The following is a 106,022-nucleotide window of genomic DNA, read 5'->3' on the forward strand; positions in this document are numbered from 1 at the left end:
TTATTACTCTAAAACATTTATGTGATGCTAGGTAGTGGCTGAATGCTAAGTTCACAGCTTAATTTGTTTTAAGTGTTTCAAAGAGAGTTTCTTGACATTTTTCTTGTTTGTGGGACTGCATGTAACCCAATCCAAAAAGTATCTCAAACTCAAGCCTTTTGCACAAATACAACCCTGAATAAAGTAGTTACATTTTAGGGTAACCTACCCAGAAAATTTCCTATCTTGTTTGTCAACATGTGCTCTTCACAGTAGGAAGTTTGCCTGCAGTATGCCTGTCAAGACCCACACTTCACGCTCAGACAAAAACTTCTACCTGAATGAGCTGCATGTGTGAATGCACACAGCAGAATTTTTCATTCTGACTTTACAGCTGAAGTTTCCCTGCTGACCTTGTATTTTTACCCTCCACACCTGCACTAACTGACAGGTTAACTGCAGGAAAGCTTCCTACAGTGTGAACAAGCAAGTCAGGAAATTTTTAGCATTGCATGTGTGAAAAGAACTGGGGTAGTGCTTCTCACCAGGGTAAATCCTGGAACTTATCAGAAGTTTTTTGCAAGTGTGAACTTGGACTGTAGTCCATGACGTGCCCCCTCATACAGTTTTTGTATTACATTTTATTTTGTGTGTAACTACCAAACAGTTAAAGCTTTCGGGAGCGACTGAATGCAAAGGTTAAATTTTTAATCTAATTTTTTTTTTTTTTGCCTATAATTATGGACCATTTCCCTCTGGGTTTGTCTATCCTTGTCTTCCAAGTTGATTAAGAAGCAGTGAAATGATGATTCCCTGTGTTCATATGATATGCATCTTGGAGCATTTATACATTATCAATCTGACTGACCGACTGCGGATTAAATGCATTAAGAATGCAGTAAATTTTGTGCCACTTTGCCTGCAGACTCATGAATATGCATTATGAAAAGATGATGCTTTATAGCACTTTGAGTGGTCATGCTCTCCACAAGTCATCTTAGATTTGCTGCACAAGCAGTATGAAACAACAGTTTGCTGCATGTTTATCACTGTGGTCACTGCTCTGCTATGAAGTAGATGTAAATATGTGTTTTTGGTTCAAATCTAAAGAAACTGTGTTGAAGGATTTTTGAATGTTTTGTTGGTGATTTTATTTTGGAATGGCTTTTACTAGGATAAAAATAAAAGCTCAGTAATGTTCAAACTGTAGTGAGAAATGAGTGTTGGCTTATTTGGACATGTAGGAATCCTCTTTGCTTATTGTTGGATAGATATTTTTGAAAAAGACAATCTGATTGTGAACATGGAGAGAAGATGAAAAGCAGAAATGGGAGTGTATCCGTCAGCAGTGATCCAGCTCTCTGAAGGAGCAATTAGCACAGTAACAGGCCCCCTGATCAGCCGGTAATGGCCCTGCGCTGTCTGGAGAGCTCAGCCCACGGCGGCCCGTGATTTGACAGCGCATGACACTGATTGAATTAGGAGGCCATTTGCTCCATGTTCCGGTAGAGGATAACAGTACTGCGGGAGGGTGTTTGATCTCTGTTTCAGTCAATATCTTCTCCGTGCCGTACACTATGAACACAAGGAAGACCTGCTGACAGAACTGGGATGGTTTTGGGAACAGGCAGGGGTAAATCCATGTTAATTTCCTCACTTTAACATGCAGGAAGAGCCGACAATTGCCCTGATTCTATTTATTAGCCAATAATTCAGATTGTATATTTAACCGTTTATCTAACACTTGAGTTTGTGTGGTTGAGGAGCAGGTGCACTGCAGACTTAAACTCCCATTAGATCATCCTCAGGGGATTCAGATCCCTGTGATCAGTTATTACTCTTGGCCCCTCCTCTGCCAGAAGGGCTTGGAAGGCTCAGAGCAGCACAACAACTTGGACTTAAGGGCTGGAAGCACAGGACTCCACTTTCTGCTCAGGTCTTGCCCAGTGAAAAACAACTCCAAGGTATGATTTTTTTTTTTAATGAAAAATCTTGAGCTTGTTTGAATCTTGTCTGTCTTAGTTTTGGCCTGTGAAATTTCAGGAACAAGAAATGTAAGCATTTTAAGACAACAGGCTAAATTAAAGAAAGGATGATTTACTTGACTCTTAAAGGCTCCTCTTTAAACTTTATTGTAACTTCTGTTACCTGGCAGATAACTTTGACCCTCAAAATATTTAAAATGTGTACAGCATGTGTTCCTTTAAACTTCAACAGCTTACAAAGCTATAAATATGGAGCCGTCATTGGAAAATGTTCAACATTGTTTGTGACTTTATACAAGCAGATCAATAGTGAACCCATTTAGAGCAATTTACAGATAAATTATTTACTGCGGTCCTTTAAAAACTGCAGCTTCTACAAGGCTGCAAACACCATCAGTTTGAACCACTTTTATATCTAAACTTAAAAGTTTATAAATAATATATTAAGCCAAGGAAATAATGTTATTGTACAGGAATAGAAAGCAAATATATACGACCTCAGTGATCGTGTGTATGTTGTGTGTCATCTGTATGACTTATTTTTGGACACACCTTCTTGTTGGACTTTTAACCGTTTAAAAGGCACGAGTTGAAAAAAACCCAGACCTTAGAGCATTATCAGTGGACTTTACAAAACTTTTACATACTTTGACTTCTTTAAAAGGGGCTTTATTTCATTATCATTTCACAACAAATCATACAAAGTGGAATATATAAGACTTTTTGTTTTAATCTTAATTTTTAGGCCTTACAGCTCATATAGAAAAAAATCCACTATCTCAAAATATATAAATATCACAAAACATCAGTCCAAGAAAAGATTTATAATACAGAAATGTTGATCTTCTGGAAAATGATGCTCATTTTTGCACTCAATAATTGGTTTGAGCTCCTTTTGCACAAATGTGGCATGGAGCCAATCAGTCTATGGCACTGCCGGGGTGTTACGAAGCAGTTTCTGGTAGTTTTGGCTTCTCTGTGGGCAGGTACCCAGTCCTGCTGGAAAAGGAGATCAGTATCTCCATAAAGCTTCAGCAGATGGAAGTTCAAAGAGCTCTAAAGTTTCCTGGTAGACGGCTGACAGCGTTGACTCTGGACTTGATAAAGCACAGTGGACCAACAGCAGCAGATGACATGGCACCTCAAACCATCACTGACTGTGGAAACTAAAAACACTGGACTTCAGGCTCCTCGGCTTCTGTGCCTCTCTGATCATCCTCCAGACTCTGGGACCTTGATTTACAAATGAAATTCAAAATCTACTTTCAGCTGAAAACAGGACTTTGGACCACTGAGTAACAGCCCAGTACTATTTCTCCTTAGCCCAGATGAGACACTTATAACATCGGTGGTTCAGGATTGTCTTGACACTAAGAGCGCGACTCTTGTCTATTTCCTGGACCTGTCTGTGTGGTGGCACTTGATCCACTGTCTCAATCCTCAGTCCACTCCTTGTGATGCTCCCCTAAGATCTTAAATCTGCTTTAACAACCCACTGAAGGCTGAGCTCATCCCTGTTGCTTGCGCTCCTTCTCTTATCACACCTTTACTTCCAGCCAACTTTCCATGACTATGTTTTGATACAGCCTCTGAGAACAGCCTGCCCTTAGCAGTGACCTTCTGTGGCTTACCCTCCAAGTGGAGGTGATAGTCTTCTGGACATTTGTCAAGTCAGCAGTCTTCTCCATGGTTGTGGTTGTGTGTACTGAACCAGATTGAGAGAATTAAGTCTCAGAAAACCTTTACAAATTTGACTTATCTACAACATTATAATATTTTGAGATGGTGGATGTTCGATTTTTGTGAGCTGTAAGCCATAATCATCAAGATTAAAACAAAAAAAGGCTTGAAATATTTTACGTAGTATGACATTAATCTACATTCTTATTCTCTGAGATACCCCTGTATCTGCTGGCTTCAGGGTGTATTAGTAATGGTAGTGCCACTTACTTTCCTTGTAATTTCATCCAAAACCTAAAAGAAACTTAAATTGAATTTCTTTGTAAATTTTAGCAGTAATATGACTCACAGTAGGAATAACAACTGATATATGCCATATCTGCACAATAATGTTACAGGGTCATAACACCAACCAAATGTACAGAGTGTTCATTAGTTTTACCTTTTAATTCTCTATAAATTTGTCAGATTTCTCTGTGATTGTGAACAATGTACAAACCTGTGGCATCAGCTAGTACATTATAGTAATATCATCCTGTATTATAATGTGTTATTTGCTAAGAAAATACCCTGAAGTATGACTTACTAGATGAAAGGTATCTAAAAGTAGACATTTCATCACCCTAAAGGGGTATTTGATTAAATATGGCGCCTCCATTTTTGAGCTAAAATTTAACTTATTTCGCAACTTCTACACAGAAGACACTTACCATGACTTTTGGCTCTGTAATTCACCAGTATATTGTATGGATTTTATCAGCCTTCCACGGTTAGTCATGATATTATGGCTGCTGTCACGGCACTAAAAGATATGTAAAACTGCACTTCACAAGTTTTATAAGGAACAGGACTGTCTGAGCGACTGCTGATTGGTCAGATGACATGATTTCACTTTTGGTGTTAGACTGATATCCGCTGACTAGATGAGATAATAATCATGGGGTTCTACTTCCTCACAGAGAGGCAGATGGGGTGGGGTGTGGGAGCATAAAAGTGACCATGTATGGTTCATTTTCCAAGGGTTTTTTAAAAATGTATCTGTATTTCCTGCAATGTTTGATGAATCTGTGTGTTTGCAGAATGGGTCGAGGAGGAAACATGGGACACCTGACTCATCATGGTCACAGACAGAAGACGCAGCAGGTGCATCTGGATGTGGAGCCATTGTTTATCCGCTTCCTCCGGACTTTCAGGGAAATCCTTAAATTTGTTCTCTTCAGCTACACCGTGCTGTTCGGTGCTTTGCTGCTTGCCAGATGGACCACTTATTTCATGGTGGGAAAGTAAAAGACAGTAGAAGAAGAGCCTATTCAGAGAGCTGCAGATCAGTGATGATGGAGACCAGGCAGACTTTCAGGGACGTATGAATCATTAATGTCTCCAAACACAACTATAATGGCTGGAGTGATCATGTGGCTGCATTTGATTTACACCCTGCCTTATAAATCACAGCTTTGCTCTCTAGTATAACTAACAAACAGAGCAGTTTGCATAACATGTTAGCAGTGATTTTATTTTCTGTCTAGAAACTGTGGTATTTGAAGCATTGCAACAAGAAGTTGTGGAAAAAATCTGTATTATTATGTAGCATAACAAGAACAAAATCTATATGCTTTTGAATGAAAATGCTTTAAAAGTGTTTTTTTCTCTCTTGAAAAGCACAGATGAAGTTTGACAAAAATGTTGGTGTAAATAAGACAATGTTGGCTGTCTCTGTAACAGCGCTCCTAAATGAAGAAGTGAAATAAAGCTGTCCATGCATCACTCATAGTGGACAAAGGTCCAGGGTATAGGTACAGTATGCTTTTATTTAATTTGATCAAGGCTGTAAAATTTGGTTAGAGAGATACCACCAAACTTGAACTTTTCCACATTTCTTCACGTTATAACCACAAACGTAAATATATTTTATTGGGATTTTTGTGATAGATGAACACAAAGTGACACTTGATTTAGAAATGGAAGAAAAATTATACATGGCTTTTAAATTTTTTACAAATGAAAATCTGAAAATGTGATGTGCAAAAGTATTTGGCCCCCTGGAGTCTGATACCCATGAATAAAATCCAGTGCAACCTATTGCCTTCAGAAGTCACCTGATTAGTAAATATAGTCCACTTATGTGTAATCTAATCTCAGTATAAATACAGATGTTCTGTGAAGGCCTCAGACGTATGTTAGAGACATAGAGGAACACACCAGACAGGTCAGGGATAAAGTTGTGGAGAAGTTTAAAGCAGGGTTAGGTTATAAACAAATATCTCAAGCTTTGAACATCTCACAGAGCACTGTTCAATCCATCATCCAAAAATGGAAAGAGCATGGCACAACTACAAACCTACCGAGAAATGGCCGTTCACCTAAACTTACAGGCTGGGCAAGGAGAGCGTTGATCAGAGAAGCAACAAAGAGGCCCGTGGTAACTGTGGCAGAGCTGCAGAGATTCACAGCTCAGGTGGGAGAACCTGTCCACAAGACAACTATTATCAAATCCGGCCTTTATGGAAGAGTAGCAAGAAGAAAGCCATTGTTGAAAAAAAGCCATAAGGAGTCATGTTTGTGATTTGTCAAAAGCCATGTGGGGGACACATCAAACGTGGAAGAAGGTGCTTTGGTCAGATGAGGCCAAAATTAGCTTTTTGGTCTAAACGCAAGACGCCTTGTGTGGCAGAAAACTAATCCTGCACATCATCCTGAACACACCATCCCCACCATGAAACATGGGGGTGGCAGCATCATGCTGTGGGGATGCTTTTCTTCAGCCAGTACAGGGAAGCTGGTCAGAGTTGATGACGAGATGAACGGAGACAAATACAGGGCAATCTTGGAGAAAAACCTGTTAGATTCAGTAAAAGACTCTAGACTGGGGCGGAGGTTCACCTATCAGCAGGACAACAACCCTAAACATATAGCCAGAGCTACAATGGAATGGTTTAGATTGATGCATATTCATGTGTTAGAAAGGCCCAGTCAAAGTCCACACCTAAATGTCACTGAGAATCTGAGACTTGAAAATTGCTGTTCACAGATGCTCTCCATCAAATCTGACTGAGCTTGTGCCGGTTAGCAGAGAGGAATGGGCAAAAATTTCAGTCTCTAGATGTGCAAAGTTGATGGAGACATACCCCAAAAGACTTGCGGCTGTAATTGAAGTGAAAGGTGGCTCTACAAAGTATTTACTCCAGGGGGCTGAATACTTTTGCACACAACACCCTTCAGATCTTTATTTGTAAAAATGTTTAAAAGCCATGTATAATTTTCCTTTTAATTCATGCTTATGCACCACTTTATATTTATCTATCACATGAAATCTCAATTAAATATACTTACCTTTGTGGTTGTAACATGAAGAAATTTGGACAAGTTCAAGGGGTATGAATACTTTTGCAAGCCACTGTAAATGCACAGAAGTGATTTGGGTTTATAGCATCATCGTGGTAAAGGCCTGCTAGTCTGGAGGCTTTATCATCTGGATTAAAGAGTTTCATTATACCAACAGAGAATATGATACAAAGCACATACTGTATATCCACATAAATCTGTAATTGATCAAATGACTAAAGATCGGTGTTTCCATTTGGCTAAAGGGTTATAAAAGCATTAATGAGCCCCTTTGAGACTAATGTGTGCATGAGACATTTTTTCACGCTGAGCCGAGAATGTGCATACTACTTGTAACGCATTCAGGGATCACTTCCGGCCGAGGAGGCTACATCAGGCCCCTCACGGCTTCCCATCTGGCCCCCAAAGGATAGTTAGATTCAGAAAATTTGAAAGGGCAAAATATGGCATGCTATTGTTACGCTTTTTTTCATCAACCTAGAGGCCTATCAGACAAGAAGCACACTAGCATTTCTGTAATTAGACATGATAAACACATTATTATTTTTTATCTTGAATGACCTTGCAGTTTTTTGCGTCAATTTTCCACATGAGGCTCTTTGAGAGTGCAATGTTCCCTCTGAGAATGTTAACAGAGCTATTTCCTGCATGTGTTTTTGGCCAATCACGACACAGCATATTAGCATCAAGCTCAGTTATAGACATCAAGAGGGTTCCAGAAATACAGTATGTAGCTAAAATATATCAAATGTCCCCTCGTGGCTGGCTGCAGTAGAGGCAATAGAGACTGATCTCATTGTTTAAGGCTTAGAGTTTCATTAATTTTGTAAGGAATTCATGTTCTTACAATATGTTAATTAGACAAAAAATATTTTATTATTATTATATTATTATTTTATTTCATTTCATTTCAATGTCTGGCCCCCACAGCATCCATCAAGAAAAATCTGGCCCTTGTGAAAAATGAGTTGCTGACCCCTGGGGGGGGGGGGGCTCTGAGGAAAAAGTTAAGGAGGATGCCTGAAAAGGTGGGGCACGGGCCTGGTGCAGGCCTAGACAATAGCCTTCAAGAGAGCAGAGCAGAATGGCAGAACAGGACCATGGTTGATGATGACATATACTGCCATACCTGACCTAAACCTGACCTTAGTTCTTAGTCCTCGTTTAATACCAGACTGGTGTAGCAATGCGGCACTCATTTATATAATCAACCAATCAAAGTAGTGTCATAAAATACATCACCAAGAAATTGGTAAGAATTGCTTCACAATTATATTGCAGACTTTCATTAATTTAATTTATTAAAATTTCATTTTGGCAAATGAACTTTGTTGGATATTTGCTAAATTTTTGAATTCAGTCTTCTATAAGCTTTGACGCAAAGACCAACAAATGATATGTCTCTGTTACACTGATGGTATTACCAATATATGTTGAAGAGAAAGAAAGTTTTTCTCATGATCCAAAGAGGAGTGGTCTAACCTTTTGTGTAAACTGGCCCAAAACCATTTTTTTCCTACAAGACTGGCACAGGTCATTAAATCACTGACTATGGCTACTGGGGGCATTAAAAATGTATTTGTTTTTGTTCTATTCAAACCATGGTTAAAATAAATTTAATTGAACACATGTTATTAAGGTAAGGCCAGGTAGGTGATACTCCAGAATAAGATTTTAAAAACCCTTATATGCAGAGAGGACTTTTTATTTTTATTAAACACAGTGACAGTAAAGCAGCTAAGGCTGTAAATGCCCAGTGAACCGTCTTCCTGTGAAGGTCGTTGTGGGGATGTTTTTCTACTTCCGCCATCTTCCGTGTTTACGTGGCTTGGCACGGCTGCAGTTACAGTCTGTGTCCTTGCAGGCCCAAACCGATGTGACACCAGAAGATGACTTTTGCATCATGTTGCCAGCTCTGTTTTCGGTGGTCTTTTCAGCTGGTCCCCTTTGCACTACTCCTCTCTTCTGTATCAGGATGTCCCTCTCTGTGGTCAGCGCCTCTCTTCTCTTCTTGATTTTCATTTTTTCCTTGCTGAAGGCTTTCCGAGTCTTCTCCATCTCCTCCTTCTCCCTCTTGAAAGCCTTCCTCTCCTCACAGATGTTGTCTTTTTCATCATGAAAAACTCTCCTCCTCTTACATTTCTCCCTCAGCTCGTTGTTAAAGGCCTTTCTCTTTTGTGCCATCGTAGCTTTCTCCAACAGGAGAGTATTGTCGTTTTTCTGGATGCCAGCCTTTTCTTTTATGTAGGCCTTCCTCATCATTGACATCTCTTCTTTTTCTGCTATGAACAACTCTCTGTTGTAAAGCATGGCCTTCTTTTCTGCTTCAAAGGCCTTCCTTTTCATCTGATGCTCTCTTAATTCTCTGTTAAAGTTCTTTCTTTCTTTCTTAATGTCCTCTCTTTCCAGCTCAAAAGCATTCCTCATCTTCTTGAGGTTGGACTTCTCTTGAGCGTAGACCTCTCTGATGGTGGCCATTTCCTTCTTCTCCATCTCGAAGGCCTTTCTTTGATCACACATTGCATTTTCCTCTGCTTTGAAGGCCCTCAGTTCTTTGTTGAATTTTTCCCTTTCTTTGTGCATGTTCTCCTTCTCCATCTGTAAAGCTTTTCTCACCTCTGTCATTTCTCTTTCAAAGACCTCCTTCTCGCTGGACATCCTCCGCATCTCCTTGTCCAGCTCTTCTCTGATCTTGTTGAGTAGTGCCTCTTCAAGATCGAGTTTCTCCCCAGATTTATCTATTGAGAGTGTGGCGTCTGCCTCCGTCTGCCCACATAGAGGGAGGGGAAAACATCCTGCTGTTTGACATGACAGAATCTCCTCACTCTGGGCCTGATGCAAGGATGGGTGCTGCATAAGTTGGGCAGCCTCAGGCTGGAGGTTACCAGAGTTACTACCACCAGGCGTGATTTTCTGGACAAAAACGGGACAATTGAATCAGTTTGACAATTTTAAATCATGAACAAAAACCTTCCATATGCTATCCACCTCATTCCCAGCCTCCTGATACATTCTGGTTGTTACTTCTGGTGCATTCTGTCATTGAATACAGAACCAGTGTTTTTTTTCATTAGAAAGGCTGGCTACACAATAGACGTATCTAAATCTGATTTTAATCACAATTCACGCCCAATCAATCAGGCCTTAATTCAAGGCCTGTCTTCAAATGTGTGGTGTCACTGAAATGATTTTACTGCTCCTGATCAAGTTGGAGCCTCCCTGATCTTAACATCAACAGTACCAGATACCCAAATATACAGTTGTACTTGTAAGTTTAAATACCCTGGCAAAATTTATGGAATATTGCACATTTTTCCAGGAAATTTGTTTCATAATGGGAAAAGTATACATACCCTTTATGTTTTGGCCTGATAATATGCACACAATTTGACACAAACCAGGTTAAATGGCTTGTAACAGTAACTGTCCACATCTGTCACATGTTTGCATGTAATTAATGTCTGTGTATAAAAAGTCAGTGAGTCTCTGGGCTCTTGGCAGACCCCTGCACATTTCCTCTAGTGCTGCACTGACTTTGCTGGAGTCTGAGCCATGGGGAATGCAAAAGAACTGTGAAAGGACCTGTGAGAGAAGGTAGGTGAGCCTTTTAAACAGGAAAAGGATCTAAAAAGATATCCAAAGATTTGAGAATGTCAATCAGTAGTGTTCAAACTCTGATAAAGAAGTGGAAAATAAGAGGTTCTATCGATACCAAGCCACGGTCAGGTAGGCCAACAAAAATTTCAGCTGCAACTGCCTGGAAAATTGTTCTAAAGCAAAGGAAAACCCACAAATAACTTCAGCTGACATACTGACCTCTCTACAGAAAAGTGGTGCGGCTGTTTCAAGAAGCACAATAAGGAGAAACTTGTAGAAATATGAGTGTCATGGTTGTGTTGCCAGAAGAAAGCCATTACTACACCAGTGCTACAAAACAGTGCCTGGACAAGCCTCAAAGCTTCTGGAATAAAATCATTTGGAGTGATGAGACTAACATTGAACTTTATGGTCACATCCATAAATGTTATGTTTTGAGGGGCATCAACAATGATGAAAAGTGCACCATCCCTACTGTGAAGCATGGAGGTGGATCTCCTATGTTTTTGGGGTGTTGAGATACAGCAGCACGGGAAAAAAATTGATCACAACATAAATGCAACATGTTATCAGAAAATACTGGAGGACGATTTGCACTCATCATCCTAGAAGCTGCACATGGGACACACTTGGACTTTCCAACATGACAAAGATCCAAAAGACAAGGCCACAGCAACCTGTCTTTGGCTACAGCAGAAAAAAATGAAGGTTCTGGAGTGGCCATCACAGTCTCCTAACCTCAAAATCATTGAGCCCCTTTGGGGAGATCTCAAATGTGCATTTCATGCAAGAAAGACCAAGAATTTACAGGACCTAGGTTTTTGCCAAGAAGAATGGGCATCTTTACTATCTGAGAAAATAAAGGGTCTTACCCACAACTATCACTAAATCACTATCACTATCACCAAAGACTACAAGCTGTTATTGATGCTAAAGTGGGCAATACACAGTATTAAGGACTAAGGGTATTTGAACTTTTAAACAGGGACCATCTTAGTATTTTCTCTATTGTTATGTTTTAATTAATAATTTTGCTTTTTTTAGATGCCTCATAGTTTAGTTTGAATCCAATTTTTAATCTGATTATTCATATTTTTCTTTAAATAATAGCACACATTTTAAAATTATGCCAGGGTAAGTAAACTTATGAGCACAACTGTATGTGCAAAAATACTGAAAAAGCAAGGTTTTTTTCTTGGTAAGGGAAATAATGCATCATATTTTCAATCATTTTTAGCATTATAACTCAATTCAAAAGTATTTGAATTGAAGTGCCAGCTATTTTTCTTCACCTAAATCAACAGCAAACAAAGACTTACCTCCAAATGAATGGTCTCCTGTAACTGCTCCATCAGTCAAGTCCTCAGAGTTCTTTTTGTACTTGTATTTGCGAGTGCAATGAATATTTTCTTCTCAAAATCTCAGTGTGTCTGCTCCTAAGGGCTGTTTGTACTTAAATGACTGTGCTGAAATTCATCTTTATACAAGTTTCATGTTCTAAATTCTAGTTCTATCTGTGAATCATAACACCAACTGTTGCCTACACAAAACAAGCGTCATCTATGTGTAGTTTAGTTCTAAATAGACGTGAGCTTGCATCTTGCTTTTGTAGCCGTTTTTCCACTAAAAAACATTTTTACACCACACATCACACCGTGCTTACATACTGATAATGGAAAAATTGGTCATTTTAAGAAGATTTGGCCTTCTGTTTCGATGAGATATTTCATTTGGTTTTGGAATTGATGGCCATCATCATTTATTTCAAGTCTCTAAAGCAAGATTATACATTTGTCTTCAAACACACTAGATAAGTTGGAAAAAAGATGCTGTAAACATGTGAAAGGAAGAACTACACTATATGGACAATTGTATTCAGCCACCTGACCATTACACCAACAGAGACTGCAATGGCATTGTATTTGATTTAAATTTGGTGTTTCCCTCACTTTTATAGCTTTAACAACCTCCACTCTTCCTGGAAGGCTTTCCTTGTGGGAAGTTGTGCCCATTCATTCTGTAGATCATTTGACGTTAGGCACTCATGTTGGATGAGGCTTGCAATATTCAATCCAGTTCATCCCAAAGGTGCATGATGGCGTTTAGGGCTGGGCTCTGTGCAGGCCAGTCGAGTTCTTCCACACAGAACTCATAAAACCATTTCTTGTCTCCTTGCTTTGTGCACTGGGACACAGTCATGTTGGAATAGAAAGGGGCCTTCCCTAAACTGTTGCCACAAAGTTGGAAGCATAACATTGTCCAAAATGGAGATTGTCCTTCACTAGCCCAAACCCTGAAAAGCAGCCCTATACCATCATCCCTCCTCCACCACACTTCACAGTTGGCACAATGCAGTCAGGCAGGTAACGTTCTCCCAGACTCACCAATCTGACTGCCAAACAGAGAAGCATGATACGTCACTTCACAGAACATGTTTCCACTGCTCCACAGCCCAGTGTGGGTGTGCTTTACACCACCCCATCTGACACTTGCAGCTGCTCGGCCATGGAAACCCATTCCATGAAGCTCCAGTCACAGTTTTTTGGGTCATCACTGATGCCAGTGGAAGTTCAGAACTCTTCAGTTATGGAATCAGAGCTTTGGCGACTTTCACTCACCACGCGCTTAGCAGTCATTGACTCCGTCTGTGATTTTACATGGCCTTCTGCTTTGTGGCCGAGTTGCTGTTGTTCCTATACGCTTCCACTTTCTGATAATATCACTTACAGTTGACTGCAGAATATCCAGCAGGGATGAAATTTCCCGTACTGACTTATTGCAGAGGTGACATCAATCACAGCATCACACTTGCAGCCCCTTAGCTCTTCAGAACGACACATTTTGTACCTCAAATGTTTGCAAATCGAGAATGCATGGCTACGTGATTTTATACACCTGTGGCAATGGGTCTGATTGAAACACCTGAATTTGATAAGGTTCAATGGGTGTGGCAAGTAGGGAACAGCAGTCTGTGAGAGAGGGGGGAGAAAAAAATGGAGTTAGAAATGTAATGAGGTTGCTTAAGTATTATAAATATGCTAGTTAAAGGAAATTAATTCTCAGTGAAATATTTTTTATAGTTTTATTAGTTGTGAGAGGACTGATATTGATCAGGAGTTTGCTAGTTCAATTCTTAGACAGAATACAAAGAGCAAAGAGTTGGTGAGCTTGAAAGAATACCTTAACATTTAAAAAATAAATGTTTGCTGTCAACGTGTTAGGCATTTGTAATCAGCTGTCTATTAATTTGCTATGGGTGTAATTCATTATTTTGTGTTGTAAAGATATCAAGTTCATGCTGTAATGACTTTTTGCTTTTATGTAACACTACTAAACTAATATTTTTTCATAATACAATCAAGCAATGATGACTGAGGCAAAGGATGCTATAACAAATATATATAATAGAAATGTGATGTTTTTAAAGTATTTAGATAAAAGCTGCATATTGATCACAGTTTTGGGAATAACAACCACATGATTAAATGTGTCAAGATAGTTATTTGCAGACATATATCTTTCCTGATATGAACAAAAACATAAGCCAAAATCACATTTTTGTAGATTCAAAGATTTACTGATTTTAAGGACAAACTTAGAATTATAATAAGAGTTATAACAGAAATTCAATAACACAGCAAAATTATAAGGTCTGTAAAAATGCCAAACACTTAAAAAAACCTTACATAAAACAGATAGAAATTGTAGATAAGTACATAATAAACTCTAAAATGTTTAAAGCAACATACAAACAATCCTTGTCTGTTTACATTCATTACTTACATGACATACTTTAAACATTGATAGCATTAGCGGCAGTTTTTCATTTAGAAGGCCTGAATCTTCCCACCATGAGCCAGTCCTCTGTGGTACTGGATCAAATCTACATGAAACCTTTGACCTCTGTTAGTTGCTTCACATCAAACCAAGAGAGTTATGCTGCCCTGCTCGATACTCTCAGAGTTTTTCCATTTGATCCATACCGGCACGTTTGGCATTCCTCCATACCCTATAAAGGACAGCAGGTACTAATCATTTAAATCAAACTAAAGGATCATTTCCCTGGGGTTACTTTTTTCTTAAAGGACATGTTTAAGATAGCTTACTGGTCATACTTCTTCAGGTGAAACTCCAGTGTGTTAAAGAGAGAGAGCTGCAGTATGGCCAGAGGATAGGTTTGAGAAGGTCTCAGGTGAGATGGAGCTTGCTGCAGTCTGATGTAGAGAAAAGACAGCTGTAGGCAGAGGCTGGATACAGGGACAGGAGCCAGACAATGAATAAAACCATTTATATAGTCCTCTTACATTTATTTATTTAATTTCAAAGTGAAACCCAAAGGCTTGTTACATATACCCATAACAGTACTTTTTTTTACTACTACTGCTACAGCAACAGCAACAAAAGCAACAACAACAACAACGATAATAATATGTACACTGCTTTGGCAAAGCAAACTGATATTTCCATGCCAATAAAGCTTGTTAAATTGAAGTGAAATGAATCATAGATAGATAGATAGATCTTTCCAAATTATTGTAAGCATATGACATTCAACAATCTAATCATCTTTAACTTGTGAAGCATACTAAATGTATAAATATTTTGAGATAACAGAATTTTGTGCTGTAAGTCATAATCATTAAGATTAAACAAAAAAAAAAGTCTAATTTTAGCTGCAACTGTATAGACACAAAATATTTATTGAATAAATAAATAAATACGTTATTTGGTTTACATATCCAGAAAGGAGACGGGACAAGAACTAATGTGATCCCACTACCCCTTCTCTACAAACTAGTAGGTCTAATAGTTAACTATTGAGCTCGCTTGTTAGTTGAAACCTTTGTAATAAGGATTTCACTTGCATTTGTTCTAATTTTATTATATTTATGACAAATAATCTTGTCCTACAGTAAAATATAAATCAATTGATTAAAATATCATTTAAATCAAACTATTCAATCTTGTAAACCTTAATAAAAATATAACATTCATTACTGATAAATCATTTTTCTTTAAAAATAATGAATTTCTTCATTCTTAGTAACATAAATTCATAAGTGATGTTTTACTTCAGGCTATCGAAAAATAACCTATTAATCTAAGTTACAGCTTATGCATGTATTTTTGTACATATATTTAAACCCCTACAGATAAACCGTCAAAAGCACAAATTATTTTCTAAATTAAAAAAAGGAAGTATTATTCCTTTTTTATGTCAATCAATAAACGAACTTTGTGCGCGTTGGTAAGTTCGATTTTATTCACCGCTAAGTCCGGTGGGTGGAGTTTAAGTAACTAGACGGTTTTCTGAAAAGTCCTACAATTAATTGACGTCTCTGCGCCTTTTAACCCTAGGGTCAATCATTCGGTCTCCAGGGAAAGGAAAAGACCAAACTCACTGACAGTTCAGGAGTGTGTAAGGTTTAAAGTAAACCATGAACTCTCACCGCTCCTTGTCTGATGCTCGTTGCTAAACGCCGCCCGCGCTGCGCCATTTTGAAAGTGTAATGCTGGGAGAGGCAGAGGCGAGGGAAATCTCAAAGTAGAGTGCAAAGTCTGAAATTCACTGCAGAGGATTGTGTTCTACTTTCTTTGGCTGAAACTTGTTTAATACCGTGTTTATCAGCGGGGGCGAAAAGCTGAGCGGTCGTCGGAGTTGCTCTCAGCACTTTAAGGTTTATTCCTCCTCTGCTGCTCAGACAGAACCACCCGAGCCGACCCGGGTCAGCACTGCTCCTGTCCGGGGCCTGAGCCCGCTACAGACAGCCTCTGTCTGAGTCTCTCACCATGGCAGGTAAAAGTAAAGATTAAACGCCTTTAATGTGTATTAGGTTTAATTCTTATCGGGCAGTTACTTCCCTGTTCAGCACACATCGCGGTTTGCCCCTCTGTTATGGATCAGTAGCATAGGTTAGCTTGAAAGCTATGCTAGTGTGTCACACAGACACTGTGAAAGTGAGAGTTGTGGAGCGCAAACAAGCTTAAACTACCACCCATACGGGTGACTATGCTACTACAGTTTAAATATTTACTTAGTATTTAGTCACGGCCTGCCTTTGCCTCATGTAACTGAGTTAAGCTAAGTTAGCAGCAGGCTAACGCGTGTAAAGTTGTATCTGAAGGAGGTGTGGTAAAAACTTTGGATTATGTCTCTTGCAGGGGCCGGTGGTGGGAACAGTGATGTGCAGTGGTGTTTTTCCCAAGTCAAAGGAGCTATAGATGATGAAGTGGCTGAAGGTAAGTCCATGTGGTGGTCACTGAACAGAGGCTAGCCTGCACTGTCTGTCTGACATCCTGTGCATGATTGTTTTGAAGTTAGCACTAATGCTAACACTTCTTCATTGAGTTATTCATTCATAACTGTCTGTAGAGTGAGAGCTAGTGCATTGCATTAAAATGATAGCATGTGAGTAAAGGGGTCAGTATGTAGAAGTTCAGATTATTCGGATGGCTACCATTTATTAATTTCTGCAATATTGTTAGCCTGTTTACCCCCTTTACAGCATTTACCTAGTGTCTGAAGTAGAGGTTGCATGCAAAAGGACGAAGTTGCACCATCCTATGTTTTTTATCTTTGCACTACAGGGGCATCAAGCAAGAAGGAAGTCATTTACTTGTGTTTATTTTGTTGTGCAATCAGCTTGCTGATTGGTTCAATTCTAACATGTTATGTTTTATGTTGTCGGAGTCAAAAAACAAGCTGTCCCTCAGCTTTATGCACATCTAGACACACCAAGAGTTATATTTTTGAGGCTTCCACTGCCATCAAATAGCTTTCTAGAATAAATGTCTTTGTTAGTATTCAAAGTACTTTTCTAATAGGTTTGATAGGCCCCCTATGCTAAAACTTCCTATGGCTGTGATTTGAACACAGTACTTGGAATCTGTAATTTGAATTAGTCCAAAAATAGCTCAGGGGTTCTTGGATTTTAACATAACGAAAGTATGATTAAAAGTCCATTGATTACCCCTTTCCCATCCTCACAGTCCAATGACTGTGTTCACACATCTACCTTTAACAAGCATGTTTACAGTACATGCAGAACTTATTTGTGTGTAAGAGACTACACAGCTGTTTACAGTAAGCTCTGCCTGAGAACACGTATGAATGTGAGCCTCTCCTTCTGTCAATACATAGCACTACATAGGCTGTAAACTCAACACTACAACAGCGTTGTAGTTTTTATTTGACTCTCCTTCAATTTTCCTGAGTTTGTGCAGAGTCAGGTCGTATCAGGCGCTTTGTGTGCTGTGTTAAAGGAGGAACAACACCACAGTCTATATTAAGGATTGCTCTCACTCCGAATAGTGCCAGCCTGTAAACAGGGATTGATTGTTCTTTCGCAGGATTTGATGAGAATGCCTCTCCTTTTTTTAAAGTGCTGAATAGCTGCACACAAGTGTTTAGTTGACTTTTAGTTCCATTACATTAGCAGGCTGTAGTGTATCCAAACAGTACCTGTATGTCACTGCTCTGTTGTGTTTTTATGGTTGACATGGATTCAACCCCTCATAGGTGAAGAGACAAAGAGTAAATGTGCAAAGTTTAACACTGCTTTAAGAATTTTGTGCATCATTGAAAGTGAACACAAGATACTTGTGCCTAAAGGATAAATGCTAAGTGTAGAGATCCCTTAACCTACTTAACCCCTTAATTTTGGTCCCCAAAAGTCAACAATTCAAACTGATGTGCCGCAAGAAGCCAGCACTTCACCAGGGCTGTCAAGTGGAAACATCCCCCATCGCAAGTTTTGGTCAGTTAGTACACTAAGGCATTATTCGTCTGGCCTAGCCTTGGCCTTCACAGCCCAAACAGCATTGCAACCTTCAGATTTTCACCAATATAGCCAATGTGCAGGTATTTACAAACGCATTTACCCAATACTGATATCAATACTTAAAACTTATTTCTACATGTAGCTGATATTTATGGCTGATATGTGTTTACCATCAGCTAACATTTTCATGTCTGTATATGCTGATAACAAAATTTTAAAGCTAGTATCTGCTGGTATTCGTATGGTGCTGATGATATCATACATCCCTAGTTGCATCCACAAAAAGATTACTTTTGCTTGCACTGACATTACACATGAAACTGCAATGTGTTATGTGAGGAGAGAGACCGATGGAAGGATTTAAGACTGAAGAGCTCTGCAAAAACACAGCAAAATATTGTTACACGTAACATGAAATTTACAGACATTTTCAGGAAAAATGGGCTCAGGTACTAAGTTAAAATGTGTCATTTCCGACAGCTGACATAATTTCTACCGTTGAATTCAACCACTCTGGGGAGCTGCTCGCCACTGGGGACAAGGGGGGGCGAGTTGTCATCTTTCAGCAGGAACCAGAGGTAAATTTTCTTTTCATATTACTGGATCAGTGTCCAAAAGGGTAATTTAAAATATGATCTACAATGACATAATCTACTTAAACTTTACATTAAATTGCTTCAAAGTGCCACACAAGCTCAGTGTGTTAAAGGAGAACTGCAGATCTGTGGTTTTTTTGAGCTTTGATGCCATTATTTAGAAAAAAACATAGGTTGTTAGGTTAAAATCCTGTCCCAGCACTGTATGGTGCATATCTGTCCCCTTCTCCCTCTCCACACGTTTCCTGTCTCTCTTCAGCTGTCCTTTCAAAATAAACGGCAAAAAAAAAATCCTTTAGACAGAGTTTGTTTGTGTCATTTCAAAACAGAAAGCACTGAAAAGTATCATTGAAAATTTTGACAACCGAACTTGACCCTGTCTGGTATCTGATCACAGAAGAATCAAAATGCTAACTCTTGATCTCTTATTTCTAAAATCAAAAACTCTTAAATTAACTCTGATGGTGCTGTCATTTTTCAGAGCAAGAATCAGCCGCATTGTCGAGGGGAGTACAATGTTTATAGCACCTTTCAGAGCCACGAGCCAGAATTTGACTACCTGAAAAGCCTTGAGATCGAGGAGAAGATCAACAAGATCCGATGGTTGCCTCAAAAGAACGCAGCACAGTTTCTTTTGTCAACTAATGGTAAGTCTGTTACTGTTAATCTGATGATTTCGAAAGGAATGACTGTGGATATTTTTCTTCCAACTCTCTTAAGTTTATCCTTAGGAAATGTCATCTGGCAGCAGGTGATCTAACTTTACAGTTTCTCGTATCATTAATGAATTTTCCATGATCTTTGCTCTTTGTCACCAGATAAAACCATTAAGTTGTGGAAAATTAGTGAGCGTGACAAGAGACCAGAGGGCTACAATTTGAAAGAAGAAGATGGAAGATACCGAGATTTCAACACAGTCACCACACTGCGGGTGAGTATAACTTCCCCAACTTACTGTCTCAAACAGTATTTAATGTTATTTTCATTGACGAAAGAATGATAATTAGGTTTTGTGTCTCTTCAGAATTGTTTTGACTATTACATTAGATAAATGGGATGTATGCAGACATGCTGAAATCTGCACAACAGCAAACAATTGAATTCCTTGAGCAGACTAACAGTCCATGTGATTACACCTTGATTGTCTTTGTTTTTTATGTGCATCTCAGACTACAAGGAGCAGATATCTTGCTATATGATCAATATGAGATGCATGATATTATCAATATTATATCAGTATTGGCAGATATGAACATTTCTGCCAATATTTACAAACAATATTTTGCCTATAAAAGCTTCCTTTATCAGGTGTAATTATTGGCCATATGAACAAATAAATAAAAGGAATTTTAGGCTGGACCAACAGGCCTACTTCAGCTGCAGTCTTTTTCTTTATTCATCATCAATCCTTACACTTTTGAGGATAGAAATGTATGAATTTGTTCATCCTAAAAACTGTAAATGGTGTGTTTTAAGGACTGAAGTTTGAGGTCCTAACTACATTTAAACATTGGTATCAATACCAATTTTGACTAGATTCTTTTATTTATATTGGCACATGAGATAACTGCAAAAATACAAAATCGTGCATCCCTATTATCAACGGATATGTCCTATTTAAGAGAATGCAGCCTTCAAAATCATGTTTTAATGCAGATTAGATCACAGTGTTACCTCTAAGACTGTCTCATACTGAAAGCTCTTTCAGCGCAGATGACAAATGTGTGCTTTTGAAGTTATTATTAAAAACAAGTATTTTCCTAAGCTGATACTAAGCCCTCTTCTCTCATCAGGTTCCAGTTTTCATGCCGATGGACTTGATGGTGGAAGCCAGCCCGAGACGAGTGTTTGCGAATGCTCACACGTACCACATCAACTCCATCTCCGTCAACAGTGACTGTGAGACGTACCTGTCTGCAGATGACCTGCGCATCAACCTCTGGAACCTGGAGATCACAGATCGCAGCTTTAGTATCCTTTCAGTTTAAACTGTGATTTCTCTTAGCCAACGCCATCTTTCTTTTTCCTGAGAAAGTTCATCACAGATATTCCTATGATCTTAATGCAGAACACTCTCAGGCCATTACAGTTGTGGAAATGTCTATTCATGGTTGTTTTCAAGATTCACAAAGACTGAGTTTAAAACTTTAAGGATATTTTAGAGAATTAGTTTTGCCAAAGTTAACTTTTTCTCTATTTATGCACTGAAATGATGAGTGGAACCTGCAGGTTAGTTTGTTTCTTTAGCTTGAGGCAGCTCTGACTCACTGTCAGATTGTGATCTCCTGAATGCATTGTGTTCACTGGCCCACCTCACGTCAATCACATTTGACACTGTCAGACAGAGCATCACTTGTTTTCTGCAAGAATACTGAAACATGTGAAACGTTAGGGCACCTTATGAAATATTCTGATGGAAATAATTCATCTTTTGATTGGCAAAAAAGCAGGTGTTTTGTGTTATAAGCCAAACTTGGCATCAGCGATCATTTGAGTTAATCAGCCTGTCATATAGGGTTCTACCACTAGATGTCCCCAAAGTAAGGAGTACTTCTTAACATGAGGACTTGAAGTAAAAATGGTCAAGTCAACTAATTTCACTCAACAATCAGTATATACCTTTAAACGTGGTTGTGTTGATGTTGATATATAAAGATTCTTTAAGAAAAAAACATGTTAGCCACTTAACAATCAATATTTTCACACTGAGCATGTTTAGAAAGCACTGAAAAGCTTTTCAGCCACTGAGATATTAATAGTTGCACTTGTCAGAAGTGCAAGTGAAGTGAAAAAGTATTTTTCCAGACATTTAGCCTTAACCTACCGTCTCAGATATTGTTGATATTAAGCCAGCCAACATGGAAGAGTTGACGGAGGTGATCACAGCAGCAGAGTTTCATCCAAATCAATGCAACACATTTGTGTACAGCAGCAGCAAAGGCACCATTCGCCTGTGTGACATGAGGGCAGCAGCTCTGTGCGACCAGCATACCAAACGTAAGCCAATGTTATCGGTACTGTATGCCTTTTGAATTTCTAGGAAAGTCAGTGATGATGAAATGCAGAAAACTCAGGTCTGTTACTTTAGTTGAACCGTTTAATCCATGTGGATTTGCTAAACTTTTGTGGCTGGTGTATCTGTATAAAGTAGTTGTATTTGTGTCTTATCAATCAAAGTGCATTTCTGTGAGAGTATGAATCAAATCCCAGGCATTTTTTACTCAAAGACAGCTTTTCTAACAGTGAGGTGGCTACTTTCGTCTAGAAACGTCTTAAGCCTGCTGTTTCCTGAGCAGTCGTAATTGAATAGCACGTACACATGTGCGAGCAGAGGTGAAAAGGTTGTGTCACACGCAAGATACCTGAACCATACTTCGGTAGAAATTGTGGAACATCTTTGAGGAAGGAAGTCTCTGGTTAGAGCCTCATTAGTGAAACTTTTCTGTTTGTTCGGCAGCAGTGTCAACCTCTGACCCTGTCTCTCCTGCAGAGAAGTCTTATTAGCCAAACTCCATACACCTGTGTGAGCTCTCTTGTCTCAGAAAATGGGTCAGGAAGATTGACAGTTTTCATTCATACAGTTATCCAGACAGGATAAATTTTTAGCTCATAAGAGTTTTGAGTTGCTAGACAAAAAGCTTTGGGATTTAATGAGTGCAAAGAATTTTTAAAAGCGATAAAACTGTCAGGTTTTGGCTTTTGTTTCAGTATATGGAAGTGCCCTCCACAATAGTTAGGTTTATAAAATTACTTTGTTTTTATGTTTTTCCATCTAGAGAAAGTAGGCTTTTAATGCAATGATTAGTTTAATAATATGTTTGTCAGGCGGGACTGGAAAATTGTAGAGCACATCTGTCCTCAGACCTGGGTATTAAAACAGGTTCATAGGTGTGAACATGGGATGTACAAGTATGTTTAACGTCAGTATTGTCCAGTGTTTACTGATTGTTGGTTGTTTTTCCAATCAATTTAGGGCTGCCTTGTATATGGCTGATGCACAGTATTATGGCTGAATCACGGTCAAACATTAGAGAAACTGTTGGCCTATTATTGTAAGTTTTCCACTAAATGTTGGGGTGAAATCCCTTTGGTATTCAGTCAGCTTAAGTATTTTAAACATTGGTCATTGGCTCTAACTTTCACTTTTTTCATGTCAACATATTACTGCATCACAGTTGTTTAAAAATGTGGGTACGCTAAACATCTGTATCTTTTTCTTTAAGTGTTTGAAGAGCCAGAGGACCCAAACAATCGTTCGTTCTTCTCTGAGATCATCTCATCGATCTCTGATGTGAAATTCAGCCACAGTGGTCGATACATGATGACTCGTGACTACCTGTCCATTAAAATCTGGGATCTCAACATGGAAACCCGGCCAGTTGAGACATATCAGGTCTGTTACCTTTGTACCACAGCAGGGTTAACTGTTGCTGCTTCTGTTTATTTTTGGCAGATTGTTAGGCTAGACATAATTCTACTGCTTCTCCACCAGAGGGCGTTGTTTTACCAATGTCAGACTGACATGTAATTTTCACTAATGCATCTGCTGATTATGACTAAAATACATCGGCATCTTTTCCTTTAACAGGTGCATGAATATCTCAGGAGTAAGCTGTGTTCACTTTATGAGAATGACTGCATCTTTGACAAGTTTGAGTGCTGCTGGAACGGAAATGACAGGTGAGTTTGTATCAGGGTAAAAGTTTCTTTTAGAGAACTGCTGTTTCTCTGTTGATTTATTTTGGGATTACATCTTTATTATTCACTTGTTTCCTCATAGTGTGGTGGGAAAATCCCGACATATCCAGTTTACATGAGGCATGCAAACATTGTGGTCTGAATTGAACCAAGCAAACCTTTATCACACCTTATCAATAACTGTGCCTATCTGCTCTGTGCAGACGAGGCTGCTTGCGTGGTGGTTTTTGCTGGTAGTGAATGTGGCCTGTAACACCCACCCTTATAAACACAGCCTACAAATGTAAGCTGGATCTGCAACTATTAATGTAATAATCCCACAAATGAAATAAATTCCCCATAAATTTACAGCAATTACCTTCTATAAACATGATCTCCTGCAAATGTAACACCTATTACATTTGCAGGAGATTATGTTTTTGGGAGGATGAAAATCATCAGCTTTTAAAATTATAGTAACTTTCCACAGATGTCAGTCTTATGCACATTTTGTTAAAACAACTACACTATTTACTTCAGCTATAATTCTATAGCTAAAGTTATATTTGTATTTTAAGTTGCATGTTTTTATATTTTTGTTATTCACACTCAGGCTTTATTTAGACATATCTGATTGCTCCTGCAAGCTACTAAGTCATGTGTGCAATGAAATGGCCATGACATTTGCCTGAAGTTGCATATTCTGCCTAGTGGGAAACTCAATCACAAAATCTGCATATCCGTTTTAGGTTTGGGATTTATTAAGTGTGTTGGCTGTTATGTTGTTGAATGTTACATTGTTAGAACATGAATTCATGGTATTTATGAATTTATGGCTGTAGTATTCATTCTTCTGTATTATTATAAAATGCTTTAATGTCACCCTGTCATACTCTCTGCAGTGTTGTGATGACCGGCTCCTACAACAACTTCTTCAGGATGTTTGACCGAGGCTACCGGCAGGATGTAACTCTAGAGGCATCACGGGAGAACAGCAAGCCCCAGTCGCTCCTGAAACCTCGTAAAGTGAGCTCAGGTGGGAAGCGCAAAAAGGATGAGATCAGTGTAGACAGTCTGGACTTTAACAAGAAGATCCTCCACACTGCCTGGCATCCGCTGGACAACATCATTGCAGTTGCCACCATCAACAATCTGTACATATTCCAGGAGAAATTCAACTAGCATTTGTTAAAACCCCCAGAACCCAGTTTCTATTGGGCCCCGACTCTCTTTTTGAACACGTACAAACAATAATGTCTTCTTACGGCTAAATCCCAAGTTTTAAACTGATCTGCACCCTGCTGTGGATCAAATTAGCCTTGTCTGGTTCAGTTCTAAAATCACAAACAGTGGCATTAACACCATATGTCCGAAAGGATGCAGAAGCACAATTTCATTGTTCAAAAAGTAACATTCAGGGTTTTTAGATCGATATCCAGATTTTGGGATTTGTTGTCTTCATTTCCTCCAACAGGAACTCTCCATTCATCATGCTAACTTTCGCTACACCACTACATCCCAAACCAAAGGGAAATGCTTTAAAAGCAGGTATTTTGCTAGTTTCTTTGATTCTACTTTTGTGCCATTAAGATATGATTCATTTCTATGCCACCAATTTTTTTCATGTTTTACTGCTACAATATTTGAATAGTTTGAATAGGAAATTCTTTCTGCTGTTCATTTTTTGTCTCCAAGTTCTTTTTTTCTGGCCTGAAACTCTGCTAATGTAAGACATCAACACTCCATATTTGCCCCAGGTAAATGTCAAGTTGCCAAGTTCGCTCAGCACCTCGATAGTAAAGTTAGTGCTGTTATGGTTTGCAGTTAAAGGATGTCGCTGGTGTTTTATTATGTTTAAACTCATTCTCCACAAGCTGCACAATTAAAATTCCTCCACATAGTTTCAGCATCTTAAAGTACGAGTGTTTATCTAATGAACACTGACGATGAGCAAGTAATTACACATAAGAGCAAAAATATTGAATAAATAAAATTTAAGAATACTGATATGCAGAGGAATAAATATAAATACTGAATAAAAACATAGAATTATTATTACTGTGAAGGCGCTCTCATGTTATGCCCAGTTCCTTCTAACATGCTGAATTACGAATACCACCCTCCTTCCTCAGTCCCCCACTTGCATGCACTCGCATTACTTTAGATGCAACCATGCTTGAGCACAATTACCTCTTGTACATAGGTCATCACACTGTAATACGACACATGCATGGCCTTATGGTCTCCGAGTCTGCACAGTGGAGAACAACATTGAGAAAATGACAGCAACTTTACTGACTCTGTGGCTTCTATTGGTTGGATACCTACATTTACATTATGCACATAATATACTGTTTGGTCAGACACTGGTTTTCTTGATTATGTCCATGTTGTGTACCACATGAGCGTCGGTACTGTGCTGAAGCCCACCTCTTCCATTTGCAGCAGTGCGAAGGAAGTGAATCATGCACTCTGCTTGTCAAACAAACTAGGCTTTGAGGGTCAAGTGTACTTTGGCATGGCTTGCCTTCTCTGAGTGCACCCTAAGAAAGTCAACTCACTTAAAACTGACTTGACTTGTTTTCCATCATAATGAGCATTTATGTTTAATAAACTCAAAAGTGATTCTTCAGTAGGAAGAGGCAAGCACTTCTGCATCAAACATGCAAAATGAGCCAGTGAAATCCACACCAACTCTTCAAAAGCATCCCTCCTTCAGATCTGTCTTTTAATACTATAGCCTTTAAATGCAATTGGTGCTAACTTGCTGCAGCTAACGAGCAAGAGATTTTCTAGACTGTCCTGTCTCATCCTAATGAGCATACCTTAGTATTTCAAAGACAAATATACACTGAGATTGGTCTCTTATTTCAGAAAAGTTTAAGCATTGTGTAAAGAAATGACAATATTTAAGAGAGGAAGCTGTAATGTACGTGTAACTTTCAGATGAATGCCTAACTCATTAATAAAACACCAGTGTTGTCCTTTATCATTCTTAAATAGCAGTGCATATATTTTCAGGTATTGTGATTTTTGGGAGTTGAATGTGGGCTTATCATGCCAAAGTTATCAGTCCTTTTAGTTAAAATAATTTAAAAGCTCAGGACAAAAGCTTTTATATGTGGATGGACGTGATGGCGTGACATAGCCTTATTCTCTCGTGGTATGAGGCTACCAGCTTGTTGTGTTATTGCTGATAAATGAACTGCTTTACCCTTTAAGTTTAGTTTGTTTTTTTAACTGATTTTTGTACTGTACCTGAAAAAGGAAAATGATCACTATAGATTTATTTTTTTATAAGTTAAGGCAATAGGATTACAGTCTGATCACTGTAGTTTGATTAGCTGTCTGTCTCAGACAGGGTATAGATGGACGGTTTCCTGATCGGGTAACCTTTTTGTCATAACTGTGGAGCTTTTTTTTCACTCTAGCTGGTTTTTCTTGGAAAGACTTTCTGTGACATCAAAAAAGTGTGTTGTTAATCACTCGGGGTGTCTAAAGACACATTATTTTCAGGTGTCATTACCTCTGTAGTCAGAAGCACTTAAACAGATGTATTTTTTTTCTGGCTGACTGTAACTACTGCTTTCTGTGCAACTTATTTTGGACTCTTCTGAGTTGGATTCTGACTTGATTTGGATCTTAAGTTCTATTTATGTGCCGTGGTCTTGTTCATTAGTCCTTTTTATTTTTTGTTTTGTTGTGAAAGTTAAGGCCCTTGTTGGTCTAAGTGGGAGTCATTTTAGTCAACATTTAGGTTGATTTAATATTTTTTGATCCATCGATTTATCTCCAAAGTTAGTCAAGTCAGTTGACTAGATGTCTTCTCTCAGTCTCCTGAGAATATTGACTTATTTCTGTACAAAGGAGAATTTGTGAAGCACTTGATTTGCAGATGATTTTTGTTGGGAAGTTAAACAGATAAAATTATAACTTTGCTTTTTTTTTTTTTAGCTTATTTTCTGATTTTTTCCTTTAAAAATGACCCTTTGTCGAGCCTCACCCTCCTGGGTTGCTGTTGCTAGTTGCTTAGACAAAACCTTTTTTCCCGGCCTCCTTTCCATTTCAAATAAGTGAAAATACCCTGCAGCTTAACTAACTTTTATTTAGACTGAATTGATCAGGATCGCTAAAAAACTTTGCCTCAGTAATAGAATAGACAAAGATACAGTTTGAGGATAACTCAGCATCTCTCAGAACTTGATAAAATCATTAAAAATGTTAGTGGTGTTTGATGACAGTGATGCTGACTGTCAGCTGTCCTGCAGCGGCACATCAGCAAAGTGCTTGTTTTGCAAAAAGAGATAAGATGAATTAAACACTCCCATCTGCCTTAGTAGACCAACATTAATGTAAATTTCTGTTTAAGTTCAAGCTAGTTAGCTAATTTTATAAAATAAAATCAGCATTACATTATCCTCATACTAGCAATGAATGTTATTAAGTTTGCTATCAGGTCACACTGTAGCACCCTAACATTGCTTGAAAAAGTTTTCTCTTGCCTTCAAGCATACGTGACTGTTGATGGCTTAAATTGCTAGTGTGGTGTCCATAAAGTCGATTTCAAAGAAGGCATTTTTCCTGATTTACCTTTGGGTTAGGAAAAATACTCTAGAATTACAATGTGGATATTCTGAGCTGCTTTTGCACCATTTAACCATGCTTAAAGGAATAGTTTGGTATTTCTGAAGTTGGGGGGAAAGTAGTGGCATTAGCTTCCAGAGATTTCAGTTAGTGCTGCTCCTTTAAGCATGGCACACTTGGGGAAGCTAGGCTATACAGTGTGACAGATAGGTCCAGTTTTATCCAAATAAATAGCACATTTTAGGTCAAAATGAGCCCATAAGCAATGCTGGCTCTATTGTATGAAATATCCCCAAAAAATTGAAGCTTCCCATTTCTCACCCAGAAAGCCTCTGTGTTTAGCACCATTATGCAATGCAGGCTGCAGCTACCGGCTAGGTCCTCTCCCGCCTCAGCATATCTGATCCGCTGTTTGGGTTTTGGGCTTTGTCAGAGGAAAAGACAACAAACTAAGCTATAATCAGCAATTTTGACTTGAGTGGTGATGGCACATCGTTTACTGTGGATACGAAAGGACACTTTTATGACCTTGCGTTCTTAGAGGAACAACTTCTAGAGTTTGAGACTTCTGGGGGAGAAAGAGGGAGGGGAACACCTCAGTGAAAACTGGATTGCAAGAGAGGTCTCAAGTTACCTGGTGGTGTAGGTGTGCAAACTTGGAGCCCATGCTAATGAACTGCTGATGAATGAGCTACTGCTGTCAGGAGTGGTACTTAGTTCCTCCATCGCCTCTCCGGGACATTTCTGATCAGATGATAGAGGCCTGCAGTCTGCATTACTCTCCATCCAGAGTTCCCTGCTTTACTGAATGCTGCTGTTTGACAGACCTTCCACTTTCTACAGATAAATAGGAAAAAACAACGAGAAGAGCTGATTAGAAATTCGTCATCCAAGGAGGTTTATGGCTGTTGCTTTAGTCTTATGGCTGATAATTAGACAAGCTACAGTTGGCACCGCAAGGTTACTTTATGAAAACATTGTGTCACTAGTTTGAGTTAAGTTTGTTGTTGTCTATAACAAATCCCACAGACTCAAACAGCTGATCAGATATGCTGAGGCGGGAGAGCATGTAGCTGGAAGCCGAAGCTTGCATTGCAAAATAGTGCCAAACACAGAAGCTTTCTGGGAGAAAAAATAAAACTCTTCAAAGAACGTTTGATACAGAGTACAATTGAGCCAACATTGTTTTTTGGCCCATCTTTACCTTAAACTCACTAAATTATACGGAGAAACTATACCCATTTATAGCACTGTATAGCCTAGCTTCCCCGAGTGTGTCGTGCATAAAGGGGTAACGCACTGAAATCTGTGGAGTCTGATGCCACTCCCATTGCTAAGAACCTTATGCAACCCAACTTGCAAAATATCGCTTTAAGTAGAAAACTAAGGTCACAGTTTTGCTTGCTTCGCACTGAAAAGACTTGGCCTTTACCTAAAGTGGTCTAGGAACAGTTGCTTTGTGAGGGGGCTCTGATTGGTGGGTCAGCATACAAATCAGAGAGCCAACAAAGGGTCAGATACATTTTGACACTGAATCTGCTTATTGGTCCAATGAATCATATTTGTTCAAGTTATTGTGTTTCTCCAACCCTTAAAAAAAGTTAGACTTACTAGGATGTCACCAAAATAACCACAATAAGGTGGTAAGCTGCTGCTGGGTGTCACTCTCAGGGCTCTGGGTAATGTCTTCTTCAAGTGAGATACTTATATCTTTCCTTCCTTTGTTTTTTTTGTTTTTTTTACATAAAAAGAAAATAAAACATTTATGATCTGGGTTATTTAACTTCATCTTTCTCAAGTCATAGGCATATTAGTCTCTATAATGAGACAGGGCTGATCTGAGCATCAGTCAGTTTGATTGTCTATATTATCAGCCTTTTTCTGACAGTCATTCAGAGAAAGCCTTTATCTCACTCACTGTTTTAACTTTAATTGTTGTAACAAGCAGATGGAAATTTTGAAGTCGTTCAACAGAAAAATCTGTCTTGAAACAGTGTTGCATCAGAATCGACAACTTCTCTTATAAACAAACTTCAGTTTTCTTCAGAGCTAGCAATCAGTCACTAAAATTCAGAAGAAACAGGTCATTTTTCTACCCTCCCCTCACATTGTCTTTAAAGCTCTCTGAAGCTTCGCAACTTTCAGAAGAACCCTAATGCCTTTTATAATGATAAGAAGAATTATAATAATCAAATATGAACCTTTTGCTCAGGGTGAATTAACTGCTGCTCTGTGATCAGACTCTTGTAACTTCAGAATAAAGCAGCTTTTCAGGACTTGAATGAAAACAGCCTTATTTACAGTTAGATCATACCCTTTCTGACATCAGGTTTCTTTAATGGTTTTTACAGTATGTGATAGCGTACACACCGTGGTCATTTTACTCTATCAAGGAAATTGTCTGTATAGGATTACAAGGTTCTCCACTTGAAGCAGAGTTATATGTACATGTCTAATGTATCACAGGAGTTATAACGAAATGCACTTTTTTATTTTTGTGAATTTCATGACTTTGTATTTTTTTTTTTTGTTAATTTCTCTAAAGGGGCTCTAAAATAAACTGTAAGAGAGTTTGGGTGATCTGTTTGGGGTAAAAAAAAAGCTACAAATGGTTCATTGTACAGATTTGTTTGTCTTTGTTAAATGAAATTAAGGACAATTTAGGTGAAAAATAATAAAGACATTTCAAAAAGAATAATGTAAAGCTTAAAATATGTTGAAGTATTGTGCATGAAGGTTTATGTGCTGAAAAAGTTAGCATAAGGAAATAGTAATCATATGTTTTTGCTGTTGAGCAGGGAGATATTGCTGATGATTTCATTTCTTGAGTGACTGGTCAGTCATTTATTTTCCAGTTTTATACTTTAACCTTCTCAACCTCTTGGGTTCAATCAATCAGACCTTATTTTTACAGCACTTTTCATAATAAAATGTAGCAAAATGAAAGTTATGATTAAAAGATCCAGGCAGAAGGGAGCCAAAGGACCAGGGAAACACTATCATTAAATTATGATGAGGAAAAAATGAATTTGTTAGAATCTGTAAGACTTTTTTTAAAAGGAAATGTATAAAAAATAACCATAAAATGAACCGGAATAAGAAAACTAAAGGAAAATGATTTCAAAAATACTAAATGAATACCAAAATATAAGGGGTGGTAGTAGCTCAGTCTGTAAGCACTTGGGTTGAGTACCAGAAGGTCACTGGTTTAAGTTCCAGTCAGACCATGTCTGGATATTGGTCTGGTAGCTGTATAGGTGTCAGTTCACGTCCCGATTACTGCTGAAGGAGGTTCCCTAGAGCCTTGGTGGGTCAGGACACAAAAGTGGGTTGTAAAGCAATTTTCAGTCGGTTGCGGATGTGTGCCTGGAAAAAAAAAAAAACAGTCTGTCTGAAAGTCTGTTGTGTGCTTTTATTTTAAAGTAAATCATCTCTGTTTTTCAGTCTCATCTTTTGTTTCATCTCAATCCCAACCCATCACATTTTTCTTTATAGATATTTAGTAAGTAACAATTAAAAAATTGAAATAAAGGGTAGTGACTTCTTGTTAAGGAGCCTGTGGTGGGTCCTGATGCTAGACCAGTTGAGAACCAGAGCCTTATCGAGCTACCAAATCCACACCCACTCAGTTGACACTTATCTGTGGGCAGCGGCCCCTTACTCTGACATCTCTCCATTAGTGCGTGTATTTTAGCCTGTGTGTGTAGCATAAAAACAACAGAGTATACATATTGAATTCCCCCCTGAGGATGTAATAAAGTACATCTTATTCTATAATTCACAAAAAAAGTTGAATAAGATGATAAAACACTGAAAGATACTCCAGGATAATAAAATAGAGATATATGTTATGCTGATATATATACATATATATATATATATATATGTATATATATATATATATATATATATATATATATATATGCTGATAAAACTGACAAAAACTCATAAGTATAAAATTAAGTACAGTGCAATAACAATATATATGACTGTATACAATCAGTATCTGTGCTTACGAACAGGCCAGTGCACAGTCAGTATGAAAACAGTTTTTCTGTCTTTGTTCAACTTACTGAAATCATACATTTTAAATGCAACCCACTTGATAAATGTATACTTCATACTAGTGCTGAACACTTTATCAAAAATTGATTTGAATTGCAATACGGCCTGCAATTTTTAAATCGCAGGAGGTGCAATGCAAGGTTATTATAGTTAACTAAAACTAACTAAATAAATAAAACTAAAATTCAAAACTCATTTTAGTTAACTGAAACTAAATAAAGACTAAGCTTTACCAAAAAACTGAGAACTAACTAAAACTGTACTGTGCGCTTACAAAACTAAAATAAAATAAAAATGGAGATGAAATATCCTTAGTTTTAGTCTTTGACACAACCATACTGACTGGCACCTACACCCATGTCAGGGGAGTATTAAATTGCCTGATCTGATTGGTTAAAACTTCACACGGTGGTAGTTAATGGCTGGATTTTTATTCAAACATCATCTTTAAATAAGTAAAATGATAAGTTAAGAGTAGCCTGTTTGCATACGTTTTTAAAAATGTATGATGTTCTCTCAGCCCCAACATCTGTCCGTATTAAACTAAAACTAATAAAAACTAAACTAAAACGAAGCATTTTTGCAAAACAAAAACTAAATGAAACTACCAAACCAACAGTCAAAACTAGTAGAAACTAAACTAAATCAAACACAGAAAGTGAAAACAAAATAAAAACTAATGAAAAATCCAAAACTATTATAACCTTGGTGAAATGTCTAGGCAATAAGATCAACTCCAAGTACCATTTTAATTTATAGATTTTTCAGCAGAGATATCCTGGCGCATGTTTTAAATACCAATGTAAGAATAAATTATTTTTGTGCAAAAAGTGTCACTCTTTAATACCATAAATAATATCAAAATTGCAATATAAGTCATAATATCAAACAAAAAGGAAAAGACATAAACAGCCAAACAAAAGTCCCTCTAATAGGAACAGGAAACCCTTCTAATTGTCGTTTATGCCTCCACATTAATAATTAAGTCAGGCAAAGTGAGTGATGGAGCCAGTCCTCCCACTATCCCCAGTCTTCAAACTCTGCAGACTTGGATAGGAAAAGGCCAAGGCCCTATTAATATGTAGGTCTGCTTATTAGAAAAGTCCAGCATCAAGCTTTGGAACATCTTTGTGTTTACTTCGAGGTGTGGCGGTAATGAAAAGTTAAAATTACCCATCACTAATCTGGGGCCTGCTGTTAGTCTGTTATCTATCCGTCTGTGGTCTGGACTCTGGACAGATTCCACGCATGCGCACATTGAGGTTTGTCTGCGTGTCATGTTGATGAATTCTGAAACTGGGTAGTCAACATGTCCACCGCTGCTGCTCAACGGAACAATAACGAAGAGCCCGGGCTTCACGGTACGTACCAACGGCGTTTTTTTCCAGCTTCTAGTAATACAACGTCTACTTTACATAATCGTAACTTCTCTGTGCATGTTTTGGGGGATTTTTCGTATAATTTAGATTTTATTGTAAAGTTGCATCGGGTTTGGTATTTCCTCTTCTTCTGGGAGGGGTAGGGGTGATGTTGTTTGACGTCACTTTAAGCTAGCCAGTTGCATCGGGATAAATATTTGATTGATGGCAGAGCAGCCAATCATGTTCACAGCTCGGCGAAGGGCGGGCACGCGTACAATGAAAACAAGTTTGGGACAAAAGGCGAAATATATGTTATATTTTTCTAGACGATTTCCAGAAATGCAAAATAATGGGTCATAACATTTTAATTCAATTTCCAGTCTTGTTGTCTTTCACATAAAAGGAAAAAAGTCGTCATAATTAAGTAGGATTTCTTAAAAGAACACAATGATACGATGTTAGCTCAAGTGCATTCGGTCTGATAGCACCCAAAATAAATTTATAATGTTAAACTGGCAAAACATAAGTTTGTATTTGAATCGATAAACAATATATGTTTAAGAATGATGCATTCGTGGACGTGCGCTTTTTGTGTCTACATCACAGCTGGAACAGCGACATGCCTGGGCATATGGTCTAACACAGCACTACTGTTATGCAACCTCTCAAGTGAGCAGCATGGATGACAAACAGGGCTGTAAATGTGCTAAAATGTTACAAGGCGTATGTCGCCGTAATAAACGAATTACATTTTATTTTCAGTTAAAACATATCAATGCATACCGTGTTATTTTAAGTTTAACATTCCGTGCTCATCCAAGCCTGCTGTCTGTAAGAGATTACATAACCTCCTGCCTGGAAAAAAAATGTGCAAGCTGTTTGTGGGGCAGTGGCACAAAGACATGCATGCTATCACTGCAGTGCACGCACACCCAGATCATTTAAATGCACAGTGTCAGAAATGTAGGTCAGCTGTTTTCCTTTGAAAGCAAACAGAGGTGTGTTTCTTTGTGGTGCTCAATCTGCAGTTTTTGGTTAGCACTTTAAGCACAACAAGCTTCATTTTCCTTCCTTCCTTCCATCCTCTTGACCCCCTTTTTGGTGCCAAGGCTCTTGGGTAGAGCTGGAGCTGAATGGGAACACAGGGGCCCAGGGCAACATGCAGACCAACCTGCAAGCGGCACCAGCTGCAGACCAAATAAATGCCAATGCTGGCATTAGTCAAACCATGCAGACCCTGGAAGTGGTGCCTGAGAGCGATGAAACCCTTATTGGAGGACTAGAGCACGTGCCGTCATCCTCTTCTATCCACAATGGAGACATGGAAAAGATCCTACTGGATGCACAGCATGAATCCAGCCCTAGTAACTCTGCTTGTGATAGGTAGGAATATAGACAATTTTTTGTTCTTTAGAGCTCAGACAAATGTTTGCTCTCTACTAATTTTTGTCTCTTTCATCCCAATATATTTGATTCAGTCCTCACAGGCCACCAAGTCCAGAACAGGATGAAGGCCAGATAACTTTTGATGTAGAAATGCCAAGTCCAAGAGGTAGTCAGGTACACAACATTCAGTAATCTTGACTAAAAGACATCTGTAAGTTCTTATATTGATGGACTTAATCCAGACTTTTTTTAACATCATGTTTCCAGTCAGAGGAAGAAGGTCTGGACCAGGAGAGAGAAGAAGACATTTTGATGAACAAAGAAGTTGAGTGGGTCGCTGATTGGTCCAGCCGGCCTGAAAACATTCCACCAAAGTAAGCAGACTACATTTTCTAGAGTAATTAACATTAATGTGGATATTTATGTTAACTTGGATTTTGCTTCAGCTTTGCATGATTTTTTTAAATCTTCACAGAGAATTCCACTTCAGGCACCCCAGACGTTCAGTTTCTCTCAGTATGAGAAAGAGTGGAGTCATGAAGAAAGGGGGCATCTTTTCTGCAGAATTCCTCAAAGTTTTCATCCCTTCCTTGCTCATCTCACACATTCTCGCTCTCGGCCTCGGGTGAGTATGAGTCCATGCAGCTCTACCGTCATGCACATTGCTTAGCTTCTTTGCAAGTTAGATATTCCTGTGACTTATGCATTTGGAGAGGGTCAATATGGGTGGGATGATTGTCATATAACCAGTGCACTGCTATTTAAACCTCTGCAAGTTATGTATCTAATGATAGTCTTCTGTTTTTAATGACTTGGAAGTGTTAAACAAGCATGTAGGGTAAACAGAGACTTTGGCTCAGTCCCCATCCATTCCTTGCCCTTATCACTTAGTCTTCCCTCTATGTTTTGCAGATTCATATTAAGGGGTAAGGTGTCCCAATTATTGTTGGAATGGAGGAGGAGGGTTAAGTACTAGGTCTGCATGGCCCTTCAAAGTGAGGTTTTCCAGAGGCACACTCCAAACTGGGTGTCATGGGAAAGCTCCCAGAACCTTGCAAATCATCAGCAAGATTTGAAAATTACCACAACAACCTTATATCAATTTTATGCTGTTTCAATGCAATATGTTTGTAGTAGAAATATCAGGTAATTTTGCATATGTTTACATTATGCTGTCAACAACTTCTGATAATGTATCAGGAACTTCAAGACTCCTCCCATTTTAAAGGGGAGGATTTAAGATAAGATAATACTTTATTGATTGAAATTCTGGAGAGTATGCAAACATTTCCAAACAATAAAAAAGTGCCAAATTAAAACAAGCAAAGTCCACAACTAAGCCACAACTGAAATGATGCAGCAGTGCAAACAGATGAGTAAAAAAATATTTACATTAACTTATAAAAAATATCACATAAAGTTGTAAAAGACAGAAGAAAGGTCAGAGCTGCTGCAATAGGCTGTCTACTCTCTCAGTCCCCAGATGTAGTTTTTCATTACTACCCCTTGTAACTCTTTTTCAAAGGGCAGAATGTTTTTCAAAATCAAGGTTATGGTAAACTTTAAAAATTAGACTGGCCGTGTAATTAATGTACAAGTGATAAAAATACGAACAGTATTAACCCCCCTTTAAACTTGCACTGTGCTCTGAGATTTCCCAACATTGGGATGCATTTGTGTAAGTGGATGATCAAATTTCTTCATGTTCAGGTCTGAAAAATCTGGGTGAAGAGAGCTGATAAGTAAATCAAGCATATGACAGTCTGGAACATTCACCACAAGATATTTAGTGGACTGGTGATGTTGTTTACATCAACCACTTTAAGCTGCACCGGGGGGCTTGCAGGGAAAAAGTCACAGTTAAGTCTAGGTGAAAAGTTCATTTGTCTGTGTTCACTCATGGAGTTCACCAAGATAAATTTGCAGGAGTTTTATGCAGGTGTGAATAGGGCTATACAGTTTGTCCCTCACACTGTGCAGTTTCATGTGTCGGACAGGAAGGTGGGGGGTTCTCAGGAAGGAGGGTGGCATGTAAAAAAGATCCAAGTCCAGGATGGTGGACAAATCAACAGAGTCCCGCACTATAGCTGCTGTCACAGTGGCACAAAATTCCTTAAGTTTTATAAGTGAGCTGCATGTGTGAATTCAAATAGACAAATTGGTCAGACTTAATCTAGAGTTTCTTCTGCCAGCCCCCAAATGAATGCCCATGTGTAGTCTGATTGAACTGATGTGGGAACACAGCCTAATATGATAAAGAGAATTCCTGGACCCCAGGTTGGAAACCAGTGATATAGTAGACTAAGTTGCTTCCTACACCACCTCTGTGACATTCATTTTGCATCATGTCTAACCCCCCACTCCCCCCGCCCGTCTGACAGGGATAGTCTTCTGCTGTGAGGTGCATAGTTGAACAATGAGCTCAGGTGGATTTTTAGGTTGAAATTCTCTAATGTATATAGTGCTTTGTGTAAAGAGAGGTATTCACAGCATCAGCTAACGAGTGTAAAAGAACATACTGTTGAGCCTAAAGGAATAGGAAGCAGCATCACCACCTGAATAAAAACTGAACCTGTCCCAACACATATACATCATCTACTGCTCTTTTCATACACCCTAACTTCAAACAGAAATTTAACCAGGGGCTGGTGTGAAAAATTCTGGGTAGAGTCAGGGTGAAAATATTGTCCATTTGAGTTCACACATACAGCTCAAACAGAAACATGCAGCAGTTCTGTGTGAAAACACCAAATGCCTGCCAAAAGTTTTGTATGTTAGGCTTGTTAAAGCTGTTACATCTTTACCATTAGGATTGCCACCTTGCATCAGCCTTTTTTAACTACTGCAAATTCATTTTCTGGTTTTGTTTTTGCAGCGTGTACATTGGGAAGAGAATTGCCACAGCCCCCACCAGTTCCTACTGAATAGAAGTTGAAGCAGTGCCTGGATGTTCTTCTTTCTCCAAGTCTCCCCACCATCCTCCTGTTGTTAAGACGTCTCCCTGCATCTATTGTAAAAACCCATATTTCTCCTCCAATCAGCATTCAATTCTGTCACATTGTAGATGTAGTTATAGAGTTATACACATGACGTAATGTTGCCGCACTCCATCACCTTTTGACACAGGGCAACATTGTTATAAGTCATCATCTTGAATTCAGTGGATGACTGACCCTGTTATAGCTGGAACAATATTACTCATCCTTTTAAACTCCAAACTCTTTGACAGGATTTGATGTCCAGAGGCTTCAGGGTTTTAAGTTTTTCTACTTGTTTTCTTGTTTTGTCATGAGAAATCTGGCCTTTTGTCCCAAGCTGAATCTCTTTTAGTGTCTCTGTAAGCAAGAGTGTATGAACCAAAAATCAGCGCCATATCTGCAGTACCAACAACTAGAATTGGCTCCTGCAACAGCAGGGACTTGTTTCGCCTTAATTTTTTGAAGTAAACATTCAAGGTGCAGTTATTTGGGGATGGAGGGGGGGAAACAATGCTGCACAGTGGGATTTGTTTTTTAAATTCCACACATTTCTGAGAAGAAGTTGTACCACATTGACTCCTGAGGGTTACTTATAAAAGCTTTGTTTTTTTGAAGGTTGGAAAGCTTAAACACTGATGTAGTATGTAGCTGCAAAATTTTACATAAAGGTTGATTGAATACCTATGCTAGTGGAAACTAGGCTGAGTGGCTTTTTATAAGCTATATGCTATTTTATTTTCATTTTGCCAACATATCGTATTCTTTAACGTAACATAGCAGAAATGGCTAAGTGCCAAATTTGTATCTTTCACCGCTGCACAATGGTGATTTATCTTAGACTGTTTTTTTTATTTTCTTTTATGTTTAGGTATTTAAAGATGTAGATGTGAAAATAATCTAAGCTGTGATTTGCCCCATGTACACCTTTTGACATCGTATAATTTCTTTATACATTGATATTAATGCATATTATATCATTGTTATTATATAGCATTGTTGCAGTGTACGTAATGTGATTTTCCTGTTTTAATAGCTGAAGCCAAGAAAAGAGGAAGTTTTTTTTCCCCAAGGCCTTGTCTGAAAGTGTCATCTGACTTTTAGCTAGATCACACTGTGCAATCATTTCACATAACATAATGCAATAAACAGTGTAAAGAGTGAGATGTTTTCTATGTTGATGCTTGCTGGAGGACATCATTGAGTCATATGGAAACCACTGACCATAATGTACCGTTTGGCTGCATTGTTTTTTTAGCATTCATCCTGCATACAGGCTTTGATGCATTGTATAACTCACACTAACCCATAAACTGTCACCATAACAGGCTTATGTACAGTTGATCAGTGTGCAATACAGAGCATTTTGGACTTTGAATAAAGTTTGTACTGTATACAGTGGCTGAGGTATAAATACATAGAGTGGACAGAGGTACACAGACCTTAATGCATTGTTTAAGTCATGATAACAAATAAAATACACATATCATCAGTGTGGGCCTCTGCATTTTTGATTGGTGACTGGCTTTTAAAATCTGAATGGAAATTTACAGTGGATGTTTTACCCTTTTACTGATTTTATAAATCAACCATTGTCAATACAATTTGGCCTTTTTTTTTTTTTTTTGGATTAAAAAAATGTTGACGTGAAAACAGATTTCTAAAAAGTAATGCCATTTATATTAAAAAATGTAATGTAAAATAAGTGACTGGATAGATATTCATCCTTTGAAGTGATTGTAGTAAAAAGAATCCTGTGCCTGGAAGGTCCAGTCACTGTTTAATCAACTCAGAGGAAAAAGGTTATTTTAATGATATGTCAGAGGAGGAAATAAAAATATTTCCAAGGCACTAAACATCCTCTGGAGTTCGGTGAAGTACACCATCAAGAAATGGAAAGAATATGGCACATGTATGTGTTCATGGGAAAGTGGCGAAGAGAAAGCCACTGTCAAAGAAAACTCAACTAGAGTTGATAAAAGATGTGGGAGACTCCATGGTCAAGTGGACAAAAGTTTTTTTGGGTCTGATTAAAATAAAAATGGTGCTTTTTGGCCATCAGAAAATCACATCACTACAAACACGCCATCCCTACTGAGAAGCACAGTGGTAGCAGCATCATGATGTGGGGATGCTTCTCAGCAGCTGGTCATGGAAGGCTTGGGAGATAGAGGGTAAAATAAATGCAGCAAAATATAGAAAAATTATTAAGTCTAATCATATTTAGTTTGCAAGAGAATTGTTGCTTGGGAGAAGATTTATTTTCAAGCAAGACATTGACCTGAAGCATACAGCAAAAGTTACACAGAAATGGTTTAAAGACAACAAGGGGGATGTTCTGGAGTGGCCAAGTCAAAGCCCAGACGTCGGTCCAATAAAGAATTTGTGGCTGGACTTGTAAAGTGCTGTTCATTCCTGACCCCCATGCATCCTGGCAGAGCTTGAGCAGTTCTGCAACAAAGAATGGAGTTAAATTGCAGATGTGCAGGCTTGATCAAAACCCACACAGACTCAGTACTGTGATTGCAGCCAAAGGTACATCTACTAAATACTGACTTGAAGGGAGGTGAATATCTATGCAACAACTTATTTCACATGACATATTTTTATTTAATTGACATTACTTTGTGAAAATCTATTTTCATTTTGACATTAAAGATGGGTTGGGTAAAAAAGCCAAATTATATTGATAATGTTTGAGTTATAAAATCTATATAATAATAATTCTGTAATCTATTTGTTTGTGGTTGTAGGTAAAGCTGGGGAAGACTGAATGAGAACACTTTTTCATATGAGCACTCTCAGTTGTGTGTTTGTACATCAGGAAGATGACAGGAAAAGTAAACCTCAGAGTTACCTCACTGTTTGGGGTTAAGGCTCTTCCTCCAGAGTTAGTCAGCTGAGATCATTTAAAAAGCAGCAAGTATAACTCACTGATGTTATCTGCAGAGATTTGTCTTGATATCTCTGGGATCAAATTAACCATTCAGTCACTGACCCAGCATTTGTAGGTCACATATGATTTCAAATCATATATTTGTAAGGCCTCTCTTATCAATTCTTCATTGAAAAAAAGTTTAAAGACAACATTAAATGGATGTGATGCCTTAGTTTTATAGTTGCACATTTATTAATAATTAAAATGCATTTGTTAATCATCAAAAAAGTGGTTTGACAGACAAGGAAAAGACAGAAACTCAGGAAAATAACCAAATAAATATAAGCCAGGCCAAACAGACAAAATTCAATCAATAGAAAGACAAAAAACACAACAGAAATGTAAAAGATGAAACAAGACTTAAGGGATAATAAAGATTTTTTTTAAAGCTGCAACAAAGAAGAGCTGAAGTGGGTAATTCTGGCACAACCTCACCAACTCCCAAGGTGCATGGAGGATGCAGAAAGTCTTGAAGAGAACAGAAATCTCTAGCAACACTTGTATTTAAGAGAACTTTATTAGACTGCATAAAGTCTAATAAAGTTCTTTTCTTAACTACAAGTGTTGCTGGAGATTTCTGTTCTCTTTTAAAGATGCAACAGGCAGGTCTGGAAAAGCAATTGAAAATAATAAAGGAATAAAATCAAGCAAATTAATTACAGATGATGCAAGAGTTGTAGTAAGAAGACAACATCTCATTACAGGAAATAAAAAGATGTGTATGTATATGCTTTAACTTGTATTAAGCAGCAGTTTTTACATTGACAGATAATTCTTAGAGAGAGTCAAAAGCAAAATGCAAGTTACAAAAAATGATCACCCTCATAGAGATGCACGTGAGAACCATTCAAAGAAGAAACAGCATCATTGATATGCACAGTGAAGAGTATGGCACCCAAAACTGAACCTTGTGGCACACCAAAATTAATCAACAAAAACTCACAGTTGGCGAGACAAAATTTAACACATTGGAACCTGTCAAACAAGGATTCCTTAGACTAGGCACATGCACTTCTCATCAGTGAAACCCCATGAATGTAAAGTATGCCTATCTAGCAAAGAGGCCCTTGGAGTTTGGTTATCATGTTGGAAGCATTACATTTATGTGCACTTATGCTCACAGTTGTGCATGTTTACAGTTTTTCTGATGAGTACAAACTGTACCTATGGACATGTCAGAATCAGCAAGTGAGGTCTAAGACAAAATGTTTGCTCATAGGCAAATGGTTATCATATGTGACAGGTCCCACATAGCAACCAAAATAAGAATCTTGATAATTATTTCATCACATTTGTATGATTATTGATCATGAATGATCAGTTTTGTTCCTGGAGAAGTTGATGAGTGTTCTGACACATACATGTAAACCTAAACCTCTTTTCAACAAAAAATTAATGATATGCTATCAGAGAGGCAAGGAACTGTTACTGAGCAGGGCGGGGCAGAGCGCATGCGCGGTACCTCTTTGTGGCCCTTCCCTTCTTGGTGCTTGTCTGGTCTTCAGGGACCTCTTCCAGCAGTAAATCCAAGGAAAGGACTGTTGGGAAAAACTACAACAGTTTATTTAAAAGCATTATCAAGGCTTCGCTGTGCAAACTCCTCTAACTAGCGACAGAAATTGTCAGACAGGAGGGCAGATATCCGTGGGCGTCGTCTGGCCACCAAGCAGAGCATCCATTCATCCTTTCATTGGCGGCTGAGGTTTTCCAGACGAGCTAGCTAGCGTTAGCCGAGAGGCAGGGGGCAGCTGTGACAGAGGCATCTTCAAAATGTCGGGTTACCAAGGAAAGAAGAATATCCCACGAATTACGGTGAGTATGCTGCCATTTCTTTAAGAAATATCGTATCTGTGCTTCAGTGGTGGTGTTTCTTTCAACGTGCGGTGTGCCTCAGGATTAGACCAAAAGCTAGCCAACGCTTAGCCATTCATTTAAACACTCAGCCCTGATTCAGCACCATAAACTGAGTCGGGGGGAATAATGATTACCAGTCAGCGGGTTAGCAGCTCAAGTTTTTTTTTTGTAACACAAATAATGCCAATTAATGAGCCACCAGAGGCTTTTTCAAGCATCCCATCTCTTTTCAGCTGTCATTGGGAGCTGTAACGATGACTGTCTCTGTCAGCATCCTCAGCCTTTAGGGTGTAGTTAACAGGTTTAGACACATCTTCATTTACTGTCATCATTTCATCCTCCATCCTCTGGCATCCACTTTCTCTGTCCACTTCAGCTCTCACAATTTTTTTCTTCAGTATTTTGTAAGCTGCATCCATGACAAGCTAAGGTTATTTAACCTTAATTGTGACATGCACCTTTAGAAATTGGGATTTAAAAATGTAATGCCACTTTTATGGTGCAGCTTCTGCAGCAGAAAACATGGTATTAAGGGCATACAGAATGGATGCCTGATAGTTAGAAGAAGTAAAACCTCTTTTGTAAAGTAGGTCATTGGACAGCACCCATCCAAACCCTTTTTTCCTTAATCTTTCACCATGTAGCTGCTATAGTGAGAGTGCCAAGCATATTGGCAGTAACTGTTTTAAGTGTGACCCATCAAGCTACCTACTGAAAAGTATTGGCCTTGCTGTCTTGGTTTTAGGTCTTGATCACAGGTTAATGCACAATCCTTTCATACATGAGGGCCTTCAGACACACCATCAGACACCACATGTTAGCTAGCAATGAGGCTGCTAGTTTAAATCTGCAGAGCTTTTTATTAATAAGAGAGAGGCTTCGATACTGTGGCAACAAAAACAGGACTCTAAGCACCAAATATTGGGTAATTTCTTGTCATTATTTACCGAAAAAACGCAAACTCTTGTTCACTGTCTAAGTTGCATGAATACATTTGCAGTGTTTCAGTGCTGAAATGATTTATATTGTTTATTCAATTTGATAGTTTTGCACTGAGCTATATATGTATTTGCTATTTGTTGTTTAAGATATACACTTAAAGATTTAGCTTGATAGTGAAAGTGCTATATTTCATTAATTTGAGTATTTATTAATGCTTTTGGAACATGCCATATGAACACCAGTGATCTTTTGTATAAAAAAACTTTCAGTTGAACAAAGAAAAACGTATCAGCACTTGGGAAATTTCTGCCCATAGTTACATCCAGTTTGTTTGCTGTAAAAATCTGCCTGTATCAACTGTTAATATTGGCCTTATGAACAAATAAAAGTGTGTTTTAAGAGCTGAGTTTTTAGGTCTGTACAATATCAGTATCAGTATTGACTAAAATTATATTAATAACAAAAAATCTAATATCATGCATCTCTGTTTTTTATTGGACGTTAACAATTAGTTTTGATCTTGCATACGATCCTCTCTACCTGTGCTCTGTGGCTGATTTCATTTTGAGTGAAGTGTTTTTTTGCAAGTTGACTTCATCAAATTACTACGACAGAAAGGTAAAACCTTTGTGTTAAAACTCTAAAGTTTTGTTATTTTTTTCCCAAAGATTTGGTACCATACTTTTGATTTATAATATAACAAAGATTGTGTCATTATAAAAAAGACTTTATAAAAAATACCGAAGAAAAATACAAAAAAAAAAAATCAAGTCCACAGTCCATAGCAGGAATGGCAAAAGTGCTGTGAGGGCTGTAATCCTTGTGGTTCATGTTATCTTGGAAATTTATTTATATAACATTAGATTTACCATGGGTTTTCTAATTAAACATTTAAGGCCTGTAATTGTTACAGGTGTTTGTTACTTATTTTCAAATACATAATTTTAACTCAGTAAACAAAGACGATAATATTCATCTGAACTGATAATAGGGATGCCCAGATGCATTAATTTAGCATCAGAATCGAATGATATGGGCCCTTTTGACAAACGCTGGTCATCTGCAAATAACATATAATATCTGCTGTGTCTTAACAATTTAATGCTGGCATCAATCACACCTAACTGCTGATTTAGGGGAGAAATTTAATTTCGGACACAGGTGCTGCCATCCAGTGCATATTCGGTCCAGTTAAAGGGAGTAGCAATCTTTATGTAAAACCAGGAATAATAATTTATCTTAAAAGTTGGGTGCATCCTGTCTACCAGTGCAAACCAATGTATTGTACCTCTGCATTTAACAGTCTTTAATACATGAGGCGGACCAGGCTGGCCCTTTTTTTAACAGCTTTTCTCAGTTATTAGGTCACCGTACTGGTCACTGGTCCTACATTCACAAAAAGTGCTGGTTTACTGTGTAGCAAATAAACTTTGTGGAGAGCTGGTTTGATTGAGAAGACTGCAAAATTAAAGACAAGAAGTGACCAGCATAGATGGGCAGCGTGACTCACGTACTTCCCTACAATAAGCATTGGCCCAGGGCGCAACTACTGTACCGGTAGCTATCCGGAATGCAAACTCCGCATGGTGAAGGTACAAGAAGAGCTGCACAGAAACTGCACATAGTTACCTTTGTTGAATACAGTGGAAAATCATCGCACATGAGGATGACTAATACCTTTTTTTCACTCTATGAAACCCCTGCAAAACGGACGATGTCTCATGCGGTGACTTAAATTTAGGGTTTTAATGTGAATTCAAGTTTCCAGTTCTCATATTGGGCTAAAATTTAAAATGCAGTTTAAGGGAAGCTGTAGCTGCTGATATGCCAGTTTTGTAGGGATGCCTAGCTGAAATAGATGCAAAATGATGACCTCATACCACAGTTTTGTAACAAGTCCTGCCTTAAAGAAGGTTTACAGGTTCAGTTTTGGCTGAAACTGTTTCCCAGTCATAATGTCAACCTTATATTCAGTTTAAAATCTGTTTTTATTTAATTGTATTGCCAAGATATTCCTTTGATTTTGTACTCCCTGTTTGTGTAGATTTAAAAACAGACATGTCTCTCTGCATCAGACTCTACAGTGCAGACAGAGACAGTGCTGTAACTACACTTCCTTTTATTTTGAAGACTTTGCTTTAGACCCTCACACATAGCACATTTACTCCGACTAATCAATTCGGTTTCATGGTTGTACCATTACAAGATTATTTATAGTGGAGAAGTGCATATGCTGCACATAATCTCAACATAATGATGTTTTCATTAAAGGAGTTCGGGGCTGCAGGAATGCACTTTGAAGGCCATTTTGAGCAGAGGAACAATTTGATTTTGCTTGCTGCTGATCACTCATGTAAAGAGAGGGCATGGGCCATACGATCCATTAAGAGGGGAGTAATGGCTTGGGAGATCATGTCAATACAGCCACAGAACCTCGGTATACCTAATGCACTCTGGCTGCCCCCACCCCACATACACTACACATTATAAACAAAGTGTTCCCTGCTGTGAGGTTGGCAGTAAACCACTTTTGTCTTCATTATCTCTCCGTATTGTCCTCGGAGACCCCTGTAAGCCTGTAGGAGAAGTAGGCCATGCTTCTATGCTCTCCTTTCATCTCAAACAGACTCATAAAAATGTGCCACTTAAGCCGCCGTTCTCTTATTTGAGGGTTAATGAGGAATTGATCCTCTTCTTTAAAGGGAGTATCTATGCAGTGAATAAGTCATGTAGGGTGGTCCTGTTTCCACAGGATGAAAGATGGTAGGTGTATCACTTAAAAGGCCAAGAGTTCTGTTGAAAAATAAAAATGTACTGAGACCTTGCCTAAGTCAGCCTAAGGTCTTGTTTTTTTTTTTTCTCCAAAAAGTATCTGTGTAATTTAAGGCAAAATATCTGATCTTTTTGTCATTATGTCCACTGTTTTGTGCTTGGCCTTTCGGACCAAATTTTGCACAATTTCTTCAACACTGCTATAAAGGGGATCACAACGCCTCTAGGGTAATTATGTCAGATTGGTTGCTGAGAGTGGCTGACGCTGAGCTAGTAGAGCCTGCCTTCAACTCTCCTTACTGGTTTAATGTCTTCTGAATGTGGTCACCCATTCCTCAGTTGATATGCAAGTTTAAGGCTTACTTGCTGTTAACTATGTGTATGCATGAAGGCTGACATGCATCCCCTGTGTTCATTTCGTGGTTGGCTGTGCATGTCATCTACAAAAATGAAAGCGACAGAGACGGGAGACACACTTCCCATTTGAGTGATGGGCACAGTGTAGAAGCAGAGAGACTTGTACAGAATCAACAACAGTAGAAGGCAAGCTGATAATCCAGTCGTCCACATTTAAAATGATATACAGTCAGTGCAGTCAGAAAGTTCTCAGACCTTCACTTTGTTCAATTTTATTATGTTGCAGCCTGATGCCACAGTCGAAGAAATCATTTTTATTCTCATTAATCTACACCCAGTACCCCAAATTGAAAACAGAATTTTAGAAAAAGAATTACATTTCTAAATAAATAAATATTGCATTGTCATAACTATGCAGACCCTTTGCAAAAACACTTGAAATTTAGTTGAGATGTTTTCTTGACTGGAGTCCATCTGTGGTAAATTAAAATGGTTGGACATAATTTGGAAAAGCACACACTTCTCTATAGAAGGCCTTGGGGCTGGAAATACATGCCAGAGCAAAAACCAGACATGAGGTCTGTAGAATTCAGACAGGATTGTTGCAAGGCAAAGATCTGGGGAAGGCTACAGAAGTGATTCTGCTGCACTGAAGGTTCCCAAGAGCGCAGTGGCCTCCATTACTCTCAAATGGAAGATGTTTGGCACAACCAGGATACTTCCAAGAGCTTGTCACCAAGTCACACTGAGCAATCAGGGGAGAATGGCCTTAGTAAGAGGGGTGACCCAGTACTCGATGCTCAGTCTGACCAAGCTCCAGAGATCCAGTGCGGGGATGGGACAAAGTTCCAGAAGGACAGCCCTCAGGCGATCAGGGCATATGGTAGAGTGGCTAGACAAAAGCCTCTGGTCAGTGCAAAACACATGAAAGCTTTGAGTTTGAGAAACCCCTGGCTGCAGCCTGTAGATCAGGGGGCGCTCAACGTTTGGCGTTTGACTCCACCCATCTCAATGTTCCATAAACCAATCGTGTTCAGTCTTGTTATATACAACTTCACTTCATTTTGCAACCGCTTTTTTACCCTGTCTCCTGCTCAACTCCCGACTTGTAATTCCTGTTGCTTATCCCCCTGTTTTTAAGTATGGTCCTGTCATCTCTAATATTTTTCAAGGCAAGTCCTCTACTTGTGCTTTATATCCAAACCTCAAAAACATCCACCCCTCTCCCTGTAGTTGGTTTGATCCAAAGACACTGCATGAGATCCTCTCTGCAGGTTACACAGACATATAGGTAGCTGTGGGTCACTTGTTGCTGAAGAGTTTATTAGAGCATCAGCTCTTTTTTAAAAACGTGTTAACATGATATGTGATGAGTTGTACTGGTTGGTTAAAGAGTGTATTCATCCTGTGGTTTAGCCCTGTTCTCGCAATCTAACATAAGTTCTGACATGCTTTAACGTAGCATCCTGTAATTTTCATAAGGAGAGTTTAGAGCTGCGCGAATCTTAAAAGTAAGGAGGCCGACTGTTACTATCACGACTGACTTTCATAAAAAGCATCTTGTCTACAATCATCTACTCCAGACCATATCCAGCGGTCTTCCTCGTTCCTCCCCTCATCCACAAACAGCTGAAACCTTGTTTCTGTCTCTCCCCTACTCTTGCAACAAAAAAAAAACAAAAAACAAAAACAACCTCCTAATCAGCTAAAAAAACACCTAAATTTCTATCCCACTCATCTACATGAACTCCAAATCAGTAAATACTTTCTTAATACTGCAAATCAGTAAATATCTTTCTAAAGACCGCTAACAACGTTGAGCTCCAACCTATGGCTCCAACTCAGCCAATGGAATGGCGTTGAGCTCTACCCCCCCGAACTCAGCTCAGCCAATGAAATGCCGACGTTAAGCGGCGTTGAGCTCCACCCCGATCTGCAGTCAGGGCTAACTGTTGAGTTTGCAAAAACCTCCATGTGAAAGCCAAGTGGGCTTTTATGTGTTTTGCACTGAGGCTCAGCAAGTGACCCTGAAAACTGATGACTTTCAGTCAAGTGTGTCCATGTGTAAACTATTTATTTAGTTTTTTTATTATATATACATTCATTGACCACTTTTGGTATACCTGCTCACAAACTCATTAATGCAAATATCTAATCAGCCAATTACATGAAGACATGGTCAAGAAGAAGTTAAAGCTGGGCATCAGAATGGGGAAGAAAGTAGGGATACACAATATTAAATATGTACTATATCTGATATGCCAACATTTCCAAACCCATCTTAACCGATACAGATAAATGCACCCTTTTTTTTATTATGAAGAACACCAAGTGTTTCCTGTGCAGCAAGAGGCTGAGCTGAGAGGAGCGGGGAAGTAGACAGTCTTGTAGTTTTTGGGGTTTCATACAAAATGTTCAGGGCTTACGGTGGGCCTCCTTCAGTGTGTGGCACCCTAAGCAACCCTCACTGATGATTCAGTTGTTCATTTTGCCAATATTTAAGGCCGATGTATACTGCTGATATGAACAGTACATATACACTACACGAACAAAATATTTGGAAGCCTGACCAACAGGGACTGTAAGGACACTGTATTCAAATACATGTACTTTAATATGAAGTTGACCCCTCTTCTGCTGCTGCTCTCCTTGGAAGGCTTTCCAGAAGATTTTGGAGTGTTTTTTTTTGGGAATTTGTGCCCGATAATTCTGTAGAGCTAGGCACTGATATTGGAAGAGAAGGCCTAGCTCACAGTCACTGAGCTCTTCAGAAAGACAGATTTTGTATTACAAATGTTTGATAATGGAGACTGCATGGCTAGGTGCTTTATTTAATATGCCTGTGGCAACAAGTCTAATTGAAATACCTTAATTCAATAATCAATAGGCGGGGCCAAATATGTTTGTCCATACAGTGTATGCATAGCGGCTTTAAAATGCAGCAGAAATTTTCGTGTCGGTCGATATTGATATTTAACTTGCCTGCCACACCAACAACAACCATGGCACATTCAAAGTCCCTTAAATCACCTTTCTCCTGCATTCTAATGCTTGGTTTGAATTTAAGCTGATCATCTTGACCATGACGATTGGTTTATGCCATGTGACTGGCTGATTACATACTGTGTTTTTTACTAATGAGTAACTGAACAGATGTATTTTATAAACTGATCATTAAGTGTGTCATGACATTATCATGAAAAACTTTTCGAAAAGGGCATTCACGAGGACACGTTACACTTTCAACAACTGCTGTAATGACAACATTTACAAATGCAGTAAGCTGGAAGTCTCCAGTTAATACTGTCACTTGTCAAAAACACTTGGACCATCATGTCAGAATGGACTGTCCAACAGGTCACGTCCTCTGCCCAGTAAAAACTCTCTTGTTTGACTGATTTTTACTGTTGATCACAGATGTTTATTATGCTAAATGATCTCAGAATAAAAATCATATTGCCCTCTCTAGGTATTAGTGTGGCCATAGTTTGCATCCCACATCAGGTGGTTGTATACAGCCTCAGCTCTCTGGTGTGCCCTCTAGCGCAGTGGCTCTCAACTGGTTGGTTGGGAGCCAAAAGTGGGTTCGGAGCAGTTTTCTGTGTGTCGCAAAAGTATGTCTGGAAAAAATAGTGTCAGAATGTCTATGAAGTACTAAAGTTGAGTGGGCATGTGTCCATATGTTTTATTTTACTCTATTTTTTGTGATAATGGGTAAATTTAAATGTTCTGTCAACATTTTAACACATTTCTCTCCTTCACTTGTAATTAGAAAGCTGCTTTTCCCATGAAAATGAAGTAATTTCTCAAGCTCTTTCTCAAGATCTGTAAAAATGGCAAAAATGTACACATTATCATGGAAAAGGGGGGTGTAAAACAAGTCGGTTCTCGAGATACAAACTGCAGCATTTTTCATTAACTTTACATGGGTTGCTGACGGTTTTTTTTTTTTTGGAAATTTGGGTCGCAATTTGTCACTAAAAAGACTGGTGGGTAATGGGGCTGGACCAGTTGATAAGCACTACGCTAGAGGTATACACCATTTGAGTAAAGGCTAGTATATGTACAGCTATGTTCGTGACACAGGTTAAATTGCAAGTTTGATTCTGGCCAAACCTCACACAGCATAAACCAAATTTTATTCTCATTTACTGGTTTAATGCTAAACTGCATGGGGCTGTGAGATGCTGTCTGTTTACTTTGCTTGTTTGCATCAGGGCAGTAGATCAGAGAGAAAGCCTAATTACTAAAGCTACAGCCTGGCTAGCGGTGGTTGGCTACTTACAATTTTACAGTTTATATTTGATTTATACTGGCAAGACAACATGTAAAATTTTTAGTAATGATTAGACAACTTACAATTGTGGGACCAAATAACAAGGGTAAAGATGTTTAATCTTTCAGTCAACTAAAAGGGCACATCCCTAATACATTAAAGAAACACCACTGTGGTTTCTATGTAGTCTATCTTGAAAATCATTTCTCAATCCTAGCTGGAAAGTTAGTCCTCCCTTCTCATAAACCTCTTGGATGATTTTGATTTCAAGCCAGTTATCTTCTGTTACAGCCTGTGCCTTTGCAGCAGTCCACAAATCTGCTGCATGATTCTCCATCTATTTTCCAAAACAGCTGTGTATTTGGACAGGTGCAAAAAAAATGTGGTGATCTTATTCTTGCCGTTTCTCTATCATACATGGCCTATAGATGTTAGATATTATTTAATATGAAAACTCAAACAAATACACAGAAGTGAAAATAGAAACGATCGTTTTATGCTAGTTTGCTCATGGTTTAATTATTTTGAGTCCTTTTCCATCTCTCCTCTCATTTAGCTCTTCTGCCCTCTTAATTTTGTCTCCAACAAAAGTAGATGCCTATGAAAAAGGTCAAATTTACTGCTGAGTCACCAGATTGACTCTCAGGGATTAACAGGGAAGGTTTTTTGCTCTTTTACTCTGCTGGCTAGAATTTTGTTGGTTTCATGCTTTAGGTAAATAAACGTCTCTGTCTCCTCCTACAGAGTGACCGTCTCCTCATCAAAGGAGCAAAGATAGTCAACGATGATCAGTCATTTTTGGCTGATATCTACATGGAGGATGGAGTCATTAAGTAAGTATGAATTTGAAGGTTAATTGGACTGATGTCTCAGTGTTGGTGGACGAAACAAACCATGCATGTCTTTTAGCATTTAGATTAGATTGCCTAAGTTGGACATGTCCTTTATTTATTTCTGTCCTATGTTTCATTTGTCTTCTTCAGGCAAATCGGAGACAACCTTATTGTTCCTGGGGGAGTTAAGATCATAGAGGCTCATGGGAGAATGGTGATGCCGGGGGGCATTGATGTGCACACTCGCTTCCAGATGCCCGACCGGGGCATGGTGGCAGCAGATGACTTCTACCAGGGCACCAGGGCAGCCCTGGCTGGAGGGACAACGATGATCAGTATGTGTTACATATCAGTCGTGTGTTTAGAAGCTTAGTAATCCTGTTGCAGGGATTATAACTCTGCAGATGTGCGTGCCATCAAGCGTATGATTCAATCATGCTGTTTGCTTGTGCAAATGAAATCCAACCAGTGTGTTTGTGTTTTGTAGTTGACCATGTGGTGCCGGAGCCTGGCGTTGGCCTGGTTGCAGCTTTCAAACAGTGGAGGGAGTGGGCTGACAGTAAGTCCTGCTGTGACTACTCTCTTCACATTGACCTCACCGAGTGGAACAAAGGCACCCAGGAAGAGATGGAGACACTGGTGAAGGATCATGGTATGCAGTCAGTATATTCAGATTTTGTTTCAAAACATTACTGCTTTAGGGCTTGTGTCCTCAGTAGTTTTGTTCTTGGGCACCAGAGTTTTTCTTCTTAAATGTCCCCAACAAGGAGAGTGCATATGAGGTTGACCAGCTAAAAAAAATCACAGCAAGTGTCCCCTTAATAAACACCATGTCTTCTTTTTGTACTTCTACTTTGAGCCCTTCAATTTGACATATTTGAACTTGTCACAGTGGCAGTGGTGCCATTGTTGCTAGTCTTTTTTCATCAACCAATCATGTAGTGGGATTGTCACCTTGGTTGTAAGACATGGAGAAATATGCTTGTTTTTGCCCTGTCTGTCTATCCTGAGCTGAGAAAGAAAGAAAGAGCAGGACTATAGAGCCAGCCTGAGTCATTCCTCACTATAAAATCTCTCTGAACAATGAGGAAACAACTCACTTTGTTTTATTTTCAATGGATGCTAACTATGCAAAGAAATCTGCGTGCTGTCAGAGTGAGCGTTGACTCATGACAATATTAAACTTTATCATCTAAAGTACAAGAGACAGTATCCTCTGATTCATGTTGATAGTGAAAATGTAGCCTCTTACATAAGCATCAAGTGTTCTTTTCACTCTTCATTGTCATTTCTTACCACAAAGAAAAAAATGATAGATTTTTGTAAATGACAAATAGAAGAATTAGATATGATACAATATGCTTCATTGTGCTCTTGGTGAATTTTGTCATGGGTTTAATTGCTTCACACTTTTAGATGCTGTCGTAGTAGCAGAAATAATTAAAACAAAAATGCAAACAACAATCCACTTGTAAACAGAGAAGCGCCTATCAATGAAAGCCTAAAAACAATATTCTAAACGCTATCCATGTTGCACAGGAGCAAATAAAAACACATTTGATTATCAATTAACTAGCTGAAAAAGGTGTAGGCTGAAGTGAAACTTTATATCTTTATCTATATCTTGTATGTATTTTAACTAGGGATCACTGAAATCTAATACCAACACATCTGATGTCTACCGTATCAAATTACTACACAGTTTTTCGTACTTTATTTTGGTATCCCCCTACCTCGTTACAACCTCCCGTCAGTCCAAATGAAAGGCAGGAAATAGGTTATGTGGTTTATTTGCCCTTATTTTATTTCAGCAGAGCATGACCATCTTTTAATCGTTTTGATGTCTGGATCAATGTCTCTGCTCTGCTCTGCTCGTGTGTTCCTACCAAGGACACAATTCCTCTGTCTGACACATTTATTTTATTGTAGCCTTTCCCAGACTTCATTACGCTGCAGCCCAGAGACCTGAAAATCTTCTGGGGCCCACCAGAACCCTTGCACAACCATAAAATGAGGCTCAAACATTTATCTTTATCTTTATCTTTATATCTTTATAAACAGGGAATTTCCACTGAAATGCTTTGCTTTCGCATACGGTAACATTCTCATGAGGTGTTTTTAGGGTCACAAAGCACAATTAATTGGCCACTGCCACTTATTTTCAACTCCAGCTTTATTGTCCCCTAAAGATGGGTGACTACAAATTTGATCAGATTCAGCCATGACTTTTGAGTCGTACGACTCGTGAGGAAGTCACCCTGACTTTCAGTCAGATCATGCTTAGTAGCTGTGCAGGGGCCCGGGTATGGCCCGACCAGCTGCCCCCAACTGGTTGGGTGGATTTCTGACATGTTGGATATTTTGGTCGTACGACTCCAGACACTCCCGCAGTGAGAGAAGAGCCACGAGCAGAATCCTCAATTTCGGGATATTTTTTCCTTTGTAAACTGCTAGGCAGCATCTTAAATCATCCTGACAACAGCAGGAATGAGTTTCTACTACCCCCAACCCCCCTATGTTAAAGGGAAATATTCCTACCTGCAGACCTCCAGCTTACATGGATGGCTATGCTGTTTGTGTGTGGGATAGAAAGAGAGATAGTAGGAGAGAGAAAAGATATGACTTGATGCGACTGTCACCTCAGTGTGTGAGACTGCTTCAAAGGAAACCTGGCTGATTTTTGTCATAGTCCTTCCTGACTTCACTCGTACAGTGTGAGCACTCTGGTCATGCCTGACTATCAGACATTATAGTGTAAACACATAAATCGTGCGCAATGGTAGCCCGTCATAAGCCATTCAGTGGCACAGTGTGAGCTGACGTTCCGCCACGACTGTCATAGAGTTGGCTTCAAATTACACAGTGTATGCCCAGCTTAAAGGAAATTTGCTTTGCATCCAGGCAAAAAAACATGACACATGAGAAACACAATCATAGAGATTTAGACATAACACTGAAATGCATGAATAAAACAATAAATTAAAGGACAACTGAAGATAGAACCATCATTAAAAGACCCTCCCAGACATCTGTAGTTAAAATAAAGTACTTTGTATTTTATAATTTTTAAAATTTAGTTTTTTAATGATTTTGGTGATAACAATTTTTCATCCTGTTGTATTTGGCCTTTGGTCATCTAAATCTCCTGCCAGAGATTAGGAGCTCAAATTCAGCATGGAGAGGATGATCAAGACACTGCATAATGATCTGAGCCTTAGATTTTACCGTCTTGTGAAAAGTTAAAGACAGATCGGGCAATTTAATACCAATAATTTTATTGGAAACCTAAACAATATGCTCTAACTCATTTTTATCTCCTAAAGAGAGGCTACCAAACCAGGAGATTATGACAAAGGTCAGGACAGATTCAACCATGGAGTTATAAAACATAGGCATTAATTTACTGCACACCCCAAACCATTTGAGCTTCTGAAGGAAGTACAGATGCTGCTGTGATTTACTTCTAAACTACATCAGTGTTTTCATTAAAAGATAGCTTATTGTCAATGACAACACAAGATACTTATAGCTGGGAATGTGCCCTATTCTATCCCCGTAAGATGACCATGGAGCGCGTTCCCAGCTGAAAGTACCTTGTTTTGATCAGGCATCTGCAAAGTCATTTAAATTTTTGTTTGTAATATTTATCTCCATAAACGTACATTGTGGCCCAGCAAACTCTTCTCAAATAGCATTAATGTTTACAAAAACAGAGACATCTTTATAATCAGGAAAGAGTAGCATAGTAGATTGCTTACCAGTGACACCAGTCAGTCCAACACCAGTTGGACTGTGACACCCGTTGTATACATCAGACAAATAAATGATAAAAAGTGACACGAGTTAAAACTTCTTAGTCCTAAAATAATGACATGTAACCAAGTATATCATGATAAGTTAAAATGTATTCAACTTTATTGTTGATTTTGATGATTTTTAGTTACTGGAAATGACCTCTTAAGGCCCACCTACAGTACCTCTAGGGTCCACCAGTGGTCTGCGGCCAACACTTTAGAAATTACTGCTTTATTGTTTGTCTCTTTTTATTATTTATTTATTTATTTATCAGGGACAATACATAAACATTTCTGCTAGGGGTGGGAATCACTAGTGGCCCCACGATATGATGTTATCACGATACTTGGGTCATGATTCGATTTTGTTGCGATTTTTTACATTGTACAATACAGTGTGAGTATTGCAATACCATATATAGCGATCTATACCACTTTTTTGACTGTTTAGCTGATTCAGCATTAGTCTTGCCCTCATATTTGTCATATTTCCGCAGTATTTTATTTTCATGTAGCACTTCTTGCAAACCTTATGTATCATGTCCATCTCATTTGTGCCCTGCTTGCATTCCTAATGTCCTTCCTCTGAAGCTGCCATAATGTTGTACTAACTTTCTCCTGCTCTAGGACTGTGGCCTCTGCCGACCTCACTGGACAAACAATTGTCCAAACAATTGATTTTATTTTCCATCATCATTGATCATATTAGCAATTAATTTGGAAAAAAAAGTCAATACAAAATATCGCAATACTCTGCTGTATTGATTTTTTTCTCCCACCTCTAATTTCTGCATTGAATTACAGTGCAACCGATGCAATGTATAGAAGAATTATAGCCATGGCTAAATTGCAGTCCTTGTCCTTGGTTAGGCTTTTAAGGAATGACACACATGATACAGCAATATCATGTGTGTCAGAATAAAATGGACATAAAAGACTAACAATGGCAGTAGACATAAATGAACAACCACTAGGGGTGTGACAAAGATCTCATGCAATGAGATCTTGCGAGATCAAAATGCCACGAGATTTTTCGTTACGGAAAAATCTACTGCGAGATTAATACTGCGAAGACACTTGGAGCAGCAGCTCTCCTTACAGAAAACAACACCAAACTGGAAGTCATGAAATATTACAAAGATGCCCTGGACACATTAAAACTGTTGGTGAGAGAGGTACTTAAGAAACGGAGCTGATCTGTGATCCATTAAGATGACCATTCCAACCACCACCACCCCCTCCTCCATGTGCGCTACTCAGGGCCACAGATGATCTGCCTATGCATAATGAGTTCACCAAACAGTGTGAAATGATGAAATGCTGCTGCTGGAAACTTGTGCGGTCTCCATCAGGAGAATAAAGTGTTTATTTAGTTCATGCATGCGCACAGACTCGCTCGTGGTGCTGGTATCTGTGACTTTGAAACTTTGACTCATTCGCTGCTTCGTCATGTCCTTCTGTTCTCACCGTCTGTCAGTCACACATCCATCAGCTGTTGGCTGTGCTATTATCAATCAGAAGCTTAACATGAATAGTGTGACGGGCCGTTGTATACAGCAGCGGTAAACTTAGCAAAACAATCTCTGTTTGAGCGCCATACAGTCCATTGTTAGCTCCAAAAACAGAAGTTCTAGCTCCAGTTAAACGCACCCTGTTTGTTGTCTGACAGTAGGCAGAGCAGAGACACACACCAACGCACACACATTAACACACACGCTCATCTGTGTGTCGTGTCCAACACTGTCAAAACTCAAATAACAAAAAAAAAGACTACAAAACTATAAAACAATCTATTTCTCTAAATTACAGCAAACGTGTTATTGAAAGAAAGATTTATTATGAGTGTTTTAAAAACGTATGTCTTAAAGAGGATGACAAATAGTTTGATTGTACTGATGCAGCTTTTTATATTTCAGTCTGTTGTGAACAGTGCTTAAAGTACTTTCAAAATAATCAAAATGCTTTTCTTATATGTTATTATATATATTAGATCTAATTATTGTAATTCTAGCGATGAGTGAAAGGTGTATTAAATTTAAGATTTTATAAACTGTTAAAATGAAAGGTTTGATCTGAAGAGCATTAAAATGTACAGTTTAGTCAAAGTTAGACAAGAAAAACTATTTGGAAGCATTGATAGCCTGTTCAGTGCAAGAGGAGTTAGTTTAAACATTTTTGAATAGACTGAATGTGTGGCAATTAGGACTTTCAGTTGTGTAAAGGACGTATTGTCCACCCATGTATTTTTTTGTCCAAAATTTTTTTTTAAAAAGTGTAAAGTCTCGTCTCGTCTCGTGTCTCATCGACCCAGATCTTGTTGTCTTGTGAGATAAGAGTCTCGTCACACCCCTTAACAACTACGCAGATACATAAAAACAGCAACAGCAAGGCAGACATAAAAGGCCATTGAAGGCCAGTATATGAATTTTGTTTGAACGCATGCATAAAGAAGTTACGCCTGTTTCCTTACTGTTTACTTATATGCTTTATTCGGATTTTTAGAGATATTCTCTGAATCATTAACAACACTGAGATAGCATTTTATTCACTTACCAACTTAAGCACACTTTTTATCTCTTAAAAGCATTGTTTCAGGCACCGACACTGTTTAAAAAGTATAGATTTAGCACCAGTTTTTATATATGTATTAAAAACAAACATAATACTAGGGCTGGGTATTGTTAAAAACCTCACGATTCAATTTGATTTAGATTCTTTAGGTTGTGATTCGATTCGATATCGATTCGATTTGATATTGATTTAAATACTTCAGTGTCGATTCAGTAAGAAGTAGAAATACACAAATAACCTGTTGACAATTTTTCAGTAATTATTTTCATGCCCATGTGAACGTTTTTGGTATGTCACCTCACATTTTTGAGCAATAAAACATCTGAAAATAAAAATTTGCACAATAATAACTTATTTGTGCATATGGAGTACAAAAGTAAAAAACATGACAGTCCTGTATAAACACTGAAAAAGTAAAGTGCATGTAAACTTAAATACTATTTCTGTCCTCCTGGAAATTGTGATAAACCTCACATAACATGGTTATGGTTGGTTGTTGTTTGGCCGAGTGCGGCCTCCGTCCATACAACACAAATCACACGCACAGCGACCCCCACTGGCCAGGAGGTGAATTGATTCAGAGGATTTGCTGAATCGATATTGAATTAGAGGAGGAAATATTGCGATGCATCGATTAATCGATATTTTTACCCACCCCTACATAATACCAAAGCCTACTTTTAGCATTGCATATTTTAGCAGGCCACTATTGACCTACTGAGTCATGCCTCTTTATCACCTTATTTAAAAACATTTTATAATGTACTGTATTAAAGCAGTACACAGTTTGTTTTTTTTTTAAATAATTTTATTTACTTTTCCAAGCAACAAAAATTACACAGACGACAACAGAAATATATAATTATCATAAAAACAACCCAAACAAGAAAGGAAACAAACAAACAAAAACAAAACAAAACAACACACAAACAAAAAACAGAACCAACAAAACCATTACACAAAAATAAGTAAATATGCAACACAGAAATACAACAGACCCACATGAAAAACAAAAAAGCTCAACTTCCTCCTTTCATGTCCTTTATCATAACTTTAATCACTATAATCCCTATAATCCAACAAATTAATATACTAATCTCTCTGAACAACTCATATAAATATTCCATATATCAGGCATTGCTATTGATTCAACCCACTAAAAATAAATAAATAAACTAAAAATAAATAAATAAATACTCCATCATCAGCACAGACAATTCATCCACCCACAGGGAGTACCGAAATGCTATACTAGTAAGACACAGACTACTTATTTGTTAAATGTATAACTTTATGAGTTCAGCACTTGTATTATTTTTCCCCATATGTTCTCAAATTGAGTCACTTTGTTTTTTTCAATGGCAATAAGCTTTTCCATATTCAAATAATAAGACAATTCATTTTTCCAGTGATTAAGGGATGGAGGATATGTAGATTTCCATTGTTTTAAAATAAGTCTCTTTAATATCAACGAGGAAAGGAGAATGATCCATTTTTGTGGAAATTGCACACTATTGTTTGAAACGTCTTGTAAGATACAAAGTGATGGGTGGAAATTAAGCTTCGTACCGTACACAGTTTTAATTCCTTTGTGTCATTACACATTTCTGCATTATAAAGCCCTTTTTAAAAATTCCTGTTTTTACACTGGTTCACATTGGTTCCGTACGGCTTCGAGAAAATTCTGGTCCACCATCCGGTGTCTCAAGAAGGGTAAGCAGTGCACTGTCAACACCTTGTATGGTGGGGATGGTGCGTCTTCCGATGAGAAGGAGAGTCTTGGAGCTTGGTTATGGGCTGTCCTATCTCTGGGGCTAAGGCTGCCGAGTTGGTCAAAAAGCTCCTCGGTGGCAGGGCCCGGGGGATGGATGAGATCCACCCTGAGTTCCTCAAGGCTCTGGATGTTGTGGGGCTGTCTTGGTTGACATGCCTTTGCAACATCGCGTGGACATCAGGGACAGTGCCCCTGAACTGGCAGACTGGGGTGGTGGTTCCCCTCTTTAAGAAGGGGACTGGAGGGTGTGTTCCAACTATAGGGGGGTCACACTTCTCAGCGCCTTGTTAAGAGCTGGTTTGCCGACCGACTTTAACTCCAAAAGAAGAAGGCATATGATCTACCTTGAGGCAGATACGGCACTATGCTAACGTTGTAGCGATGTTTTATCGTAAAAAAGGTTTAAATAAAGAAAAACAGTTTCCTACAGAGATTGAAGGGCCTTTAATGGGTGAAAGTGTGTAGAACTCTGAGATTACAAGCAGCCTGCACCACGCACTCATACGAGACAGTGGTCAGTTTATGTCTGCAGACTTCAGGGGATTTTATAAACTTCCCTGAAGAGAGACACGCTTCATTATTCAAGCCTTGCTCAGGTGCTTTCTCCCTCTCTCTCTCTCTCTCTCTCTTCTGCGTGCACATGTCATGCATTTAATTAACGATTTAAATTCAGCGCCCACACATCTTTGTTTCAGCATATTTTTTTCAAATCCTTTGGCACCCAGAAGCATTTCATAAGACCACATTTTGATGATTAGATGCTAGTTAAATAGAAACATTATTGCTACTAACAGTGACTGAGACAGAGAGAGCAAAGAGGTCAAAGTTCACCTTCATACAGTCAGGATTCAACAGATCACAGATGCAGCTTTACCCTAAAACCTGTTCCCAGGTCCAGATATGGTGTTAAAATCACGGTGGATCAAACAAAAATGTGGTTGCAAAAATTAAAAGTGAACACCATTGGAGAAATAGATCAAATTTCTGGAATGTAAAAGTCCAGCTTCCAGAAATCAACACACCATTGTGTGGATAATGGAGATTTATTTCTTACTAGAACGTGAAATATTACACTAATGCTCGAAGTAGAGGAAGTTAAAATAGGTAAGTGTCTCTTTACCTTAATGACAAAATGAAAAATAAAATTAAACTACAATATAAGAAATAAAGAATTAGCAGCCAGAATTTCCTGGGAGATGATCCCTAAACCTCAGTTATGGCATAACTAATGGAATTATTTAACTTCCTTTCCTTTCAACTTTAATAAATGTAAATTGCCATCAGAACTATTTTAGATATTTTGTTTAAATAACCTTTTAATACCTATTTTTAACATACAAGTAGTCCATTTAAGGGACCCGCCATATTTTATCATTTGTTTGGTACTATTTCTCTTGAAAAAAGCAAAAGGGATTGATTTAAAAAAATGCAATATTTGTTATTAGAGTACTCGATTAATCATCAGAAGAATCAGTAGAGTACCTGATTACAAAAAGAACTGATAACTGCAGCCCTGATACCCACAACATGCGGGGAACAAGAAATTTGCTGATAATACTGGCACTACACAATTAAAACACAACACTTTGAGCAAACACAATGCCAGTCAGGAACATAAAATGTGTATTCATCAGTAATACAGTGAAAACGAGAGGAGACATTATTTATTTCGCAAGTCGACAGTGTGCGCCCCTAAATTTTCTGCTTGTGCCCCTAAAATTTTAAGTTAGGGGCCACTGTGCTCCTAGTAAAAAAAAAAGTTAGTCTGGAGCCCTGTCTCAGGGTCTTGTTCACGAGTGAGGGAAGACTGGAGCGGGAGATGGAGAGCCGGATCGGTGCAGCGTCAGCAGTGAAGGTCACGAACTGTGGGTTTTGACCGAAAGAACAAGATCATGGATACAGGCGGCCGAAATGAGTTTCCTCCGCAGAGTGTCTGGGAATTTCTTAGAGATAGGGTGAGAAGCACGGCCATCCAGGAGGGACTCGGAGTAGAGCTGCTGCTCCTCCACGTCGAGAGCAGCCAGATGAGGTGGCTCGGGCATATGGTCTGGATGCCTCCTGGACGCCTCCCTGGTGAGGTGTTTCTGGCAGGTCCCACTGGGAGGAGGCCCCGGGGAAGACCCAGGACATGCTGGAGAGACTATGTCTCTCGGCTGGTCTGGGAACGCCCTGGGATCCCTGGGAAGAGCTGGACAAAGTGGCCGGGGAGAGGGAAGTCTGGACTTCCCTGCTTAGGCTGCTGTCCCTGCGACCCGACCTCGGATAAGCCGAAGAAGATGGATGGATGGATACATTGGTTTACACCAACTCTCTTCAGCTTCTCATCTCCTTTCAAACAATGTCAGGATCAGTTTGGTAATAAGATGTTCTTCTACTACGCCATGAATTGGAAATAGTTCTTTGTTTAATACATATAACATAGCTGATAGGTAAACATAATTGTTAATGTTATTGTGTTATTCAAAAACAGTTGTCAAGATTTAAAGAAGTTACTTTAGAAATAAACCCATTCGAGTTTTTTTTCTCTCAACAAAAACATCCTTCACCCTAGTGAAGGGTGAAGGATTTTCTTGGTCACTTTTCTGACCAAGAAAAGTGAAATATGGACACAAGCCCTTTTTATTTGTGAAAATGTTTTTCAATGAATGCTTAGGGTAAAAACACTTTTCATAGACCATGAAGCAGTAACTGAATGTTTTTGCTTTGCAATTTTTATCTTTTTTGATTTCATGTTTCTCCTCCGTTCTGGGTTTTTCCCCTCTTTTGCACTCTTTGTTCCACCTTTGGCTGTTTTCTCTCATAAGTTTTCTATCTTCAGGTGTCAACTCTTTCCTGGTCTATTTGGCTTATAAGGATGTTTTCCAACTTTCTGACTCCCAGGTATGCTCTGCTTCTCTGCACGCTACGCTGAGCTGTCTATCAAAGCAAGTTTCTAAGGCTGTTACACGACTTTGGGTTAAGAAACTCTCCCCAGAGCTGACTGGTTTGTCTTCTTCTAGATCTATGAGGTGTTTAGTGTCATCAGAGACCTTGGGGCCATTGCACAGGTGCATGCTGAGAATGGAGACATCATCTTAGAGGTAATACAACCACAGATAAAACAGGTCACGTTTCAGCTGTAAGCAGCTGTTGCCATTTTAAACTCTGGTGTTCCTCTGTGTTTTTAGGAGCAGAGACGTATCCTGGAGCTGGGGATTACTGGTCCTGAAGGTCATGTGCTCAGTCGCCCTGAGGAGGTGAGACAAAAGTCAGGTTTCTTAATAACTGCAGAGAACATGATGTGGTAATGTACAATCCTACCAATGTTCCATCACACCCTTTGTACATATTTTAAAATCTGTATCTTTTTATATATAGGAATGATAATGTTTGGTACAACTTACTTCTTTATTCTATCTTATTGTTCATGGTTTTCACACCAAAAAACTGCAAGACCACTTCCTTCTTAGTTCAGACTTTGTTTGCGATAAACAAGATTAAGATTTAAAGAATATAAAACCCAAATACACAGTACAGATGAGAATGTAAGATGTCAATAAGCTGGTATAGAAACCAGGCTGCTTATGACTTTGTGCGTCTGCAGGTGGAGGCTGAGGCAGTCAATCGCTCCATCACCATAGCCAATCAGACCAACTGTCCCCTCTACATCACCAAGGTGATGAGCAAGAGTGCTGCTGATGTCATCGCCCTCGCCAGGAAAAAGGGTAAGAAGAGACATTTGAACAGTGGTTGTCAAAAGTATTACTACTGTGAAAGATAGCATGCAATTTCAACAGTTAATATCATTTAATTCAACATTGTACTGAATGTAAATTAGCTTCCTGCATAGTTAAGCAGGAGAAATTATTTTTGAGTGTGAGAGACTTACAGAAGTGGAGAGCATTAATGACAGAAATGTGGTGAATCAAATACATGAAATACCATTTTAGTATTGTTTCTAAGCCTTTAATCAAAGGGAAGTGTTGGCAGTGTTGTCTGTTGCCTCTCTTCCCAGCCTGCAAACATATACCTTTGTGCACCCAAGGAAGAATAGTTTTCCTTTTGTAGCTATTAATCCAATATCAATAAATTATCATATCCAGCTCTTTAACTAAATGTAAACACCAAATAACTCCTTTTTTAGCTCACCTGCAGAGGCTTCTTGTAATTTGTGGAATAGCTTTTAAGATTTTACTGATTGTGTTTACGGCACAGAGGGGTCTGGCCCTACCGATGTCACACTGTATGTTTACATGCATAATAAGGTTGAGCTGTGGCTCTACTGTAGTTTGATAAGAATATTCAACTGGACTACAGTAAACAAGTAACTTTGCAAGTGGATTGACCAGATTCCATGACTGTCATTAGGCAAGTAAAAACACTCGCTCCTGGTCTGAGAGGGAATGGACCAGTCTGTGGTCTGTCGTTAAGTAATGGCTTCACTGATGGTGAACGAGAACGGCTGCCTGTTGAGCTTGCATCATGTGACGGTGCAGCCTCCGACGTCATATCTTTTTTTGCTCTGATTGGCTCCTAATGAATAGACATGTTTGTCCCATCACCCTCTGAGAATCTTCTTTAAAGGCTCTGCCCTTCCTAATCACAGACTATGGGTGGTTGCTCAGATGGATGTGAAATTTACTCCATGCCACTGATATGTGAAACAGTCTATCTGGTGTCTCAGCTTAGTGTAGAAGCAGTTGGAGAATCTATTTTTTGATGCAAACATATCTGCCCCTGCTTCAATAGATGATGATATTCCCTTTCATTAATTACTACGGACCCTTCTACAGTTGTTGACATTTTGTATATACTATGTAATTTACTTGAGTTGAGTAATGGACTTGAGTTTGTATAGAGCTTTTCTAATCTGACACCCCAGGTCACACTTACCCAGTCACACAGAGACAACCGACTCTTCCTACTTAGCCACAGTCGCCCCAATTGTACATTTGGTCCTAATACGTTGCATGCTGTCTGCCAGGAATCCTCACCCCGTGTAGCCCACAGAGTTTTGTCACCAGTAGAATCAAGAAAAAAAGGAAGAATCAACAATTAACATACAAAGATGGGCAACTAGCAAAAGTCTCAAAAAGCACCATACTGCTTATCAACCACTTTTCTTTTTTTTTTTTTTTTTTTTTTGTTTAAAGGTTTATTTTGGGCAGTTTTGTGCCTTTATTTGATAGAGGAGGACAGTGGATAGAGTTGGAAACAGGGACGAGAGCGGGGAGAGACATACGGCAAAGGGCCTCCGGCCGGATTCGAACCCGTGCCGTCCGAGCACACGGGGTGCGCCTTTTTTGTCAAACACGGCAAAAGAGAAAAGGCAGGAGAAATATTGGAGCTGCATAATGCTATTGTACAGCTCATACACCCCTAAGATACATCATTTCGTGTTTGTACGAGAGGTAGGAAACAGAAAACAGAAAGCTGTTTCAATTTGTTTGCCATGGAAAATCTCTTTTTGCTGTTACAGGCTGTTAATTGAGATATCACGTTCTGTTTTGTAGACTTGTGTTTTTTTCCAAGTTTAAAAGTTTGGTGTTTTGACAAGCTTATTTTAAACTTTCTCTCAGATTTAACTTTCTATATTCACCTTTGCCTGTCTGACTGTTTGCTCTGACACCATCCTGTGTTCTCCTGTAGGTGCTGTGGTTTATGGAGAGCCAATATCTGCCAGCTTGGGTACAGACGGTACTCATTACTGGAGCAAGAACTGGGCCAAGGCAGCAGCCTTTGTCACTTCTCCACCGCTCAGTCCTGATCCCACCACCCCCGACTACCTCAACTCTCTGTTGTCATGGTACGTGCCCTGTGCTTGGACCCAAAGATAGCTGGAACATAAATTGACATGAGCTACATCCTGCTTCGTGCAATATTTTTGCTCTGCTATTCGTGTTTTTTGTTAGCACATTTATTGTGAAAGGCCACTGCAGTAACACTTACAAATATGCACTTTAAGATAGCATATTATTATGAGCAGATAAATGCTTGTGTCGTCAGGATTAATCATGCCAATGAAAATGCAAGTCCTAGGCGCCCAGTATTGATGGGTGATTTCTTATTTTTAATTTCCAGAAATGCAGTGGAACTTCTGCACAGTATAAAATTGTGCAAATGTAAACATTGCCAATATATTTGTGCAATCTAGACAGTTGCAGAAGTGATTTTTGATGGATTCATTACTCCCCAACACGCTTTTCTTTTGAAGTTGATACAGTTTTTTAAGCTTCTGCAGTTTTGATGTAAACAATCATTATTATAAGGGATATTGTGCTGTTTTAAAACACGTGGTATAGAAAAGTATGGGATCATAGAGCTTTTTTACTACCTTTTAAATCATATTTGCATGTAAATTCTTACAAATTTTCTGCCTTTTTGTCTTTTAAGTGGAGACTTGCAGGTGACTGGTAGTGCTCACTGCACTTTTAACACCTCTCAGCGTGCAGTAGGCAAAGATGACTTCACTCTAATCCCAGAGGGCACCAACGGCACCGAGGAGAGGATGTCAATAATCTGGGACAAATGTGTTGTGAGTTTGACATGACCCACTTTTTTAGCAACTCCAACAATTCCTATCATGAAACACAGTATCCTTTGTGTTTCTTTAAGATACTATTGAAGGATTTATTTTTCCTTTTCAAAAGGTGACTGGTAAGATGGATGAGAACCAGTTTGTGGCTGTGACGAGCACAAACGCAGCCAAGATCTTTAACCTGTTCCCTCGTAAGGGTCGCATCGCTGTGGGCTCTGATGCTGATCTTGTGCTGTGGGACCCGGATGTCACCAAGATCATCTCTGCCAAGAGCCACAACCTGGTTAGTAGACATTTAAAAACCTTTAATATTTGATAACATAGAATCTTGGTGAAAATATGGCTTTAAAATGGTATGGAGTGCATTCCTGTGTTTTCTATGCCTCCTGACCTCTTTCCTGCTTCTCTCAGGCTGTGGAGTATAACATCTTTGAGGGCACAGAGGTGCGTGGAGGTCCTGTGGTTGTGATCAGTCAGGGTAAGATCGTGTTAGAGGAGGGCAGCCTGCACACCACCGAGGGATGTGGACGCTACATCAGCCGTAAACCTTTCTCTGACCACGTGTACAAGAGGATAAAGGCTCGCAGCAGGGTAAGTCCTCATTGCATGAAGATGCACACCTGAAACTTTTCTCTGATTAAAAGTGAAACAGGCAAAGGGAGCAACAGAATCAGTCTGATTCCAGTGATTTTATTTTAATTTAAGTGTTGAAGCTGGCAGCAGGTGATTTAGGAAAGTGTAGTGCCATATGGTGTGTAGTTATAAGCAAAACATGTTGCCCAGTTTCTGTTTATTTCTGTGGCTTCTGAAGCACATATTTATTAAGATTGAATAAGGATTCCTCTGTTTAGTAAGCTGAAGAGCTGGCGCAGGCTCACCAGGGAACTGGAAGTTTCTGAGAAGAGTTTATTAGCTGTCAGGAAGCTATTAAAAAGGTGTTGGCCAAATTGTATGCCATTTCCAGCAAAGATATATTTACATACTGCAAAAGAGAAAGTGTATTTTGTGTTTATAAAGTAAGTAGGATGATAGCAAGGCCACTAGGCTCTAACTAGATTGGTAATGGCTCTGGGCTGATGTTGAGCAATCACCATAGTTTGTCAACAAATGCAGATTTGAAAAATTCTGCTGCCATCTGGCTTTGATTAGGTGAAAAAATATATAGATGAAGTCTCTGTCCCAATCCTCCCCCCTTTCCCCACCATATAGCCCCACAGAGGCATCTGCTGAGGTGGGGAGGTTAATCGAGAGTTTCCCATCTACCCCTAACTTTTGCGTGATCATGTCTACAGGTATGAATGTCCTGAATGTTATTGGAATAGAGAAGTGATTGAAGGGTGAATGTAAGGGATACATGACTCTTAAAACAGATTTTTACTTTGGCATGCTCTATACTGAGTGTTGTGGGAAATCTCCCAGAATGCCTTGCAAATTCATAGTGAGATGGCTGCTCAAGCATCAAAGAAAGTGAATAAATGTAGTAGATTTCTTCATTAATAAAGATTGAAAATTATGAAAACAATCTTGTATCATAATTCAATGTTTCAGTAAATTGTGCTCCTTTTTTAACCAGCATTAAAAAAAATCACTTGTGGTAAAAGGGGCACTTGAACAATAACCTTGTGAAGCCTGTTGATTGGCCATTTTTCATGTCTGTTGTCAGGCAGATCCATCTAATGCTCAACTCTGAAACATTTGTGTCCAGTCTGAGAATAACTTGGCCAATCAGTGTCATTTTATGAGAAAGATGCGGGAATAATTGATGGGGTTCAGTTGTACTGCGAGCCTATAAAGAGTATTGACTAGAAATGATCTCTGATGTAACTATAGAGGAAGTTTTACCAGAACTGGATAGCATTTCTTTATTCAATTAAGAGCAAAGGACTTCACAGACAGCTTTTCTTGGTTTGAAAGATGTTTGTGCTCTTCCGCTGATTGGCTTGAGCATGAGTTTTATTAATAAACTCGCTCCACTGATAGTGAACAAATATAGCGGCTACCTGGTGAGCTCATTTCATGTAGTTCACTCCCCAGGCGGTGCATGCCCACAGTAGGTCATTATTTTTTTCTGACCAGGTTCGTTTTTTTGTAATTTACCTGTGTATTGTGTGGTTTATCAACCATGGAACATACGTGATAGTGTGCCAAATTTTGTACTCAAAGCAACGTGAAATACTTTCAGTTGAAAAGTTATACTCTGTCTCTCCAACTTGACACAACCGTATGATCCATGACCTGGTGCTGTATGAAGCGCTGTCTGGATGGCTGGATCCAGTGTGTTTTTAGGGAGTCAAAGAGCCACAGAATCATCTTTACGCTTTGTTTTGCTTCACAGTACGAAAACAGTTTGCCACATTCTTTGAATTATCACCGCATCGGACTCAGTGTCTAACAGTGTGTGACGTTTTTTTTCCCCAATTTTAAAAAAATGAATCCGAAAATATAGGAATGGCAGCTGCACTTTAATGGGCACCTGGCATGCTTTCCCAGGCCTGACCCAGCTTACCACATACTAGTTCCAGGACCTGGTGGGCTGGTCCAGACCCGGGGTGGTTGCGTGTTTTGGGGAGGGGTCAGCTAGGAGGATACCTGGAAAGATGGGGCATGGGTGTGGTGCAGGCCTAGAGGATGGCCATCAGTAGGTCAAAGCAATACAGGACCATGGTTGATGCGACTTAGTGTCAAACCAGCATATGCTCCCATACGTGACCTGAGGATCAGGATCAGGTTCATCCTATCACCCTCCTAGATTTTTTGGAGAGGTTTGCCCTTCCCAAACACAGACTATGGATAGTTGAATGATATCCCATACCATGGAAATGTGCACCAGTTTGTCTGGAGTCAGGTCACTTGAAAATGGGTAAAAATTAGAAATGGAACTGAGCCAAAATCTAGAATTGAGCCCTTGTACTGACATTTAAAGAAAAATAAAAATTGCATTTGCATGCATTACTATTTTGTGTCTGCACATTTAAAAAAAATGTAATCAGTGCCACCAGAGGGTCTCTGTAATACATTGTGGTTTTTGAGCCAGACTGATTGTTCTTAATTTGTATCTTTAGCTCACAGAGCTGCGAGGAGTCCCACGGGGCCAGTATGATGGCCCGGTGTGCGAGGTGACTGTGACTCCTAAGGTGATGTCCACAGTCTCCTCAGTGAAGACTTCCCCTGCTAAGCAGCAGCAGCAGCAGCAGCAGTTCACTCACCAGCCGGTGCGCAACCTCCACCAATCCGGCTTCAGTCTGTCTGGTGAGTGAGAGCACACGTTTCCCCTTGGAAATTTATCTGTCCTTAAAACTAAACAGCTAAGTCACATTTTACCTTAATTTTCAGGAGCCCAAATTGATGACAACGTTCCTCGTCGCACCACTCAGCGCATCGTGGCGCCCCCCGGTGGAAAAGCCAACATCACCAGCCTGGGCTAAGCTCTTTTTGATAACTGAGCTGGGGGGATGCAGGACAACTGGGGACCAGAGGCCACTTTTCCTGCTGTTACATCACATCTGGTCACCTCTGACTCCCCCTGCACCCCACAAGCACTCCCTCCATCCATTCTTACTCTCACACCACCACTTTGTCACCTCATGAAAAAACCCTCGCTCCATTTTTTTCATCTTTCCTGCCATATTCCATTTTGAAGGAAGAATCATGTGAATTGAAGCAGATTTTTTTTGCTGTTTATGCCCAGTTTTATTTTAATGAAATGGATTTGTTTACATTTTTGTATAATTGTCGCTGCATATGAATGAGCTGTTTATTTGCCCTCTTTGCTCAGAAAGTTTTATGAGCGGGCATTTGAGAGACTCCATTTTTCTTAACGCATTGTTCATTTGTCAGATATAAGTTTGAATGTGCTGGTGGTCCCTTTACTGTACCACCTTCAGTAATCTTTGTTTTAACACTGCTACACTACAAGATTGTTGTTTAAATGTAGAAATGTTACTAAAAACTCATGAAACTTCAGAACTTATGGTTTCCTCTTGTCAGAACAGCTCAATTTATCAGAAGTTTGCAGTATCTTTTTTTGTGTCGGTAGTTTCTGCAGCTGAACAGTTCACCTCGGTCTTCCTTTTTATGTTGTAGTTGCACTTTTTAAAGATTGATGTTTTATGTTTTTGTCATGATCAAGTCATGTTGGAAAGTGCTGAAAGGGAAAAATGCTTTTAAGGGTTCTCATTTTCACTCATTTAGCTTAGCTTTGAATATGATGGAAGAAAGCTTTCACGGAAAAATGTCAAAGAAACACAAAGCTTTCATTTCATTCATTATTTTGTTTTTTTCTCATATCATTAAAGAGGCTGTGAAGGCAACAAGCTTCTACTAATCTGACAAGTGTATATTGTTACAAAAAAACAGACGAAGAAGAAGCTAGGTGGGCGTTTTGCCGACACCCTCTCTGCACCCGGTGCTATGAGCATTGCTGCACATGTGCAGATGATGTCTAACTCCACAGCCATCATGTCACATTTACCAAGTTTTGACACAATTTGTTTTGCACCTGCAGCAATCCAAACATAAAAACAAATGTATGTAAGCTTGCAACTTTTTCTTTGTAATGGATATATCTGTATGTTTTCATTGAACTGAAATACTTGCCTGCCTGTTCTGTAAGATATTGATAGCACACTGTATTTATGAAGGCTCTTGAAAAGAAGTGAGACCATGATCTTTGAGACCTGATGAAAAATCTCTCGGTATATTAATGAAACCCGTCACAGCGTGCTCATGATGTGTCCACTGTACTCGGTGTTAGTGTTGTGAATGAACTACCAGATATCCAGTTTTTCTTCTCTTACCCTCCAACCCTGCACCCGCCCCGACACGAGATACACTTGAGGAAGTAAAAGTCACCAAACAGACAGGTTTTCAGTTTCAACTGTGAAATACTGGATTCTTTCTTCCTCATTGCCTTGTCAAGTGTAGGTTTTGTATGACGATAATGTGAAGTGATAAACATACGGGGAAGTTTCTTGGTAATGGTTATTGATTGTGATGTTGAGCACTGTTGTTGCCCCTCTCCCAGCAGGTGTGATACTCTCTCAGTCTGTATGTTTTGTAGGATATCAGGGTTTTTTGGGGGGGAAATCATCGGTCCTGTCAGCATTTGACCCTATCTGTGTTGACTTCAGTGGATTAAAATGATAAAAAAAAATTAGGCCTGTGGCGTTGATTTTTTTTCAAGTATACATATAATGATTAAGTGGTTTGTAATATCCTAATTTGTAATTATTTCAGGTAAAATGGGGGGATTCTCATACCATTCTACTTATTTTATTGTATTTATAGCAGGTTTCCTTTAAAGTTTTATTCCTTGTTTAGCTGAATACTTATTATATTTTCACATGTGCAAAATGATTTACTTTTATACTGTAAAGCATTAAGTACAAGCATTAGTGATTAAGTCCCAAATTCAACTCTTCTACTTCATATGAAAGCAAAATATTTTACGTCTTAACAGCTGCAGAAAAAGACTTCCTTTGCAGGCTCCTGTTTCACAAGAAAAGCCTCAGAAAATCATCCATAAGCAATAAAAATGTTAACACCTTTTTTTCCTCTTTTAAGAAGCAGAAATAAAATATTTACATTTTCAGTACCTGCAAAAATACAGTGCTTATAAAATACATACACCCCCTTGGATGTTTCACCCCTACTGATTTTATAAATCAAATCATGGTCAATGTGGGAATGTTCAGCACCTTGAAAATTTTTGTGTCCATCCCCTGACTTAAATTTATCATTGACCCTTTGTCTGAGTTGCTTGGAGTGTTCTGTTGTCTTCATGGTGTAATGGTAGCCAGAATACTGATTAACCAGTGACTGGATCCCCCAGACTCATGTCTTATATTACAATCACTTGGGACACATTCACTGTGTGACTACTAGCACCAGTTGGCTGGACCTCTTTTGAATTAAGTCAGTCGCTCTAAAGCAGGGGTGTCAAACTCCCGGCCCGGGGCCCAAATCCTGCCCGTGGTACAGTTACACCCAGCCAGCAAAATCATGTCATATTACTATTATAACTGGCCCTAAATTATGAGGTCAGCTGGTTTCCGCCAGTATAAAAATGTTAACTTCACCTTGATATGAAATATCCTTAAGTCATAAAAATGTGAAAAAAGAGTGAAAAAAAATAGATAAAAATAAATGTGGGAACACAAATTCATTTGTGTTTTCATTTCATAATTTTAATTTTGCATTGTACAATTATGACTTCAATCTATTGTTTGAACTTTTGACTTGATTGCCTATTTTGACATTTTCAATGTATAATTTCTTTTTTTATCTCATATTTTAAATTTGTCAATTTATTATTTTCACCTTTTATTTCAAATTTTGACCTTTTCAATGTACTATTTTGACCTTTATATCATATTTTGACCCTTCAGTTGCACCATTTTCAATTTAAAGCCATATTTTTGCCTTGAAGACATGATTGTGACGTGCTTTTTAGATATTTGCCTTTTAAAAGCATTATTTTAACATCTAATTTTGTGTTTTGACCTTTTTAACAAATAAGTTTGACTTTTATCTCAGATTTTGAGGCTTAATGTATCATTTTGACTTTTTAAATCTCAATATCTTTTATGATAATTGCTCATTTTTCCCTATAATTTATTACTGGGGAAAAATGAGGATGACAGTTTGGTTAAATGTGGACCCTGTTAGGCCCCTTAGCTTAGACCCTCGTTCAGAATCCGGCCCCTTCTGTGACTGAGTTTGACACCCCTGCTCTAAAGGGGGTGAATTTCTATGCAGTCACTTATTATACATTACATATTTTTATTTAATTGACATTACTTTGTAGAAATCTGTTTTCACTTAAATATTAAAGGGTTTTTCTGTCATTTTTCCATGTTGACCATTATTAATTCATAAAATCAATAAAGGGTAAAACATCCAAGGGGGTGAATACTTTTTATAGGCGCTAGAGTTTCTTATTTCTCACCACTGGAGGATAGAAGATAGAGCATATGCAGAGATTCTCCAGAGAGACACTAGGTGGAGCTACAGAGCTGGACGAGCAGCCTCATCTACACATCAGCACTTTGCTGTTCCAGCTCCTTGGACTTTTCACCCACAGGGACGCTTCCAGTAAAATGAACCGAGCTAGACACCGTCACAGTGGCTGCACACATCAACAACAGCTCTGTGATTAGCGAGACCCCCCTCCCCTCCGCTGGCTGTTTGACAGTCGTCCAATTAGGATGGAGCATGATGAGTGCTTTGATTAAACAGGAGAGGGGGAATCCTGTAATGTCAACATCTTCAGCGGCTGCTGCTGCTGCTGCTGATGAGAGTTTTCAGAGAGGAGTGAAAAGGCATCAGGAAAGATTTAACAAAGCTGAGCCCTCGTGGGAAAAGTGTGCAAACATGAGTCACCAGATGTACTTGCTATGCCTACAACACACTGGAGCACGGACTCAGCTATTATAAGAACACAATCCTTCCTAGAATTGATTTTTCTACACCAAGGGATCGTCATGAACATAAATTTAGCTGTGTAAGAATTTGTGATATCATTTGTTCTTCTGTGGGGTCAAGGATTGGAGTCACTGTAGCTTCATGTTCATCTTTTGGAGCTGTGGTTGTCACAGACCATCATGGCACTACTGAGAAATCACAGCCCATATTTCTAAAAATTGTCAAATGTCACGTTGCAATTTGGAAATAATTGAGCATACAGGAATCATCATTACAGAAACCGTAAGCGTATATTTTTATTTTGCTGTTTCCCATGATTGCATGTCAACTTTAGCTGTTTTCTAGAGATCTTGAGAAATTAACACATAAGCCATAGGACAACCAGCTTCAGTATTCCAAGATAATAAGATAGATAAGCCAAATTCTTAAGAAAACAACCAAAATGTAGTCATTATCACAGCAAAACAGTCAAATAAAACATATGGATGAGTTTCAACTTCTGTACATCATGAACTTTCTTCCACATTTTTGTTTTCCAGGCACATATTTGCGAGAATCGCTACACAACCCGCTTTATGGTCTGGACCCACCAGTTGAGAACTGAGAAAACCTACATTTTATTAAAAAGCATAAAAATTGGAGAGCTTAATTAAAATCAGGCCATGATGATGAAACATGTGGGGGTTGCTCTTCCTTTGTTCTGTCTATATCTGACTCCTACAAGGCTCCAGATCTAATTATAATAGGCATAAGAGCTATTGCATTTATAGGGATTATACACAGTGCTTTCAGAAAGTATTCATATCCTCTTCACTTTTTCAGTTTTTTTTTTTTTTTATGTTGCAGCCTTATGCTACAATCATTTAATTTCATTTTCAGTTAGAAACACTCTTGTCGTACATTTAACCATTTTATTGCAAAATGGAAAAACACTTTTCCTTGGTGGAGAAGCCTCTGCTTAAAAGATGCTCCTGGGTTAGTCAAGCAGCACGCTTTGACTTTCCAGGAAATAGAAACCCCCATATGGGTGGATACATTTATGACAATGCATGTTGATTACAATAAAATTAGTTCAAGAGCAATGAATCCACAGTTGCATGAATCTGAATAGGAGTGTGCAACGGCTTTATGCTATAAAGGAGGAGGCTGGGGTGGAGGAGGTTAAGCTTTGCCAGCAGCAGCAGCATTGTGCATCAGCATTAACACAAGCAGGGATTCGTGAGAAGTTTGTCATGTTTGAATAAAATGATAAGAGAGAAGTATGATTGGCTGTGGGAGCAGAGATGTGACAACTAGGATCAGCTGACTGTCAGCTGTGTATGATTACCCTGTCCTGCAATAACTAATGCTAGGCTTCATTTGTCTCTCCTTAATCACTCAGGACCTCAATGACAAAGTGAAACCAGAATTTTAGAGTTTTTTTGCAAATGTATTCTAAAGAAACAACTAAAAATATCTCATTGACTTAAGTATTCAGACCCTTTCCCTAGTACTTAGTTGAAGCACCATTGGCTGAAATTACAGCCTCGAGTCTTTTTAAATATGATGCAACAAATGTTGCACAGGGATTGGGGGATTTTCTGTCATTCTTCTTTGCAAATCCCCTCCAGCTCAGTCAGGTTGGATGGAGACTTTTGGGGACAGCCATTTTCAGGTCTCTGCAGAGATGTTCCTAGGGTTCACGTCAGGGCTGTAGCTGTGCCACTCTAGGACAGTTGTCCCTAAGCCAATGATCATCAACTGGCAGCCTGCATCGGCCCCCCGCCACATCTTCTCATCTGGCCCCCAGAACATTATTTAATTCAGAAATATGTAGAGGAAAAAACTGGTTTTGAAGTCTGGCCCTGAAAGCATCCATCAAGGAAAACCTGGCCCTTGTACAAATGTAGTTGATGACCCCTGACCTAAGTCATTCCTGCTTAGGGTCATTGTCATTTTGGAAGGTAAGCCTTCAGCCCAGTCTGAGGTCCTGAGAGCTGCACAACAGGTTTTCATTGAGGATATCGCTGTACTTTGCTCTATTCAGCTTTCTTCAACCCTGACCAGTCTGCCAGTCCCTGCTGCTGAAAAAACACCCCCATAACATGATGCTGCCACCACCATTCTTCACTGTTGGACTGGCAGGTGATGAGCAGTGCCTGGTTTCCTCAAGATGTAACGTTTAGAAGGCCAGACAGTTCCGTCTTGGTTTCATCAGACAAGAGAATCTTGTTTCTTACAGTCTGAGAATCATTCAGGTGCTCTTTTGCAAACTCCAGGTGGACTTTCATGTGTTTTGCACTGAGGGGAGTCTTCCATCTAGCCACTCTGCCATAAGGCCCATATCAGTGGAGGGCTGCCGTGATGGTTGTTGTGCCATTTCAAGTGTTGTTGCAAAGGGTCTGGATACTTACAGTATGCGATATTTCAGTTTTTTTCCTTTTTAATAGATTTGCACAAATTTCTAAAATTCTGTTTTCACTTTGTCATTATGGGGTATTAAGTGCACATTAGTGAGAGAGAAAAAAATGAACTGAAACAATTGTAGCATCAGGCTGCAACATAAAGAAAAGAATAAAGTGAAGGGGTCTGAATACTTTCTGAATGCACTGTATCTCTAAAAAGCAGGGAACAACTGTACTCACTGGATGGGTTTTTCTGTCATAATCCTACCACTTTCTACGGGGGATAATAGAAAGGGAGAGATGAATTAGGTCATTGTACCATCTGTAGTTTATGGCTGTGGCTGCTATCACCTCTGCTAATGTCATCCGCACTGAGATGGTGTGATTTACTGGTTCACAGACGTGCAAGTCAATGACAACGCGGACGCAGACTAGCACTCTCACTTCCCCACCGGGTCCGTCCCCTCCCCCCCTGTGGGAGATCTGTCCACTTCACTTCAACGACTGAACTTAACACACAGAGAGCATCTAAAAGAGTCCGACCGCATCCCTCCACTCACACTGAGAGAGTACATCTCGGTTCAGGAGGAGTAGAAAAGGGGAAAATAAATCAATACAGTTGGCTGAGGTTTGTCCTCTTGCCCTTTGATGCCTCTGCGTAAACACACAGAGACACTTTGCAGGCTTGAACTCGCACTCAGAGACACTCCATTTTCTCGCCCTTTCAGAGGTAAACAGCACTAGTACACACTGAAGAGTTTACAAAAGCAGAGATAAAAGCCCCAGTGTGCTCTGTGTGTGGATGGCAGCTAAAAACGACAAGAAAGCATGCGGCCTGAGAGAAGAATGTCTGTGTATGACTTTGCCTGACATCTCTAAATCTGGTGGATTTTTTAAGAGGCTTGGGGGCCCGGCAGGATTGAGGTCAGCAACCACAAGGTCAGCTAAAATTCCACAGAAGTATATTAAGACATCCATCTGGCACAGCTAGGAGGTACATCATATTATGGGAATCAAATAGATGTTTTCAGGGGCTATATATTTAGTGAATCAACCCAAAGAAACAACATCCATGGTGGAAAAATGTCCCCCTATTAGGAATATGTCATACAAATTTATTATAATGTGACACTGAGGTACACAAGGTCCTTTAAATGTGTACAAAGTACACAAACAATATTTAACAACAGGAACAGCATTATAGGCAAACTTTGGAGACAATAGGAGCACCACTGACCAGCATTTTGGAAACATTTGGTAAACTCATGCAATAAAAAAACCTTTCTGTATACATTTTTACACTGTGAACCTGCTCTTTTGTTATAAAATATGTAAACATTGAAGATATTTTGGTCTCTTCAGGCCCGCGTAAAAGGATATTAACAGTCTTTTCTTATTATATTCAGCTACCACAAACTATGTTCTGCAAAAGCTTCTTTAAAAGAGGCCATATTTTTAAAGGTTTGGACATTTTGTAGCAGAATTTTGACCGTCTTAATCCTGGAAAATGACATTAAAGCTGAAATGTTTAAATTTCAAAGCAGCCGCCACTCAAACAAAGCCGATCCTTTGTGATATAAACTGAGAAAAGCTACGTATATTCTCATCTGTGACCTTGAAAGGGGAGTCATGACTAATGGATGAAGGATTACAGTAGCTAGACAGGCTCTCCTTTCTCTGACAGTGACAGTTGGTGGATTTTAATGGTGGGAACAGGAGGGGGCTGGGCACAGTCCGAGTCCTGCGTGGTGGTCTCGTCTCCGAGGATGCAGCAGCATGTCCAATTAAAGCTTTTACTGCAGAGTTTGGCCACTTTGTCCCTGCTTGTCTCAGACGGTCCGGACCCTCCCGTGTGTCCTCCGGAAAAGACCCTCCACTCCCTGCTGTCCCTGGAGGATGGGGATCTGGACAGAGCCATAGAGGAGGAGGGGCTGAGACGACATGTAGCCCCTCTGCTGTCCAGGCCCAGAGAGAGAGACTGACTCTGACCCTGTGTTTGACCTTGACCTGCACTCAGATGATGATGCTGTGATCTGGGAGTTATTCTCAGACAGTGGACTCCCAGTAAACTCTGGAAGGCTTTCTTAAACTCCTGGTTGGAGCACGGGTAGATGATGGGGTTAATGCAGCTGTTGAAGTAACCGAGCCAGAAGGTGATCTTGAAGACCGTGTCTGAGGGTCTGTATGCCGGAAACAAGGAGCCTGCAGGACAATAGAAACACAGGGGCAATTAGCAAAACAGCAGAGAGAATAACATCCCATGAAAACCTCAAAGGTAACATGTTTACAGCTATGATAGCTGCTCTGTGAAGGTGCAGTCACAACAGGAGACAAATGTTTTATCCAACCCCAGAAATTTGGCTTAAGAAGTACAAAGTTATATCAAAGTTAAGAGTCTTTAAGTTTTCAAAAATTGAAGATATTTATCATCACTATATATGGATGTACAAAAGTGAAAAATATTTGATTTAAATGGATGATATTGAATAAAAAATAGTTATCAATACAAAACTTAATTAAACATCTATTTATTTTTCCTGTAAGAGCAGTTCTGACTATTTACAATGGCTGCCGGAGGTGTAGCAATGAACTCAGGTGTGGCCTCTAGTATAGCGGCAGTTTTATCAGAACTGGACCACATTTCTTTATTAAAACAAAAGCAAAGAGTCACACTGAAAGCTTCTCTTGTTTTTGCACTTCTTCCGACTGGCCTTGGTATGATTTTAGCCACCAACAAGCTCCACTGTTTATAAACTACTGCAGCAGCTGCATGCACAGCTCATGCCACTGCTGGAGCTGTGCATGCCTACTACATCATTTTGCCAAATCACTCTAATTGATCCGTTATGAATGTGATGGACAGAAAGTTCATCCAATCAACTTCTTAAAAAATTTGGAAAATCCCTGCCCTTTCAAATGCTTTGTATTAGAGGTTTGCCAGATGAATGTGATGAATTATATCCTGTGCAGTGGAGATATGAAACAGTCTATCTGGCATGTTGGGTTACACTGTTGAGCTGAGTGGTTTTGTTCCCATAGCTATCAAAGCAAGCTAAATGATAGCTCTGTAGACCTGAAATGCACTGTGGGTATCAGACTATCTATTATCAGAGCTTGACAGCCATCCAACAAGCAGCATTACTATAAAATGTGTGTTGTTGTTGAATTCTTTTTACAGAATGATTGACACTGTACTACTTCAGGGACAGGGCTTTTCTGTGGGCTGGTGACTGTTTGTAAAAAGAGTCTAATTTGGGGAATTTTGCATCCTTCTCCAGCTGCTCTTTTCTCTCCTGTCTTTTCTTGAAACCGCTTTTGTGTTTTCACAGCATGACTGCTCGCTTGGCTTGCCTTGCAGGTGTGTTCGTCTTGTCAGTTTTGACAGATTCTGTGTTTTACAAGGCTGGAGACTTGCTGTCTTGTCACATGATCAAATAAAGACTTGAAATTGGACAACAACATTCACATGTTACTCAGCAATCATCGCTGCATCTGTTCATGAAAAAATACCAAAGAAATTAAGAAGCAAATAATTTGATTCTGTAATATTCAACAGTTTGTTAAGAGATTTTTTAAACAATATCTAGAATAAACCTATTGTTTTCCTTCCCTCTCACTAATTTTTGTAACACCATAAAGGAGATGGCTTGACACATTTGAGTGTAAATTTACACCAGATTGTATCACTCTAAAGCCCAGTTCAGACCAAAGATTTGTGACTAGACAAGATGGTTTCAAAACATCCCTGCCAGGGTGGATAATTTGGCACCTGCCACCAGCCAAATGCAAATACTTATGAGCTGTGTTGGGTGAGTTTGCTGAACTGACCAGCCCTTGGGGCAGGTAAATAAGCTGACTGACCTAATAGAGTGATCCCCGCTTGTTCCTTTGTTAGCAAAGCCGAGCGGACCTACATTCTTACTGACCAAAGAAACCTGCCTTCACCTCCCTGTTTCAGAGCAAATGTCAAATGTTTACAGGCCGCTGTGTGCTGGGGTGGCTTGACCCTGTATCATATGAGACCAGATCTCCACTGCAACTGGTGTATCTGCTAAAGATATGTTTGAATCAATGTCTTGCTTGTCACATGTCCATGGTAGTTAGAGGGATACTTCAACATTTTGGCAAATTCAATGGCACAATAAATGTTTGCATGGTGGAATACAGGACAAGCTTGTTGAAAATCAAGTTCAAAATGAGCATCTGTTTAGGTCATTTATGCACCAGTTAAAGCCTATAATTTGAATACTATAAGCTTTGATTATTATATTATACCATATTAAATTATGCTGCCATTTTAAACAAGAATGGATGGTAAAACATTTTTTGTGGCTCGAAGATTTTTGAAATTTAACTTATAAAAAAGTTAAATTCCAACCCTGGTCCATGCCTACAGTGGCAGCGGTCTAAACCGAGCCACTGCAGCTCGAGTCAAGCCGTCTGATAAAGACGCCTGTTCCTCAAGACGCAGAGCGCTACTAGCAGGATGCTGCAAGCAGATAAATGTGAAGAAGGGGGGATCTCCGTTTGAAAGGTTAAAAACACCAAGTCATGACAAAGTCATGCCAGGAATTTTAGAAATGATTACATCATCTTTTTCACACGAAAACTTCAGCCGATAAACACTCCGGTCTCCTACACATCATGCTCCAATGCACAGCTGATGGAGGAGTCAGGGGTGTTAACAGGCTGAACTTTCTGTGTGAAAACTTAAAAAAAAAAAAAGATAGCTGTAATCATTTCCAGGAAGCAGATCGATGTGAAAAACGGGAAATAGAAGTGTCGTTTTGAAAAGGCTCCCATCAGGTATCTTGAGAAAGATGCATTTTTCAAGAAATATTGGCACATTCCCACTAGGGGCCCCAATGAATCCATACTGTCTACTTTATGTAAAGTTGTGGCTCTGATTTTCTTACATAAGACCCCAAAAATCCTAGCTCTGAAGCTTTTATAGATCTTTATTTCCAGTGGCTTCAGTTTTTGTGGTTGTGGTTACATCACTTGTGTATCTCAAACCCCTTTTTATGAAGCATCCATTAAATATTTAAGTTCTGAAATCTAAACAGAGGTTTAGAAATACTGGAAAAAAAAAATCAGTTTTAGTTAAAGATCGAGGTTTTGTTTCAAATATCACAGTACTAAGTTTACTTTGTCTCGCACAAGACTTTAACATCAGACCTGTGGTCAAACAAAATGAGTTTCCCTGTTGGCTTTGCATGACTCTTAGATTAACCACTCAATAGTGAGGATGTTCCAACTTGAAAAGATTTCTGTTAGTCATTGGATGCTGGTTTAGCTCAGAGGGGAGAGCAGGCACCTGTGTACAGAGTCCTTAATGCACTGGTCCTGGGATCAATTCCAGGTTTTCACAGTACATGTCTTCCCCCACTCTCTCTCCCCATAGTTCCTATCTGTCTTCAGCTTAAGAAAGATGTTGCATTCATTTAGTAGACATTTTTATCCAAAGCAACTTACGTCAGGGACAGGTGGTCCTGGTGTTAAGGACCTTGCACAAGGGTCTACAGTAGGCACTCTGAGGCTCTGGCTGGGACTTGAACCCCAAGTCTCACTACAGTCAACAATGTAAACCACTGAGCAATCCAGCCACCATAGCCTGTCCTGGCCTGAAAATAGTCTCAAAACAAGATTTCTGTTCATCACAAGATATATATCATCTGAGATACATAGCTTTAAAGGTTATAACTCTTTAAAAGTGTTAATGTATTAAAGTCTATGATAGTTTAATGATGTTGGCATTACCTGGTGTGAGTTTGATTGGCTTTAAACCAGCAGATTCATATGAAAATTTAAGCTCCTTTGTTGTGAGTGGACTCTATATTTTCTTTTTTCACACTTGAGATTTGTTTGATCTTATTTATTGATTTTTGTGTGCTGTAGCTCTTTGGTCAGCAGCAGCAGTTTCAAACATAATTCAGAAATTCAAAAAAATAAAATGAAAAATACATGAAAAAAACAAACAAAAAAAATACATGTGCCTGTCAATCCCTGATGGAGCTGCACCTCATTAGAGCAGCAGTTTACTGCTCGCTGTTAAAGCTTGATTGATTCCCCGAGTTCCAGAGCAACTTAAAAGAGGCAAACAGAGCAAAGTGTTATGTAAGCCTGTTGAGAGCGGATGAGGAGATTCACTGTATGTGAATATTTACAGAGCCTTATGTCTTTGTTTAGCCGTAACTTAGCTTAGCTGCTTGGCAGTACTGAAAACTCATCTCTCTTTGAACACAGTGTTTTACTCCATGGGACATTAGCAGGGTAAACATTCAACTGACTAATTCAAGCTTTTATGAGATTCTCTACATCACATCTATGATCTTTCATGCCTTCAGGAGATGTTAGTACGGTCACTTGACATCTACCTTTAGCTAAAACTGAGATAACTGGACTGTCGTACGAATAAAGTTTCTTGTAAATACTAGGCAGCAAGTTATAAAAAGACATTAGATGATTATAGTTGATATTTTATGGTTAATTTTAGTCACCATTTGATTCATGTAACTGGTATTTCATGTCAACACTATTCACTTAAAGAAAATGAAGTTATTTTACTTAAAATGCCATTGTCTTGATTGAAATCTGCAACTGTTGCTAATAACATGTTAGTTAGCTAGCTGGTGGATGCCAATGTTAGCTAGCACACTAGCTTGCTATCAGTACAATATCAGCTGATCACCAATATGTGTTTACTGAGTGTGGGAAGTGTCCACTGTTTCACGCTGAATTCTTGGACAGTGTTGAGTGTGCCATTAGTACTACTGCATTTGAGTAAACTTCTTAATGTGACTGCACAGTGTACTAACCTATGTTCTCAAAATGTTTAGTATTTAGTGCAGAAATGTGCGATTTGGGATACTCTGCAGGATTTGCAAGCCCTCCTGCTGTATTTGCTTGTGCACCATTTTTGCCAGACATCAGTCATCTGTATTTGGGTACAGTATGTTTTGTCATTCTCCATTAGAAACAAGAGCAGAAGCTAACTGTTCATGGTTATTTTTACGTTTGCCTTTTCCACTTGTCAAAAGTATGTCAATAGTCATAGTCTCATAGTCTCATCTAAATTTAGCACAAAATGTAAGGAACTTCTTATTTGGTAGATTATTTCTTCATTGTAACAATGCTTCTTGACAATAAATCTTACACCGTTAGAAAGCCTGTATATTTCTCTTTTAAATGGACCCACATTTGTAAGGAGCATGCATCTTTGGATTGAACAGCAGAGCTGAGTATGTGGGTTGTGCTCATGAAAAATTTGCCAAATCTCCTCTCTCAACGTCAAACATCTTATTCTGTCATTGACTCTTGTTTGGTGGATTAGATGATTAAAGTCTGAAGAAACAAACAGAAGCCTCAGTAGTGTGTGGAAGAACCATAAACAGCCACAACAGCCTGGCACCTACTCCTCATGCTGGTCACCAGCCTGTTCACACACTGCTATGGGATGGCATCACATTCTCGAAATACTAGTTACTGTGATAGTCTAATTGGCAGATAGGCCCAAAGCATAATGTTTTTTGCCATTCATGTGAATGCAACATCTGAAGAAAACTAGGAGAGATATTCTTCAAATTCAGCACAAACATCCACGCTGACTTGAGGATGAACATATTAGATTTTGGAGGATAGAAGTCAAAGGTTGAGGTCATTTGACTTGTGACAGCAACAGCTTAAGAACAGGGAGGTCAACATCATTGTTTAGCCGGATGCTCAGTCCTTGCTTATAAAAAAACCATCCCACCCTTGTTCTTAAACCACCACTGAACTCTCACTGTCTGGCAACAGCATAGTCAACCTCATAGGCATATGCAACTGTTAGTAGTTGTAGTAACTTGTCATACGCAATTTAAGTCCTAATTTTTTGTTTCATATAATAGTATAAACACAGTAAATAAAGTCAGTCACCTCTCAACTGGATGGTCAGGTGTCTCGTGCAGTCACATGTCAATGTGTCCTCTGGCAAGATGCTTGCTGCATCAGTGGAGTGTGAATCTGAATAGATGCATATACATGGGCTAAGTTATTTCAGATGGTCACTAGCAGCTTTCACTTCTGTGTTAAGACTGCACCGTTGTAAAGAGGGATATGAGCCAAGAGGCAAAGCTTAATATTTGCAGGCCAATCTACATCTCAACCCTCACCTGTGGTCATGAACTCTGGGTAATTACGAAAAGAATGAGATTGCAGATAACGGATGAAATTAGTCCTCTCCAGAGGGTGGCTGGGCTCAGCCTTAGAGACAGGGTGAGGAGTTTAGACCTCTGGAGGGAGCTAAGAGTAGAATTGCTGCTCCTCCGCATCAAAAGGAGTCCATTGAGTTCCTCCCGGGTGCCTCCCTGTAGAGGCCTTCCAGGCAAATCAGGCTTGGAGGAGACCTCGGGGAAGACCCAGAATGCACTGGAGGGATTACATATCTTGGCTGAATGCCTCGGGATCCCCCAGAAGGAGTTGGAAAGTATAGCTGGGGAGAGGGATGTCTGGGTTGACTTGTTCAGGCTGCTGCCATGACCTGGCCCCAGATAGGTGGAAGAAGATGGATGGAGTAGAAAAACGCTTATCTTTGAATTGTTTTCAGTAAATGTCTGTGCAAAATTGGGTTCAGTCTATCAAAAACATAAGAGACAACTTTGAGGTTGCACTGGTGATTCCTCTGGGCACTATGACTGCACTAAATCTCATTTCAAGTCATCCATTACAAATAAGATGTTTGACCAAAAGTTAAAAAAAAAAAGTTTAATCCCCCTTGTAAAACTAAAAGGCAACTGGCTACTGCTGTAATCCCAAAAATTGAATTCATCCCCTTGGATGGGCCTGGCTCTAGGCATGGGCATAGTGGGGCAAAGCCCCCCGGAGTGCTCTGACTGCCCTGTCAAATTATCAGTTTTTCCTTATGTTCTTCTTGTTTTACTATCAGCATGGACTTCCTCATGCTTTTCTATGCCGCATTTCTTTTTGCAGAGCGTAAAACATGCAAACTCTAATTTAAAAACATACAAATCCACAGTCTTTGCACTGTTGTCATAAAAGTAAATGTTCGTAGCTGATTACCCACAAAAATCTAGAAAATCAGGTCAGGTCCTTAGAGTACCCCATAATCAGTCTTGAAGCCTGGCAGTAAATGACAGGTCAACATTTCAAATGATATTCCCCAGTCAAAGCAGAGTTGAACCAAGTCTGCTCTGGGAATGTGATTATCTAAAACCCATCTAACAGTTTATGTACACTATATTGCCAAAAGTATTCACTCATAACCTGACACGCCAGATGGATTTGTTTCACACATCCACCGGGAAAACCTCCAATAAAAAAGCGTTTGGCAAAGGGCAGAGGCTTTGAAAAAAACTCGGAGTGTGACTGGATGAAGTTCTGTCTGTCACATCTTTACGGGCAAATCAGAGCAACAAAACATGCGATGTTGTTGCCACTACCAAGGTGCGCGTGAGCAGCTAGCGAGAAACAAACTCCATATAGAACTACGTAACATGAACCATGGTGACTATAGATATGTGATGTCCTGTCACTTTCTACCGGGCCCAAACGGTTCAGACGTCTGCTTTGCAAAATTAATTCACTCACCCATCCAAATAATTGAAATCAGGTGTTCCAATCACCTCCATGGTCACAGGTGTATAAAATCAAGCACCTAGGCATGCAGACTGTTTCTACAAACATTTGTGAAAGAATGGGTCACTCTCAGGAGCTCAGTGAATTCCAGCGTGGTACTGTGATAGGATGCCACCTGTGCAACAAGTCCAGTCGTGAAATTTCCTCGCTCCTAAATATTCCACTGTCAACTGTCAGTGGTATTATAACAAAGTGGAAGCGATTGAGAACGACAGCAACTCAGCCACGAAGTGGTAGGCCACGTTGAATGACGAAGCGAGGTCAGCGGATGCTGAGGCGTAAAGTGCCAACTTTCTGCAGAGTCAATCGCTACAGACCTCCAAACTTCATGTGGCCTTTAGATGAGCTCAAGAACAGTGCGTAGAGAGCTTCATGGAATGGGTTTCCATGGCCGAGCAGCTGCATCCAAGCCATACGCCACCACTGGACTCTAGAGCAGTGGAGATGCGTTCTCTGAAGTGATGAATCGCGCTTCTCCATCTGGCAATCTGATGGATGAGTTTGGGCTTGGCGGTTATCAGGAGAACAGTACTTGTCGGACTGCACTATGCTAAGTGTAAAGTTTGGTGCAGGGGGGATTATGGTGTGGGGTTGTTTTTCAGGAGCTGGGCTTGGCCCCTTAATTCCCGTGAAAGGAACTCTGAATGCTTCAGCATACCAAGAGATTTTGGACAATTCCATGTTCCCAACTTTGTGGGAACAGTCTGGGGATGGCCCCTTCCTGTTCCAACATGACTGCAGAGACTGAGAGCCAGGCCTTCTCGTCCAACATCAGTGTGTGACCTCACAAATGCACTTTGGGAAGAATGGTCAAAATTCCCATAAACACACTCCTAAACCTTGTGGAAAGCCTTCCCAGAAGACTTGAAGCTGTTATAGCTGCAAAGGATGGACCGACTTCATATTAAACCCTATGGATTAAGAATGGGATGTCACTTAAGTTCTTATGCGAGTCAAGGCAGCTGAGCGAATACTTTTGACAATATAGTGTACTTTATACCAGGCCAAATCTGTTCTCAGACCAGCCCAATATGATCACAACTTAACTGGTGATGCTAGCACGGCAATGATTATATCAGTCTGATTACCCAGGTTTGTAATGGTGAGTTTGGAGTCTTGGCTCTGATGTCATCATTCCTCACAGATTACTTATACAGAAATAGAGTGACGGCATTTTAACTGCAGGTGAATGCTGGGGTGGTGGGACTGAAAGTTTTAGTGCAGCACTGGACAGAGCATGAGACAGCACAATGACAGAGCAGAGGGAGAGACCGGAAATCTCTTAGTTTAAATAGACAGCCGTATTTGGAGGATACTTGATGTAGGAGATTGTGAGACATGCCAAGCATGAATCAGTGCAGCTCAAGTTGTCTGCCTGGACTAGCTGGCATTGCTCCATTTAGATCACGTTTTTAGAGCTGTATTAACTTCCTGTTGAGTGTCTGCATGTACAAAAGAATCCAAATGTTGCTCTCATTTACATCCACTTAAGACAATTTAGTTTAATTGTTTCACCCAGTTTCCGCTTTAAAAAAAAAACCCTCCCTATCTTTCTCCGGGGTTAAAGATTTATTAAACTGCTGTCATAAATTAAACTGCTTTTGATTAGAGGAAGCGTTCACAGCGAGGAGCATGAGGTGGATCTTAAATGACAAAGCAGAGAAAACAGCTTAACTGGCCATTTACATGCAGACCTGTTTATCACTGAAATGTCTGTGACTCTTCACGTACCCAGTAGCTGCCAGAGGAACAAAAAAATAATGAAATGACTAACCTATTATGTGGCTGCAGTAAATCTATCCACTGAAGCTATCTGTACTTTCCAGAGGTAAGAGCAGGGGGATGTCTGTTGAAATGCTTTAATGGGTGAGCTGTCACTGAAAGCCAAATCTGGGTTTAGAAAAAAATAAGATTCTGGTATAGATATGGGTAGAAAGACGAGACAATCAGAGGAGATTGTTTGGTATCTGGTTGTGCAGGTTATACATTTTATCTCCAGCTGGACCAAAAAGAATAATAATTGTTATACTACTGGAGTAAGGGTTGATGGAACTCTTACACTTTACAAAACTATGTGTTTACATCTCTGTTGTTGTAAAGACTCATATCAAAATGAATAATAAGTATACTGATTGTCTATGACCTTTATTATTGTGTTGTTGTCATCTGAGCGACAAGTGACCCACATACACAGCAGAACTGAGTATGTGAGTTGCACCCATGAAAGATTTGACATATTTTCCCTGCCAATGCCAAAGCTTATACTGCCATTAACTCTTGTTTTGAGCTTCTGGTACCCCCAGGTCTTGACAATCGGGTGCCTTATTGACACCTGTCATGTTCAGGGATATGTCCTCATTGGAGGTGATCTCAATGAAGAGAGATATCAAGATGAGATTCTGCAACCAGTGCCAATCCCATATCTCCACAGTCTGGGACTGAACGGGGTTTATCAGAGACTACCTCCAGAGTTTTGAGAGGAGAGGATGGAATAGCCTGCCAGCAATCCTGACCTCAACCCCATCAAACACTTGTGGGATCAGCTTTTGCATGCTGTTTGTGCCCGAGTGGCCAACACAACCGTAATTGGCTGACTTAGTACAATTGCTGATTGAAAAATGGGATGCCATCCCACAGCAGTGTGGGACCAGGCTGGTGACCAGCACGAGGAGGAGGTGCTAGGCTGTTGTGGCTGTGTGTGGTCCTTTAACACACTACTGAGGCTCTTGTTTTTAAATGAATAAATTGTTAAACTGCCCATATCTCTTGTTTCTTCAGACTTCAATCATCCAATCCACCAAACAAGAGTGAATAACAGAATAAGCTGTTGGCATTAAGAGAGAAGATTTGGCATATTTTGCAACTCACCAACTCAGGTTTTAAAAGGGAAATAAACAGGCTTTCCAATGGTAAGAATCATTGTCAAAAAAAAGAAATAATCTACCAAAGATGAAGTTCCTTACATTTTGTGCTAAATGTGGATGAGACTGTGAGACTATGACTATTGACATACTTTTGACAAGTGGAAAAGGCAAACGTAAAAATAACCATGAACAGTTAGCTTCTGCTCTTGTTTCTAATGGAGAATGACAAAACATACTGTACCCAAATACAGATGACTGATGTCTGGCAAAAATGGTGCACAAGAAAATACAGCAGGAGGGCTTGCAAATCCTGCAGAGTATCCCAAATCGCACATTTCTGCACTAAATACTAAACATTTTGAGAACATAGGTTAGTACACTGTGCAGTCACATTAAGAAGTTTACTCAAATGCAGTAGTACTAATGGCACACTGTCCAAGAATTCAGCGTGAAACAGTGGACACTTCCCACGCTCAGTAAACACATATTGATGATCAGCTGATATTGTACTGATAGCAAGCTAGCATGCTAGCTAACATTGGCATCCACTAGCTAGCTAACATGTTATTAGCAACAGTGGCAGATTATAATCAAGACAATGGCATTTTAGGTAACATAACTTCATTTTCTTTAAGTGAATAATGTTGACATAAAATACCAGTTACAGGAATCAAATAGTGACTAAAATTAACCATTAAATATCAACTATAATCGTCTAATGTCTTTTTATAACTTGCTGTTAGAAAAGAAGTAGAAGAAATGTCTTGCCATTGCTGCACAATTAGCTTGCTAGCTTTGCTTGAATATTTGCTTTCATGATTAAATATAAAGCTGCATCTTGAAGGTGTTTTATTTTCATAATAACACAAAGTGACTTGGAAATGGTCTTTTTTGTTTTTGTTTTTTGTCAGCCAAATCAGCTACATTGATGACAAGTTCAGCTAGCTCACACACAGCACTTTTATTCAATCATGTGGTAAATGGAATTATTCTTAAAAAGCACTTTTCTCGTTATCCACTCAAAGACCACCATGGGTCAACCTTACTCATTCACTTTTAGTGGAGGCTGCCATGTAAAATGTCCATCTGTGCAAGATAATCCCATACATTGATGTTCATATATACACTTCAATGACACACTATATGGAAAAAAGTGTTTGACCACACCTGTTAGCTACTGAACTCAGGTGTTTCAATCAGACCCACGATGAAACCCATGATCATTTTGTTAAGAGATGACCAACAACCGCTGCAGTCTGTGAAAGATCTGGAGCAGCCTTGGAATTAGCTGAATAACTTTGTACGTACTTTTCTTTGCCACAGTGATTAAATCTGATAAATGAGAGGAAACCTGGTGTTCATTATCAATCAAAACTATCACAACACAACGTGGAAGCCCACTGGTCATAGAAGCACAATGGCTGCACAGGCAGAGTGCATGTAGGCAGGCAGGTAAGGTATTCACTCATTTACTGCCACGTTTTTCCTCATTTTCCAGTGAGACCATTTGATTTATTGACTACTGCTGTGCAGAAAGAGCAGTCTGTGTGAGATTATTCTTCTCAAACTATCACCTAATGCAATCACTTGGTGTCATTGAAGTTGATAGTTTTTAAGTGTGTTTGTCTTTATTTTAGTGTAGAAAAGTAAAAGAAAATGTACAAAACAAATGCAACCAATTTGTGAAATATGAAGCAAGTTAAAGCAGGCAGAGTTAAAATAAAAGGCGTATTTTGAGACTTTTGGCCATTTGTAGGCTGCAGAACTTATACAAAAATACACAATATTGAGTTAATATGACTCAATGAACTTACAGTATACATGTTAGCAAACAGCAGTCTGCTTCTGTCTTTCAGATAATCATTAATATTCCACCTAAAAATTAAGCCTCTGCCCTCCTCTTCAATTATTTTGATCTTCCCCAATTCTTCAAAAAATATCTGATGTTTTCATTACTTTGGTATGATCACAGACTAGATTTTTCTGTCTGCAGTTCCAAATAGTGAGGAAGCATTTTGAGGTTTTTAACTGAAAACTACAATGCTGATTATGATGATATGTCAAAGCTCTGTGTTATGGAAAACTGCACCGTTAATGGGTTGATATCTGTGTTTATGAATATTAGTGAACCCTGTAGCTGCACGCAGTCATGTGATCCATTTTTCACATAAAAATACACCTTTAATGAGAGCTGTTACCAAATGAGGATCTGGCTTTTATGGATATGAAGGGGCGTAGTTGTGTACCCTACTGCTGCAATGTGGAGGTGTGCTGTTCACATGATATCGCCATTTGTTGTGGTTAAAATTGCAGCAGAGCACAGTTCCGACCACATCATGCCATGCAAATTCTTTAAACTTAAAAAAAGAATAAAAGGAAACAGCTGCACTGGGACCGGGGGAGTTCATGAATGACATTTCAACACCTTAAACTCAGTGGGTACCCCCCTGAGGCTATTCTTACAATAAGCTGAGAATAACTTTCAAATGCCAAGGAGAACGAAGGACAATCTATAATGGTTACAGAACTGAAATAACTCACCTTTTCAAAATGATTGAAAAGATTATATTCCCACCGTGTAGATTACTCTCAATAAAAAATAACAATAGCAAACTCATATAGATACGATACGTTACGATATGATACAATATGAAACGATATGAAACAATACAATACAATACGATACGATACGATACGATACAATACGATACAATACGATACGATACGATGCGATGCGATATTGTCTCTTTGGGGAAATCTGTTTTGGACCTCTCACATACAATTGCCACCACCACACTATTAAGTTTAGAGCAACAGGAGAAACAACAGTCCATATGTACATGGATTAGCACATACCATTGTGTTATGAGTGATCCAGCTCTGCATACTGGATATAAGATCCAGTCCTGATGATTCACTTGTGCTACAGTAGTGTGCAGCCTGATGTCAGAATATATAAGGAAGCATTGGTAGGCTGAGGTTTTTGCTCATTTCCCAGTCTGGAAAGGCCTTCAGCCAAATGGCAGAAGCTATATTTACGAGCATGAGACCATGGATTAAATAAAACCCCTGAGGGAAATACGTGGGCTATGCCGTATCTCACATTATCTACTTGAATCTCCTTCTCATAATCCTTCCATACCGGCATGAGCACACACAATAGCGAATGGTTGTCGAGTTGGATGAATTCCCTTAAGCCATCACTTCATAAAGCTGCATGGTTCCAAAAGAGGACCATCATATGAGGTCTAACGCTGATGTGACGGCTTACTTTTCATCACACAGGTATTGTGATGAAGAGATCTCACTCCTGGCAGAGAGAGACTTCTTTCACTGATCTGTGTTTGAAATTTAGGAGGTCTGGATTCTTTTGTTTACGGACAGCAGAGATCTGGAGGCTGTCAGAGATGTGAAAGATTTATGGATGCTATTTTTAGAGCCTCTACCTGGCTGGCAGAGTCAAAGCATTTACTACGCTGCTCAAGAGACCGCATCGTTCGTCTGAATGATTGTAACCTCAGTGTGCTCCCACAGAGGAGCAATTCAATTAACATGATCCAACTATTAAGTTTCCCAGCACTTAAAAACCTGGTCATCAATGAATGGATCCATGAAATGAATTAATGCATGGGTAGAATAGCTTTCTAAAGTGGTCTATCTCATACATGTGAGTGCAGGTGATCAAATATAACAGCTTCTTTTAACAGTTTAAAATCTTAAGAGGAAAAAAAATGATAAAAAAAAATAGACTATCAGCCCTAGCATGTATCCTTTGTCTTCTAAAAGAATGTCGGCAAGTGAAGAAATATAGGTATTTCTTTGTAATCAAGAGTTAGTTGAAAAAAAAAATCATGGCCATATTTGTCAGAAAATCAGTTTTGAGTCTTTAGGAAGTTAGCTTAGCATACAGACAGGATACAGACGGGAAAACTAGAAGGACTCTTTCTAAATCTGGCAATCAGCTTCTTAAAAGCTAAGGAAATCTTGGATATTACTTTTACTGAGTATTACAAACAGCTTGGCATGTTAATTTAGGCAGTTTTCATTTTTCTTTGTTCACAATCATGTCACCTACCCATTTCAGATTTCTTGTCTTCATGCTAAGCTAACAAGCTACCTAGCAAGCTTTTGTTTATAGCGACAAGTTTTTAATGCAGGCATGTATGGTGTCAATCTATTTGTCTTACCCTCACCAATAAAGAGAATTTAAGTATTTCTAAATGTGGGCAGCTGTGACTTAAGGAGAGAAAAATGCTTGTCAGGAAGTCAGAGAATCTGCCATCAGTGTGTGAGAATGAGTGAGTTACGTAGATTACTGTAGATGGGTAGGTTAGCTGCCTCTTCCATCACTATGAATAATGATAATGTGGCATGAGCCTTGTTACCTCCGCCAAGGAGGTTATGTGATCGGGAACGTTTGTTTGTTAGTTTGTTAGCAACATAACTCAAAAACTTATGGACTGATTTTGATGAAATGTTCAGGAAATGACACAAATGGTATAAGGAAGAACTGATTAGATTTTGGGAATGATCTGGATCACCGTCTGGATCCAGGAATTTTTTTCAAGGATTCTTACTATTGGGAGATAGGGCTAATAGTGGAGGTCTGCGCTCTATGAGTGCTTTTCTAGCTTAGACAATGTATTAACAGTGATTTATGTCCATTTTTGGCATTTGAGCACCAAGTGGTAATCTTTAATGCTTTATCTGGGTATATCTTGAGAATGTTTTGATATCCAATAGCTAAGACTGCATTCCAGAGGTGATCTGGGATGCCTTCATCTGGACCGGGTTGGTTACGTAGATGCAACGTGCACTGGCATGCATACAGACCACTCTATCAACTAGTGTGGTCTGCAGTATTCTGCTAGAATTTTTATTCATTTCAGCTCAGTTAAAGGAGCTGGTCATTCATCCCCCAAACAGTTCATCATTTGTTCCCACTATGTCTTTAAAACAACAGCAAAAATGGAAAAAAATGACTGTCCCACAAATGGGCACTGGCTTCCATCACGCACAAAAAGAAACCGCTAGAACCAGCTCATCTGCGAAGGAGACGTCACAACTTCTTGATAAGTTGTCGCCTCATGTCATTTCAGTTTAACCAGCTCTCTGAGAGATTTTGTTGCTTGTCATCATATCCTCTAGAAGCACAATTAATAACATGAGGATGAAAAGCTGTTAAAGAGGCCCCACTTTCAGTTAATTCACCTACATTCATTTGTACTGCAAGCAGCTTCTTAGCACACAATATTTAGGATTACCAAGCCATGGTAAGAGAGCCACAGAAATGATATATGGGCTGTTGTTTTTATAGTTGGTAGGTAATCTAAATCCACTGCCAAGCTGTCACTGAAGATGTATTGTCGATGCATACTATGGATGCACATACTAAAGTGCAGTCATTTGGTATCCAGTTATCCAAATCGCATTGCTAAAGCAACATGTAAACAGGAAAATGGACTGGATGTGTGACAGAAAGATGAGAAAGGTGTTTATAAGTGCAGTCCGTTTACCTAGACGTTCACTGTGTAATTAGATAAGGGTGGGATGAAATATTGAAACAGCATAATATCATTGTCCTTACTTGTGTGATACAATAATCAAATCGTTTTAGCCCAATATGATAATATGTTAAAAAGATAAGGCTCTCTAAATGGATTTCCTGCAAGTTTGGCTCACTGCATCACTTCTTCTTGATTACTTAAGGCTTATGTCATGAATGACAGTCACATGAATGAAATTAATTGGCCAAAAAAAAAAAAAAAAAAAAACAGCAGGATGTAAGAAAAAGGAAGACAACAGGTTAATGTTGGACATCAGTGAAAAGAAGTGACGTGATGAAGCATGATACTGTGAAAGTGTCATTGAACTGCAGTAAACATAATCCTTTAACCCTGCAATTTGACTTTTAAGAGGCGTTTTGTATTCTTTAGTTAATGGGATAGTATGATTTAACATTACACAATTGTCTTGTAACATAACTTTTGCAAAACCATTGTACAATTTTATTTTTGTTGTTGTTCATTGAATTGTGAATTGCAGCGTGAATAATAATGTGTACCATATCATCTCATATTAAATCATTATAGTGTTTCATATTGTGCATTTTATTGTACTATATTGTATCATGCATCATACTTTGTAGCCAAATGTGTATCCTATCATGTTTCATATTGTATTGTATCGTACGTTTCCTTTCCTTTTTGTTTGTATTGTTTCATACTGTATCGTATTGTATCATACTGTATTGTATCGTATCATACTATATCTTTCGTATCGTTTAGTAGTGCAGCGTACCCTACCGTATCAGAATGTATTGTATCGTATTGTTACGTATTGTACCTTATAATACCATACCGTGCTGTTGTATTGTATTTTGTATTTATAGTTACAAACTGTATAGCTGGCCATTTTGTATCATATTGTACCACTTCATTTGTATCTTTTTGACCTGTATTATAGCATACCTAGAGTTCTGTTTCATTTTGTATCGTATTGTATCGTATTACATGGTGCTGTATCATATTGAACCGTACCTTATCAAATCCTACCATATCGTATCGTATTGTATTGTATTCTGTCGTATGGTATGTTATGGTATGGCATCGTATCAGATGCTATCCTATCGTATCCTGTCATATCATATGTTTTGTATCCTACTGTATCATACTGTATTCTTATCATGTATTGCATCTCTATTTTGTTCCCTTTTATTGTACATATATATAACATATTATATCATTTATTGCATTGCACCGTCTATCCGGATGTGTATTCTATCATGTTTCTTGTCATGTATCGCATCATGCGCCTTGAATGTCCATGTGATTTGCACTCCTATATTAAATAATGAAAAGTGATGTCATCATCGACACCTACTCAGTTTTTCTCAGTAACTGGTGCTTTAATTCAATCATCCCTCCAGCTCCTACACATTAAACACTACTCACCAATGGGTAGCACCAGGAAAAAGGGCAGCCAGCACAACACGAAGCAGCCAACCACGATGCCCAGGGTCTTGGCGGCCTTCTTCTCTCTGGAGAACTTAAGAAGTCTCAGGGCAAAATGTGTGCGACAGCGAAGGGCCTCGTCCTCTGACACGGTCGTGTTTCCTCTGTGTATTCTGAGTATTACATGTTCTGAATCTGCCTTCTCTGTCTTTTGGCCCTCCCTCAGGCCCTGGCTCTCCCTGTGAGCAACCACATAAACCCGACAGTACATGACCAGTATGATGGCCAGGGGGAGGTAGAAGGAGCCCACAGCTGAGAAGATGGCGTAGCCCGGCTCCTCTGTGATCTTGCAGATTGACTCGTCCTCAGGCGCCGGCTCTTTCCAGCCAAACAGCGGTCCGATAGATATGATGATGGACAGGACCCAGAGCAGCAACACTGCCAGCAGCGCCCTGCGTTTTGTCATTATAGTAGGGTATCGCAGAGGGTAACTGACTCCAATGTAGCGGTCAACAGAGATCACACAGAGGCTCATGATGGAAGCAGTGCAGCAGCACACGTCCACAGCTGCCCAAACATTGCAAAAAACCCGTCCAAACATCCAGCGGTCCACAATCTCCAAAATGGCAGAGAAAGGTAGTACAGTGGAGCTTATCAGCAAGTCTGCCACTGCCAAATTAACTATGAAATAATGTGTAACAGTCCGTAAGTGTCGATGACACACAACAGAAAGGATCACCAGGATGTTTCCAACAACTCCAAAAACAATAAGGACACTGAGCACAGGGCCTAAAACCACAGCTTTGACCACATTGAGCTCTGGCACCAAAGCCTGGCTGCAGTTGGAGCAGTTCTGTGTCGGAGGAGCAGGGGTCATATTGTCCAGCACAGGAACCATCTGTTCAAATACTTAGCTAATGCTTGACACTGTCCCGAGCAGCAAAAACACACTGAAATGCACACTCCGGCTTTGTAAGTTCACTACTGGAGTTAAAGGACATCAGGGCATTCTAATAAAAGCTATTAGAGTAATGATCACATTAAGTCGGCCTTGTCACATCATAATTTGAATGATGATGCCGCTAGCAAATGAGCCATTATGTTGGCAATACATCAAGGAAAATAAAACAACGGGATGCACGCAGAATCCCTGACAGATATGTACAATATATGCAAACACAGCCTACTGCGCTGAAATCAGGTAATCCATCTTGAAAATGTTGTTATGCACCTCGTTCGAAAGCACCGTTTGAAATGCATTTTAGATGTTATACACAGATAGGTGTGCACATCTGGGGAATTTTTGCATATTTTCCAAACAAAGATCTGCAGTGTGGGAACAAAAAGTCAATATGCTTTTCTTAAACAAGCCTTGAAGTGAGGTGGTGTTCAGGGTAAGATGGCAGGTGGCTCGTCTTCTACAGCGGCAGTAACCGGCATCTGTGAAAAGAAAGAAAGACAAAATATGCTTTGAGAAAACTGACAGATACAGTACATCCCTCACAGCGAAACACAACAAAGAGTCATCCTTTTCTCTTTATTGTTTCATTGTTTGACTTTTTTCCTTTACCGCCTCACCACGACTCAAATCTATCAGCACTGTAAACACTGTCTGAGTCGCAGTTTTTTTCAGATCAATGTGACTACAGTCTCATCTTATCGACTGAACATAATGTAAGGGTGAGAACCAAAGAAATTGATATCAGAGGACGACCAACCGTCTGCACTACTGGATCATTTGGGGCACATTGTTCAATAAAAAGTGACATTCTGGCTGCCATTTCATGCTGCTACATAATCTTCTTCCAAGGTGCACGGACATATAAGGCAGACCGGGCTCTTGGTCTTTCTCTAAACAAATCTATATGCCAGTGTGACCTCCATATAGACAGAGTTCAAAGTAATACATAGTGCAATGGCCTGGCATTCACTGATGTGTGTAACATGCAGTCAGGGCTAGTTTTATTGAGCCTTTAATCCTCAATGGTTTGAAAGGAGACGAAAACCTATGCAGTAGTACTGTTGATCAGTTAAGGTCCAAATTGTCATTTTAGCACAAAGTACTGAAATTTTACAGTTTGAGTCAAAATATGCATGGCAACTGCCATCGACAGGTCATATTCATCTATTGCAACTGAGAGTTTGGGGAAAATTTCTTGGCTTATCTGGTGCTAAGTGGCATATTTGGTTGTTTTTACCGCCAACTCCCCCCCGACCGTTGACTTTACACATAGCAGCTTACAAGTGAAATTCGTGACCCAACTAGTCGGAGATGTTCTATGACACTCTAGGATTGTGGGTAATGTTGTGTGGTTGTCTAAGATTGTGAATAAATCATGCCTTTTGTACAACAAGATTGCCTTCATCTTCTAAATGACCGTATCCCTTCATTTTGTGTCCATTAAATTCACTATTAGCATTACAACCGGACAGAATGTGTCAAGACATGATCAGCCAATCAGAGACGTCACTGTAACACTCTAGGATTGTGGGTAATGTAGCGTGGTTACCTGAGAATGTGAGTAAACCATGCCTTTCGTAAAACAAGATTGCTTTCATCTTCTTCATGGCCATATTTCTTCATTTTATGACCATTAAATTCACTATTAGAATTACAACTGGACAGTATGCGTAAAGGCACAATCAGCCAATCAGAGATGTCATTGTAACACAAAATGTGTCTTCTACATGATCATATATTATGGTTTCACATTCATGTAGCTCATGGTTAGTCTTCCATAAATGTTTATGACATTACGGCTGATAATCAAATCTAAAAAGCAGGGACAGCAGGAAGTAGGGAGTGGGCGTGTCTAATTCCCTGCTGTCTGGTTTCACAGATTGATTACCCTAAACCAAAGCTATTTAGTTTAAGTTGAGCCAACTACCATATCACATTTAACCTAACACTCCAGACAGACTATTCCATATATCTATTGCATGGATGTATTTCACATTCATCTAGGAAACCTCCTATACAAAGTGTTAAGGAAGGGTAGGACTTTTCAAATTCATAACGGGCCAATCAGAGTGACGAGACAATATTAGGTAGTAGGCATGCACAGCTTCAGTGCTAACCTGAGCTGTCCAGGCTAGCGTAGTTTATGAAAAGCAGGGCTTTTTGATGGCTGAAATTCATGCAAAAACCTATCAGGAGATGTGCAAAAAAACATCTCTGTCAAGAGAAGCTTTCCGTGTGGCTCTTTGCTCTTGGTTTAATAAAGACAGGTGATCGAGGTCTGATAAAACTAGCACTATTCTATAGCTATATCAGAGCTAATCGTAGCTATCGCCTAAATCTCCTCAAATGACGTTAATTGGTTTGAACTGTTTTCATGTCTTCCACCAGTGTTGTAGATTGGAGCTTTGCAAGATGGGTCTGCCTGATGACATACATGAAGTCTAGCAAATCTATCTTCTTTGCAAGGTTAGCTCACTTTAGCTGCATACGAGGTAATCGTTACAGCGGAAGCAGCCATTGTGCACCGGCTTATTCTACAACTAAACTCCTCCCTTCACGATCACAAACTCATGCCGAACCAGACCAAGAGAAGAATAAAGACGTCTCTGCCAAGAGAAGCTTTTGATGTTGCTCTTGTTTTAATAAAGAAATGCGGTCCAGGTCCCATAAAACTAGCGCTATACTACAGCTACATCAGAGCTAATCGTAGCTACTGCCCTGTTATCCTTGAATGACTTTGATTGGTCTGAACTGTTTTCAGGTCTAGCACAACAATGTAGACTGGAGCTTTGCAATATGCTGATGAATGACATGCAGTCTGGTGAATCCATTTGCTTAGCAAGGTTATTTCACATTAGCTCCACAATCAATGCACAGTTATTAGAGATGAGTGCTGACCGTACCATTTATTTCTCATTGGCGATAAGCTAAAATGTCTTCCTTATTTTTTTTTCCTTTTTTTAGCAACATTTGTCGCTGAAAAAGATTGTTATTCCATAATCTTTTTCTCATTTTAGGAAACAGTAACAGTGGGCAAGCCTGTCAGTAAAATCATCCAAACCTTTAATCATCCAAGTCGGATGAATTATCCATAAGGCTAAAAAAATCAAAACAGATGGGTTATAGAAATTTCAACATTAACCTGAAGAGACTTCCTTTGCTTTCAAAGCCAGTCTGAAGTGGACATTTGGATAACTGTTGTTTTTTGGATTCATTATCAAACACCTTGGATTGCTGGTTGTATAACAGAAAGTGAGGAATTCTGCTGGGCAGTGACATTTGTCAGTGACACGACTGTGCATTGCTCCTTCAGCTGTCCTTAAGTTCACCTGAACCGCTGGCTGTGATGCAACATGTTTATTGTATTTTGGATCTCCCGTCCTTTGACTGTAACACAATGTCTTATTTTTGTGCAGTCTCCTCCTCTTTGACAGATGTGAAATTAATCTTGTCTCTGCGGATTACTGACATTTGTAACGTGGATGTTCCTTAACCAAACGTAGATTAGACGAGACTAGAAAAAGTAGTGCGAGCATGTTGACGTATTTAGGATTTGGTTAAGCTGCTTTATTTGAGAGTAAATTAAAAGTCCATCCGAGTTGTCCTCTTTTCTAGTGTGCATTCCTTGTCTGTATGTATCCATCCATCTATACATCCATCCATCGACTTAAGGGCACAAGTATGATAGAGTCTCCTCAGATCTTCACCCCCCCTAAGCCCCCCTTCCTGATTGCTCCTCGCCACACTATTAACCACTGGCTGACCTTTTCCTCTGCACCCCACAAACCCTTGCTGCACACCAGCCTTACAGCTGTTAACATGTTTGACAGACTTTTATGTCTCTGGTTAGCTCTGACGCTGGCACCGTGCAAAGCATTCATTTAGCAGCCATCGTAACCCGGCCCCTGAGAGCTTCTCCTACCCACTCGGGTAGGTAATGGTGGGGGACTGGTGCGTTTAAGGTAATTATGAAAGTAGGAGTCACATGTTTTTCCACAGAGGGCTTTCTGCAGCTCATTACACTAACATTATTTCACATTGTAGGTTAGATTTAATTGCTTTGACTTAAAATATTAGATGTTCTGCAGAATTAAAGTTGTCTTTACTGTAATGTTAGGTATACAGTAAAGCAGACCAAAGCTGAGTGATAACAGCGGGAGGCTCTGCTTCATTGCAATTAAAATAAAGAGTCTCTACCCCTTTTCCTCTTGATAATTGTTCTGTTGAGAGGAAAATGATTTCTTCACAGATGAGCAAATTACATTTTTGGGCAAGATTCCAATGACTCAAACAAAACTAATATGATAAACCATTCAGCTCTAACTTTTTGATCTCAAAAGTTAAAGTCTTGATTAAAATATGGCCGGGCATTCTCAATAATAAATCAAAACTGACAAGTTTCTTCACTACCAGGCTCCTGATAGAGGACCTGTTGAGCCAACAGAATTGCAGTCTGAGCTGGAGAAATAGGCGATGGGATTTTGGACTGGGATGAAGTGGGTGAGGTAATGCATTTGGCTGTTTTCCATCAGTGAGCTGTTTAATATTCACACAGTCACTCACGTCTAAAGTGGGTGGTGCGTCGTGAGAGAAAGACTTGACCCTAAGCCAGCGAGCAGGTCCACGATGACGTAGCTGCTCGAAAGCATCTATAAGAAAACTGGAATTACACTGTGATAAAATGTTGGAGATCCTTTGCGTTGGACGTTACAGAGCATCACCTAAAATACCTTGGCTGATTTCCAGTCAGACACTCAGCAAGGTGTTGAAGTGGTTGGTTCCCAGCTGCTGCTGTAGGATTTTAAAAGATTCCAAAATAATGTGAAGACAGCTGGAGACTTGCAGCCTCTGTGTGTCTGCACTTATTGTAATTGGTCAGGAGTAAACACCAGTTGTGGCTCAGATACAATCTCAGCCTCCTTGCAGGTGTTCTGGGTAATTCCCAGCTCTATAAGCTGGGGACACTGTGCAGGACTGTATGTGACACCTGCCAGAGTGACTTCCACCTTAATAAAATCACAGGGACATGATGGGCAGGCAGTCAGCCCTCACTGGAGACTCCATAGCTCATTTTATGTGCTATACACTCTCTGGAAACTACATTGTTATGTCTAAAAATAGAGTCTTTGCCATATTAGACACAGCAGCACATTATTCATATGGATCCCTGCGTCCTGGCTTTATTATTTTAGACAGGCAACTCCCTCAGAGGAGAGGTGAACAGAAACATTCATTTACATTTAATTAATCAGAATTTCTCCACAAATTAGAAACTAAATTTATATCAAATTAATTAGGGCAACTTTTTCTCAATTCATGATCCTTAAAAATACAAATATTTCCTCTTTTTAAAATCAGAAGCCCTGTAATGGGTTCAGAAACAATTAGATTTGTCCACAATCTGCATTGCCAACAAATGAAGACGCGCGTAAAATGACGGATTAGGAGATCAAAACAAACACTCCACTTAATTAAACGCATAGAAATAATTTTCTGTCACTCACCTAACTTTTGGTGTGGCTTTCACATCCCACGGTCTTGCCTTAGCCACGTTCGAGACGGTTTTCTGATCACTGACTCGCGGGCGCAGAGAGGAAAAAAAAAGCCGAGTGCGCTCAACGCGGAGAGCCCCTCGTGCACGTCTGCCGGTGGAGGGCTATTAAATGCTCGACCTTCAGGTGCTCCCAGTCTCTTCAGACGATGTTGACTACCAAGTGACTCACTGCTTTCTCTTCCAACCACTTTACCCCCCCAACCCTCCAACCCCACCCTCGCCAACCCAACCGTCCTCATCCTCACATCACCTCATCCCCTCTTCAGCATCACTCCTTGTGCGTCATCGCGACCAGTGACTGTCCACCCAGGATGGCTTTTCATTCACAAATGTCTCATTAATGAGTGTCTCTCACTATGGCAAGTGTCAAACTAACAGGCAAGAACCCACCGGGGAAAAGTTTGACTATTTTAGAGTGGTAAATGTAATGCCGTAGACCGCAGACTAAAAATAACCCTGACACGGTGGAAATATCACGGACAGGGATTAAGGGGAAAAAAGTGGATGTAAGTACTTTCACGTACAGTAAGAGACCATTAGGTCGGCTGGAAACACTGAGTGAAGGATGACTTTAAATTCTTTTCAGGTATGGATACTGCAAAATCTTTCAAAAGCAGCCTTTAGGATCTCCTTATGTTTTCAGATTTTTTAGTCATCATTTCAAAATAAAAGTTTCACAACTTTTCCCAGACTTTTCCGTTGTCTTCCTTTAGACTTCCCTGCTCGTTACGTATTTTTATGCCACAACTTGAATAATTACATAGATGTAACTGCATATTTCAATTAAGATCCATAATAAGTGCATGAATTTTTCAAACCATGATTAACTGCATACTTTATTGTCCCTTTTAGCACACTTCCTTACTTCACTCCAGAGTCTCCCTGCAGCCACAGTGATGTGAAATGAGTCCACCACTGCTCCTTAACGTCTTATTCTACTTTCAAAATTTCAAAAACAGCTCAGTGGATAAGCCAAAGGTCATCTGCACCTTGTGATATCAAACATTTACCTTTTTATTGTTCCCGTATTCCCTTTTCAATCAATGACAAGTTCCCTTTTCTGTGGTTTAGTTAATCTCATAATGTACTCTCACAGCACAGTGCTGAATTCTCAATGTAAAACATTTTTACGTTGATTTTAACTCCCGAAGTTTAATTTTAACTAGTAAAATGGCCTTCAGTGTGTGGAATTATTTGACAGCGCTGATTCTTGTTAATCCATCTCTGTAGAGAGTCAATCGATCTAAGCTCCGCCCACTGCCATTTAAACTCTTGAGGCTGAGTTTTCCAATCATGCTCTTGGGCAGAGTGTTTATACATGTTCAGAAGATGTCTGTTGTAAGTTGGTCACTTGCTGACTGTGGATGATCTTTAAGATATAGAGGGGGAGAGATGACTATTAGCTCAATGCGCATGCAGTATGAAAGTGCTTTACAGAGTGTAAATAATTCTAATGATAAATACCTAAAATTTACACTGAAAGTGGAAGAAAATAACACAATATGGTATTAAAAGTACATTTTAGTTTGTAAAAATTAACACTACAATAGAGTTAAAATAGTAACACTTTCCAAAGTGGAATCCATGAGAATTATATAAATTTGGGAAAAAGTATTACATTTAACACTGTGGGAGCTGAATTAACACTGATAATTTACTTTTTCTTAATTTCCTTTTAAAATAAAAGCAGATGGTGGTGAAAAAGGAAGTCGGTTACTTTTAGTTTGAGTCTGTCCAAAAATCCAAGGTTATTTGGAGGCTCCAGGCAAAGAGCAATGTGAGGCCCTTCCCAATTAACAAGTGAAGAAAAATATCAGTCAAAAAGCAACATTAACTAAAAACTACACTAAATGTGTGTAAGCTACTTGCTCATCAGCTCTTATTTGATTGACAACAGGTGTAGCATCAGAATAATCAATCCATTTATTTTTTTACACACCGCCTCTCCTGTTTGGAGTTATGGGAGCTGGAGACAGTCCCAGGTGCCATTGGGCAAGGAGCGGGATAACCCAGGGGCAGTTTTAGCAATTCAGAGTCCTGAGGCAAACAACGATTTTAGACTCTTCCCCATTTAACTAAAAGCAGTCATTGCAAGTGAACAAAATATTTTGAAGCATCTCTTTTGCAGTTTACAAAAAATCAGAGAAGGAAAAAAATCAAGGTCTGGGCAACGTGGACCAAAACTTATATCTTCATATTTTATATTTATAGTCAGTTTGTTAAAAATAAAAAACTCTAATATCACATTAACAGAAGAATTCAGTTTGTTTACAAAAACACTTGAAATTTTGATCTTTCCTTAGGTGTTTCTACACCTTGACTGGAGTCCACCTGTGGTAAATTAAATCAATTGGACATCAATTGGAAAGACACACAGCTCTCTATACAAGGCCTCACAGCTGACAGTTCATCAGAGCAAGACCCAAGCCATGAGGTCAAAGGAACTGCTTGCAGTGCTCAGAGACAGGATTGTTGCAAGGCAAAGATCTGGGGAAGGCTACAAAAACAATCAGTTTCACTGAAGGTTCCCAAGAGCACAGTGGTTTCCATAATTCTCAAATAGAAGAAGTATTGCACAACCAGGACTCTAGAGATCCTTTGTGGAGATGGGACAAAGTCCCAGGACAAGCTTCACTGCAGCCCTCTGATCTGAGCTTATGGCAGAGTGGCTAAGGAAGTCTCTCCACAGTGCAAAATGCATAAAAACCTACTTGGCTTTCTTTTAGAGGCTTTTGCAAACTTCAAGTAGGGTGCCTACACATGCAGGGAGAACATAAAGCAGAATGATTTTTAAAAATATATTTTATGCCATTTTACCACTCAGTAATCCATGATTTTATTGATTTGATATTTCTCAATATATCTACCTTACTATAACATAAAGACATGGTGGGACTTGAACTTCAGTAGAGGGACCTGGAGGCCTTTCCATAATTTTTCTTTTTTAATAAGCTCCATTTTGATGCCACTTTGGGCATTCTCTTCATATTTATAGTGATATAATCACTAAAATAATTTTCTGTGCAAACCTCACATTGCATCGCATCCATTAAGACCCCTTGGTGCAGGAGCCCCTGAGCATTTTCCTCTCCTTGCCTAAAGCTGCCTATGGCTATTGCATATCAATGAAATGAAACCTTTGCAGATAAGTGCTTGTTATGAGTTCTATAAGTTGTCTTTGTCCTCTGAACAGAATTGAAAACCAATTCTCCTATCAATACATAGCATGCATTAGGCCCTATATGTGTATCTGCTATAGGCTTATGTTAATCCTATTATAGTCTCTGGTTTATGTGTTGTGCATCTCAGTCAATATACATTTGTTAATGTGTGACTCATAACAGTCAATTCCAATTTATTTAGCACTGCAGTTTCACTGGGGACTTTATTACTCAACGCCTGGGCTCTCACTTGTTTCCTCTTTTTTCAATTAAGCTCCAAAGACAAGATAAAGCAGAGGCAGATGCACCAACTCACCAGCAAGAAGAGCGAAAAGTACATTGATTTTTTGATTCTCTCTCTTTTCGGTTAAAGCAGTGTGTAGACTCTTTGTTTTCCAGCTTGATCCAGGTAAGGAGGCTGTACCAGGCTGCTGCTTCTTCACGCTGACAG

The 106,022-nt window shown here is 39.3% G+C and overlaps 4 protein-coding genes and 1 long non-coding RNA gene across 9 annotated transcripts; 3 read left to right on the forward strand and 2 right to left on the reverse strand.

Annotated features, from left to right (window-relative positions):
• Positions 1-14,146: 14,146 nt before the first annotated feature.
• LOC121509333 lies at positions 14,147-22,432 on the reverse strand. 4 transcript variants are annotated; one of them, XR_005991871.1, is made up of 4 exons: positions 22,323-22,432; positions 21,785-21,935; positions 14,690-14,797; positions 14,147-14,592 (listed from the first exon to the last, which is right to left on the reverse strand). It is a non-coding gene; the product is annotated as an uncharacterized LOC121509333 (long non-coding RNA). The 4 variants fall into 4 exon arrangements; XR_005991870.1 differs by lacking the exon at positions 21,785-21,935; XR_005991869.1 differs by lacking the exons at positions 21,785-21,935; positions 22,323-22,432 and adding an exon at positions 16,034-16,145.
• Positions 16,086-30,916, forward strand: ppp2r2aa (protein phosphatase 2, regulatory subunit B, alpha a). Of its 2 annotated transcripts, XM_041786612.1 has the most exons (10): positions 16,086-16,380; positions 16,746-16,823; positions 18,845-18,942; positions 19,442-19,607; positions 19,779-19,891; positions 20,754-20,931; positions 21,793-21,957; positions 23,184-23,353; positions 23,549-23,640; positions 24,540-30,916. In XM_041786612.1, exons 1-10 carry the CDS (start codon positions 16,374-16,376, stop codon positions 24,817-24,819), a joined length of 1,347 nt encoding a protein of 448 aa, XP_041642546.1. In that variant the 5' UTR covers positions 16,086-16,373; the 3' UTR covers positions 24,820-30,916. The 2 variants fall into 2 exon arrangements, with proteins under 2 accessions (XP_041642546.1, XP_041642548.1); XM_041786614.1 differs by lacking the exon at positions 18,845-18,942.
• Positions 30,917-33,555: 2,639 nt separating this feature from the next.
• On the forward strand, positions 33,556-39,500 carry bnip3la (BCL2 interacting protein 3 like a). Its single transcript, XM_041788324.1, has 6 exons — positions 33,556-33,647; positions 34,757-35,030; positions 35,126-35,207; positions 35,301-35,407; positions 35,509-35,658; positions 37,909-39,500. Exons 1-6 carry the CDS (start codon positions 33,596-33,598, stop codon positions 37,955-37,957), a joined length of 714 nt encoding a protein of 237 aa, XP_041644258.1. The 5' UTR covers positions 33,556-33,595; the 3' UTR covers positions 37,958-39,500.
• Positions 39,501-42,434: 2,934 nt separating this feature from the next.
• Positions 42,435-71,721, forward strand: dpysl2a (dihydropyrimidinase like 2a). The gene is made up of 14 exons (XM_041788606.1): positions 42,435-42,758; positions 51,892-51,980; positions 52,131-52,315; positions 52,468-52,632; positions 62,938-62,999; positions 63,119-63,199; positions 63,287-63,355; positions 63,703-63,823; positions 65,748-65,904; positions 66,492-66,633; positions 66,749-66,919; positions 67,048-67,227; positions 69,699-69,885; positions 69,970-71,721. Exons 1-14 carry the CDS (start codon positions 42,717-42,719, stop codon positions 70,059-70,061), a joined length of 1,743 nt encoding a protein of 580 aa, XP_041644540.1. The 5' UTR covers positions 42,435-42,716; the 3' UTR covers positions 70,062-71,721.
• A 6,378-nt stretch (positions 71,722-78,099) lies between these two features.
• adra1aa (adrenoceptor alpha 1Aa) lies at positions 78,100-96,793 on the reverse strand. Its single transcript, XM_041788253.1, has 2 exons — positions 95,896-96,793; positions 78,100-78,644 (listed from the first exon to the last, which is right to left on the reverse strand). Exons 1-2 carry the CDS (start codon positions 96,791-96,793, stop codon positions 78,100-78,102), a joined length of 1,443 nt encoding a protein of 480 aa, XP_041644187.1.
• Positions 96,794-106,022: the final 9,229 nt, after the last annotated feature.

This window comes from Cheilinus undulatus, linkage group 5, assembly GCF_018320785.1.
Source record: "Cheilinus undulatus linkage group 5, ASM1832078v1, whole genome shotgun sequence".
NCBI classification, from domain to species: domain Eukaryota; kingdom Metazoa; phylum Chordata; class Actinopteri; order Labriformes; family Labridae; genus Cheilinus; species Cheilinus undulatus.

What these genes read in the sequence shown, in the direction of transcription:
- ppp2r2aa (XM_041786612.1), top strand. An exon ending in AGATGATGAAGTGGCTGAAG is followed by an intron (nt 16,824 to 18,844) that starts GTAAGTCCATGT and finishes CATTTCCGACAG; the next exon opens with CTGACATAATTTCTACCGTT. An exon ending in TCTTTCAGCAGGAACCAGAG is followed by an intron (nt 18,943 to 19,441) that starts GTAAATTTTCTT and finishes GTCATTTTTCAG; the next exon opens with AGCAAGAATCAGCCGCATTG.
- bnip3la (XM_041788324.1), top strand. Translation starts at nt 33,596, where the DNA reads ATGTCCACCGCTGCTGCTCAACGGAACAATAACGAAGAGCCCGGGCTT. An exon ending in AGTAACTCTGCTTGTGATAG is followed by an intron (nt 35,031 to 35,125) that starts GTAGGAATATAG and finishes TATTTGATTCAG; the next exon opens with TCCTCACAGGCCACCAAGTC. An exon ending in CCTGAAAACATTCCACCAAA is followed by an intron (nt 35,408 to 35,508) that starts GTAAGCAGACTA and finishes AAATCTTCACAG; the next exon opens with AGAATTCCACTTCAGGCACC.
- dpysl2a (XM_041788606.1), top strand. Translation starts at nt 42,717, where the DNA reads ATGTCGGGTTACCAAGGAAAGAAGAATATCCCACGAATTACG. An exon ending in CGCCCTCGCCAGGAAAAAGG is followed by an intron (nt 63,824 to 65,747) that starts GTAAGAAGAGAC and finishes GTTCTCCTGTAG; the next exon opens with GTGCTGTGGTTTATGGAGAG. An exon ending in GGATAAAGGCTCGCAGCAGG is followed by an intron (nt 67,228 to 69,698) that starts GTAAGTCCTCAT and finishes TTGTATCTTTAG; the next exon opens with CTCACAGAGCTGCGAGGAGT.
- adra1aa (XM_041788253.1), bottom strand. Translation starts at nt 96,793, where the DNA reads ATGGTTCCTGTGCTGGACAATATGACCCCTGCTCCTCCGACACAGAAC. An exon ending in TTTCCTGGTGCTACCCATTG is followed by an intron (nt 78,645 to 95,895) that starts GTGAGTAGTGTT and finishes ATTGTCCTGCAG; the next exon opens with GCTCCTTGTTTCCGGCATAC.